This window comes from Xenopus tropicalis, chromosome 7 (genome assembly GCF_000004195.4).
Source record: "Xenopus tropicalis strain Nigerian chromosome 7, UCB_Xtro_10.0, whole genome shotgun sequence".
In the NCBI taxonomy this organism is placed as follows: domain Eukaryota; kingdom Metazoa; phylum Chordata; class Amphibia; order Anura; family Pipidae; genus Xenopus; species Xenopus tropicalis.
The window spans coordinates 88,847,900-88,982,928 of record NC_030683.2 but is presented as its reverse complement, the minus strand read 5'-3'; the positions used below and the strand labels follow the sequence as shown (position 1 = coordinate 88,982,928).

The window sequence follows — 135,029 nt, the reverse complement described above, 5'->3', positions numbered from 1 at the left end:
AGGATTTTGCTGAGAGAAGGAAGTCTAACACAGAAAATCATGTATACAAAATAGAAGGAAAGAAATGTGTTTCTTTTCACTGAGAAATAAAAGCAGCAATTCTGTTAAGTGCTTATGGCTGTGTTTACATAAACCTTTCTGATAAAACTTCCTTAGTTTTTACCTTTCCTTCTTTAAAGGGAAACTGTGACAAAAATTTAAATTCAATCTAAGTTTTATGTAATGGAAATATGTTTATAAACTTTATAATCAATAAAGAAATTCTGTACAGAGAAGTCTGTCTCTCTACATTTAGCTTTGTGTTGAGTCATTTTTTTAAAAGACAGCTCTAATTTATTGTCTAGGCAAAGGGAGCACTCACGCCAATGATGTATCTGACCTAACTGTTCATCAAAGTCTAATTAATCCCTACATGTTAAAACATATTGCTGAGAGGAGGTTACTAAAGATTAAGGCCATCTCCCATAGACTCCATTATAAGCAAATAATTCTAATCTTTAAAAATGATTTCCTTTATCTCTGTAATAATAAAACAGAACCTTGTACTTGATCCCAACTAAGCTATAATTATTGGAGGCAAAACAATCCTATTGGGTTTAAATGATGTTTAAATTATTTTTTAGTAGACTTAAGGTATGGAGATGTACAGCAAAAAAGAGAGGAAGGGGGTTATTATTGAACCCAAAACAAACAAGTAAAAGAAACTTCTTAATAGTTGGTGGCGGTAAAGCAAATAAAAAGTCACAAAGGTCAAAACCAAGAAAGTTATACCTAGAACGTTCATAAGCCCGGGTGTATAAACCCCAGGCCCGCCACTGTTATGTGTATTCTCAATGAAGGTAAACAAAATACATCTCACCAAATTCGAAGTATGGTCCGGGTGCTGCCAGCCCCGAACCCGTAGCCTGGGGAGCAAATTTCAGTCCAATGCAAAAACGGCTTCATCAGCACTCGGAACGGCCATGGTATTTAAAAGAAACCTTTATTTATTCCATTTAAAAACACACAGAGGCCTAACGCGTTTCGTGCACTAGGCACTTAATCATAGGCATATATTGAACAAACGAAACAGGATTTAAATAGTCTATGCATTAGTGACATCACACAATTAAAACCAATGAAAAACCAAGGAAGGAACAAAAAAAGGCGGGGTTACAAACGAAGCAAACAATTTACCATAGCCACTTATTTAGGAGGAACATAACAGTTAATGTCAAAAGCAGAGTTTAAGCCGTATGGATGGCGAGTGCCTAAAAGGAAAACCCATTTAACTTCTGCTCTTAAAAGTCTAGTCCATAGATCACTATCTCTCTCATCTGGAAGGATTCTATCTATTACTTGAATTCGCAACAAAGAATCATCCCCATTGCAACAATTTATAAAGTGTCTTGAGACTGGACTGTTTCCATTCTTTGCCACTATGTGTCCAATGTGCTCCCGCATTCTACACTTCAGTGAACGAATTGTACATCCCACATACTGAATAGAACAACGGGCACAGGTTAATAAATATACTACATGATGGGTATTACAATTAGCGTAAAATCGCATTTTAAAAGATCTATGGGTAACCGAACTCACAAACTCTACAGAGCGATCAATGTGTGTACATGTGATGCACCTCCGTGGAAACAGTCCAGTCTCAAGACACTTTATAAATTGTTGCAATGGGGATGATTCTTTGTTGCGAATTCAAGTAATAGATAGAATCCTTCCAGATGAGAGAGATAGTGATCTATGGACTAGACTTTTAAGAGCAGAAGTTAAATGGATTTTCCTTTTAGGCACTCGCCATCCATATGGCTTAAACTCTGCTTTTGACATTAACTGTTATGTTCCTCCTAAATAAGTGGCTATGGTAAATTGTTTGCTTCGTTTGTAACCCCGCCTTTTTTTGTTCCTTCCTTGGTTTTTCATTGGTTTTAATTGTGTGATGTCACTAATGCATAGACTATTTAAATCCTGTTTCGTTTGTTCAATATATGCCTATGATTAAGTGCCTAGTGCACAAAACGCGTTAGGCCTCTGTGTGTTTTTAAATGGAATAAATAAAGGTTTCTTTTAAATACCATGGCCGTTCCGAGTGCTGATTAAGGTATGGAGAGCCAAATTACGAAAAGATCCCTTATCTGGAAAGCCCCAGGTCCCGAGCATTCTGGATAGCAGGTCCTATAGCTAACCTTGATCTTGTGGTTAAATTCACAAAAGTACTCACACTATTACCCTATAAGTTCATTCCTATATTATTTAGTAAAGTGCTTGCTTTAAAACAAAATTGCAGCAATAATAACTTATTAAAAGGTTGAATTCACCCATGTATTCAACAATAAAGTGCTTAATTTTTGTAAAAAGTGCCTGGTTAGCTGATGATAAGAGAAAATATAGTGGAGATGCCTCCATAAAATCTACTGTCTATCATTGGCTATCTAATCCCTAAGAACACCATGCAGAAAGAGAAGGCAGGAACCAAGGGGCTTAGTGTATACACCATAATAAAATATTGCAATTACATTCTACTCTAAAGAATGCCCTGATCAGCATTTTGCCAGTGGTATTAATACACTCAGGGCCTAGGAAGGACCGACTTATAAACATGTCACTGCTATTAGTGCACTCTGGGCCTTAGAGGGGTCAACCTGTAAAGATATCACTGCCATTGGTACTCTCTGGGCCTTGGAAGGACCCATAAACATTTCATTTATGGTACACTCTGCACTATAATTACCACTTTTTTGTTAAAAAATACTTGTCTTCAGAACAACTTGTGATGTCATCCATGCTCACATGTCATCACATGAGCATGGATGACATCATAGGTTGGGAGAATAGGTGGGGCATTGTTGGGCCTGCCCTTACAGGCAGTAATCTGGCAGCAGAGAGAGTCGGTGAAGGAAGGGATTAATAGGTATTTCAAATTAACCCTAGGGCCAAACAATTGAATTAGCCCGATATCACCAACCTTAGGTGGGCATATCAGAAGGTTCACTCGTATGGCGACCCTGCCAAACATATTCTCTATGGCCAACTTAAGCCTGCATCTTGGGGTAGGAAAATATCCCATACTGGGGTAGATCCATTTCTGTTTACATCAGTTTACATAGTAAATAATTCTCTCTACCAGTTAAAATGTTATTTTTGTTGTAATATTGGTGTGTAGGCAGCTTTCTCAGTGTATTGTGCCTGATTCTGAGCTTTCAGAAGCAATTAAAGTCACTTGGGGGTGATTAACATTTTAGCACCCCCAAGTAACTTAGCCTTTCCTTCCCCTTTAAGATCAAGGGCACGGAGAGATTCGTCACTTGTGGTTAAATCTCAGCTACCAGAGTGATTAATCCTTATGAAATGCCTTCCCACCGGCAATAAAGTGAATTAGCGGTAAGAAGGAATACACGCTGTGCAAAGTTTTTTTTGCAGGAAACTTTGTGCAACTTCAGACGTGTATGTCTTTCCAGGCACTTGGGGAGATTGGTCGCCCACTGTAGCCGAGATAAAAGATGGGCGGCTAATTTCCCTGTAGGCTCTCACCCTTAGGGAACTAGAAAGTGTGGGTATATCCTTAAACAAATAATACAAAACAGTTTTTTCTCAGCGCTAATTTATTATAAATGTTACATGTTGTTTAAAGTATACATTTTTTGTGGATGACACCAATCTTTTAATGATTCACTGCTTGCACAGTAAAATTTTGAACGGCTTCTAAAGTAATTGTTTTTACAGTGTAATATAAAAACTGATGACCATGTTTTAATTTTGTTAAATGCCATATTAGGAAAAAAATATTACCATTACAGACTACCTTACTCTTCATCTCCTTCAGTCTGCAAAGTCACTGGTTCCAAGTGGAAGTCTATTCCGCCCCAACATATATGGAATGCTTGGCAAACATAGAAGATATTAGATAGATGGAAGAACTAACACACTTAATTAACAATAAAAGTTCTGTTTATTTGAGTATCTGGTCTCCTTGGCTATACCTTACTAGAACTTTGTGACACAATAGATAATACATTATTAGAAATACTGAGCTTTCGTTTTCCATCCCTTCATAACTGGTACTTAATTTAGCAACTTATTGATGTTTATTACATATTTATACTATTTAGAAAAGGAATGTTTCTGTAGGAATGACCTACTGTCAGTTTGTTTTTGTCTAATGCTAATTATATTGAATTCTAGAGAATAGTATAAAAATGATCCCCCCCTTCTTTGCTTCTGTACCCCCTTACTTTAATTTTGCAAAATACTTAAAGAATTGAAAAAAAAAATTTAAACTGCTAATTTGCACAACTAAGGGGCTGATTTACTTACCCACGAACGGGTCGAAATGAGTCCGATTGCGTTTTTTTCGTAATGATCGGTATTTTGCGATTTTTTCGTATGTTTTGCGATTTTTTCGGATTCTTTACGAATTTTTCGTTACCAATACGATTTTTGCGTAAAAACGCGAGTTTTTCGTATCCATTACGAAAGTTGCGCATTTTTCGTAGCGTTAAAACTTACGCGAAAAGTTGCGCATTTTTCGTAGCGTTAAGTCTTAACGCTACGAAAAATGCGCAACTTTTCGCGTAAGTTTTAACGCTACGAAAAATGCGCAACTTTTTACGCAACTTTCGTAATGGATACGAAAAACTCGCGTTTTTACGCAAAAATCGTATTGGTAACGAAAAATTCGTAAAGAATCCGAAAAAATCGCAAAACATACGAAAAAGTCGCAAAATGTTCGTTTTCAAGTCGGAACTTTTCCAATTCGGGTCGGATTCGTGGGTTAGTAAATCAGCCCCTAAATGTTAAAAAGCTTAAAAAACTGGCAACCCTGTACCTATAATGTTTGTGCCAAAGAACTTCTATGTGTTCAGCACAGAGGGTTTCTCTAGTGCAGTGTGGTCTCCAAGTTAAAGGGGTTCAGCAGGCCCAGATTGGCAATTCTAGCCAAAGGGGCTGCTGTAAGATGCCATAGACTAGACAGTCACTGCTTTATTTGCCCACTGTTGGGACCTCTGTGTACTTGAGATACCAGGGCCTATTTTGGGATACCAGTTCAGATCTGTTATTCACTGAGTTCAGTTGATTTCAGATAGTACACCAAAAATAAATACTTTTTCAGTTGCTATTTTCTTTTTTTTAATTTTCATATTTTCATATTGAAATTCAAAGTTTTATTTTTCACTTTCTTAGAAGATGTTGGGATTGGTATTACAACAAGTGGCTGAAATACTGTGCCTTTTTCTGATAAGTGGTCCCTATAAACATTTCACTCAAAATATTATTGCCAGAAAAACTTTGAGATAATTTCAAGTGGGGTTATTTATATGGTTTTTAAATAATTTCCCTTATTAATGCTGACCCCTTTAACCTGAACTGTAAAGTGCTATATTACTGATACCCATTAACTATTAACGATATTTATTTTTGAGACTAGATATTTATATTATTCCTATCTTTCTATACAGGTCCTCTCTTATTCATGTTCTAGTCCAGTGCTGTCCAACTTCTATGGTGCTGAGGGCCGGAATTTCTCTAGCATACATGGTGGAGGGCCGCTAATGGAAGCCAGTTTTGACCACTCCCCTTTTTGAAACCACACCCACTTCAAACCACACCTATTTTATCACAATGGTGGTAGCACAGCAAAATCCCAAATGCTTGGTCCTTACTGTGGGGATATCAACCATCATTCATATGTGAAAGAATTATGTCATATTAAGATATACCCTTAAATTCCATATGCCTCCTCCTCCCCTGTGGATAGCATAGCAACCCCCAGTACATAATTACACACCTTAGGGACCATTTAATGGCTATTTCCAACTGCTAACAAACTCCCACAATAAACCCCTGCCAGGTTCACCTCCCACAAGCAGCATAGGGCAAGCAGAGTATGGCACACACAGGCAGCACTCTGCCTGTCCTATGCTGTCTGTATGTGCCATACTCTGCCTGTCCTACCCTGCCTGTGTGTGCCATACTCTGCCTTCTCTATGCTGCCTCTGTGTGCCATACTCTGCCTACCCTGCCTGTGTGTGCCATACTCTGCCTGCCCTACCCTGACTGTGTGTGCCATACTCTGCCTGCCCTACCCTTCCTGTGTGTTCCATACTCTGCCTGCCCTATGCTGCCTGTGTGTGCCATACTCTACCTGCCCTATGCTGGCTGTATGTGCCATACTCTGCCTACAGTACCTATGTCTGAGGTGTGAAGAAGTGAACAATGGGAGTGATTACAGTCTGAGCCTGAGGTGTGAACACTGCAGGGGGTGAACAATGCAGGTATTAAAAGGTGTGAAAAACACAGGGGATTACATTTTTAAACAATACAGAGGGATTACAGCCTGAATCTGAGGTGAGAACCATGCAGGGGGCCAGTTAATCTCAGTACTGATACCATTTAATGCTTACTCAAAGGTAAGCCATCAAAGCAGCCAGACAGGTGGGGGGCCACACAGAGGGGGGTCACTGTTCTAGTCTATGGAATAGTGGGACTCTTTCAATCAGACAGCAGTTTAAGAGATGAGTAAGAAAATGTTAAATACATAGTAATAAATCCACAAAGAATAAAAAATAAAGTTGAATTTAGGTTACCCTTTACACTGAACACTATAACAATCCAACCATTTGTATCCCTAACAGCTTTTATTTTATTCTAGTACTTATTTTAGATGTGTCATCATTATGTCCAGGCACTAGGTGGCGCTGTGAGCCAGGGTATTCTCTTAACAAGATTAAGGCTGGTTGGCTACCTCTAAGAGGTGCATGGAAATATACAGCAGGAGGGGGCCAAGTGGTCTAGGGATCTTCTTCTATAGTTAATATTGGGAACAGTGTGTTTATTCCAATCTGTGTTTACGTGTACACGTTCATCACCCCCCTGTATATTATCACCCACGGTACAAGTTAGACGCTACTTTATGTGGTCTTTTGGGTTAATCTTATAAAGAACAAAAATTAATTCAGATAGGAACAAAATGACTGTATAAATACACAAATTAACAACTGATAAATATATATCTTAGCTCACAAATCACCTCACAGGACATGGATACTAATACACTATTAAAGATGTACACTCTGCAGCCTTTAAACTGTTGTTGAATTGCAACATTAAAAAGAAGAGGGTGCTGTAAATTATAGTTTATCACCTGATAGAAAACTGCATAGTTTCTGCCCTCAGATCTGGTCCCAAGCCTTTCTGTTGTACCCAGGAATCCATGATCTCCAAGTTCAGCGTGGCATGTTGGAATAACAAGGGGGAAGTACCAAAGGGACTGGTAACCTGTATGCCTCCAGATATTACTGTCCTATAAACTTCATACTCTTATACATCTTTTATTTATTTGTGGGATGTGGTTGGTGGAGTTTACTTTATGACATCAAATTCCAGTTGCACAAACCCACATAGGGCAGTAACACAAGGGGAGATTAGCCGCGCTGCGACAAATCTTTGTTGTTGCGGGTGATTAATCTCTCCGCAATGCCAGCCCACCGGCTAAAATGTAAATTGCCGGTGGGATGGCATACTCGGCGCCGCGATTTGCCTAAGTCACCTGAAGTTTCTTCTCAAGGCAACTTCAGCGCAACAACAGCACGACTAATCTCCTTGTGTACCCTGCCCTTATAGTACTGTGGTGCCTGGTCTCTTAGATTTATGGCAACATCCCTGAATGCATGCACAGAGAACTTTTGGCTGAGGAGCTTATCCTATTTATTATCCCAGTGAAACCACTTAAACCACTAAAATGCTGCTGTTGTTTAGTAACATTTAGAGAATTGTTATTACACGTAGTTTGTGCCAAGCCAGTTGCTTCTAAAGTACATGTTGAAAAAATGCTCAAACCTTATAGCGTAGCCTGTCATTTGCAGTAATGCCCAGTGCTTTCAGTCTAAAATGCTCCTTCGCAAGGGGTGCCATACAGATTCAGTTAATGCAAATGACAAGCTGCAAGGCTAAGTTCTTCTTTGCTGGCTGAAAAACACCATTGGAGCATACACTTTGGGGCACATTTACTAATCCATGAACATCCGAAAAGCGTCCGAATGCGTTTTTTTCAAAATGATCGGTATTTTGCGACTTTTTCGAGCACTCAATACGAAAAAGTCGCGACAATTCGTGAAAGTCGTAATGGCTATGAAAAAGTTGTGACAATTCACGAAAGTCATAATGGCTATGAAAAAGTTGCGACAATTCACGAAATTTGTAATGGCAATGAAAAAGTCGCGACAATTCACGAAAGTCATAATGGCTATGAAAAAGTCACGACAATTCACGAAATTTGTAATGGCTGTGAAAAAGTCGCGACAATTTGCGCAAGTCGTAACGGCTACGAAAAAGTCGCAAAAAATACAAAAAAGTCGCAAAATGTTTGTTTTCCCATTCGGATTCGTGGATTAGTAAATCAGCCCCTTTGTGTGCCATGATCCTTATGAGGGATACTCAAACTTTATCACTGCCAGATATAAGGGACTTTATGTTATATAGGGCCCATCATAAATGGAACTGAAACTGTTGGGAACAAAAAGTCCTCCTGTCTTTAGAACTGCATCATTGTCTGCCACAGCCGCTCAATAAACATATCCCCCTGCTTTACAGGTTAGTTAATGTCAGTTGCAGGGCACCTGGCCGGGACCGAAACTGAGGGAACTCTGGCAAATGCCGGAGGGCATCTGTGTCCCCCTTAAGGATAGGTGCTCACTTACATTTTTCAGATTTATTTTACAAGCAGTGTATTTTTCACGTATTCCAGATGTTCTATTCCTGTTGGTACAGAAATGCATCTGTATATGTCAGCAGCACTATACCCATGGTACAAATACAACAGCCAGGAGCACACTGAGCAGAAAGAGGGAATAATGGCTGGACTGGCACCTGCCCATCTGTGACATAATTGAACAGGGCTGGTTTTAGCACAGGCATTTTCTGAGCACTATAATGTTGTTCTTCTCAAAAGACTATATAAAATGAGTTACTGATCTTATGTTTGTGTGAATGTATTTTGGAATCCTATAAATTAAACTGTTTTTGCCTTTTTAGAAATGGATATATGTAGAATTTTAACTGACTGAGAGGTGCTCTTTTGCTTTGTTGACTATTTCTAGAAGCTATGTCCTGCAGAATTGTAGTTTTATAATTCTGCAGTACATACCTATATTGTCTCTCTTCTCTTGTAGTCCTGACCTATCTATACACTCACATACATAAACCCATACTGACCTATCTATACACTCACATACATAAACCCATACTGACCTATCTATACACTCACATACATAAACCCATACTGACCTATCTATACACTCACATACATAAACCCATACTGACCTATCTATCCACTCACATACATAAACCCATACTGACCTATCTATCCACTCACATACATAAACCCATACTGACCTATCTATCCACTCACATACAGACCCATACTGACCTATCTATACACTCACATACATAAACCCATACTGACCTATCTATACACTCACATACATAAACCCATACTGACCTATCTATACACTCACATACATAAACCCATACTGACCTATCTATACACTCACATACATAAACCCATACTGACCTATCTATACACTCACATACATAAACCCATACTGACCTATCTATACACTCACATACATAAACCCATACTGACCTATCTATCCACTCACATACATAAACCCATACTGACCTATCTATCCACTCACATACATAAACCCATACTGACCTATCTATCCACTCACATACAGACCCATACTGACCTATCTATCCATTCACATACAGACCCATACTGACCTATCTATCCACTCACATACAGACCCATACTGACCTATCTATCCACTCACATACAGACCCATACTGACCTATCTATCCACTCACATACAGACCCATACTGACCTATCTATACACTCACATACATAAACCCATACTGACCTATCTATCCACTCACATACAGACCCATACTGACCTATCTATCCACTCACATACAGACCCATACTGACCTATCTATCCACTCACATACAGACCCATACTGACCTATCTATCCACTCACATACAGCCCCATACTGACCTATCTATACACTCACATACAGCCCCATACTGACCTATCTATACACTCACATACAGACCCATACTGACCTATCTATACACTCACATACAGACCCATACTGACCTATCTATCCACTCACATACAGACCCATACTGACCTATCTATCCACTCACATACAGACCCATACTGACCTATCTATCCACTCACATACAGACCCATACTGACCTATCTATCTACTCACATACAGCCCCATACTGACCTATCTATCCACTCACATACAGCCCCATACTGACCTATCTATACACTCACATACAGCCCCATACTGACCTATCTATACACTCACATACAGCCCCATACTGACCTATCTATACACTCACATACAGACCCATACTGACCTATCTATCCACTCACATACAGACCCATACTGACCTATCTATCTACTCACATACAGACCCATACTGACCTATCTATCCACTCACATACAGACCCATACTGACCTATCTATCCACTCACATACAGACCCATACTGACCTATCTATACACTCACATACAGACCCATACTGACCTATCTATACACTCACATACAGACCCATACTGACCTATCTATACACTCACATACAGACCCATACTGACCTATCTATACACTCACATACATAAACCCATACTGACCTATCTATACACTCACATACATAAACCCATTCTGACTTATCTATACACTCACATACATAAACCCATACTAACCTATCTATATACTCACATACAGACCCATACTGACCTATCTATACACTCACATACAGACCCATACAGACCCATGCTGACCTATCTATACAATCATATACAGACCCATACTGACCTATCTATACACTCACATACAGACCCATACTGACCTATCTATACACTCACATACAGACCCATACTGACCTATCTATCCACTCACATACATAAACCCATACTGACCTATCTATACACTCACATACATGAACACATACTGACTTATCTATACACTCACATACATAAACCATATATACCAACATCAATACTAAATGTAGATTTTTGTATCACAATAGCCTTGGATACTGTGCTTGCCCAAGAAATCATCCAAGCCCCTCTTAAAGGCATTAACAGAATCTGTATATAACATGAAAGGGCATCCCTATAATGCCACACCTTTAACAACATTCATTTGCAGCCTATTAGTGTAATTAAGGTGGGGGGCTCATAAGAAAATAATATAACTCCTTGTGAAAATAACAAAATATTTCTTATATAAAGAGCCAAACCTAGGCATTATAATCTAATAAAGCTTTTAAACAGACAAAAATTTCATAAAACCGCTTAAAAGTTAGAACCCAGTACCAAAGTATCTACCACTAACCCAATACTCTGAGTACATAGTATTAAATGACATTAGCCTAAAAAGTCTTAACCTGGCCATACATGCACCGATGATTGTACGAGACCTCATTTAGCATGATATTTGGTGCGTGTATGGCTACTCGGCAAGGTGACCGATATCACAAAAGGCTGCTGATATCGGTTGACTCACGATCAAGCAGGTTAAAAGATTTCGATCGGGCACCATTGAAGGCGCCTGAGCAAAATCTACTTCAGGGCTGAATCGGCAGAAGGAGGTAGAAATCCTATTGTTTCTACCTCCATATCTGACGAATCAGCCCTGAACATCTGTGGAGGGTGTGAACACAACTGATGGTCGCACGAAAGATCGAAAATCACCACGTGTGTTGCCACCTTTACTTAAGAGTAGCTGCCTGTATCCCCAGTATGATCCAAATGGTAACACAATGGTCAATATTGTGTGGGAGGAAACTGGAGTACCCAGAGGGAACCAAACAAACACAGGGAGAACATACAAACTTGTTGCAGATAATGCTCAAGCCAGAATCAAACTTGGGGCCTCAGCACTGAAAGGCAGAAGTGCCTTCAGTGCTGCTGCCTGCAGGTGCTGCTACTGCTTCATAGAGACTATATTGAAAAGCATGTACATATGATAGGTTTTGGGGTCTAGAAGGGACCACAAGTACAAGCTCGGTAATACTAAAATAGTTGCAATAGGTGCACTTATTGACACAATTCATTAAAGGTAATTTCATCCAAACAACACACGCTCCTTCCATTTCTGCATAGTTGCATAGAAATCCGGCACTGCCTATTGAAAAGGCAGTAATAATGAATAAGTCCAATAGCCTTTTGCCAAAAGGATCTAGAGTTGTCAACCAATCCCTTGTCACAAGGAAGATAATGATCTACTCCAAGTCTTTCTGAGACCTTATTTTATCATTTAGTGTGAAGAAGAATTAAGGCCTAAAAAAACCAGGACTGAATCATCATCTACCTCATGACGTAGCAATGCTGACAGCTCTTAGGATCACGTGCTAATGACATTTTAATGCGCACACTGAAAGTTATGTAACGCCCCCACTCTGTGTCTGATTTATTTTAAAAAAGTATGTGCAATTGCCTTTATTTTGACACATTGGGTGCAACTGTGGCAGACACTGTGGCTGCAATTACACTGGCACTCTGAGAAAAAAACATGTTGAATTGTGTCCGAAAACCGCACTTTGCACACTACGCCTGGTAAAAATATGCCCCTGAAGTTGTGCTTGGCTGTGCTTAGATGGAAGTAGAGAGATCCCCCATATTCCCCTGTAGTGGATTGTATATGAGTTCCAACTCAGAAGAATGCAGGCCTTTATTTTTTCTGAGATCTTACTCATTGTGGTTCACCATTAATTTTAAGAATGACGCAGACAGTGATACTGGGACAATTTGCAAATGATTTTCATTTTTTATTATTTGTGGTTTCAGTTATTTAGCTTTTTGTAAGCAACTCTCCAGTTTGGAATTTCAGCAGCTGTCTGGTTGTTAGGGTCTTGTTTATCTTAGCAACCAGGCAGTGGTTTGAATAAACGAAAGATGAGGAACAAAAAGTAACAATGATAATAACTTTGTAGCATCACAAAGCAATAGTATTTTTTAACTTCAAGGTTAATGACACCCATTTGAGAGCTGAAAAGAAAAGAGAAAGGCAAATAATTAAAAAAAAAAAATAATGAAGGCCAATTGCAAAATAGCTAGGAACAGGACATTCTATGACATATTTAAATTTAACAGAAAGGTGAACCACCCCTTTAACCTCTTGTCTTGGCCAGTATTTTTATGTAATCTCTATGTGTGTACATTGTATAGTACAGCACTATGGAATATGTGGGCGTTTAAAATATTTGTTCATAATCACCAACTGTAATTCCAGTTGTGATTTGAGGAATAGTTATTTTTAACGTTTAGATAAAATTAAGATTGCAAACAACTTGCATCATTTATTTTGCAAAACAAATTCCCTACCTCTGCCTATTTTTATTTCTTGTTATTAAAAGTTGCCCTTCTGTTCCTTTTCAAGAGCAGCTATTAAATTGTGGAATGGTGACTCCTGGTGGTCAGTTTGTTGGGTGAAATGGTGAAATGCTTCCTTAGCTTTAGCAAGCACTTGAAAAAACAGGCATACTTTCTTTTACTCAGCAAGACAAATCATTGTTTTTAGAATTCAAACTTCATTGCTGTAATGCCATTTTAAGAAAAAGAATTTCCTATTGTTGTTCTTACATTCCAGGGGTAATCAGAGAATTGGATTTAGAAACTTCCCTTCCCCACCCCTTTTTCTGACATTCTTCCCAGAAGTAAGGAAGACTCCTGAAATCACAGACAGCTGGTGAGGGAGAAGTGTGTTTGAAGCACCAGGATGTTTCCAAGATGGCAACGACCGCCTCCCAGAAGTGAAGAGTTTTCTTCCTGGTCCCTGGTTAGTGCTAGGTTTTACGATACAAAGATATTCATAGGCTGTTTGTTTTATTTCCTTGCTTTCAATGGCAGTGCTATAGAGGTTTCCATGTGCTTTATGAATTCATGGCAGATTAAACTTTAGCACTATCATTATTTATTGAATTGACAAACAACCCAGTAAATTATCTTTTATTCCTTTTTAATATGGGAGAAATTGTAGATATCTGATCCAGCTAAATGTGGTTTCATTCCTATGTAACTGTACCTGGGCCTAACTATGTGGGTTTGGCTCTTACAATCAATTAACATGCATTTGCATTCCTTCCAGACTGAAAGAACAATTATTTCTGACAGATTTAGCTGAACTGGTATGTAGATTTGTAGGCATTACGTGCATGCATATACTTATACCTGATTTGTCATTTTCTTGCAAAGATGATTTATTGCAAGCAGCAGCTATTATTAAATTGTCATTATTATGTTAATTCCATCTGATGTCAATGCATTATGAGGCTTTTCTTTTTGGTCAGAGGAGTTCATGTGACCATGTATTCCACATATTGGGTATGTGCATATTCTACATGTACTGTACATCTCAGGGGGAATTTACAAAAGTGGTGTGCAAAGGACTTGGAGTTAAATTGAACTAAATTTAAGTTTTGGTTACATCAGAAAATAATTAAATCACTATTGTCCTACCAATTTTTTTTACTTTATTTTCTGAATTTAATGAAACTAGTGTGTTGTACTAAGTTGTACTCCTGACTTGTACAGAGAAACTAGGTTCTCCCAATTCATTAAAGAGGTGTTCTGGAACAATAGTTTAACTCCAAAGTGCACAAAACTTCTGTGTTCTCAACAGATTGAAGCTTCTGTGAATTTGAAGTTCATGTAATCCAAAATCTTTCTTTCCCCAGTTTAGTTTACTCAACCTTTGTGAATGCTTCCTCAGTGTGCATCTACAGGTCCTTTTCAAAAAATTAGCATATTGTGATAAAGTTCATTATTTTCTGTAATGTACTGATAAACATTAGACTTTCATATATTTTAGATTCATTACACACAACTGAAGTAGTTCAAGCCTTTTCTTGTTTTAATATTGATGATTGTGGCATACAGCTCATGAAAACCCAAAATTCCTATCTCAAAAAATTAGCATATCATGAAAAGGTTCTCTAAACGAGCTATTAACCTAATCATCTGAATCAACAAATTAACTCTAAAAACCTGCAAAAGATTCCTGAGGCTTTTAAAAACTCCCAGCCTGGTTCATTACTCAAAACCGCAATCATGGGTAAGACTGCCGACCTGACTGCTGTCCAGAAGGCCATCATTGACACCCTCAAGCAAGAGGGTAAGACACAAAAAGAAATTTCTGAACGAATAGGCTGTTCCCAGAGTGCTGTATCAAGGCACCTCAGTGGGAAGTCTGTGGGAAGGAAAAAGTGTGGCAGAAAACGCTGCACAACGAGAAGAGGTGACTGGGCCCTGAGGAAGATTGTGGAGAAGGACCGATTCCTGACCTTGGGGGACCTGCGGAAGCAGTGGACTGAGTCTGGAGTAGAAACATCCAGAGCCACCGTGTACAGGCGCGTGCAGGAAATGGGCTACAGGTGCTGCATTCCCCAGGTCAAGCCACTTTTGAACCAGAAACAGCGGCAGAAGCGCCTGACCTGGGCTACAGAGAAGCAGCACTGGACTGTTGCTCAGTGGTCCAAAGTATGTCATTCGGAAATCAAGGTGCCAGAGTCTGGAGGAAGACTGGGGAGAGGGAAATGCCAAAATGCCTGAAGTCCAGTGTCAAGTACCCACAGTCAGTGATGGTCTGGGGTGCCATGTCAGCTGCTGGTGTTGGTCCACTGTGTTTTATCAAGGGCAGGGTCAATGCAGCTAGCTATCAGGAGATTTTGGAGCACTTCATGCTTCCATCTGCTGAAAAGCTTTATGGAGATGAAGATTTCATTTTTCAGCATGACCTGGCACCTGCTCACAGTGCCAAAACCACTGGTAAATGGTTTACTGCCCATGGTATTACTGTGCTCAATTGGCCTGCCAACTCTCCTGACCTGAACCCCATAGAGAATCTGTGGGATATTGTGAAGAGAAAGTTGAGAGACACAAGACCCAACACTCTGGATGAGCTTAAGGCCGCTATTGAAGCATCCTGGGCCTCCATAACACCTGAGCAGTGCCACAGGCTGATTGCCTCCATGCCACGCCACATTGAAGCAGTCATTTCTGCAAAAGGATTCCCGACCAAGTATTGAGTGCATAACTGAACATAATTATTTGAAGGTTGACTTTTTTTGTATTAAAAACACTTTTCTTTTATTGGGCGGATGAAATATGCTAATTTTTTGAGATAGGAATTTTGGGTTTTCATGAGCTGTATGCCACAATCATCATCAATATTAAAACAAGAAAAGGCTTGAACTACTTCAGTTGTGTGTAATGAATCTAAAATATATGAAAGTCTAATGTTTATCAGTACATTACAGAAAATAATGAACTTTATCACAATATGCTAATTTTTTGAAAAGGACCTGCATATGTAATCCATACATTTCTGTTATCTGGACTGTGTGAAGCAATGAGACCTGAAGTTTTTTGCTCCTGTACTTTACTGATTTTTATTTCATGATTTGAATTATACAGCCCCCACACCACATTAACTTCATGATGCACTGTATAACATCATAGGGGTAATTTACTTATTTGACTTCCTCCCCCAAAATGGAGTGTGATAACCTGTGGCTGACCCGATAAACAGTGTTGGCTGCTTGTGGCAGTGCTGTACTTTAGTGGTGGAAGTCAAGTAGGCATCCTTCCTCCTTTTTCTTGCACGTCATTAATTTAGGAAAGGGGCTGCAACAGGGCCATGTCCTTCCTGCCTGTTCTATGGCATATGGTCAGGGCTGCGCCCCCTGACCCTGCAGTCTGCATTTTATGCTGGATTATTTATACTACATGAGGTGCAGAGGAAAAAGTGTTCCCTGAATGAGCACTAAAAAGGACACTTTTGTGCCCCTTAGTACTCTTACTTATGAAGCTGCTGCTAAATGTTGTAAGAAGAATGTTGTAAATTGTGTAAATCAATACATACACCTTTGAAAATAACTTTATATTCAGGAATTTCTCATTAGCCCCTTTGACCTGGAATAGTGTAATTGATTACACAGGTGCTAATGTGGTATAAAATCACAGTGAATGTTTCTGGATTGAATCAAAATTTACACTCTCATGGATATCTGTGTATCTGTATCTTTTATATGTGTAATGGATTCAGCCTGCTGCAGCTACAATTAAAATAGTACATAGAATAATGAAATCACTTCAAGTGTTTGTGTAGACAGATGCCGAATGGGACATGCCGAATCCATAATTCCTCGGTTTGGGTATTTGGCATCCACCAGGGGTCTACATCTCAGTGAGTGTGATACCTCTTAGCTAAGGGAGGTATGGAAGTCCCCATCAACTGGTGGAGGAGAGAGACCCACCTGATCCTATGGCCAAAGGCTTAGCCCGAGAATGTGCCAGTAGATTAGCGCACCCATCACTTTCATTTTGTACTGTGCTCTTTAGCCCCAGACCTTTTGGAGTGAGTAGCAACAGACCTCTGGGTCAAAGCACAGAGTTGGGGGGGGGGGGGGGGGGGGATGTGTGACCATTAGGCTCCTTCCCCCCGTGAGTTGGTAGGCTCTCCTCGGAGGACCATTGGTTATATACCTTTGAGCTGAAGGGAGGACAACAAAGGGGCCCCTGTAGCCTTCTGGTGTAGCGGGGTCTGAAGAACCTTGCCTCTTGTGGGCCTTTGGCCAGGAAGTTTGGAGATAAAGGGGCTCCCCCTGAGTTTAGTGAAGGAGAGTCTTGTGACTTCAGGAGCATTTTGTTGCTTTGGCAAGGTGGTCCTGGAGATTTTCGGATTTAACTTTTTTTTAAGGCTGTCATTGCTCCCCTGCTGCACTGTGTGCATGTTTTTACACTGACACTTTTTGCACTTAGGTGAATGGATCATTAGGGCTTCAATTAAAAAAAAAAATCTGTCAATATTGGCCCTTTGAAGTTGAGGTGAGTGTGGAATTGAGAGACAGTGCAAAGGGGCCATATAAGGGGGTTTGTTCCATTTTAATGATGGTCCATGTTCTACACATTTGCAACTTTTGCACTATAAACAAAAGCACCCTATTAGGAATCGCCTTGGAGTTCAATATTTGGCCTATAGCATTTTGCCTTTGCGTGGTAACGGATCTCGTCAATGGTTAATTTTACATATTTTACATAATTATACATGTTTTACATATAACATCTAAGAGGAAGCGCAAGTCTAGCTTTACAGTAGGGGATACATTATTTCTTATACTTTAAAATGAGGGTACATTATTTTCTTTATCACTGAATATAACATTTTGGAATAAGTAACAGAGGGCAGTCATCACTTGGCCATATAAGTGCACAAATCACTTTGCATCTAGTATTAAACAGAGATGATTAGGTTGTCTTTGTTTCATTTTGGGCTCTGGCACACGGGGAGATTAGTCGCCCGTGACAAAACTCCCTGTTTGCGGGCGACTAATCTCCCCAAGTTGCCATCCCACCGGCGAAAATGTAAGTCGCCGGTGGGATGGCGCACGCGGCGGCGCGGTTTATATATCGATCTATCTAGCTATCTAATCATGTCTGTGAATACCTTCAGATAAGTGGCTGGCTAGGCACTAGACTGGAGGTTGCCTGATGTACATTAGCAGCTTGCAGAAGGATCATGTGCTTCAGAGAAAATGCAACCAGCAAGTACTGTTTTTATTCACTTTAGACAGTAGTCGGAACAGTGTCCAAAGTAGTAATGCGGTTTCAGAACCTCTCAGAAACCAGTCAGTGTTCTGCACCATGGAGCTGCCTTTATGGGGTGTGACTTCAGGATGCTTTTCACTGGCAGCCTTTATTTTTGGCTGCTGTAGAACTGCAGGACGGCTTCAATTTGACAGGCAACCCTGGAAAATAGTAGGTTTTGCAGTGTTTTTCTAAACAAAAGGTGGCTTACATTATCTTGTTGCAGATAGTTGGATTTATATATGTTGTTCTACTTTGTTTTCTGTGTATCCATTACCAACATTCACTGCTAAATTCTGATATGTAAGGTTGATTAAAGGTAAGATGTTCTGCAAAAATTTCTTTCAAGGATCTGTGAATTTTAAGGTGCTACAGCATTGGCAACATTCTTGTTACAGGTGTTTAAGGTGGCGTTGTCCAGTCATCTTTATTCATGAGGACTATTGTTGGCAGGAATGAGTAGTTAGTTTGGAGCATGACAGTGCTTTGTAAGGTGGCAGAACAACTGTCCCGTGGAAACATGCAGCCTCTTGTATTAGTTTATTTTTGGTTTGTAGAGGAGAGGCTTGTGTTCGCTATGTTGCAGGATACCTGACAAAATGAATAACATGACAAGTCCTTTAAGGCACTGTTAGCTTTACTAGGGGGTTTGCATTCTGTTGGCTAGAAATTACTTGCAGTGATTTGCCCAGGTTGCAAACTTGCCCAGTCTTTATATATGACCCCATTAAATGCTGTCTACATCTGCTCATTGGCCTGTTTTGCTTTTGCTGTTTTATTGTTAAGTGTCCAACATTGTTTGGTGTCTTTTTCCTAATGCTACTTTGTCCGTAGCTGCCTGAATTTGTTTCTGCTGGAAGGTGCACAAAGGTCCAGGTTGGTGAATTTAGCATGCCAAATTCTACAATTCATCTAGGATGGTCCCTAACAACATCAAGGAAATATCTAAACTTTACGGACAACAAACAGAAAATCATCTACATAACGGGCCAATGTACAAAAGTGCTTAATGTAAACACAAGAAAGGGGAGTTGGTTGGTTAGCCTTTGCAAAAATGGGAACCCTTGGAAGGTGTTATGTATTTGCATAAGCTGTGTTCTGTATTAAAAAGTTATATGCTTTTGAAGGATGTTAGAATGTTGCAGCCTTGGGAAATAGTGGAGGAGAATGGGAAGATAGTCTCTGAGTGTTGGAAATAAAGACCCTAGGGCCAAACTATCAAGACAGTCTGATATTGTCCACATCAAGGAGAGCATATCGGGGAAGATGTTAAAGTTCTACAAACGTTTGAACACTAAACAGTTTCAACAACTGGAAAAGCATAGGAATTCTGAAAACTTATTGAATGGAATTGCAAATAAGTTTTAACTGGGTAGGAATTATGCCAGTAATTTAGCCTGTCAAACATCATTGGCACTCCTGCCTTTTCAATCATTGGTTCAAAAGAAGCTTAAATACACCTGCCCTCATTTTAACATATTGTAGCAGGATGTAAGCAGATATGTTTAAAGGAGCATGCAGAATTCTTTATACAATGTTTATCATTATTTATCATTACGTACACAGCACTGATTTTATTATATATTGCATGAACCCTTTGTTTACTGCTAGACTTTACCAAATGTCAATATCTCTGTGACTAAAACGTAGGGCATTTAGGAAAGAGATGGTTTGCTATAAGGTTCTATTATATTCTAATCATGCCTTGCGACCATACTTGCAATATGTTGCATACATTTGTGTTACATACATTTTGTTGATATAGTGTACCAATTCCAAAAACTGTATTTTAGAAAGAAGCTTTAGCTTTTGTCAGCCTAAAGGTGGCCATACAAAATCCAATTGTTTGTTGAGGTTGCCAAGCGAGCAGATCTTCTCCCGATATGCCCACCTACATGCTAATTTGATTGAGTTTTTATGGTGTAATTTTTATTTCTAAATTACACTGTTTACATAGCAAATAATTCATTCTACCATTTAAAATTTTATTCTTAAACCAACAGGAGCCAGTGCTACATATTAGAACTGCTTTCAGATAACTTATTGTTTCTCCTACTCAGTGTAAAAGGAGGAGTCCCAAGCCAGACTTGGATTTTTACTATTGAGTGCTATTCTCATATCTTACACTTTTTGCAACACAGGTATCAGGGAGCTGCTATCTGGCTACCTTCCCATTGTTCTGCTGAGCCATCTGTTCTTTACCTGTGATCGGTCATAATGGGGGTGTATTTATTAACACTGGAGACAAACATAACCGGTGATATTGCCCCTAGTAATCAATCAGCAATCAGATTTGAATGGTCACCTACAAGTAAGAAAACAAAAGCAAAGATTGGTTGCTATGGGCAACATCACTGGTGTTGTTTGTTTCCAGTTTTAATAAATAAACCCCAAAGGCTGCTCTTTCAATGGTTATGGTGTGGCTGCTAGTGGGAATTCTGCTCTCAGCCAGTGTTCTGAACTTTGCTGTTATGGGGCGTGAATTCAGGAGACTTTGTTTTTACCAGAAATCTTTATTTTTGGCTGCTGCTGGATGGCTCCAGTTTTATAGGGATCCCTGTTTGCAGTGTTTTTCTCTTTCATTAGTTGTTATATTATACACCCAAAACACAATATGGTTTCCATTATCTCGGTGCTGTTGGATAGATTTTGATATGCTACTCCCTCTAGTCTTGTGTGTCCATTCCCACTATGCATTATTTCAGTGTGATGTAAGGTTGATTTAAGGTGACAAAGTTCCGTGCAAATCAGTTCCAAGTATCTGTGATTTTTTTTTTTCTTTTAACCAAACTAAAGAATTATCAGCACTTACAATACTAGTTATAGATATTTAAGGAGGCCCGCTGCCATATAAATATGAACACTGGTTGGCAGGACTGGGTGGTTAACTTGGAGAGTGCCATTGATTTTTAAGGTGGTAGTGCAACTGCTCTGTGTAAACATGCAGCTCCATGTACTGTCCTTTCAGTGTGCAGAGAGGAAGCTTGTGTTCGCATAGCGGTAGCTGGTTACCTGAGCAAAATGCCCAACGTGACAATTCTTTAAAGGTGGTCTTAACTCCAGTTGGGGATTTGTATGTTGTTGGTTGCAAATGCGCCAGGACTGCGCCTGTTGTGTTGCTTTTAAGCATGCTTCTCCCTTTTGACGAATTATATGTTTCAAATGACATTTGGAAGCAGCCACTTTAACAATACCCGGAATACCAGTCCCGTTGTAAATGCTGTTCTTTGCTAGCATTACAAAAGGAGACGGAAAAGGGTGGAGCGTCCTTAAGAAAATACCGCTTCCTGGTTGGCTGAGATTTGTGTCAGTTTCAGCCCCTGACCATTTGGTATTCTAGAGAGGTTCTTTTCCCAGAGTAATAACAAAGAGCTGTGTGGCTGTCGGCCCAGCTATGGAAACTTAAGCAGCCTCATAGCCGATCTGTTCTGCAGACATGTCAGCTCCCCCTCTCTTCTGCAGCCAATGAGTTGGACTGGTAACCCCGGCAAGACATGAGACTGGGGCAACGGGGCATCCTCAGCACTGTGTGAGAGCCTCACCTGCAGCCATATGTCTGTGAGTATAATCCATATCCAGTGCCGGGAGGGAGATCGGACACTAGCTATGTGTGTTTACTTGTGTTGCTCCCAGTACTAGATATGATCAGGCGGAGACTTTCACTTTAATTGCATATAGATATAAGTGCCAGTGGTAAGGGCTAATGCATTGGTTATTGTAATGAATATATCCAGTCTCTCTGTATATTTATTTGATATTAATTTCCTGTTATTTATTAATTCGTTAATAATTATTTAGTGATATACACTAATATTCAGCAAACCCTCCTCTTTGCCATGAGGTGGCAATATATTGCCAAGTCATCCTGTAGCCCCCAGGCTATGATAATCCTATTTAAAGAGTAGTATGTGAGGGTACTCTCTGCAGGCTGGCACCCTCACACTGTGATTAGTAATAGGGCAGCTCTGCTCTCTGCAGTTGTTTTCTTAGCTCTGCAGCAGTGACAGGCAAAGCAGCAGACTCCCCTGCAGTGGAGCTACTGGAACACAGAACCAGACCCAGCAGTGGTACAGAACCTCAGTAAATCAGTCTCCTGTGCTGCAGAGCATGGCTCAATTAGTATTGCAAAAGGCGCATTGCAAACCACTGTAATGGTTAGATCGTAGTAAAAAAAAATCTTGGTGTAATTGCCTTATTAAGATGCTCCACTGTGTTAGGGAGACTGTAGTGCAAAGGCTAGTGTAATACATATTGCAATGGAAACACTAATGCAGAACCTGACCCAAATCTTTTCAAGCAGTAGGGTGCTGTATTCTGGTCTGGTCATTTATTTTGTAATGGGATCATTGCAATGAAGACCTGACCCAGCTACTCCTCTGTCGGGTCTGTTATACAGAACTTGACTCTGGGCACTGTAGTTTAGAACCTGTCATAATCATTCACTGTAATTAGAGAAGTGTGATACAGACCTTGATCTAATTACATGGAAGCACTTGAAGCAATGTAGCACAGATCCTAGTCCAGTCACTGTCCTGCAGTGGGGATGCTGCCATGCGGAATGTGACCCAATCACTTTGTTGCAGTGAGGGGACAAAAGAACTCGGCATGATACAATCTCATTGCTGCAGTAGGGAGAAATTAGTACAGAACCTGACCCCTTTACTTTCTGTACACTAGTACAGGACCTAACCTAATCAGCTCACTGCAGCCAGGAGAATTCATTACACACCCCAAGCGCAGCATGACGGGGGTGCATGCCAGTGAACTCACAGGCCTAAAGTGACACACAAGTTAAAAGAACAGTAACACTAAAAAATGAAAGAGCTTTAAAGTAATATATAATGCACTGTTGCCCTGCACTGGTAAAACTGGTGTGTTTGCTACAGTAACACTACTATAATTTATATAATAAGCTGCTGTGTAGCCACGGGGGCAGCCATTCAAGCTGGAACAAAGGAGAAAAGGCACAGGTTACATAGCAGATAACAGATAAGTTCTGTAGAATACAATAGTGTTTTATCTGTTATCTGCTAAGTGCCTGTGCCTTTTCTCCTTTGAATGGCTGCCTCCATGGCTACATAGCAGCTTATTTATATAAATTAAAGTAGACTTTCTGAAGTAAACACACAACTTTTACCAGTGCAGGGCAGCAGCACATTATATTTTAGTTACTTTTATACACTTTCATTTTTTGGTGTTACTGTTCCTTTAAGGTAGGGGGCAGGAGGGATGAAGCCTTTGTGACTCCCCCCTCCCAACCGTAATGAATATAGTGTGTCTGAATGCAGAAGGGGCAGGTAGCAGGGACAAGGCTCTGCTTGGATGTCCATGTAATAGGGCACAGAGCCATGGGGCAATTCAGGAACAGAGGTAGACAGTGAGCAAAGAAATGCCCGATTTTAGACAGTCTTTGCACTTTGTCCACTGCCTTCACATAAGCAAATGACCAAATAATCTACTTTAGAGGTCAAGCTGGATTCTGGGCCTCCTGATTATTTCTAAATGTAATTTCTAGCATTGGATGGAGGTAATATATGTGAGTAATGACACACAGTGTTCTTTTAGGTACTTTGTTGCCATATTTGTAAGCAGCCCAAAAACATAGCATTAAATGCACCTTAAAATCAAACTTTGATTTGTATAGGAATCAATTAAATGAGCTACTGTAATTGCTTGTAGGTAATAGTTGCCTGGAAACACAACTTAAGTTGATTTGTAGGCTCCTGGTCTATGTTAACAATTGTATTGTGGTGGCACTGGGCTAATATACAACATATTGTGTACATTTTGCAATAAGAATGCACAACCCATTCTTGCTCACAGGTAGCATAAATGAACTGTCCTCCCATAAAAAAATGATACTGTAAAATGCAGGCAAAATTACCCATGGCAATGCAAGAGATTGTGTTATATCCCTGAATTGACTTCTGTGATGGACCTGTAGCTGCTGAGACACAGTGATGCTCTGCATAAGCAGGATTCATCCAATACAGTGGATTATAGTGGGTCAATAGTATGTGATGCACACAGCCCACATAAGTATTGTACTGTTAGTCATGCACAATGTTTATAAGCTCAGCACTGAGCTGGATTACAGAAAGAAGAAAACTAATTCAGAGCAGTATAATTTTCCTTACTCTGGAAATAGAAGCCTCACAAGGACCCCACTGCTGTTCAGGTAAAGTTTATTCCTTCTAAATAATAACCAGGTGACCCTGCATATTAGATCCAAATTGGCTGTTATGCTGTCATCTTGACCATGCTGGCAATGAAGTTGTACCATAGGATTTCAAATATTAAGTCATAATTGAGTGCTTTGTTGTCTAGAAATTTAAACTTTGTTTACTTCTGCTTTATTTGCTTTGTTAATATATGCTGGAAAATGATGGGCTAAAAAAAGAAGTGAAATACATAATAATGCATTTATAGCATATTGTTGTGTTATACTTTTTTCTCTTTTGTTATTATATTTAAGTTTTAATGCAAACATTAAACTGAACTGTATAAAATGCAATGTTTTTCAGATGCCACTAGACAGTAAAATTAAACTTAGTGCATTTACTGAAAAAAACCCACTAGCATATTTATTAGAACAAGGATTCTTTTGAACAAAATGCTTGGAAAAAGCATTCTACCATTTCCAAAGACCATATGGACCCTAGAGGGCAGACACAATGCTGTTGGGTGCAGGAGGTAGGAGGCTGATGCCAGCGAATGGGCTGATTCTCGGCAAGCATTTTTCCGCAGACAGAGATTCAGCCCCGTGTGGCATCAGCCTAACTCTGCCTTGGTTACAAGTTATCTATTTGCCCTGTATTATACAGAGGATTATCTAGATGATCTTCAATTTATGGATCCTCAACAGTTGCTCAGATTTAATATGCCACATCTGAGACACCCACCTGCTTGCAAATAATAGTTGTAGATCAGGAGCATCTGAAAAGACTTGATTAGTTGTCAACAATGTCTGATTTTGAGTTGTTTATATTAAAGTTTTAACATCTTGCTTGCATAATCAAAATTAAAATACCTACTAAGCCCAAATCCAATTTATTGGTCTTATATTGACCATAGGTTAATTATGACCACGGGTTTAGCTAAAAGGGACCCTATGACAGCCAGGCCCTGGGCCACTGGTCACAAACATAAGAGACAAAAAGACAAGCAAGACAGAACAATTTTTAAAAGATGCTATATTCTACTGTTATTTTTGATTATGAGATAAAAGATACAGTCTATGGAAAATATTTGATTTGACCCTAACAGACTAACTGGATTAAAATGTGAGATTAGAATCCCTGTGGGATTTTTAAAAGTGTATTTAAGAAATGGTGAACTCTAACTTTTACTCATTGATAAACACACATTTTTAAAGTTCTAATACAAATTAAAAGAAAGTGAGTGATTTTTTTTCTGTTGTGAGCTCTAATCTCACATTTTGATATATCTGCCCCTATGCAATATAGCAGCTTTTACTCATTTAAAAATAGTTATGCACATAATTCATACTTTGTGCAGAATAACATATGCCCACACATTCTGCTGATCTTCTATGGGAAGAATTAAACTAATCCTTATGAAAACTGTGTATAACCACTTTTAAGATTATTTCAAGTAGTGCTGTTCTGATATATTAGTACTTTAAGAATAGTGCACATACACAGCTATAATGGTACTGGTTTCTTACTAATCCTAAAGACATTATGCAGAGACCCCCCCCCCCCCCAGCTCAGTTCTCAGATAAGGTTTCCTGATTGCATACTAGATTTCAGTTGAAAGGAGAACTAGACAGGGCTGCCCCCTGTCCTCAAAATTGTTTTTTTTGGCAACTGAATCTTTAGCTAGTTTAGGATCCCAGCACTAGTGTCTGTGGCACTGATAAATGAAGTCTCAATTGTAAAGCCCTAATTATTTCAATATATTATCCACTATAAATATTTCATTTTGATTTTATACCCCCCAAACAATCTATCTTAACTATGGAAGATTGACATCTTGGATTCCTGGACCTGAATGGTTTCCTGGGACCTTGATTGTGCAAAAAATGCCCCTTTAAAATGACTCTCCAATCAAAACATTTATATTGCTTCAGGTATCTATTAACATTCCAACAGCAGTTATAGGTAAAGTCTTACAGAAGAATAAAATGTAAATACCAAGGAGTCAGAATAAAGTACCCCTTGTCCCAACTTGTATGCTGGTAATTAAATTTTAAAAAAAATCTCTCTTGGAGCAGCCTCAGTATTACATAATATGCTTTGGAAGGGCTCCATGCAGAGTAGCAAACCCATCCAGCCCCCTTTCCACCTCTCCCTGTGCTGACGCATCTCCCTACCCTGGTGCATCCCCCAGACCCGTTCGCATATAAATCCCCGATCACACCTGCCTACCTTAGAGCTGGAGGTGAGCAAAGATTTAATTGCAATGTTGGATGAAGCAGACCCAGCTTCCTCTGTTGTTACATCACTGGCCCCACTAGTCCATTTGCACACAACCAACCAAAGTGTGTGTGACTATTTTAGCATACCAACTCGCATTGTCGTCTAACCTTTCAACATCCCAACACATTTGACAACTCTCCAAAACATTCTTTATCTATCTGGGACAAATCTAAATACCTGACAAAGATTCTTTCACCCCTTTTACTTGAAGCTTCTATAGCAGGCTATTTCCATTAGGTATAACTGAACTCATCCGTCCAAATGGTTGCTGGATAAGCAATTTAGGTTTATTTACAAATGTTCATCACCTATACCTGTAAAATGGGAATCTATAGCCTACTGTTCTATAAATGCTGTAGGGCTGGAAACTTCTGTTAAGGTCCACTCAAGATGGTATATAGTGCTCATAGTAGATGAGAAAACAGAAAGAGTACTGTGAATTTACCCTCACGTAAAAAAGATTTGGGATGGGAGTTTTAATTGTTCCCTGTGTTAAGTTTATTTGAAAAACAATCCAGTAAAGGTGCTGCTTAATAAACAAACAAAAAAACAACCTTCATTGCTAAGCACTGGAAAAGCTTGACTATTCCTGTCTCTTAATTAAAGAGCAAACCGGGTTGGATAATGATAAACAATAAGCCATCTTGTATTTTATAGCTTAACATGATGAATTCTTAAAAAGTATGGGAATATTGGTATATGTATGTTTATATTATATTATTGTAGCAAATTTGTCAAAGAATTGCAGCTGCCTCTTAAGATAGGGTGATCTTGGACCAGGTTCTAGTTCTTCATTACTGAACTCAGTAGATTAATTTGGGTTGGAAAAGCAAATTCTTTTTTTTTGGCTTGTCAGCCACTTACGAATTCTGCTATGATTGTCACTCTGTTATTAAAGTTATTAGTTGATTCATCTGAAAGGTTCATAATGTTCTTTTTAATGATTTCTCCCCCATGTTGTCTTTTCTCTTTTTTTTTTTCCTACTCACTTTCCATGCCTGATCCTAGCGCATCCATTTATGATACAGGGCAATTCTAAGTTTGGCCCAGCTAAGATACACAATCCAAATGGACTGATAGCAGTCTTTGCTTAGGCTGTAAGAGACAAATTACACAGGAGATTTTCTAGGATGGTGCCAGATCGACAGAGTGCTTTCTGCAAGTCAGATGTAGTTGCATGGGTCAAAATGTGTAAACTACATGAAATATTTGTCATGCGACATGGCAAGCCTGTCGGAAGGAAGTGCTGCATGCTAAAAGACTTTTTCTTTTCATTAAAATACATTGACTGTCGGATGTAGATGCATGAACAAAACACAATCAAACTTTACATTACATCCTATGGAGATCAGAATTTGTAGGATCCTACAAAATCTTGTGCTGTTTTGTTGTGTTGCATGACAAGATTTTATGGGTCAGATTTCTCCTATGAAGTTTTGTTATTTACTGAAATAGAATGGTAAACTGGCCTAGTTGTAGTGAACTATTTCACAGCTTTAGTGGTTGTCGCACCCAGAGGTGATTCGACAGTCAGTGCCATCATGAGGTGGCCTAGCCGATGTCACCCCCATATGCTTACATATTTAGCAGTGGAGCAAGTCAAGGGGGGTACTTATCGCTAGTGCAGAGAACACAATAGCGCTCTGTGAAAAGCCAAAGTTTCTTATATATTTATTCGGCTCTTAAAGTTACCAGGAGCAACATTTTGCCACCCATGGTAAATTGTGGTAGCTGTTGACTGGGGCAAGTTTCTCAACTCGCCTTTTGGCAGCAGTGCTTTTGGTTCACACTAAGTTATACCTTGTCCACAAACATTTATATTTTTTAAATATACTTTTACCCTACTCAGTGCTGTATCTGTATCTTGTGCTACCTTAGGCACTGGACCTCTGACTGCCCTTCCCCCTTGACAGTTGGTTCATGGGCAGTACAATCTGTGTATGCATGCTTGTGCTTGATTTTCAAGCAATAATTGCCTCTGTGCGCTGCAACCACAATTGTTTTGTTATGATTCTCAATGACAGTCACTTGCATCTTATCAAGGAAAGTTTACAAGAGAAAAGAACAAAAACAGATACAGTAAATGGCTCATGTGTCCTAAGCCATTCAGCGTAAAGTTCTGTTGTTTTGGCCTGGAGACATGACCTGAACAGTATGGGGCCTAGTGGTGAGCCATTATTTTTTGGAGTGCCTACTGCCAAGCTTTCAATACAGAACTTCACTGATGACAAGTACCTGGTTCTGTTCTGGGCAGAAACCAATCTCATATGCACTATTCAAATGTATTTTATAGCATCCAGGACATTAACAAATTTTATGAGAAATACCTGTAGGGACCCATAGAGTTAAGTTCTAGCAAAGTGAGCATAGTCAGCTCTAGATAGAAAGGGCAGCCATTAGCCCCCCCAGGAGTAGTTCTCCTATCCGGCAATGTTGCCTCAGTGCAGGGCCACAGAGTAGAGATAGTGACAGGCAGGATAACCCCTCATCTTACTCACCCGGAGGACTCATCCACTAGAGGTTATCAACCTGAAGGAGTCCCTACTACCTAGACTACCTTCCAAGGGGTACTGGTTGAAAGGTGTGTATCGCGGCCCAGACTCTACCAATGTGCATATACCCTCTCTTCTGCAGCAGAGCATATTTCAATTGTACCATCTATACTGCTTGTGTTTGTGAGTATATGATTACCCTGATTTCACCACTACTTTGTCTAGGACAATAAATCTGTATTATAGTTCACCATAAGAACCTCTCTGGCGTCCATTTATACCACCCGCACCACACAACCTCAGCAAGTTGTAGTTCAACTACACCCTCAGCTCCTATTCAGTTTCTCCCATATAGCGGAGGCCCCGCCTAAGAATTAAGGGTTGCATGTAACACATGCTCTACACTACGCTGCTAGCCTGGGTTTGGCCAATCTAAACCAAAATAGAGTTACATACCCAATCTATCAAAAGGACTGGTTCCTCTGAACTGCATGGCAACTAAACACACAAGTGGACTCGTGAGCTTATTACAAGTTTCCACTTTAGCAGATTTACTGCTCTGTAAATACACTGCATGGAATATTCATTCCATTATGGAAAAATACATCTGCACTAAATAAAGGCAAGTTCATCTTTTGGCATAATTCTTTAGGAAAACAGTTAATCTTAATGCAAATACTGTTTGGTGGGTAGGGTGCCCAGTCATTTATATTCACTTCTATTCATTTATGGAAGCACCATGCATAGCTGCACTGTTTTCCAAAAGCAGAACAATATCCCATTTATACATCAACACAGGAAGTGGGTAGCAGATGTTTGAATGGACAGAAATACTGTATGCTCTGTAATGGGTCGTGATTGGAACTTTAATTAAGTGAAGACATATAATTGGGGAATATTCCTCTGAAAAGAGAACCATTAATGCTTTTCTTTAGTATGTAAAACCAGTTGGCACCTGCATAAATCAAATAGTCAGTATTTTGTTTGTGTGCAGCTGTGACAGTTTCCATATCCTGATGGCCAATTACAATGATGCTACTTGTTGCTATAGAGCAGAAAGGAGAAGTTCATTGAATCCATTTTATGCACGAATATACAACTGATTTGGAAAGTCCCATGTCTCCTGAACATGCCAATACCAAATATATATAGTTTTATGGAGATTTGTCACTTGTATAGGTCAAAAACTCCCAGCAGTACACTACCAAATTTCCAAAGCACTGCTCCAGAAAGCTGCATACTTTAGATTTCAAGGACAAAAATTCCACTAACAGAAGGTTTATCCCAGAAAATTGTACATTTTTGGAAAGAACAGATTCTGGGAAATCCAGAGTAGGCACAATTGTCTGTCTACTCCAAACTATCAAGTCACAATGCTTTCCTAAAGTTATTGGTTTTTATCAAAATTTGTGATTTTTTAAAAAATTGCTTCAAAGCTTCCAGTCTATAGTATCTTATCTCCTACAGGTCATAAAGTAACCAAATAAAACACCCTAAATATGAACGCCAGGGGTCCACTGAACAGTTTGATGCCCAATATGTATAGGTTTACCTAAGTATGTGGCATGTAGGGGCCCCAATGTGAACATACCCCCATATGATCAATCATTTCTGTTATTTCAGCTCCTGCAAAATCAACACATTTACATCATTTATGTGGGATAAAGCTAGTAAAAAGTACGCTCACCCCAGAAAGTCATATATTTTTGGAAAGTACACATTCCCCCGAATCTAAAATGGATACCCATGTCTTTCTACTCCAAAGTACCAAGCCACACAGCTTTTCTAAAGTTAGCTATTTTGATTACATTTCCAAAAATCCCCTCAAAGCTTCCACTTTGCAGCATCTTATCTCCCACATAGTGTTAGGTACCAAGATAAAACACCCTAAATTTGAACGCCAGGGGTCCACTGAACAGTATGATGCCCAATATGTATAGGTTTACCTAAGTATGTGGCATGTAGGGGCCCCAATGGGAACATACCCCCATATGATGTATCATTTCAGCTCCTGCAAAATCAACACATTTACATCCTTTATGTGGGATAATGCTACAAAAAAAGTACACTCACCCCAGAAAGCCATATATTTTTGGAAAGTACACATCCCCCGAATCTATAATGGGTAAACATTTCTTTTTGCTCCAAAGTACCAAGCTGTAAAGCTTTCCTAAGTTTGCAGATTTATATGACATTTAGAAAATCGCATAAAAATGTTGCAATTTGCCGCATTTATCTCTCACAATTTCTTGATAAAGATCAGATAAAGGCAAATCACCCCAAATAGGAACTAGTGAACAGTTTGATGCCCAATATGCATAGATATACCCAAGTCTGCGGTATGTACTGAACCCAAAATGAAAATAGCGCATAAGGATTTCTCGCCTACCAGCTCAGCTTTTGCACACAGAGCCCCCTGTCAGTGTATTATGTGCCGAAACTTCCCCTAACTATACAGTGACCCCCACAAAACCATATATTTGTGGAAAGTACACATTCTGACAAATCCAACAAGGTTAAAGAGTCCTTTCTACACCAAAGTACCAATCTGCAAAACTTTCCTAAAGTTATTGGTTTTTATGACATTTCAGAAAATCGCCTAAAAATTTATCTCACACAATTTCTTGCATACAAAGGCAAGTCACCCCAAATAGGAACACCTAAGGTCTACTCAACAGTTTGATGCCCAATATGCATAGATATACCAAAGTCTGCTGTATGTACTGACCCCAAAATGAAAATAGCGCATATGGATTTCTCGCCTGCCAACTCAGCTTTTGCACACAGAGCCCCCCTGACAGCGTATTATGTGCAGTAACCCCCCTAACTATACACAGACCCCCCAAAAAACATATATTTGTGGAAAGTACACATTCTGATGAATTCGAAATAGGTAAAGTTATTTTTGTACACCAAAGTTACACCTGGCAAAGCTACGCTAAAAACAGATTAGGAACACTTATACAGGGATAAAATGCAATAAAACCACAAAAATTGTGCAAATCAGTGAAACAACAAAATAAGTCACATGACGGTGTAATTAGTGGTCATAATATCTGATCCAATAGTCACGCTGTCTAAACAGTTTTTAGGTAAAAGAAACTAAAAACAAAGTGGTAAAATGAAAAAAACAAAAAAAAACAAAACAAAAAAAAACCAAAGTGTTTGTGTATACATGTGTGTACATGTGTAAAAGTTGTGTGATAGTGTGTAAGTGTGTATGAGTGTAAATAAGTGTATAAAAGTGTGAAAAATGAAAAAAAAAAAAAAAAAAAAACCTGCTAAAATGTGTACTGTAAGTGTGTGTAAATGTATGTAAGTGTGTGTGTAAATGCAGAAAAAACCCAAACTCCTTACCTGTCCTGAAGACCCGATCGCCTCCTCCTCCAGTGGGCCGGCGCTAGGGGGGGGGTAGTAGGAAGCAGCAGATGTGATCGCGTCTGCTGCTTCCTGGAGGGTCCTGCGACACGATCGCTTGCAGGACCCTCATGACAGCCCCCCTGGCACGTTGCCCAGGGGGGCTGTCATCAATAGAAGCTCTCTGCAGAGAGCAGCCTTTAAATGCCAACGACGTATGGGCCACGTCGTTGGCATTTAAGCCCTTTTACTGCCACGACGTATCCCATACGTCGTTGGCAGTAAAAGAGTTAAAGGAGAAAAAAAGGTAAAAACTAAGTAAGCTTTATCAGAAAGGTCTATGTAAATACCTTTTCTGACAACTTACAGAAAAGCTGCACTGAGTTCTTTGAAAAAAGATTAGTTGTGTCTGTAATTCCTGTGCCAGAGACACGCAGCTTTCTGTTCTCTGCTCTTTCCTGCTCCCCCCTCCCTCAAGAATGCTAAGGACTCACTCCCCCCCCTTTCGGAATGTGGATCCGAGCCAATCAGCAGGAAGCTGGCTCATAGGGGCAGATTTATCAAAACACGAGTTCGAAACCCGAATGGGAAAAATTCGGATCGGAAACGAAAATTTCTGAAGATCGTGATAGTCACGATAATATCGTATTGGCGATCCGAAAGTCACAAAATTTTCGTACCAAACGATTGTAAACAGCGGCAAAACCGATCCAATTTTTTTGCACTAAAAATATGAAAAAGTCGCACAAGTGCCAAAAAAATCGCGCAAGCATAGAAAATGTTGTGCAAGGTACAAAAAAGTCACGGAAGATACGATTGGACCGATCGAATGAACACTCAGAGCGTTCGTGGATAAATAAATGTGCTCCATAGTCTAACTAACTGAGCATGTTCAGTTTGGTCTGCATGTCTGTGCAGGAGTGAGGCATTATGGGAACTTACTTTTCCCAGCTCAGCGTTTTTTCTTCCTGCTTGGCTTCTGATCTTCTGAACGGATGAAATATGGGGAGACTTAAGGGAACTATTGAGACAACTGAAGGTATGCCTCCAGCTTGAGATTAACTCTTTACTAGCCTTTCTTCTCCTGTAACGGCTCACTACAGGAAAACATGTTAATTTGTATTGGCTTTGGTTCCTGCATCAGGCAAAATGCTTTTGTATGGCCAGATTGGTATTATTTTATTTACCTAGGGCTGACAGTTTTTTCCAAGGTGAGTTCACGGCAGTAATAAGTCACATGGCTGGTGTCACGCATCCTGCTTCTCCTGCTCTGTATTTGTAAAACAGCGAGAGATAAACAGAACAAAGCTATATCATTTTTATGAATTCACACATTTTAATCAAGTGTAAATACTACTGAAAAGCAACATTCTTTAAGCTTTTTAAATGCCAGGAGCATTATTCAAATGTGCCCTGTGCATTGCCATGTAAGCATGGGCTATGGTCAATTTGATTTGTTTGATGCACCAAGTTTTTAAGGTATTAGTTCTTATGTGCCTATATGAGACTGTTGACACATTTTTTCTACGTATGAATTATTAATGGGAGTGTAGCTTTAAATTAACTTGTAGTATGATGTAGAAATCGATATTCTGAGACAGTTTGCGACTGGTTTTTATTTTTGTGGTTTAGCATTTGGTTCAGCAGCTCTTCAAGTATTTCAGCAATCATCTGGTTGCTTGGGTCTTGAAAATCATAGCAACTATGTAGTAGTTTGAATGAGAGGCTGGAATGTGAATAGGAAAGGCATAGTTTTTACACAGGAAGATACAGTATACAAAGAGATGTAGATCATATTCTAAGACAATTTGCAGTTGTTCATTTTTTATTGTTTGTGATATTTGATAAAATTGAAGCCTCATAGAGCAATAGTTATTTGGCTGCTAGGTGACCCCTCCTGTAAAAGCTGTAAATAGTCAGAAGAAGGAAGAAAATAATTCAAAAACAAAAAAGTAAAGACCAATGTAAAAGTTACTGAGAATTGGCTGTTCAATAACATACTAAAAGTTAAGTGAAAGGTGAACTACCCCTTTAATATTACTGATCCTTTAATCGTTGGGCGTAGGCTTTGCAAAGTTTTTGGCTGTGGCAAGCAATGTGACTGGTTGTATTTAGGTGTAGAACTGAATATACAGAGGAGAAAGCATCTATGTTATGCCCTCTAGAGCTGTTTCTATGATTAGAAGGTAAAGGTGGATATTTCCAGCCCTTTGTTCGTGCACCTGTGCAGAATTCTTTGCATGCATTCCCTGTATGAGCTAAAGATTTTGCTTCCCACCTACATCATGCATCTTTGTACTCTCAGCATCTTGTGGAAGGAGGGTTTAATCACCAGCTCCCTGCTGTGATTACAAATGGAAAGAAATTGCTTTTTCAAGAGTATCTATTTTTATCCAGCACCAATCAGCAGCCTGTAGGTGTAGCACAGGATACAGCAGCATGGGGAGGGCAGGGAGCATTGGGTGATGAATCAGTACTGACTATACGGTATCATTCTGTTCTCACCTCCTGTTTTCTTGCCTCCAATTCATGACTTTTGCAGTGAACCTTTAGTCATCGGTCCTGTAACCCTTCTTCTGTTGGATTAATATACTGTTCAGTCATCTGTGCTCTGTTCAGTCTGATCTTTTTGTGGGGCAGTTTCTTGGCTAAACAGCCCCTCCTGCTGTCTGGTGTGCCTGCACCCAATGACACTGTGTCAGCCTGGATACTGACACACACAGAGAGGACTTTGGCTCTGAAACACATGAGTATACATTTAGCAAAAATGCTGAAACTTGCTAAGTGTGTCTGCATCCAGGCCAATGCATTATCTTTGGGTGCAGACACACCATTAGCGGATGAGATGGAAACTGCCCCATGTGGCACTTGCTAAAGCTGGTCACAAACGCACCAATATAATATACAAAACTACGTTTCATGTGATTTTTAAACTGTGTGTGGGCTGCAAATTATCATCCCGATGTTTTTTGTACCATGGCGATAGATCATTTAGTCGATCAAACAGGTTTGAAAATTTTGGTCAGATAACTATAAAATCTGCGCATGCATTGTGTATCTAAGAATATCTTTGGGGGACCTACATTTTCGTACGATTGGTGTCTGCCAATATTTCATGTTTAGAACATCCTCTGCTTTGTTATTTTTATGGCTATATCCTACACTTAATGTTAGTTTTTGATGGCTGCATTTAAACGTACAATCGGTATCCGAACATTCATCAGAAGATGACTAACGTCTGAACGTGTATGGCCACCTTAAATTACTTTCAGCTTTGCCATATATTTCTGCAGAGTCGGCCCAAGAATTGCCAGCGAAGGCAATACTTATTTGGCCAGCGCTTGTATCCTACCCATTTGCACCTTCCGCCAATGCCACCAATGATGCCTTGCAGCCCATCTCCCCCCGACCTACGCTCCCTTCCCTGACCCTCCCTGCTGATAGATTGCTCCTTATAAAGCCAGACCCGCAAATATTCCATAGCAAGAAAAAAGCAAATGGCACTCAGGACTGCAAACAAGGGTAAAACCCTTTTAAAAGTTTATTGCGGAGGTGCAACGTTTCGGGGCAATGTGACCCCTTTATCAGGCTTGATAAAGGGGTCACATTGCCCCGAAACGTTGCACCTCCGCAATAAACTTTTAAAAGGGTTTTACCCTTGTTTGCAGTCCTGAGTGCCATTTGCTTTTTTCTTGCTATAGTGTATTTGGAGGGTGCCGATCCCTCTAGCAGTGTGCACCGAACAAAATAATTTTTTGGAGGGTTAGGGTGTGCGGATAAGGTCTCTGTGGTCCCGCAAATATTCCACCCATTTCCCCATCAACTCCACCCATTTCCCCACCCCTTGCTGCTTTATAATCTATTGTTTATTGTGTAGGGATAGCGATAGTGCGAAGCAGGGCCAGTGGGATATGGATTTTAACTGTGTGATTTGCGGCCACTGCATGTAAAACCGACGTTGACTGATTCTCTATGTAAAGCTCACAGACAAAAACATGTTTTTTCATCCAAGTGACTCATTGGCAGAACTGTGCCTCTAATCTTAATGTATTAGTTTTGGTGATTTATTTTTGAAATGTGTTGGGGTTTCCTCTTAACAAATCCAGTTGTGTCTGTTCAACTTTGAGTTAACTTTTAGTATGATATAGAGAGTAATATTCTGTGACAATTTTCAATTGGTCTTCATTTTTTATTTGTTTTTTTTAGTTCTTTCATTTTCAGTTCAGGAGCTCTCCAGTCTGGAGTTTCAGCAGTTATTTGGTGCCTATGGTCCAAGTTACTTTAGCAACCAGAGTGTGATTTGGATGAGAGACTGTTATATGAATAGGAGAGGGCCTGAATAAAAAAGAAAGTTACAAAAAGTAACAATAAAACTGTAGCCTCACAAAGAGTTGGAAGAAGAAGAAGGCAAAAAATTCAAAAACTATAACAAATAAATAATGAAGACCAATTGAAAAGTTGCTTAGAATAGGTAATTCTATAACATACTAAAAGTTAGCGTAAAGGTGAACCACCCTTTTAATGCAACCTGCTGCGGGAGCATTGGAACTACCATCAGGTGCCAAGATGGCAGTAGCAATAGGGTTCCCCAGCATCAACAGGCAGCATTGACAGGATGTATACATTGGCAACTATGTGGAAGTGCAAAAGCATGTTTGGATTTAAGAGAACATTAATAAATACAACTAACAATACTCTTGGTTGAATGTTTTTATCTTCTTCTTTTTAATTTTTACATAATTAAAATGTTATTGATTGGTACTTTCCATGAGACTCTGTTAATTCTTTGTGCTTTATTAACAGCTTCAACGAGTTAAGCCAGTGAAGGAGAAATCAGGAGACCAGTCTCCAGCCATGGAAGGAGCAGTGCAACTTCTCACTCGGGATGGCCATAGCATATCCCACAATTCCAAGAGGCACTACCATGATGCCTTTGTGTGCATGAATAGGATGCGCCAGCGTGGACTTTTGTGTGACATTGTTCTCCATGTGGGGACCAAGGAAATAAAGGGCCATAAAGTGGTGCTGGCATCATGCAGCCCTTATTTCCATGCCATGTTTACAAGTAAGTTCTTGTATTCATTTGGGTTCTTGTTTTTTTTAATTTTCATATAAGTTTGGTGTGACACGTACAAACATTAGAAATTGTCAATGTATCCCTGCAAATGCCACAATGACTATAGCCGCAATGAGAACAGTGTTTAGCAACAATGAGGGATACACAGATACACCCTGGTAACAGAGAGGGAATAGTATTACGCGGTTCTTTAACCATTGTTTTCAGTCAAGTTGTAGATAATCCATATTCATGACTAGGACCAAATATCCCTACTAAACTTAAATTAAAGGTACTTGCTAGATGAAAACATAGTTTGTAAAAATGTTGCTGAGTTTTTAAAATTGTATAATTAGTGTATATAGTATATAAATGCATATAGGTCTTTTTTTTTTGTGTTACTGATCATTCTCAGACAAAGGATTACAATGGTTGGTAGGTGTGGTCTTAAGCAGTGTCAGACTGAAATGCCAGGGGCCCACCAGAAAACCTCAGCTTATGGGCCCACTCTCTAAACTGTTTTCCTTCACTCCTCACGCAACCTCTTTATTTTCCCTACTCTTTTATCTTTACATATTATAATCTATTCTATTCATTTGGTCTTTTTGTTCCCATAGAGAAATAGGGAATGCCCACGAAGGCCACTCGAAGGTGGGCCCACTTCGAGTTTTCCTTGGTATCGCGGTGGGCCAGTCTTACACTGGTCTTAATTTAACAGGGCCCCAGTATGGCCCATGGGCCAAACCATTAGATCAACCCAATTTGGCTGCCACTTAGCTATGTTAAGTGAAGTGTATATCAGGCCTGGACTGGCAAAATGTGGATTTTGGCAAATGCCAGAGAGGGTGTTGTAAGATGCCATAGGCAATCACTATTTAGTGGACAGGTTGGGGGCATTTTGGGCCTTAAAGGACATGTAAACCCCACACACAAAAATGTAATCAGTGAACAGCCTCTTTGAAATCTTTCAATACCTGCCACACTGGTTGTCCAGAGGTTAATAGTAAGGCTGCAGCACCTCCTCAATCACTTAGATTTCCTTCTCCTCCTGTACCCCACTCGGCCCCCTCCCTCAGAAATTTGCTATCACTTTTGGCTTGTGGGCATGCTCAGTTGTTCTAAGCTCAGAAAACACACCCTCCAGTTTAGCAGCCAGTAAAGAGATGGCATTGCTGGTTCCCATAGAAACTCAGCTCTAGGTGTTTGCTTCAATTTTTTTCTCCTAACTTTCTCTCCTGAGCTCAGCTCAAACAAAGCAGAACTTTTATCAGACAGTTCTGCCTGTGTGAGCCTGTATTCTTGCTGAAATGTATGCTGAATAAGGGTCTGTGTGTGTGTATGCTGTTTGCAGATTTAAAAGTATCTGATTATGTATCAGAGGAAAAATGGCTGCTATTTGCTTTAGGAAAATGTGATGGTGCTGGCAAATGGAGGGGATATATGCAGTACACATGATGCCATTTGGGTGGGGGAGACGTGCACAACTGCTATACATTGTAGCCAAGTGTAGGCTTTACGTGTTCTTTAATGTACTTGAAATGCCAGGGCCTATTTTGACTCCCAGTCCAGACCTGGTGTGTTGATGGTTCCAAATGAACCCAACTGATTTCTCCAGTTCTAATGTACAGATTTTAACATCCTAAGCCACCTGATTTTGGGAAGCTGAATGATTCCTTGGAGGGATTTACATTGAGATATTTAAATCCTTTGTGGTTTAGTATTCTTCTACAGGACCTATTGTGCAGCCATTGGAAGCTTTATGCCATGTAGTCTCAAAACCACAGGCTCTGGAAAACCATAGCCCTCATAAATTTATATGCCATTATTACGTAAAATTGTTAAAGTGTGCTGTGGCTAAAGCTTCTGGATGTTGTCTTTTGCCTTACAGATGAGATGAGTGAGAGTCGCCAGACACACGTAACCTTACACGACATTGACCCTCAGGCCCTTGAACAGCTGGTTCAGTATGCGTATACAGCAGAGATTGTAGTAGGAGAGGGAAATGTGCAGGTAGGTGTAAACTGCGTTATTAGCTTGTTTTAATTGCCCAGCCACAATAACATATTGCTAGAAATATTTATTGCATTGCTTCTTGGAGGGGCAAGCACTTTTTTGCTGTGTCAGGGGCTCACAATTTGTGCTATACCAATTCTGTATTGCTTCTTTTATTGTGATGTTGTCTCTGTGTATCATATTAAACTTAGTCTCCAAATAAAACATGGTGTTTTTCATTATCTTTGCCAGACTCTACTGCCTGCTGCCAGCCTTCTACAGCTGAATGGAGTGAGGGACGCCTGCTGTAAGTTTCTACTCAGTCAACTGGATCCTTCCAACTGCCTGGGAATCCGAGGCTTTGCAGATACACACTCCTGCAGTGATCTTCTTAAGTCTGCACACAAGTATGTCCTTCAGCACTTTGTAGAGGTGTCTAAGACTGAAGAGTTCATGCTGCTACCACTGAAGCAGGTAATGCACAGTCACACGTGTTGTTTTATTTCTTGTCACACCTCACACTGTCGCATCACTGAAGACCTTTTCCTGACACCCCCTTTATTTTACTCCCCTCCCCATTATTTTGTCCCTGGCCTGTGTATAAATGAAATTTATTTGTATTTATATTTTTGCTTAACACTGATATTTTCTCAATTTTACCTACACACTCATCCAAACCACAATGCCCCCACATGAACCAGAATTTTCATATAAATAAGGGAATGCACTGTTGCCTAGTAACTGTCTAAAGCACAATGCGCTGGAGTTTCCCACATGGGGAATTGCCAGTACACCAGCTGCAGGAATTTCAGCTGTAAGGAACTGAATGTGAATGTTCCTGCTCTCTCTTCAATTACAGGGATTTATTTTCTTTACACTTGTCAGTCATCTACCAATAGTAGTACACATACATACATACATACATTTGCTATGCTTAACAGATAATGTTCACATAGGTCCTTGGCCCATTGGAATTTTCACTGTATTGTTCATATAAAATACATGCAAAAATCTCATGTGAAACAAATTACATGCAAAACTAGCTACCCTGCAAGTTTCTCCACAGGAGAAATGGAAAAACTAAAAACTTCTCACATATAATGCCATGGTCTAAATCCAACCTAAGGCCCCAGACCTTAAATTTATTTACTTCCATAATCTGGTTTTCGCCTTTTTCTAAGCACAGTTCACCAATAGCATTCCAGAAGTAAAGCATGTGTTTAATCTGTCTAGAACTCCCTCTTCAAGTTCAGAATTTACAGATTGTATCCATGCAAGAATTGTTTGTACAGGTATGGAACCTGTTAACCAGAATCCTCAGGACCTGGGGTTTGCCGTAATTTGGATATCCATAACTTAACTCATTTAAACCTTAGATAAACCAAATTGGATTTTTTCGCCTCCCGAGTTGGGATCAAGTACAAGATACTGTTTTATTATTATAGAGAAAAAGGAAATCATTTAAAAAATTGAATTATTTGATTAAAATGGAGTCTATGGGAGATGGCCTTTCTGTAATTCAGAGCTCTCAAGATAACAGGTTTTCAAATAACCAATCCCATACCTGTACTGGTATTGCACATGTGGAGGGGACCCATAGCAGCTAGAAGGAAGTAAAACAGTGCTAACCAGAACTTCAGAAAAGAACTTTAGGTACCCAAATGATTGTTAATCATATTATATGCAGGTGGGATAGCTCCTACCTGGAGCCATGTGTGACTTATAGCCGCATAAACCAGTATAGTTTTTTCAAATAGTAAGTAGCCTTTCATAGGTTGCTGGCCTTTAGATATCACTGGCCCATTTGATCCAGTTGTGATTGGATCACATGGGGGCTTCTGCAGACCCATCAATTAAAGACACATGCATCGCTTTACATATTCCTCTTTCATAATGGGATTTTCAGCATTCCTGATGGATCAATGAATGAGAATGTTTTTAGATTTTAGCCACATACATGGGCCAGTAGGCTCTTAACTCTACAAGTTGGCTACCCTTTATAAAAACACTTGGCCTACGACCTTGTGCTTTTATGTCATCATAAAACTACTTGGTAACTCCATATAGCCTTATAAATTACAGTAAGGGTACATCTTTTATAAAATGCATTTATGTAAGTGCATTTATGCTGTTTTCCACTTACTCTCTCTTCTGTTTTCTTCTTTTTTATGTTCTCTTTACATTTTACAGTTTTATATATAGTATTTAACACTCTGTTGCTGTTACACTCATTTTTAGGTTTTGGACCTTATATCTAGTGATAGTCTAAATGTCCCTTCGGAAGAAGAAGTGTACAGAGCGGTGCTAAACTGGGTGAAACATGATGTAGATGGCAGAAGACAGCATGTCCCTAGGGTATTTTGACAGTCCTATTTTAAAACTAAATGCAACAAGTTATCATTATTTTATATCATTTGCTATTTTGTTGTAAATTAGCCTTGCATGGGCCAATGAAAACTGGAAAATCTGTCCCTCCACACTGCCGGTAGCATGTTTGCCCGCCTGACTAATATTTGGCCAAAAATTGCCCAGATATCCATTGGGCAGGTGTAAAAACCCAGTCCGGCAAGGACCACATTGCGCAATGAAGTCCTCTCCAAACAAATCTGCATAGCCCCCCATATGATTTGACCATTGATCGGAACATTTCGATTTGGCCCTCTGTGGCCATACATGGCCAACTTTAGCATCATAAAACATAAAACACTATCCTATTAAAATGTATATTTTAATATTACAATTTTAATCAGTTTCAGTATTTAACCCAATTCAGTTCAATTACCATTGTCTAAATAAAAATCATTTCCATATGAATGAATTCTGCTTTTGTTATGTAGCCTAGCCATTAGGTTTTCTGTTTTAGTTTTGAAGCTGCTACCTGTAATTTGTTCATAGCCAGTTGTTGCTGGAAAGTGTAGCTATTATATTTTAGATAACTTCTGAGCCATGAATGTATTAATCTGCAGTTGATGAAGTGTGTGCGCCTACCATTGTTGAGCAGAGATTTCCTAATGAGCAGTGTGGACACAGAGCTTCTTGTGCGTCATCACTCTGAATGTAAGGATCTTTTGATCGAAGCTCTCAAGTACCATTTAATGCCGGAACAACGAGGGGTTCTGAGTAATAGCCGGACTCGGCCTAGACGCTGTGAAGGTGCCAGCACCGTGCTTTTTGCAGTAGGTAAGGGGAAAAACAGATTAAAGCAGCATTATATTCTAGTGTACAGCGCTGCGTACATAAGTATCACTTTATAAATAAAGATATACTTACATACATAACTCCTACTATGTGGCAGAGTAATTCTTAATACAGACATATGTTTAATTGTGAGTGTGTATAAATGTATGATATGTAACGCAAACCTGATTTAGATTTAAACCAATTTGTAGGTAAGTATCTTCTTTAATAGAATAGTTCGGAACCTTTTAAATCAACAATTTTGATATCCGTTTTGTCCGTATTTTGCTAATGGATAGCGCTAAATTTGTTGCATTATTGCACCTAGCAGGGTATTGAACTGGAAACTTTCTAACTTGCTTATAAGAAGCCAGAGTGGATGTGTCCCATATCCCAACATCTATTTGTTATATGGAGACCTTTTGTTATCACCAGTGCTGTAATCGTAATGGTACCTTTTTTAGGAATAGCCAGGAAAAGATGGCCATACATTGAAAGAGCTGCTCATTTGGCGAGGTTGCTGTATCAGATCACATTAACTGCATACAAACGGTTGGGACGAGGACCACATCAACAAGCCAGTATACTCCAGACGGCATTTTTGAACCTGCCTGATCAACATCTGGTCAATTTTTGGCCAGATATAGTTCAGGTAGGCCCATACTCGGGCCGATTAGCTGCCAACTTGGACCATCAGCAGCTTTAATCAGTATGTATATGGCCACATTAAGAATGCTTGCTTTTGAGCATAGGCATAGAATAATGAAGAGATTGTCTGCAATATATTCATATATAGTTATAAGGTCTCCAGTACAGAGCCTTTCATTGTTGGCCCCCCAAACATTCATTTCACCTTCCTTCCCTTTTGAGGTAGTCTAAATTTACATCCTCTGGGTGGTAGCTTTCACAGCTCCATATCATAATGGGCTATCTGCATCTTTCTGAGGTACATTGGTGATGCTTCAGCTGGTGGTTTTCATCTTTGGATCAAATAGCAGTTAGGCAGGTTTTTGACAAAAGTGGAACTTAATAGTCTTGTATTTCTTTTTTCAACATCAGCTGCTCTTCATTAGAGCTGTTAAGCTGCTGTTGTTGTATTTCACACATGAAATCAGTGCACAAGATGCAAACAGGCTGTTATGATGCACCATATTTGTGGATAATAAAATGATAGATTGGTAGTATCTTTAGCATTTTTATATTTAAAAGTGCCTACCAATCTGGGCAAGCGCGACACTCTGATTTTTTTTTTTTTACTGTGCTTCTCCACTATGTGCTATGCTTCTTTATCAGTGTCTAGTAAGTCTATGTAACTGGTAAGGTACATGTATTGTAGTATAATTATTGTATTGTACCAGTGTACCAATTATTGTATTGTACAAGCTAACATGTTTTAATTTATTAGATTATTAATTATAATGTACTCTGGACATGTGTGAATTTTAGATATTTAACCATTGATGAAGAAAGGTGTCTAAGGGTTCTTGTGCAAAGAATTTATTTTGAGTAGTTCTATGCTTTTTACTGTTTTGTCTGTAGCTTGGGATTTGACTTTGACAACTCTTGGTCACTACCAAGAAAGAACATGGCTAGAAGTTCTGATATTTTTCTGCATAGCTGTGATTTGTTTCCATGTAAATCGGTCTCCATGGACTAACATTCCCATTTGTTAATCTGCCAATGTCCTAATCACAGGTGGAGGGAGCCTGTTTGCTATACATGGTGACTGTGAGGCCTATGATACTAGGACTGACCGCTGGCATATGGTGACTTCTATGTCAACCAGAAGAGCAAGAGTTGGTGTTGCAGCCATTGGAAACAAGCTGTATGCTGTGGGAGGGTAAGACAGTGAAACTAGCGAAAAGAAGTTACCTTAAACTAAATTCTTACTAAATGTTTTGCTATTATAAACTGAAGGTAAACTAGATCTTTCCATAGGTATGATGGTACATCTGATCTTGCCACAGTGGAGTCATATGATCCTGTTACCAATACTTGGCAGCCTGAGGTTTCAATGGGAACACGTCGCAGTTGTCTTGGGGTTGCTGTTCTTCATGGACTGCTGTACGCAGCCGGTGGATATGATGGTGCTTCTTGTTTGAACAGGTGCCAGGATTTATAGTCATGTGCTAGGGTAGAAGGCAAGCCTTTTAATGATACAGTAATTAAAAATGCTGGTGTCCAGTTCTTCAAATGAGGCTCTTTTTGGGGAGGAAATATTTTGTGAGCCTAATATGAGAGACGGGGAAATTTAAGAACACCAATTAAAAGAGCGTTAAATATTGCCTTTTTCATAGAAAAATATATGTTGTAGAGCTCCTATAACTGAGTTAAATGTTCCATTTCTTGGAGATGTGTCAAACTTGTGTCTTACCTGCAGCAGTAATCTGACTTTGGCACTCTTGCAAATACTGTATGTAAAAAGTAGTACTGCCGATAAGATTCTTTTAACCTAATTTTCCAGCCTGTTCTAATGGGGCAGCCTGACCGTTTTAAAGCCAAATGTCCTACAGGACAAAATATTCAGATATTTTGGATTTATGCCAGAAGTGTTAGGGCTAATCTACATGAGAGATTTTGAGGGTGAGACTTTATTTGACTTAAAAATCCTGAATCCTAAAAAAGCTGATGCCCACTGCTGAAATGCAAGTTAGAGCAGATAAAGACGAATATTTAATTTATTTATAAAGCGCCAACATATTCCGCAGCGCTGTACAATAGGTGGGTTACATACATTGGACATACAGAGTAACATATAAAGCAATCAATAACCGATACAAGAGGTGAAGAGGGCCCTGCCCAAAAGAGCTTACAATCTACAAGGAGCTTACAATCTACAAGGAATAATGTGTTTTGTTCATGCATCTGCACCCGACAGCAAATGGGGCTCATTTATTAACACTGGGCAAATTTGCACATGGGCAGTAACCCATAGCAACCAATCGGTGATAGTATTATTTTTTTTTGCCAGCTGCCGGTTGAACAATGAAAACAAACATCTGCTTGGTTGCTATGGGTTATTGCCCAGGGGCAAATTTGCCCTGTGTAAATAAATGAACCACATCATTAATGTATTTCAATAAGAAAGTCTTTCAGACACCATCAGATTTTACTGTGTCAGATGAAAATGCAGGATGCTGCGTTCCCTACTGGCAGTCAGTGCTTGCCCTAAGGGGAGGGCACTCAAGCTCATGGTCTCCATGACCATTCCACCCCCTACGTGACTCACACATCAAATTACTAGTTACTTCATTGGTAAGTGGAGAGATTTGGTGTGTGTCAACGTAGATAATGGCCAACCCTAGGGTTGTGCCTTAGACACATATCGCTTTTGCCCATCTCTAGTTCCAGCCCTGTGGTGTGTCAGAAGGCAAATCTTTCAACAAAACACATTCGATTATAAATTGCAATCAGTCAATCCAATAATATCTCCTGTGCAGGTTAGCCCTTAAAGCACTGTAGCCCTATCACCTTCTGCATTTGCTGATGCCCCATCAATATGCAAATAATTTTTTTGACCTACTGTGATATGATAGAATGTGTAGATGGTCTGTCAAAATTGATTGCCTTCTTGCATGCCAAGTGGTCAGTTAATATATTCTAAATTGGCCAAACTGCCTAACAGTTATGGCTAACATAATTTGAAGAATTTTAGAACAACTATGTCCCAAAAATGGCTGACACCTTATTTGAATCACCTGAAAGGGCTCTACAGCATATTCAGTTTAAGAAAAGCTGGAATATTCTAGTAGTGACCTCTAACTTCACTGATAAATATACCCCTATGAGATGAGGAGTTAGTGTTTTATTTCTTCTCCATGTTTCTTCTTGGAGAAGGTGGAATATGTAGTTGTACTTATTGGGAAAACAGGTGTACATTGCCCAACATGCTTATTAGAAGGAGGGCTCTCCTGGAGGGGATTATGCTTGAAGATTCCTGTTGTCCTTTTAGATCACAGATTCCTTCATTTAGTGGGTTGTGCATTTTACCTATATTTGTTTCTGAGGAATAAAGTGCAAAAAAACCACGGGGCTGACCTGTTTCTAATTAAAGGGGTGCAGGTTTCAGTGTTTAGTTTATCCTGTCATATTTTGTAATAATGTCCTTATCTGGCACATACTATGCTTATTGTAGTGCAGAGCGTTATGATCCCCTAACTGGCACGTGGACTTCAATAGCAGCCATGAGCACCAGGCGAAGATATGTTAGAGTTGCAACACTAGGTGAGTGCTACATTTGGTTACGCCTGTGCTGTGATCTATATTAGAACATCCAACAGATTTTTCTCATATTTGGAATGGACCATCGAATTAAGAGGTTTTTCTGATACTTTCAGATGGAAATCTTTATGCAGTTGGAGGATATGACAGCTCTTCACATCTGGCTACAGTGGAGAAATATGAACCACAGGTGAGGAGCAGAAACATACCATGCCTTGTGCTAAAAAATCTGGGAACCATTTGGATCAAGTCAGGCCAGTATGCTCAGGGTTGCCATCAGTGAAGTATAGGGGGTAAGTCAGTCTAGGAAAGAAAAGATTTGTATTTTACAAAAGGGTGGGAAATTCAGGTGGATCATGGGCAGACCTATGGTATAATTAGAGTGTTGCTAGGGAGGATTAAGGGTGTGTTGGCAGGGCTCACCACACAGGGACCCAAGTGACTGGTGGGCTAATAAATTGGGCTCACTTGGAGGAGGCCCTATTAACTTATTTGGCCCCATGGTTACTGGTTACTATTATTAGTCATTATTTCTGATCCAGATAAATACTTGGACTCCAATTGCTAACATGCTGAGCCGCCGGAGCAGTGCTGGGGTTGCTGTGCTGGAGGGCATGCTCTATGTCGCAGGAGGAAATGATGGAACAAGTTGTCTCAACTCTGTAGAGAGGTACAACCCTAAGGCAAACACATGGGAGAGCGTGGCCCCAATGAACATTAGGAGGTAAGAAGATATAAAAGGCATAAAAGTGGAGGATTGAATTCAATAGTGAATAGTAAAAAATGTGTAGATGTGTTTTGCCACTCCAAGTATCTGTTTGCATGTGCTCGTGTAATCAGGTCATACATGTCCTGAGATCCATTCAAATCAGTGGGGACTTCATTTGATTTGATTGAGAATTCCCAAGGGTTCTGGAAATTGGTCCAGTTGCATCATGAAGTCAGTGGGAATCTTGGGCAAACTGAGAAAAATATTCTTATGTATCTTCACACTCGGGGAACGTGCCATAAAACATTAATGCAAAATAGAAAGAAATGCAGTTGGACCAACTCACCCGTCGGTTCCTTCTGTAATAATTTCATAGGTGGCAGTGGGGTGAAGTTTCAGGCACTTTAGTCTGTGCCCCTGGGATGCTAAAAAGCTGGCAACAGCCAAAATCTAGTAATAAGTTAAGTGGCTACCTACTGTCTGTAATGAGGAATCTATTTAAGAGGAATCCATTTGCTTGAGCTTTGCAGCAATTTGGATTTTCCAGGCAGTTAGAAATCAGGAAATAGACAATTGAATTGTATGCAGAATAGCAGCAGTAAGTAAGGTTGTGTGTGATCCTTTATTATAAAAGCTGTATAAAACATGAGAGCAAGGGCATTTTAGATCTCTTTGGGTCCTCTATGAAGCAAGCAAGTCCTAATTAAGACTTCTGTTTATTTTTACATAGTGCCATCTAGTGGGCAAAGTATAAAATGCAGGTCTACAAAACCAGCAACAGACTTTCAAGCACAAAAATGAGAGAGCAAAATATGCAGTCCGGTACAACCCGTCAGATGAGACTTCTAGAATGCTTCAGCATGGGTCCTTCTGTCTTAATCAGATCTTACTGAATTACTTTCCTATAGCGATTACAAGTACATTTCTAGAGGCCATAAAACATGGATACCCTGGGAGAAAAATACCTTCCCTCCAGTACTTTTTTATTTTAGCATCACACATTCATTAGTGCTGTTTAGCACACCTTATAGATGACAAAATCAAAAACTGTGCTTCTCTGGCAGGTCAGTAAGATAACTGTCAGATCTACAGACACCTTAAGTACCTGTTTTTTAATATCTAGTCCCCAGATGTTGCTGGACTACAACTACCATTATTCTTCAACATAAAAGATTTAAATGATAAAGTTGATAGCAGTTGCAGTATAACAACTTCCATGGAGCAAAGGCTAAGAAACAGGGCTGTAGTAAATAATGCATAATCTCTGAAACCAGTCAAGGAATACAGCATTAGTGCTTAAAATCCAATTTAGCCTATTTTAGGATTCATCCAAGTGGGGAAGATTGTTTATGGTTATCAATTTCCCCACAATATAGCCTGCATGCATTGGCATAACTATAGAGGAAGTAGACCTCATGGTTGTGGTGGGCATGGGGGGCCCAGAATACAGGGGCTACTTCTTCTATAGCCTAGAAATCCTTGTGCCTCAGCCACTCATTTCAATATTCTCACAAATGAAAAATCTTCATAGGGGCCCTGCACTCACTTGATATGTTACTGGCTGCATTTATCCTGTGTCCTCCAACCAAATTCTGTGTTCAGAAAATGCCATTCCTGTGCACAACCAGTGGCACAGTCAGACCAGTTCTAAAGAGGTGGGAGTGGCAGTAGGTTGCATTGTAAAGAAGAGAGTGCGGCTATTGAAGTTGTGACCACATCTTCTAAACATGGGGTTTACCGCTCACCATATGATACAAATTATGTGAGAACTGGATTGGTCAAAAGCCAAGAGGTCAAATAAAGGGTGTTTTTAAGAGTAGTTTATAAGTGCATGCAGGTCCAACAATACAGTGCACCCCGCATGAAAAACACTTGATCCAAATTAGTCAGGGAAAACCCCCTTCCAAATATACCTGGCTCCAATCAGTTCCAGTTGCACCTGCAGTATTAATCATATTTCCAAATGTTTGGAATATTTCCCCTTATATGCTGGTGTGGCATGTTACTTGGCAATTGCATCCATTTGTCAAACTTTTGGCACCGCATATGAATTGTTTAGAGTTGGATTTTTCTATACTTTTTGGTACAGACTTTCCAGAGGAAAATTCTGCCATAAGTCTTTGCAGCAATTTAAATGCCCCTTGTTACTACTGTTGAGTAACTGAAGGGATATAGTGGAAATAAAATTAAAAAATGTGGTACAAAGACAAGGTATAATGCATATAAAAGTAAAGAAATGGTATGTAAGGAAAAATGACGCATTGTTTTGTAGCCTTGTAACACTTGAGTCGTGCTTCCATCTTCTCTGTTAGGAAGAGCTCATTACATTGAACGTGCTTGGGGGGAACTGGTAATGTTGTACCAGTAAGGGCTCTAATTTGCATCATTAGCCCAGAGATTGTCAAGTGCATCTGCACTGCCTGTGCCTCTCCTGGCCCATGAGAATTTGTCAGCTAGGGAACCGGCACAAATAACAGCAAACAGCGCTCCTTCTGTACACAAAGAGTAAAATACAATCACTCACTCATGATACACCCTACTCAGTGACAAACAAGCAGCTATTCAGTTAAATATATAGAAGACAGAAGACATGTTCTTTGCTTGCTGCACTAGGCAAATGTCACATGAGGAAAGTAATTGCAATTTTAATCCAGAAATGACAGACTAATAGCATTGTGACAAGTTGTAGTTGTTACCTGCTGATGCAAATAGGAATGTCTGCAGGTAACAGTTCTGTAGCTGAGATGAAGTTTAGGGCCAAAAGGTGTGTTATATTTTTCTGGAGGTTCCTTGCTGCTTGACCAAGTGCCTAATCTCCCATAACCACAGGAGTATTTTTAAGAAGAATTAATTTCTATGTACATACTAGTTGTAAGGCATTTTTCTTTTAACAAATGGTCCCAGTTTTACATTTAAAACCATTTGACCTGTATTGACTTTAGTAAATTTGTGTATACACTGCTCAGTTTATTTGCACTGGGGGATTTTCTCTCATTAGCATTAAATGGCTGTAAATTCTGGTATGTGTTAGCTTAGGGTGATGTTAACAGCCCCCTGCTGGATAGCCTCAGCTTTGGTATGTGTTAGCTTGGGGTGTTTTCAACAGCTCCCTGCTGGATAGCCTCAGGGGGCTTTGTAATGGTACTAATCTTGTTATTGACTTGCATTTTGAATTTTACCATATTATGACTATTTTATGCACATTGTGCAATCCTTTATAAAGGATAATTGGAAATGCAGCTAGGAACAGTCAAACAGACCGGGACTGGTATGATTACCAAGATTTTTGATATTATCCATTGATTTTCCTTGTAAACTGTAATGTATGATGAAATTTTGACATTTTTAGCATTCGTTTATTTCAGAAAGAGCTACCATACTGCTTGCCACAGCCAAAGACTTCTAATATGTTATCCCCCAACCGCTAGTGCCCTGGATGGTGGTTACCCAGATGATCCTCTTACTATTCTGTATACGCACAGTGAACTGGAATTTGTTAATAGCCTGTGAATTCTCGAAAGGGCAATTAAAATGAAAAATGAAACCTTGGTTTTATGTAAATAATAAAATGTTATACTTAACAATTTTCCAACATATATTAATATTTTTCACTGGTTTTAATTTATTTGTAAATGTTATTGATAGTGAAAGCATTCAGTCTGTTTGTTTATATTCTCTCCAGTTCTCCAATTACGTAAGGGCTTATTTAACATGCGACAGACCTGACAATAAATTCAATAATGAGTGCAGAATTGGATGTAATTTTGACTACTTGTGCTCTGTTATAGAAGTTTGTTGTGCTGGTTGACTGTACCCACGTCCCACCCCCATACCAGCCAGAATGCCCAATATTGCCCCTCTGCAACTTGATATGTCAGGGCCTATTTTGAATCTCAGTCTGGACATTTTTTTTTTAACTATGAGAGGAAAACCACAGAAACAGGGAGAACATACAAACTCACTCCAGATAGACCGAAGACAGACGGGGAGATTAGTCGCTGCAGTTTTTTAAAAAACTAGTTGTGGCACATAATTAGCCAGTCATGTCAACTAATTGGCGCAATGCTATCTCCATTTTCAAACATGCAAGTTGCTGCATGCGAAGGTACCTGTGTGGGTACAACTTGCAGTTGGGGGTACTTAGTCGCCACGACTAGAATTTCAAAATCACGTCGACTAATTGCCCTGTCTGTCTTTGCCCATAGTTACCAGATCAGAACTGAACTTCAGACTCCAGCACTAGGCAGCATTGCTTGGTTTATATATACATATATATTGTCCAAAAGGTGTTTTCCACCTACGATAGGTGTTTATTTCATTTAAATTAATATAATTTAAAAACTTAAACCTAACTGTCTATGCATTAGTGAAATTGCATATAGTTGGATGTTTGCATGGTCAATACTGAGCAATAAGCAGGAACTATCAGTGGGCCAATAGTCCCACTGGCTGTTAGGTAGCCAAGGTGTATAGAGGGCATTGATGAATGTGCAATTTCAGTATGTTTAGAGCAGATCATCCAAGTATGCACTGTATTTCAGCAATTGGGGGTAAAACTGGCAAATAAACCTGCAGACTGAATTGGCAACTTATTAAATAAATGTAATAGTTGTAAATAGTATTGCTTGTTTCCATTGGGACCTTTTCTGTTTTAGCAGTTGTAATACCCCCTGTTTCTCTATATTAAAGTTGTATTGTACAGTTTTTTATTCAGATGCGTAATTATGTAAGTACAGGGCTCCAGATGCACATTTTGTTATACAGCTGTTCTAAAGGGGCAGCTTACATTCCATCCATGTGTCACCCCCTCTATGGCGCTACAGGACGGCATTCACAGTTGAATGCAACTCTTTGCTCTCTGTCATTGTTTCAAAAAGTTGCACTTGATAGTGCTGGCCACATAGAAGGGGGGATGGGGTGCATTGTTGGGAAAAAATAATAATTTGACCAGTTTTCTCTTCCTAATGCCAACTTCCCCTTTGAATTATACCATGGCTTAGAAATGTGCTTAGCTCAACTATCTTTTCTTCATATATTCTACAGAAGCACTCATGACCTTGTAGCAATGGATGGATGGCTTTATGCTGTTGGGGGCAATGATGGCAGCTCCAGTCTAAATTCGATTGAGAAATACAACCCACGAACCAACAAATGGGTAGCAGCCTCCTGCATGTTCACAAGAAGAAGCAGTGTTGGGGTGGCAGTCCTTGAACTCCTCAATTTCCCACCTCCTTCATCCCCTACCCTCTCTGTCTCCTCCACCAGCCTCTGACAAAGAAAAGACTTTAACACGCAGAAGAGGCCTGCATAGAGTTGAACAGGGGAATCCAGAAGATTAACTCACAAGTTATACGACTCAACAGGGGTTCTTATTCCCAGAATAACTCCTCTGTCCATATGACCTCTTTAGTGCTGGAAAGGCCTGAATTCCATTGCACTGATACCTCTGCTGTTTTGATTTGACATTTTGAGCCCCAAAGTAGCAAGAAATTGAGAAATGGATTACAAGATCTCAGAGAAATAACAGAATAAGGAACAACAGTACTTTTTTTTTTTTTTTTTAACAGGGTTCTCAAGATTTTGGCACTTTAGCTGTTGTGGGCTGCAGCTCCTCGCACTCCCTTATCTGGTGACAGATTTTGGAAACTGCAGTTTACAACGCCTGGAAGGATACAAGAACATCACTGTTCTGCACTGAGCAAGTCTCTCCAGCAGGAAAGGGGGTTAACCACTCAAACTGTGACCGTCTTCTGTATCTCCAAATTCACCAGTTTACACAGTTACCACATGAAACTATCCTCATATGTATGGATGCAAATGAGAGGATGCCCTTTATTTATTTGCAATGAGACAAACCTGTTTGAGTAAAATGATTGGAAGGATAAATAAGCCCCATTTCTGAGATGAGGTTGTAAGACAATGTGTTGTGTTTGTTTCTCCTCCTTATCTGGATAGACATGATATATGGGGAAGAAAAGCAAGGCACAGCTTTCCTTTTATTCTGTGTAGCACTGATACAAGATACTGGAACTGGGATGATTGTGTCAGGTCTGACCAGTCCCAGGCCGTGTTATTTGAACACCCTTGTGTTTACTCCATGCTGCTCCATCGGGTGCTAACATCATCATTCTTGCAAACCCTTTGATCCTTGAGACAGTTAAGGCGCAATTTGCACGTAATCTTGTATTCCAGTGCTTCTGATGAACACTACAATTCATTCTTAAACCGTTGACAGTATTTGGGTATTATCCAGTAGATTGGGAAAGATTTTTTTTGCACTTTTCTCTGCAGTTCCCTGTAAACTTTCCCTGGATACACCTGTCCCTTTTCTCTATTGTTTAAATGTCCTTTTTGTTTTTTTTAAATAGTTTAATGTCTATGTTGTATTGTCTTATGCACTTTTGACCAGTGGGCAATATTTTGCATTACTTTTCTCAAGAAAGCATTTTCCATTTATTCTTTAGTCATGTATTTTATTTATGGAGCATCCCTTTTCTGCATATGATTAGTTTCAGTGGCCTTATTGATTGCCTTGATGAGGCATTCTTCCCACTAAAAGCACCCCATTTATTTCTAGCCATTCATTGAGGCAACCAATATGGCAATTTACACTCATTTGTATATTAGTATGCAGAGAAGGCACACAATAAGCTATGCTGCCATGCTGGTTATTTTATATTCTTCTAAACAGAATGCAAACCATACTTATGAATTTAGTACATCTCCACATGCAAATAACTTATCTGAATTATATTTGGAAAAAAAAAAAGAAAATATGGTTTATGGCTTTTTCTCTTTTTTTTCCCATGACCTGGTCATCACTGTTTTCTGTTGGAGGCTTTTATTATCTTCTTTGTATGATTGTCATTACCCTAATAAGGCATGGGTGACTAGAGGACAAAATTCCCCTCCCAGAATGCACTTCTGTCCTCCCTTTTATTGTTCGGCAGTGCATCTCGTGAGCTTTCAGTACTGACTAAAGATCACTGCACAAATACAAAGCCAAGCAGCTCTAAAGTGCAAACATGAACACATTCTTTCTGGTTCATCCAAACAGCCGGTTTTGGAGTGCAGTAATCTGTAAATTGGCTCTCAGTGACTTAAGTTAAAATAAAATTCATATCAACATACAAGTTGCATTTATTAGGCAGTCACTACATACATATATGTACACACACACATGTGTACATATGAATCAGGTTTACTACTTCTTAGCTATTGCTGTATCTAATCCATAAAACAGACTCCTGCCTAGAAAATAAAGTTAAAGTAGCATTGCTTCCTTTTACCTGCTGAATAGAATCTGGATGTTGAATCATATATTTCATGATATGCTGACTGATATCAACATGTCAGTGCAGAAACACACTCTGACGGAAGCACAACTTTGATTTAGGTGTTATTGTCCCACTAAATCCATGATTACTATTGGAGTCCCAACCAATGCTAAATCTAAAATAAATGCTTGATTGATGATGATGATGTTTTATTTATTTGTTTGTTTATAAAAAAAAAGTAGTTCCTCAAAACCACTGGAAGCTTTTTTGGTCCTGGTAGACGCAAGCCAACATGGTATAAAGTATGTGCACAAGGCCAAAAAAGCTATGGACTATAGTAACGGTAACATCATGGCAAGCATTGAATGTGAAAGGCGCCAAGCCTGGCACCTCCTCCCTTGTCCTGCTACATCTATAAATCTGTTAGAAGAGATAATGGCAACTGTATACAATTGAAATAAAATGATTGCAATTGGGAGGTCAACTTTTACTTATTGTGGTGTGGATGTATTTGAAGATTTGTAATATTTGTCAGCAGCTTTGGCTGGAAGCCATATATTTTGGGATAATGAGCTTATATAGCCAGACACTAGGTTTATTTGCACTTATGCCACCTTTGGTACTCATGGAATGCACATACGTATTTAAAATGAAAACTATGTTTCTCATTATGATGTTTAGTAGGAAACTCAGGGCTGTAAACTGTGGCCCTTGAGCTTTTGGTGAACATTGGAATTAAATGGTGTAATACAATTGCCTCAATCCCCCATCAATGCATTACTGGCACTAAAGTTATAATGCTAAAGCACTATTAATTCTAGATTTCTCTCATATTATTTAACTGTATGTTCTCATCTCATAAATGTATATTGGGTTTAAAAGTAACTTGTATCTTTAATTTATTTCTCCTAGATTGCAACAGATGAACATACTTTTTCCTCAAAATCCAGAAAACTTGTTCTCTGCTTGTTTACATTTACAAAATTTGAGTTCTACAATACTTCCACTGACATATACTCGATTTAAAGGAACAATAACACCAAAAATTGAAAGTAATTAAATTATAATGTACTATTGCCCTGCACTGGTAAAATGTGTGTGTTTACTTTTGAAACACTACTATAGTTTATATAAGCAAAGCTGCTGTGTAGCCATGGGGGCAGCTATTCACGAGAAAAACAAGAAAAGGCACATGTTACATAGCAGATATTCTCTGCTATGTAATAGTAATAATTATAATATACATTTTTTAACCTACTAGCCACCAGGCTACCTTGTTGTAGATTGTTCTTGCAATGATGGCTTGTTGGGGCTGTCTCTGCCATGTTTTAGCCTTGGAGAAGCACCCAAATGGAACATTTCTTGCAGTACTAGTATGTATGTATGAAAACAGTTACTAAAGCATCTTCATGCCAAATAGTGCCAGTGCTGGGCAGTTTCATGTGCTTCACCTGCCAGCTGAAACTGTAGTGTTCGAAAAACACTACATGGGTCATCAGCTTTAGGCTGGCCATACATGGAATGGGTACAGCTTCCGACTTGGTCATCAAGAGCAGCTTATTGGCCTGTGTATGGAGCCCAATGATAAGCCCGCCAAACCAATATATATTTTACTTTTTTAAGACATATTGCCTGCTGTAGGCAAATGATAACTTTACCTTTCCATTCAGCATTTCCTTGATGTCGCTGCATTTCTCATTTTCTCCCTCCTTCCTCACCATCTAATTATGTAGCCAGTACATGGGCATCTGGTCTTCCATTCTATCACATAAACAATATTTTTGGGGTGATGCAAAGCTTGTTTTACTAACAGTGTCCACAAAATGGCACCTGCCTGCTTGCTGTGATTGTGTAATTTCAAGACCGAGGAAAGTAATATTTCTATTTTTTTTATAGTGTAAGTGAAGTTTTTCGCTCAACTCACACAATAGAAATAAATCTGAAATTATTTCTTAGGGTGACAGGTCCCCTTTAAGGTTACAGGGTACTTTTCAGCTTTTCACCTCTTCAATTAACATTTACCAAAAATACTGTAGTGCACATTATTGTGCCATAGCCACTGTGTGGATTTTCCCTTTTGAGTAAAACTGCTGTAGGAGATCACAGGTGTTTTTATATGCAGCTGAGTATACCAGAAAAATGCTCTATCTGACATTAGCCTAAGAGCTGACTACACTTGAAAGAATTTGAAAAGCTGGTTAAAATAGGTTTGTTCTGTGCTAGACGGGACAGTGCAGGTTTCCACCCATCTTTGTAACATAATTCACAGTATCCGGTAGGTCACCCTGCAGGCCAATCATTTGCATATCCTTAATTCTTTCTCTGTGAGTGGCTTTATGTTGTTTGAACAATATAGATGTCACTGGCTTTATGCTGGTCATACAATAGCCTAAGACTTCCTGGATCAAAATAGCAAGAGGAATATAGCTTTGCAGTCACTTCTACACAAACACATGGATATATATTTAGATTTGTGTTATAAATAGCTCTTTTAGAGAAAGCATCTTAGCTTTAAGCTGCAGTATTTCTACTTTGGTCACATCAGGCCAGAAAGAATAAAATCCTTTCAATATAAGTAGCTTTTCTCAGTGTTATTTCCTGTTATTCAATATAGTTATCTTGCCATAATGACCTTCCATTGTTTAAACTGCTGTTGCCATTGAGAAATTGTTGCCTATACTAATTGGCTAAATAAATTGGGGAAAAAACAGATTAGCAGTGGGCATTTTTACCAATTAACTTTCATTCTGTTGTCAGTCCGTTCCAGCTCACATTTTCATTTTCAAAATTCTAATTACAGATTTAGGATGTCTGGGTGAAACGTCAATGAATAACTTCCCCTTTATCATGGTGAGAACATTACCTTTATCCCCCAAAAGCTCTTATGCTTTGTATCATCACAGATGTTTGTACAGCTCTGCTGTTGAGTGATAAAGTTTGCTGTATTCCTATATTCTGTACTGAATTGTGTGGTTGAAGAAAAATATGATCGTGTTTATCATTAGTAATGAAGAAATACAGTGAGATAAGCTAGTAAAGCTGGCATACACGTAGCATGAGGTGTGGCAAGTAGCTACATCACCATTCTGTTAACAGCAGGACCTGCACAGGGAAACTGTTAATGAGTGCTAAACAGCAAGGACGGTTCATGTATTTATTGAAATTTATATATTTTTTTCTGTACATTTGCACTAAAGTGAGGGTTTAAATGATGACATAAGCAATATTGCTAACTTGTACATAAATAAAATATATGGTTGCGTTTTCTTTTTCTGTATAACCTGATGTTTTATTTCTCTTCAGCAAACAAACTTGTGGTGTGCGTTGTGTGGGCTGCGCACAAAATTCCTACTCCTTACATCAGACACTGTGTTGGAATGCGTTCTGTGTGACTGTGCTGGAATACAGGGCACCATGTGAAGCAGCGCATTCTGCACTGTCAGCAACCTCATGATAATTAGTATAATAACTGAACCACACCTTCCCTGACCTGCCAGCTTTGCAGAAAATGAATCATCTTCTGCCATCTCATTCCAATCAGTTATGGAAGGTCCATTAACTGAGACAAAGCCTAATGAAAAGGAATGAAATGGCCAACAATCTTAAGTTATAGAAGTGTTTACCTTTTTGTTTCTGATTTACCCATATGTTTAGCAATAATGAAATAATAAAAGTAACCTGTTTTTCTTTTTGAGATAGAATACGTGATTGGTAATGGGTCAGCTTATAAACCATAATGTCTAGTAACCTATGGCAGCCAACCGTTTCCTATCGAACAGGTGCAAGTATATACACTATGTTTACAAGTCCATGTGCATGTTGGTCCAGTTATCTCAATATCTTAGTACTATTGAGATTGGGCCGTTCATGGATTGGGCAGGTTTGAAATTTTAGCAGCTGACTGATTGTGTCAGCTGGAGCTGCAGCTCCATTTTGCTTCCTGCTGTTCCAGTCATTTTGGCAAAACAAGTGAAAAAATAGAAAGGTGTATTGCCTCTCTGGACCATTGGCACATGGGATCAGCCTATGTACAGCTGTCTTTAGTGTTCAGAATTGTATCTCAGAATCTCTTTTTCTATTATGAATTAATAATTATTGAAGTGTTAATTAGTCAAGTGAGCAGTAATGGCAGTAGGAAGATAAGTAGCATGAAACTTTATATTAAAATTGTATTAAATGTGCTTCTTGCCTGCTTGCTTTTTTACAATCATACCCAGCCTGCTCTCAACCCTAGCCTTAATAGTAACAGCTCTCCTAGTCCTTATAAATAAGTGATGCTATAATTCATAGAATAGTTTGCCTCTGTCTTGGCTAAACCCATACATGACATAAAGGAATGGATTGTATAAGGAGCAATAACTCAAAGAACTATCTACAGCACACATGTTTTCTTTGAAGATGTTACTTCCTGTCTTTCATTTGCTGGCTGGCTTGTGATATACTGTAGGTAGCTTTGTCTGCCATAAGTGCTATTCCTGAGAAGGACAAGTGGCATATAATGTCTGCATCTTCTGCACTATAGAGGAAGACCAGCTGCTTTCCCTAGACACGTGACACTATTTAACTCTACAGTGATCAATAAACAAAAAAGTAAATCATTCTAGACTGAGACGGTTTGCTTGCATTGTTGTAAGGCACACAAATGTAAACATTAAAACTATTGAGTAAATGACTTATTCAATGAATAGTCTTAATGACATAAACCTGTCTCCTGAAATAATAGGACAGCACTATGTTGATGTAGGCCTATGGGTCCACAAGCCATGCAGACTCAACAATTTATGGTACCCCAGTAAGCAACCAATTATGGCTAGGAAATTAGGGTCATTAATAATGACATTTAGAAGGCTAACATGCCAGCTCTGTCATGAGCTTTCCTTGGCACTTTGCAGTCTGGTGAGGAGGCAGAATAAGGGCAAGTACAGACAAGAATTTCTCAGTCCATTTGTCTTGCAGTAATTTAGAACTTGAATTTATAGTACAAAAGGTGCCAGACATATATTGCTTTTACAGAGATGTCATTAAGATGATAATTCAGCACGATTCCTCTTTAAATGGTTACATTAAGGTCTCCACCCATGCATCATTATCACCCTAATGACATGGGGTTTGTTGACATCTTTAAATTTAAAGCACAGCATTTGAAAGTAGATGTCAGATACACAGGTAGAAACATTAGTTCTGAGTCATGATTTACCAAAGCTTTTTGTCTGTTTGCTTTGACCAGAAGGACCAATAAGCTATTGTCTGTACATATTCTTAAAGTTTAGTGTGCAAAAACAGTTATTGAGCAGAAGCACCACCACCACCAGAAACCCACCACAAAGACCATCAAAACTCATACTTTTTTGTTTGTTTTACAAATGTTTGTCATTGGTAACACAATTTTTATCTAAATTAAATTTAAATGTATTGTAATTTTCCATTGGTGTTCCATTTACATAGGGACCCCATCCAGGTTTTCATAATTAGATTGACCCCATCCAGGTTTTCATAATTAGATTGTCCTTAATTATAACCTGTAATGCATGATGGCTTGTGCTCCTAGAAGCAGTTTTATCATAGCACTAAAAATCACAGAGCAATTATAAGCCTATAACTAAAACCCTATATGGGCTCACCCTTCCAAATGCCAAACACTGGCAAGGAGTTTATTGGAAAGGACACCAAATAGGTGAGCAATATGACAGCTCCCATGGCATTCAATGGTGTTATTGCAATTATGTGAGAAAGAAAATGTTCTTTGCAACAGCAAGGCTATGCATTTCTTGTATATAAAACATACCTGTTTGTAAGAACTTTTTCTACTCCCCTTGCCCTTACGAGGATAGAAGTCACCAAGAAAAGTCTCCGTATTTACAATCCCTGTATAAATTCCTTTGCTGATGCAACAAACAAATAAGTATAAATGCAAATAAGCAGCAAAGGAATATTCTGGGCACTTGATTTCTATATTCTCATACTTACCTGTCTAGATAAGGAAAACTGAAGGTACACTTGGGGGTAGTTTCCCATCGCAGGCTCTACCCTGAAGCATATGTATAGTTTGCCCTCAGTTGTGCAGTTGTTTGGGCCAAGAATGCACTGTGATGGGCTATAAATGCTAATTAACATAGAAGTGTTGCCTATTTACTAACAACATGCAGGTGCACAGGCATAGCAACATAGCATTCTGGCAGCAGCAGCCATTTAAAAGAAATTGTTGGTTTTTAAATAGTGGCCCCCTGGATTGACAATGTTACACCAAAGTGTACAAAAAATGTCTTATTCATGAAACTGGAGTGAGACTTTTGTGAATTTCATATTCTTTTTATGTCAGTTTTACTCCAATAATCTTTCTTACTTCACAAATCAATCAGTGCACCACTTGGACTGGCAATGTTACACCAAAGTGTACAAAAAATGTCTTATTCATGAAACTGGAGTGAGACTTTTGTGAATTTCATATTCTTTTTATGTCAGTTTTACTCCAATAATCTTTCTTACTTCACAAATCAATCAGTGCACCACTTGGACTGGCAATGTTACACCAAAGTGTACAAAAAATGTCTTATTCATGAAACTGGAGTGAGACTTTTGTGAATTTCATATTCTTTTTATGTCAATTTTACTCCAATAATCTTTCTTCACAAATCAATCGGTGCCCCACTTGAGACACCTCAATATCATGGGTCCCCATGGGCAGTTGCAGCGCCTGCTTCCTCTATAGTAATGTCCCTGTATATAGCGCTACTTGTACATTGGTGCATTTTTAATCAGTGCTTTAGGTACAACCAAGAAATATTTCTTGCTCCCACTGTCCCCTGCATTTCCCTTTGCCCTTTTTGATTTCCTGGCTTGCCTCTCTCTAGCATTTCTAGCACCTGTCTCTGTCTGTCTGACTACTGAATCTGGCTTTCAGTGTCTGGTATCTGTTTTAGTCAGGGAGCTGAGGCATGTATTCTGTACGTGAACTACTAAGCACCTTCACAATACACACCCCTCATTTTCCTGCTGTAGGGTGCACTTTCCAGTTACTGTCAGCAAGTGGGCGGAATTGGCCTGTTTTGCAGAATGATGTCACCTCTCCTACTTTCTATTTTCTGCATGTATCCTATATTAGTCAAATATTGGGAAACCTTTCTACATGAATAGACTTATCCCAGTGTGTGTTGTGCGTTTGTATACAGAGTGGGGGTGGGATAAGAACTCTCATGTTAAAAGGTAAATATTGTTGCTGTTCTGCTCTCAGCAAACTGCTCACTTATTGTATCCTAACCAAGACTCCATCCACTCCCTATCCAACTTTCACTCTACTTGTTTTTTGGGATGGGTCATGTAGGGACAGTTGCAGCTGTGGGCAAATAATCTAACCCCTTAGTGGGTGGATTTATTACTGTATCACTGATAATAGACAACCAGAGATTTTAAGAGAATTTTGTTGATTTGTATTAATATCATAGTATTTGACCAGGTAAAAATAGTTTGGAAATTAAAGTGGGAGGTAGGTTTCCAAAGCAAGATTATAAGAAAGAACAGTGCCGTATAAGCCTTTATTTATATAGCATGAACACATTTATGCAGCACATAGATTGTTCATCAGTTGCATCAGCTACAAGATCAAGTACATAAGAGATGAAGTGTAAGCTAGCTTTCCTTACAAGCACAACTTAAAGGAACAGTAACACCAAAAAATGAATGTGTTTTAAAGTAATTGAAATATAACGTACTGTGGCCCTGCACTGGTAAAACTGGGGTGTTTGTTTCAGGAACACTACTATAGTTTATATAAATAAGCTGCTGGGCAGCCATTGAAGCTGGAAAAAAGGAGAAAGGGCACAGGTTACATAGCAGATAACAGATAAGACACAATTGTATTCTACAGGGTGTATCTGTTAGCTGCTATATAACCTGTGCCTTTACTTCTTTTGAATGGCTGCCCACATGGCTACACACCAGGGTTTATATAAACTCTAGTAGTGTTTCTGAAGCAAACACAAACCTTTTACCAGTGCAGGGCAGCAGTGCATTATAGTTTAATTTCTTTAAAATATATACATTTTTTGGTGTTACTGTTCCTTTAACAACTTAGTGTGGGGTTATGTTACTAGCATACTGTAGGCAGGGCTGTATTTTGGTTCGGTGCTGCCAGACTTCAGATGTCCTGGGTCCCATGACCAGTGCAAAGCAATCAGCAAATTGTTCAGACCAGTCTAGTAGAAATTGAAAGAAAATATCTGATTGGTTGGTATGGGTAACTGTAAGTGCAATTTATTACCTATATTAGTGACTAGCCTTCTTAGTTCAAAAGCAAATACGTTGTCTCCAAATTATAATACAGTATAAATTCATAATTGGACTTGTTTTGAAAATCCCTTTGGTTTTCAAACCCTCCAGACAAACATTTTTACAAGCCTTTATTTAGCCTTTACAAACTATAGAATGTTAGCTATCTTATTTGAGGATTATTTGTTTTAACGTAATATTTCATTGAAGTACTGACAAAACTCTTGGATCCCATTGCATTGTGGCCAATCTGCAAGTGAATGAGGCATCAACTGAGCTGGAGGTAATTTGTAGCACACTGCCCTTTCATTTCTCTACAGTTAAACACTGTGGGGCATATTTATCAAAGGGTTAATTTTGCTGCCTTCAGACTGTTAATTAACTATTCCATTCGGAGGGACTGAACTTGATGGATGTTGGTCTTTTTTCAACCCAACTTAACTTTGTAACTAGGTAACACATCACTTAGGTATAGTCAACACCCTTTATGCCTCCAATACATTTATGCATTCCTCTACATTAAAGGTTACAATTATGCCACTTAGTATAATAACACCAATTTATAAAAGTATAGGGCATGATATCATATCACCAATCCCAACCTGTTTTACCTCATTCTCTCAGCATTATACACAATAGAATTAGTGAGGCTGGGCACCAGGCCTGGACTGGCAATCTATAGATTCTGGCAAATACCAGACCTGCTGGGCAATGATGTTGTGGATCAGGCCTGGTTTGTAGGCTGCATTCAAGGTCATCCCACAGATACTCTGTTCGTTTGAAGTCAGTGCTCTGTGCAGGCCAGAGCTCCCTTCTCAGCAAACCTATTCTATACCTTGTTTTGTGCGTGTGGTCATTCTTGTGCTATAACAGAAAAGAGCCTTCCCCAAACTGTTTCCACACATTGTATGCTGTGGTCGAGTTTTTATTTGTATGTAGTCTGCCCAAAATGTGTTTTTGAAAAGGTGAACCAAGCTTTTATGTCTTGCTCTCAATGTTTTGCCCTTGCTCCAACAATAGAAAATAGCCATTAGTTGCCATTGGCATTGTGCATTCAGGTAGGTTGTATTCTTCTAGCATCTGCCAAACTCAGACTACTAGTGTTATTATGTTGAAGATACATTTCCACTATTCAGTTCAGTTACTATTTGAAGCAGCATAAGTGTTTTTTCATGGTGAGGGCAGTGAGGTTGTGGAATGCCCTTTCTAGTGATGATGTAATGGCAGATTCTGTTAATGCCTTTAAAGGACATGTAAACCCCACACACACAAAAATGTAATCAGTGAACAGCCTCTTTGAAATCTTTCAATAGCAGCTACACTGGTTTTCCTGAGGTTAATAGTAAGGCTGCACTGTCCCCTTTATCACTTAGATTTCCTTCTTCTCCTCTAATCCACTCGGCCCCCTCCCTCAGGAATTTGCTTTGGCTGTTGGTTTGTGGGCATGCTCAGTTCTTCCAAGCTCAGATTACTAAACACGCCCCCCCATCTAGCAGCCAGTGAATAGATGGCATTGCTGGTTCCCATAGAAACTCAGCTCTAGCTGTCTGCTTCAATTTTTTTCTCCTGACCTCCTCAGCTCAGCTCAAACAAAGCAGAACTTTTATCAGAGACAGTTCTGCCTATGTGAGCCTGTATTCTTGATGAAATGTATAAGGGTATAAGAATAAGGGTCTCTGTGTGTGTATGCTGTTTGCAGATTTAAATGTATCCAATTATGTATAAAAAAAAAAAAGGCCACTGGGTAAAAGCTGCTATTTGCTTTAGGAAAATGTGATGGTGCTGGCAAGCGGAGGGGATATATGCAGTACAAATGATGCCATTTGGGTGGGGGCGGCGTGTCCAACTGATAAACATTGTAGGTAAATGTAGGCTTTACATGTCCTTTAAGAGGGCTTGTGTAAGTTCTTGAGCAGGCATAATACCCAAGGCTATTGTGATACTAAAATCTACAGTTAGTATTGATGTTGGTATATATGGTTTATGTATGTGAGTGTATAGATAGTTCAGTATAGGTTTGTGTGTGCTGTGATTAATTGGAAGGTTTGAACTTGATGGACTCTGGTCTTTTTTCAACCTTATGTAACTATGAACGTCCCCTTTACACTACTCCAGTCACTTTGGCACTGCAAAAGGAGCTGAATTAATACCAAATAAGGCCTTAAGGCTTTTGGGGCCCCTACCTTACTCATTAATCGTTAGGGCCTGCCTCCCTTCCCCCACCTCAGATATATGGCACACGCACAAAGTTCACGGCCAGTAGAGATATGCAGGCAGCCCAGCAAAGAGCTGGGTGATTCCTCTGATATCTGAATTAATTTATGCAATGGTCCGTGCTATTCATTTTTACAGTTGCTGGAACTGGGTCCCTAAACCTAGGCAGGCCCTAGGCTACTGCCTAGGTCACCTAGTGGTAGTCCGGCTTTAACTGCAAATGGTGATGGTTGGTTTGTTTGCCTCTTATCATCCATAAAAACTTATAGAGAATTTGGAATTTGAGTATTCAGAGAACACAGCATTTTGGTGCTCTCATTGACATTGGTAAAAGTAAAAGTAAAAATATCCCACTGCACTTTACAGAGGTTATACAACATTCACATGAGTCCCAAATTTAGCTGTTTGGTCTGTGAGTGATTGGGCTGGACACAGGAATTCATGCAATGGCCATAGGCAACTGCTGGTAGGATTAGAGATTTTACAATTCCTGCTAGATAAGTAATATACAATGTGGGGTGGCCTTCCAGTACAAAAAAAATGGTGAATGGTGAAATGTTACCATGAGAACTCACCTCGGAAAATTCTGTTCTTGCCCTGTGGGCTTCAGTGGGGGTAGAGTGAGGCCCTGGTTAGGCCTATATTTAAAAGGGTAGGCCCCCACGTTTCCTAGGAAGCATGCTTTTTTTGTCACTAGTCGAAACAATATCAATAAAGCAAACCTTGTAGTTGCTGGGGCCCCTGAAACAGACTATTTACAATACAGTATATGGAAGATTTATTATGCAAAAAAAAAGGCTGACAAAATTTGCAACACATCATTATTTGTCTGAAGAGGCGTAACATAACTGTGTCAGATCTGGCGTTTGGATGCTGTACAATAAAATGCATTTTGATTCACCATTTATTTTACACAGCTTTTTTTCATAATTTTTGTCAACGTTTTTTCAGCACAATTTGTTTTAAATAGCCTCCTAAGTGTCAGTCATACTCACTGCACATCCTAATCAGCTGGATAGATATATCTTGGACTGGGGGCCACCAGGAACATGATACAAATCCCTGAACTTGCAGACTGGTCATGGGAGATTTTTAGGTACAAAGCTCAATTACGCTTGCACTACTTGCACTAGGCACTACCATTGCAGTACCAGCAAACTGGTATATATGAATGCAAGAGGTGCAAACTAATTGTATTTTTTGAAAAAAAAAAAAGCCCTTTTAGTGCTTGCGCTGTGTCTGGATTTTGTAAATAGGTCCTTAAAAGGATGTTTTTGCAAGAACATTTTTGAATTTAAACCCACATACACATTGTTTCTACTCAGAAGAAGCATTCTATTAAGGGTGATGGCACATGTGGCGATATGTCACTTGAGGGAAATCTGTGCTACCCTGAAATTCTACACGTGACAAGATATATTTAATCCCATTTTAGATAAAATATATCACTTGGAATGATGGGTCAGGGTGCACAAACCCCAGACCTTCAGCTGAAGGGAGTAGGTACAAAGCTTTTTAGAGAAAGACAGGCTGGCACAAAGCCGGACTAAAGTAGAAATATGCTGCTTAAAATTGCTGTTTATTAAAAACAATACATCTTTTTCAACAAAGCCCTACGCGTTTTGCACCCCATCTGGGCACTTAATCATAGGCCTAAATTCATATACATGTATATATACTGTATATACAAAAATTTAACAACATAGATGTGAGGAACAAAGGGAAAATCAAACCTGCCCAATTGACAGAAGAGGTAGGTGCCTAAGGTCCTAGCACCCCCCCCTAATCCTTATGCCCTAGGCACGTGCCTCTTCTTCCTTCCCCTAGTTCTGGCCTTGCTCATAAGAAGACCAGTGAAATAGTATCTAAAGGTGGCCATACATTGTGAAATCCACAAGTTTGGCGAGACTAATCAGGCTAATTTGATTGCTTGGCCCCAGGGCCAAATGATCAAAATAAAGTGGTGGGCATAGGTGCTGTCAGTTTGGGGACCATATCAACAAGCCAATGTGGTCCCTGATCTGACAGAAAAACCAAACCTGCCCAATTGAGATCTGCCTGATTTCAGGCCAGATGTTGGTCGGGCAGATAAGCTGCCGAATCGGTGTAAAAAAGTTTTGTATTGGATGGTTTGGATTTTGATTATGGCTGCTATTCTGTTTCTGCATCAAGCCAAACCGAGGCTGTCAAGTGAAGGGAGAGTTGTGCCTATTGTTCGCATAATTCTCTCAAGTGCTTTTTGTCTTGCTGTGTAATGTTGACAAACCAGATTGGCATACTTCCTGCAAAGATGCTTTGAATTGTGAGTTTGTAGAATGTAGTGAGAATTTTTTATTGAGTCTAATTTTTTTTTAATCTTCTCAAGAAGTATAGCCTTGGATGCACCTTAACTACAGCCTTGTTGTTCTCTCTCCAGCTAAGATCTTTTGTTATGTTCAGTCCCAAGAAAGAATCGACTTATTCTCTGCTTTATGACAAGTGAACTGTGCTGCTTGGCTGATCACCTGAAATCCACAATAATTTATTTTATCTTTTCTGGGTTTAAGGGGGAAAAAATACTGGGACTATATAAAGTAAGGTGCAAAAACACTATATATATATAATGAATTGTTTAAACAAGCATACATGATTCCTCAAACTGAATGAAAACCTTAATAGCCTGCTGTTTATTGCTGGAACTATTCCCACACCCTCATAAAGGTAGCAGAGTCTATTACCTCTCTCTTACCTTGTTCCATATTGTATTTATATAGTGCCAACATATTCTGCAGAGCTGTACAATAAATGGATGTATGCATTAAACATTGGCAGGACCGGTTTGCGTATGAATTTAAATTATAATAACAATCATCAGGCCCTGCCCAAATAATTTTTCAAGCAATAGAACAGCCCTTTTCCAGATATATACATATAGATATGAAGAAATGAAATCCTCTGAGCTGATTTGTAAAGCATTGCTTTTATTTTCATAAATGATATGTTATTTCTTAATTTGAAGAATTGAATACCACTAAATTAAATGCACTTTAGAGCAAGTTGGTTGGTCTCTGCTGTGCTGTTTAGGTAATAATTGTATGCATGTGCAATGTCAAAGTTTGTTGTTTACATTTGAAATTTCCATTATAAAAATCTTGCATTTTATCCTTCATTTTAATTTGCATCTCAGTACACTTTGTGTATCTGGACTTATTTATTTGCACATTTATACCTGGGTTAAACATGTGCAGACTTGCCCTGATGCCAGTCGCCATATTTTACACCTATTTTATAAAGGTAATCACCATTCAATCACTACACTTAAAATAATTAAACTTCTACAGATGGCCATCCCACTTTTGCCAGTTTGTATAGACATCCTGAGTTGTTACTTATTTTCCTTAATTTGTTTTCTTATCTCCTCCACATGTTACTCTTGACTGCTTGAAAGGACACACATTGCTTAATCTGTTTGGGATATCGCACTTATGGCAACTGTAACTTCTTTATTGTTTGTTTTAACAAAAATTCACAAGAGGAAGCACACAGATAAATCAGAATTTATGGAAAGCAATTCTCTTCTAAACAGAAAAGGGAAATCATCTTCTTAACAACTATGCAGTTTTTTGTTTGATTGCTGTAACTTGTGTCTGCACTTCGAACATCACTATTGTCTAAGTGATTTGGATTGATTGTCAGCTACAGTATCTTTATTTTTGAACCCCAGATGAGATTACAGATTACTTGAAAATTCACTAGATCGTCTGGTACACAATAATACTTGCAAATGTGTTTAACTAAATGCAATCAGTGCAGGCTAACTTTTTTTTTATGGAAGACTTGGCATTTGTTGGTGGATATCAACAATTAGAAGATTTTTCAAATGTACAGGAAGATTGTCAGCCTGCGCTTATATGCAGCCTGGCAATCTGCCCTGTGCGGCCTTACCTTTACATGTGACATATAAATCAGATGATCTCATTGTCTATGACACGTTTGTGGACCAGGTTATGTCAAAAGCAATCTATGCAGCCCATAGATAGGCAGGGAGGTGTAAAAATACCATGGAGGGCAATATCTTGCCCATGGATGTCTAATTGAATAGCCCTGGTCTGTGGCATGTAGTGCTAACAGTGTGTTGGTATCAAAATGGAACATACACATGAGCAGGTATATGGGTCTCCTATTATACAGAGTCCTGTGTCAGGCTGTTCAATGTGCGCCACCATCGTGCTGAGTTCTAATTTTTGAAGTGGTTTTAATGAAATTTTTGTCTGTTGGACAAAAAAAATTGTGCATGATTATTAAGCCAAGATGTGTCTCTCTATATATGAAGTGTTTTACAGTTTTTATGTAGAGTTATACAATTGTATGTGTAAAACACGCAGCTGAAATTCTGTGTATATTCACTGCCTTACAAGATAATATATAATGTCAAAAGGCTACTTTGTTGCTGCAAAATTTTCCCACAAAACACTCCCACCAGATGACCATTTTGAGGCTCCTTAGCTATAGTACAGTCAAGTGACATTGAATTAAAGTAACACAAATGGGAAGTTTCCATCCACTTTCCAAAAACATATAGACAGTGCGTGTGTGTTTGAGTGTATCAGCACTATGATCTGTTGTGTTCAATGAAAACTGTGTGAACTGTCACATGCAGAATAAAATAACAAACTATGGCCACTTACTACAGCTGCAACTGAGATCAGTAATATCACTAGAGAGAACAAGCCCTAAATTGTGTGGTTAATCACATATGATTTGTCACTTGTATAAGGCCTAAGGGCTAGTGTCCAGAGGTCACATTTGCTACTTGTTAGGACTTGTTTACAGCCACTCTGAGACAAAGATGGATGCAGGGAAACCATATGCAAAACAGCTTTTTGTGCTGCAGGTCAGATACATTGATACAAGCTGTTGTGTTCTTGCAGTATGGAACCCACAATAGACCATGTCTTTTCTGAATATATAGCTTCTCATCTACACAATTCCCTCTTGTTAGCCTTGCATGTACACACTGATTGCAATGTACACAACTCTATGTTTTAGCAAGTATGTAATATAGTGTTTTTCTTATGGGGAAAGCCGTAAAGAGTGGTTAGCAACTGGCAATTTTACATTTCAACCTTCAGCCACAAACACACAGAAAGACAAGCAAACAAGAAAAGAATAATTTAAGAACCCGTATTCAGTCTTTAAGAACATGTTATTTCTAATATAAGTGCCACAACATTCCTTGATTTGGTATCTGTCCACTTGCAATGTGTTTGCCACATTTTATGTGAACATAGTGGTTTCCAAAGCATGTCTTTAATTTTAAGGTTACTGTTAAGCACATTGGAAGGTTTATATAAAAACAATATCAGAAAAAAAATATGTTGTATTAAACTGATACCAACATGAAAAAAAATAATTTGTAAAATATTAATGTACAGAAAAAGTTACCTAATTTTTATGGATAGGTTTTTTTTGTAAGTAATTGTTACTTGAAGTTCCTAATCCTGCCTGTTTTGCCAACCTGACTCTCCCTTCCCAACCTGTCAGTTACAGCTTCTACTGCTAATGGGCTCCTGCTGCACAAATATGGCAGCCCCCTCATAGAGGGACATGGGGAATCAGGTTGGTAATGTAAAAGCATCAGGTACTTTTCTAGCAACATTATGAAGTTCATGCAAAGACAATGTTATTATATATTTAAAGAAAACCCAGTTTAATTTTAGGTGTCAGCCCTTTAAGGCTTCTTCAGTCTCCTATGGGGAAAAACAAATATAGATGAATAAAGAGGATGAATATAGATGAGGTAGGTAGGGACAAGAGAGAATACAGTGTACTTAATACTAAGCTGTTGCACAAATCTGTAGTTACAATATGAAACAAACTTGTGCCTAACTGTCATAGATCTACAGCCAGGAAAGGACTAGCCCTGCTAGGGTTGCATATTTTATGTTTTAGTAGGTTCTGTATGTTAGGTTCTTTGGTTGGCTTAGTTTGCAACAAAGAATAATTCTGCCATGAAGCTTTCCTCTGGTGCAGTAGGATAACTTTTATGAGCTGAATAATTTAAGATTGTAGAATCTGGTCATACAATATGTACTGTATAGACCGCCATTCCATCCAGTTTCTCTTTCTGCCATGTTTTTGACTAAACCTAAATCAGTACTGAATTATGTGTTTAGACAAGATTCTCTGCCTCAATTCGTGATGTGTGATATGACATCAAAATGTGTGGGCATCTGCAAAATAACTCGGCCTAGAGATGACATTAATATGAAGAGCAAATTAGTTTTAATGTTTGGCAACTCTTAGGAAATGGGTCCTAACTTATTGAAGTTTGCATTGTGACACCTAATTTTATGATGACAGGGGGCTACAGTTTGGACGGTCAGCACTGGTTTTGTTAAATAAAAATATTTAATTAGGTGCCCCAAATATATACATTACAGTCAGAAATGTCCACATTACTGGACCTGATTGAAAAATTGTGCCCTGCCTGCCTTATGCTACCATTTGTGTAATATACAGTGGAGGAAATAATTATTTGACCCCTCACTGATTTTGTAAGTTTGTCCAATGACAAAGAAATGAAAAGTCTCAGAACAGTATCATTTCAATGGTAGGTTTATTTTAACAGTGGCAGATAGCACATCAAAAGGAAAATCGAAAAAAATAACTTTAAATAAAAGATAGCAACTGATTTGCATTTCATTGAGTGAAATAAGTTTTTGAACCCCTACCAACCATTAAGAGTTCTGGCTCCCACAGAGTGGTTAGACACTTCTACTCAATTAGTCAACCTCATTAAGGACACCTGTCTTAACTAGTCACCTGTATAAAAGACACCTGTCCACAGAATCAATCAATCAAGCAGACTCCAAACTCTCCAACATGGGAAAGACCAAAGAGCTGTCCAAGGATGTCAGAGACAAAATTGTAGACCTGCACAAGGCTGGAATGGGCTACAAAACCATTAGCAAGAAGCTGGGAGAGAAGGTGACAACTGTTGGTGCGATTGTTCGAAAATGGAAGGAGCACAAAATGACCATCAATCGACCTCGCTCTGGGGCTCCACGCAAGATCTCACCTCGTGGGGTGTCAATGATTCTGAGAAAGGTGAAAAAGCATCCTAGAACTACACGGGAGGAGTTAGTTAATGACCTCAAATTAGCAGGGACCACAGTCACCAAGAAAACCATTGGAAACACATTACACCGCAATGGATTAAAATCCTGCAGGGCTCGCAAGGTCCCCCTGCTCAAGAAGGCACATGTGCAGGCCCGTCTGAAGTTTGCCAATGAACACCTGAATGATTCTGTGAGTGACTGGGAGAAGGTGCTGTGGTCTGATGAGACCAAAATAGAGCTCTTTGGCATTAACTCAACTCGCTGTGTTTGGAGGAAGAAAAATGCTGCCTATGACCCCCAAAACACCGTCCCCACCGTCAAGCATGGGGGTGGAAACATTTTGCTTTGGGGGTGTTTTTCTGCTAAGGGCACAGGACAACTTATTTGCATTAACGGGAAAATGGATGGAGCCATGTATCGTGAAATCCTGAACGACAACCTCCTTCCCTCTGCCAGGAAACTGAAAATGGGTCATGGATGGGTGTTCCAGCACGACAATGACCCAAAACATACAGCAAAGGCAACAAAGGAGTGGCTCAAGAAGAAGCACATTAAGGTCATGGAGTGGCCTAGTCAGTCTCCGGACCTTAATCCAATAGAAAACCTATGGAGGGAGCTCAAGCTCAGAGTTGCACAGAGACAGCCTCGAAACCTTAGGGATTTAGAGATGATCTGCAAAGAGGAGTGGACCAACATTCCTCCTAAAATGTGCGCAAACTTGGTCATCAATTACAAGAAACGTTTGACCTCTGTGCTTGCAAACAAGGTTTTTTCCACTAAGTATTAAGTCTTTTTTTGTTAGAGGGTTCAAAAACTTATTTCACTCAATGAAATGCAAATCAGTCGCTATCTTTTATTTAAAGTTATTTTTTTCGATTTTCCTTTTGATGTGCTATCTGCCACTGTTAAAATAAACCTACCATTGAAATGATACTGTTCTGAGACTTTTCATTTCTTTGTCATTGGACAAACTTACAAAATCAGTGAGGGGTCAAATAATTATTTCCTCCACTGTAGGTGTATTTTGTATCCTTCCAGGTCATTCCCTATCAACCACTGAAACCCAATCACTGAAAACATTTAAATATACTTGTATATATTTAAAATTTATTAGAGAAGCAGCAGACCCCAGATAAACTGCTCTCAATAATATATAAAACGCTTCTCAGTAACCAGTGCATCACTAAAATACTTTGATGATTTGGAACAAGAATTGAAAGTACTTATCCCTCCCCCAGTAAGACAAAAGATCCTACAGGATATCCATAAAGCATTGAGAGCTTCTAGAATAAGAGAAATGCTATATAAACTTATCACAAGATGGTACTATGTACTGCACCAATGTTCCCTACTTCATCTAAGTTATGCTGGAGGTCCAATGAAGAAACAGGTTCCTTTAAACATATCTGGTTTACCTGTGAAAAAATGAAGAAATACTGGTCTAAAATATGTACTACCATTTTCAAAATAACAGGTACTAAAATCCAAAACACTGATTTGACATTCCTACTATTTTATTTTGATAATAAGAAAAATATTACGGTATCAGACAAATTAACCCTACATCTACTGAACGCGGCTAAAGCTCTTATCTCTAGAGCTTGGAAAAATACAAACCCTCCTACCTATACAGAATGGTTAAACTTGGTGGAGGAATCAATGAAACTAGAGGAAATAACTCACCTAATGCAAAATAAGACAGCACAATCCCAAACAACCTGGACACTCTGGTTAGAAACAAACAAAATAAACTGTTAATTAAAGAACACTAGCTATATGGGATATAAATGAACAGTTGATGTAAGAACTGAGAAACAACTTGATGTATGCCCTTTTATGACTTCTGTAAAAGATTACATACTACGTGAACTTTTCCCTCCCCCCTCCCTTTCTTTTTCCTGTACCCCCCCACCCTTTTTGAAAATTAATAAATAAAGATTGTTTAAAATAAAAAAAAAATAAAAAACAAGTTACAAGATAGTCTATAGCTTAGGAACACCAGGAACCACTGGTATAGCCTTCCTATAGTGGGCCAGTGAAAGTGCCCTATTTAGCTGTTGTAATTATGGACATGTGGGGCAAAAAACATCTGTCTAACTCAAATATACAGCATGGGATGGGATAGTAAAAAAAAAGGCATTTGTTTTTAATAAGGTATGAAAAGACACCTGCTTTTTAATTACCACCCAGTGCTGTTACATGACTATAGTTAGGCCTTTTATTGATGAACGATAAATAAATAAAAGGGCCTAAGGCACATTGACATTTCCCAAACATAAAAAAAGTTCTTAAGCAGTAAACTTACTGAAAGAAAAGTTTGAGAAGACATGTGCACTATCATATGGTGTGCGGATGCGTCCCACAACTATTTACTAGAATAGCTGACGTTTTCTGATTACTTGCAGCCTTCCAAGTGATTGCTTCACCCTGAAAACAAAGTCAAAATCTGCATCATTTTTAAATAGTGGTGCACACCGAAATACCTGTATTTGTACATACACATACCAAATTCCAGAACCACATGACCTTAAATGTTTCTAAAAAAATCAAGATTTAATTTTAAAACAGGGTACACTTAGGTAGATAAAATGTATGTATGTATGTATATCTTTATTTATAAAGCTCTACTTATGTACGCAGCGCTGTACAGTAGAATACATTAATGCATTACAGGGGGTTATTAAGATAATAATAGATAAATATAAAATATAACAATAAATACAAATAAATACAAGATACAGTTGCAATAAGTTAAGAGTCAAAGACACAAGAGGATGGAGGTTCCTGCCCCGTACAATCTATATGGGAGGGTAACTTACAGACACAAATAGGCAAATATAAGTGCTGTAGGTCACAGTGGGTGACACTACAATATAAGTGCTGGTTCCCAGATCAGGTGCTGTGCGAGTCCTCCAAAAGGTAGTCTTTAAGTTTAGTTTTAAAAAGACTGAGGGAGGATAAAATGGACTAATTTGTCCAATTTTAACCAACTTGCCTGACATCAACCTTATTTCCTTTAAAGGAAACTAAAGCATAAGGGTAAAAACTCAGAATGTTTTAAAGAAACTTACTGAACTAGCCCAAAGGTTTAGAAGCCCTAGAAAAATATTAATGAAAGCCTTTAAAACTGCACACAGTTGCACCTCATTTCGGATCTTGTAAAGCAATCTATTAGGAGTCAGAGACACTGCACATGCTTAGTGTGCTCTTGGGTGCTGATGAGAAGATAAGCTTAATGGTTGTTGGAAATCATCTCAGCATTAACAGAAAGTGAGACTACAGCTGTTGCTACAGGGCTGATTAATTTGTATGCAGTTTTATGCACCAGTTTCTATGCTGTGAGTTAATAATTAAATTTATATTGTGTATATATTATATATGGCAAATAAGTTCCCTAGGTCAGGTAACTGACAGCATCTCAGAGTACTTGCTGTGATTTAGCAGCAATAAGATATGGAGTTGCTGGAATATTCTAAGACAGGGCTGTCCAACTGGAGGACCTTGGGCCGCATGTCACATTATATGGCATCATCATTTTAATATAATTTGACCCTTAAACAGGCTGTATTAGAATTAATTGCCCCTTTACATGTAGAAAGTTGGACAAAACTATTTTAACACATAGATCTTCATTTCAAAAGGACTGTGGTGGTCTTGGGTCGTACAGAGGTCCAAAACAAATTGTTTAACATGTCTCGACTAATTCTTTGTTGACCTTTAGTTCTCCTTTAAAACAAACAGAATTTATATAAACTTCTGCCACAGATCAAGTACATTCCAACTGGAGATATAAGTAAATCTCTTTGGTTCAGGATCTCCTATGAGCTTCTGGTCAGCACCACTTTGGCTCATGATTTGTGTCTATGAATAAGTGTGCTTGGCATAAGTGTGCTTGGCATACGAAACGCGTTAGGCGTTCCTTCTTTTAATGCAACAATAAAGATTTGATTTTATGAGAGACCCCAGAGTCCGGAGCGCTTGGTGTCCACTACGTTTGAAATCATGATTTGTGTAGCTTAATAGCCAGTGATCTCGCAGTTCAGCTGTTGGGTAACATAGGAAGATCATGACATTTGTATGCTTTACCCGCCACACAGTCTTTTTAGCATGTGCTCAAAACAAAAGTGAGCATTAACTGTAGTGGCAGGTAAAATCATCAGTCGTGTATTTGGAATTTAAAATAACATGTTACTAGAAAGTACTAGAACAAATGAGTTTAATGTGACAGAAATACATTCATGTTAAATTATAATATATGATGAAAATGGTAAAAGATGTTAGTGCCTTACCCTTAGATAAATAAGAACATCGCGGTTCACAATTATTCAGCTCTAATACACTAAATAATACACCCATGCCTTTATGTAACTGCATGTTAACCTACTAAACCTATAAAAGTTAAAGGCAGCAATATATAGAATTTACAAGCCTGCTGTATCCCAGCATCATTTAAGCCACCATCTGTTTTAGTGAATGAATGCCGTAATTCTGTAATTGCCATTTAATCACAATGGAATGCATGGCTCACGTTTTCGTACACGTATTAAATATCAGATGTAACTTAAAGATGTGATACATCAATCTGTAGCACAACTGGGACCAGAAAGATGCAAATTCTATTCCATTTTATACGCAGATTTACAGAATGACTAAATCCCAGAGTTAATGATAGTCCAAAGCTTGCTAAGCATATTACAGAATGACTTTTAGGCACAAATTCACTTTTTTAAAGTCTGCTGGACAGTGTGCATAGCATTCTATGTGTGGCGCAGCAGTTCTGATCCTGCTAGCTCTTGATTGGCCTTTGTGAACAGAGAATTCAGTCTATGGCAAGCATGCTGACCCACAAATAGGGTTGCCGTCTGGCATGTATTTTACTGGCCAGCTAGTAAAAATGAAACTTTATGCCAATGTTATTAATAGAAAAAAAGACAACAGATATAGGAAGGACAGTATTTTTTCCCAAAATACTTTAAACTCAAAAGTGAAAGGGGACACCTCTCTCTCCAGGTATAGCATATGGTCATAGGTGTCTTGCACACCATTAATATTGACATTTTAAACATACAGTTTAAATGCTGCAGGCAAATTTTGAATGTTGTTCTTGTGTCTCTTTATAAAAGCACTCAGCTTTTGGCCTTGTGTTATTACATGATCATAGCACTCAATCCCTAATATGAAACAATAAAGGCATATGATATACACAACTCTCCTTTTCCCAGAAGCCAATCATTGGCCATTTTTGTGGCACATAGCAGGAAAAACTGTCTAGAAATGCCCAAATTTCAGCAGTGTAGGGTAAAGACAAACAAAGCTACTAGTAGCAGCTACTTGTCGCAGCTATAAAAAAGACAATGCTGGTCATTTACTGATAATTGTCTCTATGTGTGTTTTAGCAGAGGCAATTCTCAGTATTGTCTATGGAAGAGTATTTTCTGATGTAGCCATGACAAGTAGCTGCTACTAAGTAGCTGTGTGTGTTTGCCCTTAGGGTGAAGATACATGGAGCTACTAGTAGCAGCTGCTTTTTCATGGCTACTAAATTCCAAAAAATACCCTGCCATAGACAATAGACAATACTGAGAATTGCCTCTGTTAAAAGACATGCTGAGACTGTTATCAGTAAATGATTAGCATTGTCTATTTTAGTAGCCACTACAAGTAGCAGCTACTAGTAGCTCCATGTGTCTTCACCCTTAGGGCTGTGACAGACAGGGAGATTAGTCGCCGCACATCAAATCTCCCTTGTTGCGGGTGACTAATCTACCGAAATGCCATCCCACCGGCTAGATTCTAAATCGGCGGTGGGATGGCATGTGTGGCACCGCGATTTGCGGAGATCGTGGAAGTTGCCTTGAGAGGAAACTTCCGCGACTTCGGCAAATCGCGGCGCTGCGTATGCCATCCCACTGGTGATTTACATTGAAGCCGGTGGGATGGCATTTTACGGAGATTAGTCGCCTGTGAAAAGGAAGATTTGTCATGCGGTGACTAATCTCCCCGTGTGTCTCAGCCCTTAGAAGCCACCCAAAAAACAGTATCAAGTGGGACAGCCAATAATTGGCAGGATATTTACAGCTATGCTTATCATTGGAAAATGGTTCATTTTTGGCAACTATATGAAGCCACAACTAACCTAACTAATCCCCCATCATAAGTACCCCTGCACAAAAGTAACTATACAAACACTAAAGTAGATTTACCACCCTACTCTAAATTTGGCACAATGGGAACAAATAAGTTGAAAAAATTAACAAATAAATACTTTTTAACACTTTATTTGAATTTGTATCATATCTTAATATACACACTAGTATGATTACCTCAGCTATTTAGAGACTCTGAGATACAACATAGAAAACGACACTATATTAAGGCAACAATGACATAAATTGTGATTTATTGTGTCATAACTATGCCCTGCATCACCTCAGACGTAAAATCTACTATTTCTCTCTGATACAACCACTGGTAACCCTCAGACAAATGAGATAAGGAAGAATGAATGGGACACCCCATCCCACAATGTGTCACACATTCCCCAACACGTTTTGCATAACTTGTATTGTAAGGTCGCTTGCCGTGTTTACTCACAGCCCGGTAACACCCACTCGTCCCCATGCTGGCGGAAGCGAGGGGTGAGGTGAGCGCTCCCAGCACACAGGCAATTCAGTCTCACTAAAGACTTCGAGGGAACAGGATGGGGAACCTGAGCTGTGTCCCGCAGCCGCATCGCCACATCAGATACTCTCTTAGCAGGAAGAACTCCTGGCAGCAGGGCAAAGAGTAAGTCTATGGAACCCAGTATGCTTCATACTCTCAAACGCTGTTGTATATAAATATACCTGAAAGAACCCGTTTATAGTGGAACAAGTGGAGAATGTATGTTATTTATGGAATGTGTGTATGTGCTCCTGGGATATTCATTTACTAATACTGCAGTAATTCTGTTTAAGAGAGGGAGGCTGCCTGCAGAAAACTGGGCAATGTATATGATACGGTGTACATTGGACTTTGTGTCCCTTGCATATTTTTAGAAGCGGTGGCCATGTGCTTCATTGCTTTGGAAGGAGCCAAGGGGGGTAATGCTTTGGGCATGTGGTGTTTGCAGTGCTGGCAGCTGCCAGGAGAAATACAGGAGGCTGTTTTAGTGATCAGTTTCATAGGTACCCTGATAATATTATTAGATCTCATTATCTAACTGGTTTTCCAGTGCTGCATATAGAAACTAGGTACATGTTTGAGATTTATTATATGGGATGCTTGGGAGCCGTAGTTTCCTGGAGAAGAGGAAGGGCTGTTTCTATAATGTGGAGCACCGTTCCTTGAGTTTACTATAAAACACAAAACATAGAGGACAATATATATCTATAGGACCAGGGTTGTCTTAATAGGATTGTTTGTAACCAAGATGGATTTACAAGGCGTTGTTTTAGAATTACAGAGAAAAAGGATATCAGACAAAAGTAAGATTGTTAGGTTGAATAGGACTCTGTGGAAAATAACATTCCCATATTTCAGAACTCTCAAGATAATTCACCCTAAACCTGTATGTTTATCAAATAAAGCTTGCAGTTATGTGCCTGAGGCATTGGGGGGTGGGATACTAAATGATCTATACTTGCTCTGTGTCCCAAGGAGTAGAATGTGAGATCTTCCTTGCTTTTATTACAACAGATCTATTAGAAATGTAGTTATAGTGGCCATTTGAGTTGGTCTCATAAAGTTTTCTTTTATTTGTGCTACTGCAGAGTTTGTTTTTGTTGAATATAACATACATACCATGAGACCTGGAAGATGTGATTATTTCCTAAGTGACTTACAGTAAAGGGATCCTGCACAGCATGACCTGATCTGGATGAAAAGGTTACTGGGCATTTTGGTGTTAGGGGAGATAACATATTTACCATGTCAAAAGTTTGTAATTGAGTTTCAGGCACAATGAATAGTGGTTTACAGTTAACACCCTAGGGCAGAAGTCCTTCCCCCACCAAGAGATTGTATAATTAATGTAGAGATGGGGGAATAGTTTTCCTTAATTATATTATATTAATACAATCACAGTTAAGCGAAGTCTACATGTTTCCTTGTTGGCTTGGGTGACTGTGCATGGTTTTTATCAAATGTCCACTTGGGACTGTTTCATTTGCGATATCTATGAGACACAATCTGATGGAGGGATGGGTATTTAGAATAAGGAATTTATGGTGTTAACTATTAGTAGGTTTTTCACAGAAATCAAAAGTTGCTTTTTGCACATGTAGATGTCATCAAATACTGAACTACAGCTCTCCTAGGTCTACGATCATCCTCTTGGTGTCAGTTCTAAACATATAGACTGCTTTAGTGTACACTGCAGATCATTTCAATCAGTTGTAGTGGCCAAGAGACAAAACAACAGAAATGGCCACTAGAGGTGCTAATTCCACAACTGGTTATGAAGAACACCATATGCATTTATGCAACATTTTTGTTACATTTTATGTACTTTTCCTGTACATAAAAAATGATGTCATGGAGCTGTCCCATTTTTCTTTTCATGTTTTTCATTTTTTTGTGTGTGTAGTATTGAGCTTTACATACTAATGTATATAAGACATTTATGTTTTTTGCGTTACTGGTCCTCTGTATTCATCTACCAGTGTCACAGAGGTTCTTATGTTTGGTTGATATAAGCAGCAGCATACAATGAGAAAATTAGTTTCCCTTTATAAATGCATAGTAGAAAGATACATTCTTTGTAGAGATGCTCTTGCTTATATAAATAGTCTTTGCAAACTCTGATCTGAAATGGTTCATTTATTTCTCTTTGCTAATGGCATTTAGTTACAAGGCTCTTTTAATTGACTGTGCCCTACTTTCTGAACATGAGTTTCGTGCTGAGACATAGGTGAGGTTTATCTGTGCAGTATTTAATCAGAAGCATGAGACTGCGCAGAAAGACATGGAATTCTGTCCAGCCAGCAGAATATGGCTTGCCCTGGCAGGCACAGAGCCGGAGAGATTTTGGCGTGCCTACTGCTGCTGTGCAGTTCTGGGTTTAAAGTCTTTATAGCAAGCATTGGGTAAATCACATCTCCTCTCCTGCTCAGTTACTTCTACATAGACTGGCATACAATTCCCTGCATCATAGTGACAATCAAAAATCATTAAATGTAGAAAGGGAATAGCTAAAATTTTGTTCAGGGGCTTCTCTATCTAATAAAGCTCAGATTAGCTCATAAATTCACAAACTGTTGTGCTGCCCCCAGGTAACCCAAGGCATTGGTTGTGGGGGCAGTCTGAAGGCTAGTTAGGGTGAATGCTTATTTGCTGTTTTAGATATTCTTGGAATTTCAGCCTGAAGGCCAAGTAGGGAAACATTGGAGCACTGGATATTCCTAGATGGCCGATAGAATTTTAGTGTTGTGTATATCATTGTAAAGCAGGTGTCTTAAATTTAATTCTGATCTGGGAATTATCTATGAGGAGGTTGTATGTTGCAAACAGCTGAACAGAAAATTGCAATACAGCTGGTTCTAGTGTTGGTGCATGTGTGTATAGTAAGGAGCTCAGATTAAAAGTTTTACAGTGACAGGAGCTGATGAACAATCTCTACAAGGTGCTGCATAACATGGTGAGACCCTGGTTTTTGTACTTTGCATCCAGTTGTCTAGTTTGTATATGACGACCACTATTTCCAAGTTTTTTATTAGGGAATGCTGAAAATCTCACTCTTAGAAATCATTTACTCAGTGATATTAACACCAAAAAAGAGAGAACTCACAAGCTAAACAAGTGGTGATTTTTACTGCTTTTACTAAATCTGGACTAAAAAGTTTAGCGAATTGGGTGATATACAGGAGAATATAACTCACAATTTCAAGTGCTATCACTTATCAATTATGGGCCTATATTTTAATGCCTTGAAACTTTTAAGTGCTAGTAAAATAAATATGGAATTTTCAGAAACCAGTTAAGGATATTGGGATTTTTTGCTGGAGATTTGCTATTCTGGTGCACTTTAATAGGTATTTGCTATTCTGCATATTTAAATATGTTTAAGATATAAACGTGCATTTAATATCGATGTGAAAAAACATTGATTTTTGTGCTGATATCAACACAGGCTGACACCGTGCCTGTCAATGGAGCTAAAGGCACAGGAAAGGCAGATCCGCTTTCCTCTGCTTGTGTACAAAGCACATGTGTGGGAAGCAATCTGCTCCATGTGCCCCTGGTGTTAGGCTACAAGTAACTTGTACCATGTATAAAGTCAGTTTCCTGGACATACTAAATGGTAATTTATTGTAAATGTTTTGAAATCTTACAGGATGTCATGGTTAGAATTTGGTATACCTGTAAACCCAGTATTTAGCTATACTTTGTCCTTTTGTGATAAATTGCTTTGGGCAGGCATAACCAGCCCTGGAGTACATGCAGGTACACGGTGCTTACTTATGCTTACAAAGTTGTCTGTAAAAGCAAAATACAAACCCAACATAGAAATAGGGTACATTTTTCTAATTAGTTGTTACTGATAGTCTAGTTTTCAGTTAAGCACCATGTAAGCCATTTTATACATGATAGCCTCATGATAAGAAATCTTGGCATGCTCCTTATCACTGGTAAGGTTCTTATGTCATGGAAAGCACTTTAGTGAAGGGTCTGTAGCTGGATATCTGTGCACGAGGGTGCTAACATTGTTCTTGTGGATAATGACAGAATAAAATCTCCAAGCCACATTTTTGTGCTTGTGTAAGGATTTCAATACAAACATTTTCATCACTCCATCTTTTTTTCAGGCAGGATGGCAGAACTAAGTGGACATACTTGTTTGGAAATGAAAGTGGTGTTGGGAGAGAGAGAATCTCAGACAACATTCTGCATTACATCCCTGGGAAGGTAAGATTTTGTCTTTGTGCATTTCTAAAGACACAGAGAAAGTAGCGTGGGTTGTGGGGATACAGTGGTGGATCAGTGGTGTCTCTCACAGTGAATTGCAAGCCCTTCTAGAAATGTAGGGTCTCAGCATGTTTCAGGATCCAGCTCTTATCAGGCACGCTTCTGCTCTATGCATTCCTCTGGGTGTCTGGAATTTGGGATAGGCTGGAAATATTCCCTTATGCTATGTTCTGTTCCTTATGGAGGAGTTGGTTGCAGTGTTTAACGATTTGCTGACTGCCTAAACATCATAGATGGGACATATCATTTCTGGAGTAACTGATATGAGAAAGCTGATATGTTTATAGTATGACAGGCAACCTGCTGCAGCTATACAACTCCACACTGTTCTGTAGTATTTTCTTTTTCTCCCAAGATGACTTTATAGGGCAGATTTATTCATAGTGTAGTCCATATAGTCCATGCATTCATTTCCTCACAAGTGCAATGCCATAAGTGACAGATAACAAAAATCATGTTTTCTTATATTGATGTCTACTGTTCAACATACTTAACTAGCTTCCAGCCTGGGGTCATTTTCAGTTATGATTCATTATTTTGTGATCTTTTTTGATAATCACTGCTGCCTTGCAGCACTGGTGTCTTGAGTTTGATTCCAGCCAGGGAGCAAGGAGTTTGTATGTTCTCCTTGTGTCTGTGTGGGTTTGCTCCAGTTTCCTCTCACACTCCGGTAACATACTGGCAGGTTAACAGACTCCTGATAAAATTGGCACTACTGTTAGGGGCTTATCTTTATATAGGCAACTGAGGGCCTGTGCCTAGGGCGGCAGCATTTGTGGGTCAGCCTTAAGTGCTTATATAATAGATTAAAAAAAATATTAAAAGTTTCTTCAGCCATCACCAGAGAGTTCCTGTGGAAATCCAGCAGCAAAGCTGGGGGGGATTGTTGGGTTGTGAAAGGTTGTGAGAGGCTGCGAGGGCAAGAGTGGTGGTTGTGAGAGGCTGCGAGGGCAAGGTGTCACGTTCACCCATTTGAGCCAGTGGCAAATCCAATACTGAGTGAAGCCTAACTGACAAAGATAAGAATGTGAGTCAGAGGTGAAAAACAAGTGTATTGCTGTGACATAGTATCAAAAGAAGGAAGCTGAGTATAATGGCATGTTACTTTAATACAGTTATTGCAGAGTGGTTGGCATTGTACATTCCCTGCTTTACAGCTACTGACATGAAATCCTGCATCTCAGTAGGTTTAGTCATTAGTCTGTCATGCAGAGGTGTGGTGTTAGGGCTATCCTGGGCAACTCATAATCACTGGCCTCTGCAGCAAGTACAGGTATCTGACTCACAACTTGGCCAAGACCCTGCTTTGAGATTGCAAGACTTATATATGTAAATTTGGAAAGACTTTTGAGACATAATTCATGATTATTTGATACAATTAGCGCAATATGTCTTTATTTGTATAGTATTAAAATCAAAACAACCAGACTTTTTATTTGTAATGAGAACATACACTGACAGAAAACTGATATAATTATTATTTGGAAACCCATTATTTAGAAAGCTCCAAATGGCAGTGTCAGTGAGCTTTAGCCTATAGGATAAACCCATGTAAATGGGATTTTTTAGCAGTTTGAAATTCATTTCCAGAATTCCTTTTGTTTACTCTTATCTGTATGAGGCAGTCTCCTCGTACGATATTATCGGTGCGTGTATGGCCACCTTTAAGCTCTTAAAGTTTAGTTTTTAAACAGTAATTTTTTGACAGTGAGCTTCAAATCTGTGTGCTACAGTCTGAAATTTTTCTTAGCTTGTTAAACTAGGACTAGTTTAAATGTGTTAAATGCTGTTCTTTTTGTCTTTTTTATCCCTTTGCTTCACAAGCTGTAGAAGGTGTTAGACAGGATATTGTTCTTTAAAATGCAGGGTTTTTTCCAACAGAATGTGGGAATGACAAATTTCCTACCTTTTGTGCTGTGGAACAGGAATGAATAGGTTGTTTTTGCATATCCAACAACTGAATCTAGCATTTTATGCCAGAAGTTTCATTTATAGTTAGGCCAACTATATATATACACACACACATATATCTATATGGTGTTTCCAGGGGGTGGGAGATGCTTTGAATCTTTAATATATATATCCGTGAGTGCTTCCAATCCATGTGACTGTTAGATTATATATATGTGATATACTGTATATATGATCCTTGATAAAGGTCCTAATGGGGACCGAAACGTTGGTTTTTAAACAATGAGTTTTCAATAAAAAATTTTTTTTTTTGAATTTTAAGGGTGTGCCGGCCATGGATTATTTTATGCTATATATATATACATATATAATTATATATTATTTATACTCTGTATGCAGTATACATTTTATTTATAAAAGCCCTGTATATTGTGATCTTGTGAACACAGTACAAACAAAAACAAAGCATCCCATACTGAGGTGCAAGCTGCCTTATGTATGTCTTTAACCACTAGGTGAGGACCCAACTTTCAAAGAACATGAATGCTCAGCTAGCCTTTTACCCAGTTGGCCGTCTATGCCCAATTTTGACTATACAGCTAGGCCATTTTGTCATTTTTGTCTGATCAGGGTTCAGTTCTGGCTATCCTGTGATCCTATCAATATGTATGCATCCTGCTTCACTTGCAGTCAAGTTTTCCACTGTTTATAGTGCCTTCATGTGCAATTGCACATCTGTCACAGTTGTAACAGTGGTATGTGTTACTTGATTTGCAAGTGATGTGCAAGAAAGTGAAACTATTTATATACTTTTTCACAGGTGTCCATGCTGATTGTGCTGAAGTAATAAATTTCTCCTTGGGGCCCATGGGTAAAACCAAATTAAGCAGCCAGTGGCATTTACTGACCTGGCCCTATTGTGCCTTTTACTGTTTTATTGTGCTGCAGTCACATTTCTGCATGGTAAACCACAAATTGTTGTGGGGTCCTTGCACCTATTCAGTACTAAAAGGGATCACACCACTATAATAATATATGAGATTTGATTGTTCCTACAGTTATGCATTTTTCAGTGATTATGTATGTGTTTCATATAGAAAATAACAGCATGACTTTGCTATTTAGAACCTGTTTTTCTGTTACTTCCGTTTCTGGAGTTCTTTTTGTTGTTGTAGTGTTTTTTTTCTTAATTGGCTTGATCTGTTTATATCTCAGTTCTTAAGTACAGATTTGCATGTCTCTTTCCATGATTCCCTGTGTTCTGTGTGTATTATGTATATAAAATAGTATGTCTATGCTGTGGTAGCCATCTTTTTGCATTTTTTTGCATCTTTTAGCTATTAGAGAATCTCAGGTTGGAACCCTATACTGTATAGTTTGCATTTTGACATTAGGGAAATAAAGGCCAGTCTAGGGTGAACACATTTCTATTTCCTATATTACTGCCTCCAAGGGCTTCCCTCCGAAGGCCTGGGACCTAATCAAATCATGACTTGATTTCAGGGCACCTACAAACTGCAAGGACTCATGGATTTATGTAAGCAGCAGTTATTTGCAAGCTGCCATTTAAGGACGTGTAAGGCACCTAATTATGCATTCCATAAATATCAAACCATTTATTTTAATGTTTTATAATTTAGTCACTTATAGAGGAGGTTTGTTCCTTACTTAATTCAGCATTTTGCATGTTCATTGGAGTTCTGAATAGTAGAAATGCCCACAAAAAAGCTCAGTGTGCTCTCAGATTGTCATCCATGAAAGTATGTGTGTGTCTATTGGCTCCTGCCTGTACTTGAGCCATGTACCAACATGCTGGTGCAAAGTGCAGCTCACTCTGGCATAAGAGCAGGTTGTAATTCCCTTTGTGTGCTGTGCCTATAGACACTCTTACTTGCACCAGCTGAGTTTCACACAGTTGTTTGCTTTGTGTGCAGTGTTTGCATTGAGTGCAATTACAATGGAATGCTAGGTAAAAATGTTGCATTGTGGGTGAACTGCACTGATATTTTCAATAAGCCCTAATGACTTAGAAGCCTATACTGTGACCTCCCAGCTGTTTTTGAGCTACCAGCTGGGAATTGTAGTTAAATAAACAGCTGCAGGGTTGCAGGTATCCTGCCTTGTGATGTTGATGCTTACAGAGGCATCATGCAAAGGGTCACCATGCCTATCCTATTCATTTACACTACTGTGAATTCAGGTGTTTACAATACAAATTTTAGTCTTTTTTTTTTTTTAAAGTGAGCCACAGAACTATTTCTAAGGGGCTGATTTACTAACCCACGAATCCGACCCGAATTGGAAAAGTTCCGACTTGAAAACGAACATTTTGCGACTTTTTCGTATGTTTTGCGATTTTTTCGGATTCTGTACGAATTTTTCGTTACCAATACGATTTTTGCGTAAAAACGCGAGTTTTTCGTATCCATTACGAAAGTTGCGTAAAAAGTTGCGCATTTTTCGTAGCGTTAAAACTTACGCGAAAAGTTGCGCATTTTTCGTAGCGTTAAAACATAACGCTACGAAAAATGCGCAACTTTTCGCGTAAGTTTTAACGCTACGCAAAATGCGCAACTTTTTACGCAACTTTCGTAATGGATAGGAAAACTCGCGTTTTTACGCAAAAATCGTATTGGATCCGAAAAATTCGTAAAGAATCCGAAAAAATCGCAAAACATACGAAAAAATCGCAAAGTACCGATCATTACGAAAAAAACGCAATCGGACTCCATTCGACCCGTTCGTGGGTAAGTAAATCAGCCCCTAAGTGTATGCTATAAATATTCGTCAGATGCGTTTGTCTTCTCACACAGGACTCACTAATTTTATTATTAATCTGTTACCATTTTAAGAGCAGTCAGTCTGGTGTGACTGAGAAACAGAGAGGATTAGCATGAGTTATAAAGACAGAGGTGTGGTCTGAGGATGGGAATTGTTTCTGGTTTAGGTCTTGAGGTGCAAAGTCAGTATATTGTCATTTACATGGTGCTAACAGTATATGGAAGCAAAGTTGTTGGGCCTTTTATGTTACTGAATCTGAGGTGATATTTAACATCCCTTACTGTGTTTTTAATCCCTTCCTAGGGTGTGAGACAAAATGTTTAGACATAGGTGCTTTGTTTTATTGAACCATAGCCTGATTTATTTAGTATTATATTTGATTTTTCCATGCAGAAATAGCTAAGATTTTCATTTTAAAGGAAGCTGAATCCAGAGCCTTACCAGACACCACTGTTGACATGTAACCAGACATCCCAATTTGACAAGCCTCTAAAAATCCCTTATCTAATATGGGGCAGCCATTCCTTTGAAATTGTATATGCATCCAAGTTAATGGAAACCTAACCTCTGAGCCATTGCAGGAAAGATTCAAACTTACAGGATTGGTTTCTGGCTCACCCATCAATGAATATATGATCTCCCACTCTCTCTTAATTAATTTGCTCTTTAGGACAGAGGGGGCACAAGTACATATTGTGCTGATGATGGGATGCTGTTTTGTAGTTTGTAGCATTGTAAACCTCAAGTAAACTTCCAGCATTCACACTATACCCTATGTAGCAACTGTCAAAATTAGTTCATCCACTTTGGTACATTACCATTTAATACATTTGTGCCTGTTGCGCTTTCTACATGATCATTTTGAGTTATCTAGCACTGATTGCCTTAGAACTTGCTATTGAGAATGGAAATGGATTGCCGTTGGGTTATTTGTCAGAGAAGAATAAGGGAAAACAGTCAAATTAGTACTGTTTGGCCATCTGCACATATTGTCAATGGTCCTATTACATATTGGCATGTTTTTGGCCATAGAAATAGGAAATCATTTCTAAAGTAAGCATAAATAAATCACCTACTGTATATGTAAAGTATCACTATGGATTTGTATCCTCTTTTTTTAACAGGACATTGGAAACCATGAAATACAGAAGGACAGTGTGGATCAAAGATTTCTCAGCATCTTCAGGAAGGGCAAGAAAAAAACCATCGTCAGGAATATGGGACAAATGATTCACTACTCCAAAGTCAAATTCTGCTTTCAGAACAGTCAGGTAAAGGAATGAGGATATATGCAGGGTAGCTGTTATACTCACAGAATCCTTTATGCAATGTAGTAAACAGTGCAAGCACCCAGGCAACAGAGGGAATCATTTTACCACTGTCGCCAGCAAAATGGAGCACAGAGTTGCTGTTGGCAAGAAGAGTGTAATGATGAATGTTCTAAGTAAAGGCCCAAGTATTTGAAATGAAATATAACCTACTTTTAGTAGGTTTTAACTTACATATATTTTACCTTAAATAAATGTTAACTCATGAAGGCATAATTGGGTGCCTAGAACACTATACTTCTTCACGTTGCATGTCTGTGTGTAAGTGTGAGATAGCATATTGCTTGACTTGACTATTCTAAATATGCATCTTCCCCTTTTTAGACAGTAGCAAACTCAGTTGGGTTTAAAATTAACACAACATAGAGTATGTGGTTGGCCCCAGCTAATTGCCTTTTGTTAATTTAATTTGTTTAAGACTATGTAGCCATTTTTATTCTTTTAAAGTTTATGTTCTATTACACTTTGGTACCAGAGGTAGGTCCATGGAGTATATTTATAATGATGAATTAGCAGTTAGATAATGGTTGGAGTGGGATGTTACAGTATCTGCATAAGACACAGAATTGTGGCTTGAGGTGGCCATACACGGGCTGAATCTAGCTGCCGATATATATCGGTCCCTTAGACTGATTCGGCATTATATCGGCCCGTGTATGGTCACTAACGACGGGCCTGCCTGACCAACATCTGGCCTGAAAATGGCCAGATCAAGATTTGGCAGATTTGACATTTAGTTGGATTGGGGACCCCATTGGCTCGTTGATGCAGTCCCTGAACCGACGGACACCTATACCTGTCTTTCTAATTAGCCTGATATCGACCTTGCCAAGCGAGCGGACCTTAGCGTGTATGGCCACCTTTACGCAATGCTGTCCTTTCAACTTTTTTTTTTATACCGAGCAACTTTTTTTTTAGGCTGTTTGGCATTTTATCGCAGCAAAACCTTGTGAAAAATTTTGCTCATCACTATTCAGAATTCAAATCAGTCCCTCCCCCAATGGAGCTAATAACCTAATGGGCAATATAATAAAAATCCCCACTGGAAAAAAATATTCACAATACTAACATTTTGTTCTTTGCACAATCAATTTTTTCCACATTTCTCCAATGCCTATTGCAGTACTGTATATATTTCAGCACAGGGGATGAGCTGGCAAAACTTGGCGTAAGAAAGGTTAAAGGAAATAATCAGCTGTTATCATTAGCAGAGTGTTAAACATCAGCCAAACTGTGTACTTTCCAAAGCCGATCCCCTCCCCTACTTGCTATACCTATGAGTCATTTCCCATTACATGTCTATTGTGGACTTTAACCTGTTTGTCTGGGTGATAAGATTCAGTTTCTGTGCTGTCTGCACTTTAGTTGGGAACCTTTGCTGATCAGAGTGGGGCAGATTCAAAAAAAGAATGGACTGTCCCATTTCTTACCTGATCATTACACTAATTACTGCAGTACTCATATTAAGCTGAATACAGACGGGGCGAATAGTCGGCACGATTTCTTAAAACCACAGTCACAACAATGAAAGAGAATAATCTCTGTGCACAAATATAAAAGCCGCAACGTGCAAAATGTACCACGCAGGACTACTTTTTACCTTTTCAATCTTTCATGCATATGTTTTTGCTAATTGTGTTGGTGCATGTAGTGTTCCTACTCACTTGCTGATTTCTAAAATCTGTGAACACAGATTTATTTGTATTTTTAAGTCAGTGATAAATTGATATTTTATTTTTGAAACCAAGACTTCAAATATTGACCATTGGTAATCCAGTTGTTTAAGCAAACATCTTATTTTTGAGAGGGACACGTTTAACTTGCCAAAGGGGATATTCCAGATTAACCTGTTCTGTTCTTTGCAGGACATAAGTGACTGTTACTTGGAGCTGTTTCAGTCCCACCTCTATTTTCAGTCACGTGGCCCAACTGGTTTGACCTATCAGGTAAGGGTTTCCCATGACCACACACAATGCCTCAAATGAGTAGACAGTTGATAGGTACCTGATGAGTTTCCTTGTTAGATTCTGCTATAAGTATAGATGTATTGGCAACATTTCACATCAAACACACACACAGATCACCATTTCTCAAATATCTGTTGACCCTTCAACCCTCAGGGTCACTTCCATTAGACCTGTTTACATGACTCCAAATACTTGCCCTTATCTCAGATGTGGGGCCTTTGTGCAAATGTTTTAAAGTACACTTCTTATCTTATGACATTTTACTATTCAAGGTTGCTTACAACTGCAGCCTTCTCCAACCCTGGAGGGACAGCTAATTGGCTTTTCACGGATGATGAAGTTTAAATAAAAATATTATGGAACTGAATAGTGCTGTTTGTTGTGTCTTTGTTATACCCACACATAACATAATAGATGCTAGACAACACGCTGCTCTTGCATTGCTCTTGAGATAAACACATATTTGAAATTTAAAAAAGGAATATCATGTAGCATAGAGATGTCAAACTCATGCAGTTTTTTTTATTTTTAAAGTGTATTTCTTGCTTGATCTTACTATAGTATTAAGTGTTTAAACTACAGATACAGCCAACTTAAAGGGACAGTCCACCTTAAAATTAATGTTTAGCATCATGTCTTCATTTTTTTAAGAAATAGTTTGATGAAATACTTACCCTTTTTGTTCTGCAGCTATCATTCTTGGAAGATTTAACAGCTGTCTGATTGCTAGGGCTTAATGATCCTAGCAACCAGAGAGCAGTTTTGAAGTCAGAATGAAAGATCAAAAGGAGAGGCTTAAAAAAAAGGCATCTTCCTGTCAATGCACACAGCAGGTGGATTTTGGTGCAAAAATGCATATGTTTACATTTTTTAAATCTGCCTGTGTGTATTGACAATTTTTTGCAATAAAAAAACTGTTTTGGAAGACCTGGCCACTGTTAAAAGTTGCCATTCTTTATATTTAGCCTATTTCTCTTGCTCTCAAGAACAGTGAGAAAGGGTTACTAAGTTTTACTGAAGGCTTGGTTATGCACTAGAATTTTGAGCTGGCTATAAAACTTGAAGGAAATGCTGGAATGTAATTCTATGTTCATCCTATATACATGGCAGTTCCCATTCTTGGTAATGTTTGGAGAAAGTCTGGCGTCTCAGTACAGATTAGACAGGAATCTTTGTGCTGGTGCTTAATAATAATTCCTGTTGTGTGTCACATTCTTTACCAGAAACTCTTCAAGTTTAACTTTCAGTGACTTTATACTATAGATTTCCCAAATGCAGCAGTTACCACAGCACAAACTCACACTAATGTTTTTATTTACTTATGGGTATACAATGAATCCCAATATTGTGTAAATATACTTGCAAAGAATAAAGTGGTGCTCAAATCTGCACCCTCCGTTGCCCTGGAGTACTGAAACATGTAGAAAAAAAAAGTGTAACAGATAGCACTCCAACAAAGCATATGTGCTAATTAATTTTTTTGTTTATTGAGGTCTCTGCACACATTGTTTTGGGGGATGCATCCCTTTCCTCGTGAGAGCACCTGAGGAAGGGGGGGCATCCCCTCGAAACGTTGTGTGCAGAGATCTCAATAAACAAAAAAAGAAAGTTATTAGCACATATGCTTTGTTGGAGTGCCATTTCTTACATTTTTTTATTTTTTACTTATGGGTATGCCAAATTTTTACAGGGGCTTGTAAAGTTGTCTTGATAAACTTGTCTTTTATCAGACCAGATCCTGTCAACTTTCTTGAGTATTCCCCCATCTGTTTATTTGTAATGCACCTATTAGATAAGCGAGATATTTAGTGCATGGAATATAGCTCATATCTATCCCTTTTTAGTAAATTGACATACATTTAGGCATTTTGACTCGGCAGAGCAATTTCAGTAGTCACTGTCATTCTATGCAGGATGCGCCTTAAATGGATATTTGTTTTAGGAGTAACCTTACTGCTAACTAATTTATCATGCTGTGTCTCTTGCCTTTTCTCTTCTGCTCATTTGTGATTGGAAACACCCTTTCCCACCAGTGTAATATTTCTGTTTAGCTTTAGAGAAAAGAAAACCTATCAACAAATACTAGTATTGATGGTAGAAGGAATGTGGCAGTCTGCATGCAGAGAAAATATGTAGCTTAATTCTGTGGAACAACATACATAGAATATAGATTTCTTCTTCAAATATATACATATTCTATGTATGTTGTTCTACAGAATTAACCTACATATTTTCTCTGCCTCTATTCCTTATATTAATTGTTTGTAACTAGACTAGTAAAGTGTGAGGATATAGCTTATTGTGTACATTTTACTATGCCAATTTTTATTTACATATAAGTGGAAGCTGCTGTGTAATTATCACCATCAGGTCTGCTTTTCTACTGACATTTATGCAGTATGCCTAAGCAGTGGTAAGCAGTATGGCAGCACATACACATACTCACAAACAAATGCATTGAAGGAAGTCATACTATGCTGCTTTAACATTATTATTATAACCAATGTAATTTGTAACACTGTAATATATGTAAGGTTAATAATGCATCAAACAGAAACTAACCAAGTCTTGAGAGCAAAGAGCACTACCGATAAGGGATTAAAGTAAATGTGTATTTCATGATAAATAAATGAAACTCTTTGTACAAATTCTTATTATAAATATGTTTACATTTTGGTTTAAGCTTTTATTTTCTTCCTATTACCAGTATTCTTCTGACAGTAGGGGGCTGATTTACAAAGACACGAATTCGAAACCGAATTGGAAAAATTCCGATTGGAAAACGAACATTTTGCGATTTTTTCGTATTTTTTGCGATTTTTTCGGGGACTTTACGACTTTTCGGAAATTATCGCAACTTTTTCGTTACCAATACGATTTGCGCAAAAAAACGCGAGTTTTCCGTAGTCATTCCGAAAGTTGCGCAAAATCTTGCGATTTTTTCATAGCGGTAAAACTTGCGCAAAAAGTCGCGCCTTTTCCGTAGCGTTAAAACTTAAAAGGCGCGATGTTTTGCTCAAGTTTTAACATTACGAAAAAAATCGCGACTTTTCGCGCAAGTTTTAATGCTACAAAAAAACGCAAGATTTTGCGCAACTTTCGGAATGGCTACGAAAAACTCGCGTTTTTTCGCACAAATCGTATTGGTAACGAAAAAGTCGCGAAAATTTTCTGAAAAAATCGCAAAATACCGATCATTACGAAAAAAACGCAATCGGACGCATTCGGCCCGTTTGTGGGTTAGTAAATGTGCCCCTATGTCTTTAATTTTTTTGTATAAATAAATCTCTATTTTCATATATGTCTTATTTGTCTGCTTTTCACAGTTCGTATAATTTTGTTGAAGTCAGTTTGTTGTGAGATTATGACATTTTCTGTTTTGGATTCCAGGGACTGGTGCCGCTGAAGGAGCTGAGTGTATATAAACTGGAGCGCTCTAAAGGCCCTGCTAACCAAGTCCAAGAATACGCATTCCGGATAACAGGTAAAAGGCCAGCATTTTTTTCTTAGTATTTGTCTGTCCAACATATAAACATTTCCTTTCTCATGTGGTGACAATGATTGTTTACTACAAAAATATCTGATCAAATGGTATGTTTAAAGACAAAATATATCTTTTAATACAGATTACGGAAGTTTCAGCACAAATCCAATAATCAGAATGTTTTATGTCTGTAATCTTTAATGTTTTATATCTATTGGGTGCAGGACAGTGATGTTAAAGCATTAATTTGACTTGACATGTACTACTACCTTTGAGAATTTGATAAAGTGTAGTCTGGCATTCCCAGGCAATTCTCCTATATAGGCAGCACTGGTAGCTAAGGAGGTGGACATGATACATGATTATCACTTTGCTTTGACTCTGAAGATTCCAGTAGAAGGTTAAGTGTAAAAACAAACCTTACTATATTGGCAATGTAAGTTTATTGTAAAAACGTTAGCTGTGGGGGTATAACCCAAACTCTAATCAGCTGGCAAACACAGAAGAATGGTAGGAACAATGGAATAAAATGAGAATAACTTGAATGAATTTTCTGCTAACTATAAAAACAAATGACTCAACAAAATGAAAGTAACAAAATGTAAACTTTATGAACAATTACAAATTGAATTCCTTTTTTATAGATTGTAAGCTCTTTTGGGCAGGGCTCTCTTCACCTCTTGTATCGGTTACTGATTGCTTTATATGTTACTCTGTATGTCCAATGTATGTAACCCACTTATTGTACAGCGCTGCGGAATATGTTGGCGCTTTATAAATAAATGTTAATGTAATGTAATATATTGATGGCACTGTATATGGTTACATTTATTTTTGTTCCTAGGTCCCTTGCTGAACCCTCTGATTGTCTATTGTGAAAGCCAGCAAGAGTTGCAGAAGTGGCTTTACCACTTGGAGAAACAGATCCAGCTTAATGGGGGCAATCTAGATGTGATATCTGCAACTGAGGTATATATTACTTTGAATATAGGCACTTCTGTGTAGATTTCTTGTGGTCTATGCCAGTGTATGCAGGACTAGGAGCAGTGTCAATATTTTGTAGTCTAGTAGGGTCGTCTTTCATAATCAGGGTTTTCTGCACCAGGCATATTTCCCATGAGCAAGCAGCTGAGCCCACCTGTTGCTTTAGACGTGCAGCTGTGTACAGGACATAGGGGGCCTACGTGCAGCTCCAGCTGTCACCGCAGACAGAAGAGTCTTATAAAGAAAATCCAATTAATGCCAAGCAGCATCTCTATAGGGAATACAGTTTAGCAAAATATTTCTACTTTGATTATATTTAAAAGTTACGTTTCTCATGAGTTTAGGGTTGTGCACAGTGATTTTCAACCTTATCACTGGAGGTCTTCTGTATGGTTTGAAACAGCAAGGAATAATGGGAAACTGTCTCAAATTTATAATTGTATGTTTTTTCCTAAAAAGAATTTTCCAAATGTGAAAAAGGGTTGAAATGTTTGATTAACAGAAAAAGTTGTCTGTGTTTCATATTTAAATTCATATGCATAATTTTGTGAAGTCCTCACTTTGACGTTGAAATGCTTTGGGCATTACTATGGTAATTATTTTGTTCATTTATTATCATTTTTTGAGTGTACCATACTACAAGCCAGTGGTACTGGTGGAGGGAAGCTCGTAAATTATTTGGACACTGAGTGGTGCATCTGGTACTTTTATTATCTAGCTTTTTTGTTAAATAGAACAACAGCAATTGGAAAAACTGGTCAAGATGTTCAGTGTCTCTTTAAATGTTGCCTAAGTCTATTCTTCAATTCATACAAATTCTACTATCTTCTAATATTTGTGCAGTATTTTGTGTTCTCTGTATGTGGCATTATATATATTCAAAATCTTGTCTGACCATGGTGACAAATGTCTTAAAGGGTGAAATAGAAGAATAGCCATGATATTGTGCCCTCTTTCTAACCTTCCATGTTCCCTTCAGCATTTGTACTTGTTTCTCTTGTAACTCTAGAAGAGGCTGCTATGAGAACAGACAGTTCTGAACAGCAGCAACAGCTGTGGGAAATGAGGCCTCATTTACACTGCTACTTAATAGAATCTCCTTGCTGCAAACACAGCTGCAAAGGCAGCCTGGGTCATAGAAAGAAACTCTTTGGTCCAGTCAGGGTCACAGGAAAACTCCCAGCACACAATTTGGCTTTTGCCATAGTATATTTTATAGTATAGTATATTTTATTTCTGTATATTTTAAAACTTGTAGCCAAAGATGAGAAATGGCACCTTTATTAGAAAACAAAGACTTTTAAAAATCACAGTTTTTAGCATCAGATGAAACTGGGCACATTTTCTATTATGAGGAAAGTTGCCCAATAGGTGAGATGTGGTCCTCTGTGGAAGGTTGGGCAAGATTGGTTAAGATTTGTTCAGCCGTCCAATGTCAGCCTAACTGGTCATCCTTTATATTAGACAATCAAAAAATATGAAATAAGACCACAGGGGCCAGGGATTCCTCTGCTGTTTAAACATCTGCTCTTCTTATGTTTCGACTCTAAGTGCAACTGGAGCTACAGCTGTAGTTTCCTAAACTTAACTAGCACTTTACATGTAATTATAGTGAGGAGACTGGGTACACAATACACGCTACTCATTTTTAAATGTTTTGTAGAAAGTTGATTTTTTTAAATGTAATATAATGTGTTTACATTTTCTCTTTCCCTAGGGAAGCAATGACTGTAACTGGGAGAAATCTGAACTCAGAAGATCTGTGCAGAGTCAACCAGTCCAGGACTGGGAGGAAACGCAGAGAGAATCACTGGGTTCCATTACCTGTATCTCCAAGGTCAAGCTGCAGACATTGCCATTTAAGGTTAGCACCTCATTTCACATACCTAGTTAGATCTTATTGCTGCAAAGTTTGCTAAAAAATTAACTAATTGCTATACTAATACCTTTACATCTATACTTGCATACCTCACAATATTCTTAGTAGGAAAATACGGTCAATGGAAATTTGCCCCAAAGCCTGTGCTTTTAGACAGATGGGAGAAACTGTGTAAATGTAGCCCTAGCTAGCTTTTCTGAAGAGTGATTTGCCATCAGCAGCATCCAACATTTTAAATTTTTTGTGTTTATGGACATGCCATATGTAGCAAAATATCGGCAGGATTCATGAAGTAAATTGTTTTGAATTTTATTAGCACTTTTATTTCACTTGCTATCTGACTACTACCTTTTGTCCTGGTTTGTGTAGACTTCTAAAGGTATTCATGCACTCAGACTTGTGTGTGTTAATAAAGTAACAATCTCAAGTCTTAAAATGACTGTGATCTCTCTAGGAGCTCAATGAAAGGCTGTTGGTCCTCTATCCAAGCTCTTTAGTCATACTCTCTGAGGAAGGGAAACATCTATGCTTCAAGGTAAGACTTTTCTAATTGTTAGATTGAAATAGCTTCAGTAACTTCTATTAAGGTGACCATACATGCTACAATTAGGCTCTTTCCCATGACCATTGGTCATAGGAAAGATTGTTTATCCACTCTACTAACGTTAATAGCTAAATCGTTAGATATACAGTTAAAAACTCTGACGATTCAGCATTATATTTACAATGTTTAAGCACCTTCAAAGGCACCAAGCGTAATTTTCAGTCCTGACCAATCGATAAGAAAACTAATATCCAAGGCTTTTACTGATATCAGTTGCCTTGTCTCCCACCATACACACAAACTTTGTTTTGTACAATAATATTGATACATGTATGACCACCTTTAGGCTGATAATAAACAGATTTTTTTTGATAGCATATCTCAGCCAGCAGAAAAGATCCAGACCCAACCACTGTGGTTTTCTTGCACATTGCATAAACAGTTTATGTGTTTTCCTATAGAGACTGGACTACCTCAGTCACAACATTGTTTTAGTTTGGCATCGGTAAATTCACTAAAAACAAACAAAAAGTGAGTCTGTGTTCTCTTTAATAAACATATTCTTAATTGGTCTCATGGGCGACTAGTCAGTGGCATGCTAAATTGTTAAATTGCATCTGTTATCATCCAGAAGTGGAAAGAGCTACTAAAAACTCAGCTTGTAGTTCAGTGACTACTGTGAGAACTCTCATGCAAACAATATGCAAAGCTTGCCTTCCACAACATTTGGAAGCCCTGGCATATTGACATATATATTCAGTTTGTGTGACCAGCACTTGTGTTAGAAAGATAGGAAAGGAGCTGTGTGTTCATGTCTGTCTGAAGAAACTAGTTGAGTCAGTAAAGGTGACAAATCAAGACTCATGCTATATAGGCAGAGGTGTGTCTGGGAACAGGAAGCAACATCTAATTTACAATATTAGAGTGCACAGGTAGAAAACAACTCCCTTGTGAGGGAATTAAAGTGATTCATTGCTATGTTACCAAACACATAATCTGTTAGCAACTATCAAAAAATATTTACTTGGGTCTTAATGTACAGCAGCGATGTAAGATCAGATGTTAATGGTATACTTAATGGTAAACTGATACATGTTCCTTATATTCTATATTAACTTTCCATTTTACCCCTGTAGTCTCTTAATGGGTAATTACTGGGTAATTATGTGCCTCTTTTAAATAACTTGAAAACCCATCACACTCTTGACACATATTGTCTTGTACAGGGAGAGCTTCCACTGAAAGCAATACGGGTAGTGTCAGATGAGGCAGAGAAGAAAAGGAAGTCATTCCTAATAGAAGGTAAGTATTTACAATCAACCATAATTTAATTGGACATGTCCAAATTATGGATTTTAAAAATAAATGTGAAAAGTCCCAGGCACTGGACACAGACACTGGACCATATAAGGTTAACACCCTGTTAACACCCAGTCCACCAGAGATTAACTTCTGTCAACTAGGCCACCAAGCCTAATTCTACCGATGGCACTTTCCTAAACACAGCCTTTCTCCAGGCTCAGTCTTCAACAGACAAAAAAAACACACACTCAGGGTTTAGCTGTATGGCAAATTGAAGAGTTATTCAATGTTTAGGTCTCTCATGTGGACCTTTGTCAAATATACAAAAAGTGAAAGCAAGCCTCCAACAGAAAACAGCAAAATACCCCAAATATAGTTGCCAAATAGTTGCTAGGTAACAACACAAACATAAACACTTTGTAGCTAATTAACCCTTACAAATAGCGTTAATGTGCCAAAGATTCAAACAGCATGTAAATGTCCCTGGAGCAGTTTTGACACAAGTGAAAGAAATCCCCAAGACTAGTCAATGCATTGGAAATAGTGCGCTATATTGCATCAAGCCTTTGATCCCTATCCAGGTGAGGGCTTTTGCTGGCGCTTTATTCAGAAACTGGGACCTCCAGGCAAGAAGCAGAAACTGTGAACTTGTGCTTATCAGATGTGGCTGGCTAGATGGTATTAACACGCTGTAAGGAAATACACATTTTTAACCATATATGATATGTATATATAATGTTCCCATCATTATATGCCTTATGAAAGATGTATAACTGCAATGTAGATAAAAGGACTAAGCTTCCAATATGTGATTACACAGGAAGGTACATTAATACTATCAGGGTGATGTGCCTTAGTCAAATGGATTATGAAGAGTGGATTGAACATCTGAAAAGGACACAGCAGCAAAACAGAGATTCCTCTCTCTCTGGCTCCAGCAGCTTTTGTGGATCACACTCTGCCCAGCAGGAACAGGTATGTTATATACAGAACCTTGTTAATCTTGGTGCCCTCCAGCTGTTGCTGAAGTACAACTCAGTAACGACTCTCAACATTTGCTGGGAGTTGAATTTCATTTAGAGTTGTAGGGCTACTTGTTGAGTGTCTGTCTGAAATTGATATCCCTCCACCCTCTCAGCTAACAACAAGCTGCAGGAGTTCCTTTACCTCAGACGGTCACAGCAAATCATGGGCCTCAGGGGGCAAATTGCCCAACTCCAACCGCCAGTCTCACAGCACCACACATGGCTCTGACCGCCAATCAGTCACCGTCCTTGCAGAACATCCAATGCAAGATGATCCTTTGTCTCCTGGATATTCAGAACCTGTACATGTAAGTGACTTAATACACACATGTATATATATATATAGATAGATATAGATAGATATATATATATTTGCAAAAAGTAGCTACACTCACTTATGAGAGAGAGTGCCTGGGTGCAATATAGAATGTCATGTAAAGCAGGGCACTCAAAGGACAAAGTATGGTGAAAAATAAATTATTTGTTATTCCAATGTTTCCAAAGGTCTCAAGGAAGACTGAAATGTTTGAATAAAAAATTAACTTTATTTCTCTTTCCTTGCATATATATATATATATATATATATATATATATATATAAAGCAAAGAAGTGTCAGCACTCACAGGATTTAAATTATTTGAAAAAAGGGTAAATTTTATTACAAAATATGAAAAAGGAACATTAAAGGCCTCGACATTTCAGTTCCCCACAGGGACTTTCGTCAGGCCTCCTGTGGGGGACTGAAACGTTGAGGTCTGTAATGTTCCTTTTTCATATTTTGTAATAAAATTTACCCTTTTTTCAAATAATTTAAATCCTGTGATTGCTGACACTTTGCTTTATTGTACTATATTTGCTCTTGCACCCAGGTATAATCAATATATATAAATACAATCCAGAAAGTCGAAGCCGCTCACACAAGACTTTATAAAGGTCTTTATCTAAATTAGAGGAACTGATGTTTCGGCTGTCACACCAGCCGTGAGTCCCATGTGAGTGGCTTCGATTTTCTGGATTGTGAATGCAAACTACTGTGAAGACTGCACGCAGGCATTTCTTACCTGCATATTACGTGAAAATTGACCTGAATATATATAGGACTTAATTGTGTAAAATCTGTTATCTATTCCTATTTAAATTGTTTTGCAGTGTTTTGGGAATCCAGTGTGGTCTAGTGCAACAAATGGCTTAAGTGATCTGCAAAGAGGTGGTAACACTCGTGGCTCAAAAGGAAGGAGCAACATGAAGGTGCAAATCCCACCAGTTTTGCCGCAAAGCTATGACTTAGAAACAACAGCATTTGGTTTGATCCCTGAGACACCCAGTGAGGAGGAAGTTATGTCCCCTGTGTACAGAGAGCCATATTGTTATGAGAAATCTCAAAAGCACTCTTCTGGGGACCATCATAATGAGGTATGTTAGTGTTTGTAGCCATTTCCCACAATCTGTTTATTCATTGTTGCCAGCTTCCATACATTAACTTGCAAACTGAGCAGCACACAGTTGTTGACTGACCCATGTGTTTTGTAAAGCATGAGCTCTGTGCATCAACAGGGAAATATATGTAGGAAGATGTTGACAGATTCCCAAGCAATTTTTGAGCTAATATTCACCAATCGCAACATTCTAAAACTGATTATTGCTGTGGGAAAATTGCCCACCTGATCCTAACCTTGGAACTTCTGCTGTCTTGAATGTTAACATTTAGATTAGCAGCTATGATGAGAGTAATACTATCTTCTAGCAGCTATGATGAGATTACTGCTATCTTCTAAGCAAACCTATACTGCACTACAGTAAAGGAATGACATAGTACTTAAGCTGGCCATACACGCAAGGATAAAATCTTTTTATCTGTGTGTGGGCTCCAAATTATTTTACCAATAATCTACATACTATGGTGATCTGTCCTTTAGTCGATTAGCCAGGTTAGAAAATTTGAGTCAGATAATGCTAAAATCTGCGCATGTATTGTGTATCTGACAATATCCTTGGGGAACCTAAAGTGCATTTCCAGGAAGTCAGTTTCATACGATTGGTGTCTGCCAACTATTTCACGTTCAGAACATCCTCTTATTTTTTTCAGTCTGAATGTTAGTTTTAGATTGTTGCATTTAAACATACAATCGATATCCGAACATTTGTCGGAAGCAGACTAAAATCTAAACATGATCCTTATGCATTTGGGAGTTGGATTGTTAACTGTCAGTTATAAAATGTTGTATCTGAGAAATGTTTCAGCTGATTAGTGAATGACAATACAGACCAGAAATCATTAAGAAAAGTGTCATACACAGCAACAGAGATTCTCTCTGTTCGGCATCAGATAAAACCTGCGGTCATGTCCCTTGTAAATTCCAGACCTATGTGTTTTCTCCTGATAATGTTTATTGAGCTAGGAGCAACCTATAAAGTAAAGCTAGGTAACACATTCCTGATGTGATTCATTGACCATACTCGTGAATTTAATATAATTAGATAATTGGTACCGAACATCAGCATTTTGAGCATCCCTATTTCCAGTTCACTGTGATTTACAGTTCTGTGAAAACCAGGATGCTAGGTTCATTGCCTTTGATGTGAAACATAACATTTTAAAATGCTTATCTGGCAAGATTATCAGTGCCAACACATGACAGCAGAAACAGTGTACCGGTACTTATATGATACCCTAGCTGTTTGTCGCTGGTACACTATATATATATTGTAGTAGCAACCTTATAATGCTAGTGTATGTTGTGTAATATTGACCCAAGTGGGGAGTGCTATACACAACTGACTTCCTTACTTAGTCAGTTTTAATGAATGTACGGTAATAATGCTGGTTAGATAAACAACATCAGTGAAGTTAGAATGCTTTATTGGTAGATGTTTTATTACATAAAAAGAATTTTAATCGATTGTAAGATTAAGCAACAGGATGCTAGATATAAGAGAAAAAGCTAAAAGAGCAAGCTTGCAATATCATTGCATTTGCTTGTACAGAACTTCAGACAAATAAACTGAATCTAAACCCAAACCTTCAAAATGTTCTATGATTCTTCCATATCCTAAACCAAATCCTTGATTTTTTTGTACATATGCTGTAAAATATAAAAAATGAATGAGCTTTATTTGGGAACATGTGCAGGTGTATATGTATACATAATACAAATATAATATAATGTAAATATTGTCTAAAATTAGTAAAACAGAGAACTTGGTGTACTTTTGAAAAAAAGTTTTCCAAAAATGATAGTCAAATAAGAGCTCAAACAGTTAAGTATAATCAAATAGTTTTCTCCTATCTTTTTGCCACAAAGCAGCAATTCTGTTATGCTTTTAGCCAGAAATTCTATGATATTTAACAAATGATTTTGAGCACTTGACATGGTTATTTATTAAGGAAATAACAAAGCTCAGCAAGTCAAAAGTAATGAGTTTTTTATTTAATTTACTGTATAATTCTCGTACCTCTCATTATTAGAAATGTATAACTTTCCTAGTAGAACGTTAAAACATAAGATTCTGTTGCACTGTGGAAATCTAGAAATTATGTATCATTGGGATTGGAGATAATTTCTGACCTAAATATGTTTTATTTATTGTAGTTAAACAGGTGGAGCCTGCAGTCAGACAGCCAACAATCTTACCACTCTGATTCCAACAACGTGAAGTCCTCATTATATGCTGAACCATATACACCTATAGATGGCCTAGAAAGCAATTTTATGGATGAGGTAAGAAGTACATTTTAGGTAAGAGGGCTGATTTACAAACATAAATGCTAAAGGGGCAAGTTGTCCATTTTAATCAGACTGCATTTAGAAATGAAAGCAGAGCTGTGGTTGGCTGCTCTTGGCCCTGTTTTGTTGCTATTACTCTGCAGCAGAATATGTTTTCCATACACTGTGGATAAAATATACAGCCCCATAGAACCTGGGTGGATTTTTCCAGATTTTAAGTGTGTCAAAAACACAGAGCACAGAGGTTACAGTGCTAGTCTTCTGGCTTACTAGACTGTATTAAAAATGCAAATAAAGAGTTGATTAATGCAATAAATCAGGCTGTTCTTTCCCATCTTTTAGATTCTAAAGAACCTGAATTCTAGCCAAACTGAAAAGCCAGCTTCAAAATTGAAGACCAGTGGATCATTCCAAATAAGCCGTAACCCACACCCAGCTCTTCAGAAGAAATATTCTAATCCAGTGAAGGGAAACAAACAACTTGTCAGGCCCTTAATGCACAGGAACAGTGAACCAGATACCTCGGTACACACAAGGGCCATACCACCTGCACTGGGCCCCTTTTTCAAAAGTGTAAGTTATCATTTTGCTCTCAACTGTTATGGTTAGGCCTTAATAAAAACTAGATCTTGTTCTTCTCCAGCCAAGCCTCCAGTTTCCACAATTTCTTGCATGGCCTGTGATTAACAGAGGCAGTTTCCTAGCAGGAGAGATGACTGCTACTACATTGTTTCTATCATTAGTCAAACAACAGTGCATGGGGTAACAATGAAAAAAATGATACTACTTTCAGTAGTAATTACATTTACAAATTACATTACATTTTCAGAAATTGTAATATTGAAAAATTGCAGTTGTGAATATTTTTTAAGTGAATGTACAACCCCTTTATGTATTGTTGTCTTAGAGAGGCCTGCCTAACCTTGTCTGAAGGGAAAGTATTTATGTGTGTGAGATGGGGGTAGCAGGCATTGCTATTTAGAACCAGCAAAGTAATTGGTTGGATATTACTATTAGCAGTTGTCCATACAAATTTTGTTGCTGGTATATTACAAATACACAGTGTAGAAAACTATATGGAAATAGTTTGCCCTGCAGGTTTATATGTTTTCTCATTCCATTTTAGGTGTCAGCAGTAAAGGAAGAAATGGCTTTGTCTTATCGCAATAAAGCAGGTAGGATATAAATACAATTTATTTACCTAAAGTAGTTCATGCTAGTAGGGAAAGACTGTGCACATCCTTCTATGGAATACAGCCCATTACAAATCCATTTATTATCATTTAGAGTACAGTGCAGTTGCTAAACCAGACAGCCTGACGGCGTGCATTTACTAAATGAACTCATTTTCATACCTGACTATTATAGTGAAGTTTCATTTCATTTTCTCAGCTGCTGGTCCATTAAACCCTGTGGCTGCTTAAAAGTAATACCTCTGAAAAGCAAGAGTCAATCGGCTGCCTTCTAATAGAATCTGCCTTCAAGGCAGGTTTATTAAAAGACAGGCCTTCGGAACTATCACTTTTCTTTCCTTGCTAGTAAGTTACCTGACTTCATTTGCTTCATTATGGGAAATTAAACAATGGTTTCCAATGAATAGGGGAGCCTTCTGGGATGCTTGTAGAGAATACACCTATTGTAGGAAACATTGCAGACTCAGAAATTTGTTATCTATTTTCTTTTCTTAATACCAACCCTGCACTTTCTTTTTGCAGTTGAAGATATGTTTGACCTTCCCCCACCTTTTTCTGAGTCCCTGGAGCATGATTATGCAGAACTGCAGAGCTTTCACAGCGATCTCAGTTATGACAATATTTGGGACTATGAAGCAAAGGAAAAAGATCATCACCACTTCTCACCCCCTCCATTCCCAGGATATGTCAATCCAGGGGTTCAGCAGAGCAAGGCCATTCCAAGCCGGTGGTTATAAATGCCTTAGAACTGATTAATACACCATGGAGATACGGCAGTGACGCTGTGATGGTCATACTGCTGGAGCTTTCTTACAACAACAGTACCCCCACTGAATTTTGTTGACATTAACTGTCATGGCATGACAAGTACTAATGACTGCCGGGCAGTAGTATCCAGTCACGCTGCCTTTTCCCACCCACAAGTTGTGTCTTGTTTTTTAAATGGAACTTTTATAATACCATTATCATCAGCATACCTCCATTGGTTTGCTGATGCCAAGAAGTCCTCAACACTGTTGCTGAAAGTCACTCATATCTGCACTGTGCATACTTTGACTGGTGCTTATCTTTGCTTTGGCACCTCTGCTTTTGCATAACTTTGTTGCTGAATCCTCCCATCCCTGGAGCCTGACTCACAAAGTATTCATTGCAGTTACGGAACTCCTTCATTCTAAAATGCAATGCTCCCTGATATTTTCTAACGTCACTCCCAAAATGCAAATACTTGCCTAGCTGGAACCGTGGCAGCATTCTGATGAGGGTGGCTGGATATACACTGATATACCTGGCTTGCATTTCAGGTTTGGGGAAGGAACGCTTGCAGTGCTTTAAATAAATTGCCAGAGAGCATGGTGGATTGTTTACAACAGGAAACTATTTTAATGTAAAGTTAAATTAATTATTTGGATTATTATATGTACTTAAAAAAACCTTGTTTTTTATACTGGTTTGAAGGGTCATCTTGATAAACTATTTAACATTTATTATTTATTTCAAAGATTGTTTTGCACTGTCAAAAAATGTAAATAGTTTGTATATAATCCTGTTTTGGAAGGGCGGGAGCTTCATTCTTGTTTATTAAACTTTGTTAGCTTTGAAAATATAATGTCCATGTTTCCCAATACTTCCTCAATATTCTCTAGTTGTGTGTGGTCATGTGGATTTTTATAATGTAATAATTATTTATGTTATGAGTACCATTTATGAGCTTAGTGACCTAGTCATCTCCTAATGACATTTTGACACAATTCTTGTCATAAAAAGAAGTTTGCCTACATCTCATACATTTCTACAAAAATTAGGTGTTAGTACCACACTTTGGCCAAAAATATGTAAGCTCATTTGCCATATCAAGGCCCCTCATTGTACATGAGTCCTGTACTGCCTATTAGCATTCTATTAGTTCCTATTAATTGCACTTCAGACTTAGAATGCTACTAGGCAGTGTAGGACTCACTTACAATGAGGGGCCTTGGCGTGACATTTGAGATTAAATATTTTGGCCAGTGTTACCAATTGTGGTATTAACACCTATTTTTTTGCAAAAATGTATTTTAAATGCAAACTGAGCTCTGACAATCTTTCTCCTTATTTTTGTGTTCAAATAACAGCTTTTTATCGTTTCTAGCAACTGGTCAACTACAGAATGTGGGTTAGACTGTGTTTCATGTACACTACTACATGTCATGACAGGGTACCCTATGTTTTTAGAAATATTCTGCAGTGCTGTACACTAAATGGGTAAACATTTAGATAACATAGAAAAAGACAACAACCAATATAGCGTTAGTTCTCATTTTTTACAGTAGAAACATAAGCTCTAACATATAGTGGCCTTTTACTTTATACATTTATTACCCAAACACCAGCGATACATTATATACTTTTATAAACAAGGGAAATGCATAAAATCCTAAGAATGTTGCTTTCATGTCTTTCCTTGTGATGAGAGCTTACTATCGGTTCAATGAACAGCAATGTGTAATAACCTGTTAAATAACATGTTATAATGTATTAGATGCGCATATTTTTGGTGCGAGTTGTCAGAAAATATTATAGGAAGTAGGATTTTTTTTCCTAAAGGTACTATGTATTCTTGTATTTAACATAAGCCGAATAAATATGGGCTTATGTTAAAAATGATGACATGTCAATTCAGCTGCATTTTTTGGGAACAACTTGGTCACCCTCAGTAACAGGCTTATCACCTGCTGTCAGTATGTTGCACCCGAATCCTTACTTATCCACTGCATTGAACTGAAATAAAACATCACATTAAATCCTCAGAAGCAGCTGAGCAGGGAGCATGATTGGGGGGCAGAACAGGGGGTGTGGTTGGGACAGCCAAGATGCACTCATATCTGTTTCTGGCTTGGCATCTCTGGAAATTTGGTCTGTATATATTGCTCGGGACCTGGGGTTTTCTGGATAAGGGATCTTTCCGTAATTTGGATCTCCATACCTTAAGTCTGCTAAAAATCATTTAAATATTGAATAAACCCAATAGTATTGCTTTGCCTCCAATAAAAATGAATTATATCTTAATTGGGATATAGTACAAGGTAACTTTTTATAATTACAGAGAAAAAGGAAATCATTTTCAAAAAATAGAATTAATTGCTTATAATGGAGTCTATGGGAGATGGCCTTTCTGGAATTCAGAACTTTCTGGATAACAGGTTTCCGTATAATGGACCCCATACCTATACTGTATTTACTTATTTGTTGTATAGTGCAGAATAGTGTACCCAAAGAATGATTTAATCAGATTCTCTCTCCCATTTAAACCCCTATTATATTTGGTAATGTTGAAGATCTGACAGAAAGTGAAGAGTAGCTGAAGATCCTCTCACTGAAACAAGGCAGCAGAACCGAGATGTAGCATTCAAAGTATTGTGTGAAATTGAACCTTGACTGGAGGAGAGACAACTTCTGTAACTTTGGAAAGAAGCAAAGGAGGCACAGCTTTGGTTGCGGCCGAGCTGCAAGCAGTCTTACCTAGAAAATATGTTCTCTCAGACAGCTTACAATTCTGGTGTGGATCATAACTGCATATTTACTATCATTCCACAGATGTTAATTCAAGACCCAGGTTGAAAAATCCTGATATATTTATATAATATAATATAGTGCTCATTTTTTCATTACTACAGGTATAGGACCTGTTACCCAGAATGCTCGGGACCCAGGGTATTCCAGATAAGGGGTCTTTCCGTAATTTGGATCTTCATACCTTAAGTCTACTAAGAAATCAATAAAATATGAATTAAACCCAATAGGATTATTTTGCATCCATTAAGCATTAATTATATCTTAGTTGGGATCAATTACAAGGGACTGTTTTATTTTTACAGAGAAAAAGGAAATCAATTTTAAAAATATGAATTATTTGATTAAAATGGGGTCTATGGGAGACAGACCTTCAGTAATTTGGAGCTTTCTGGATATCGGGTTTCCGGATACGGGATCCCATACCTGTACTATATTTTTTATGTCTCACCATACATATATGTGTACAAAGAACACATATATATGAAAATATAAGAAAATATATGCTATTAGTGATACAAAGTGGTTAAACTGAGCAATAATTCTTTACAGACACCTGTCTGACTTTTTCACAGAGCTGCCAAAATGTCAAACTTCTACTGGGAAAGGAAAATGCTTCCAGTTAAGGAACCGGTGTAGAGTATCACCCGCATGTTATTCCAAGCCACCAGCACTTTGTACACAAGGATTGTGGGATATAGCAGAGAAGCGTGAAGGTCAATGACTTTGAAAAGGCAAATGCAAACGAGACTCATCCACTGGCTTAGTGCAGGTTCAGCAAGTCAGTTTAAAGGAGAACTAAAGCTTAAATAATGAAGTAGGCTACAAATTTTGTACATTACAGTTTGGACTCTGTACCAGCCAGCCAGCCACCACAGCCCTTTAAGTAGGAAAGCTCTGTGCCTGATTCACTGCCCATGCTCTGTGCTACTGTCAGTTACTCAGCTTAGGGATCAATGCACAATATACTGTATATATAGAATATATATGTCACAATATATAGCTGATTCATAAATAATATAGATTATTAGTACATGGCAGCTCTGAAACCAGTGCATCAAAACAATAATCAGCCCTGTAACATCAGCTTATATGACAGGCAAACTTCATTTTCTGCTTGATAATTTGCAACAACTCTTAAACTTGGCTTCTCAACAGCTGCCCAGAGCCCACTGAGCATGTGCAGTGTCACTGACACTTATAACAAATTCCAGTATGGTGACCCCCCTGGGATCACTTTGAAGTACTGGATCATTACTACTATAGAGAGGCTGAACCTTTAGGCTGGTTCAATACATTCAGTATATATAATATGGCATTCTAGCCATATTTATTTTTAGGGTTTAGTTCTCCTTTAACAAACCACAGATCTTAGAAAATATTGGGTGTGCAAGTACTTTTGGCTGGTAAGAAATAGTTACACAACATTATTACTGTCCCTTAAAAGCACTAGCATATTATACAGTTTTTACAGAGTATGTTTAATTATGAGTATGTTCTGTCCCACATTAAGTTGCATCCTCTTTTTAATTTGGTCTTGCCTCTCATATAATGTGTTTTTTTATACATAATGCCTTTCTCCTAGGCCTACAGAAAACGAAAACTGAGCAATGCCATTGCCCACCTATCAATATTACAGCAGATGGGGCTAATGTTTGCTGTTGATCTAGTAACCTATTGCAACATATCAGTAGGTAGCCTTTATTAACTTTAGAACACTAGGAACATAGTGTGTTCCATACCATTCAATTACACTGATATTTAAAATGACAACAGTTGCATTACTAGATTCTTATGACTTTTTTGGAATATTTGATACCTTAAAGTGGTTATATACTAGGGATCAATAAAAGCAGCTGACTTGTCGGCCATTTATTGGACCATGTCTTGGGCCAATGGGCCTGCCCAACTGATGTTTGGACAGATATCAACCATGCAGGTTTATTTTCCCTCCCAGTGACCGCATTGATGTGGTCCTCATCCACTAGACCTGTGGACCCCTCTGTATGATCTGATTGCGATTAGATTAGCATGATTGGTGATGTTGGTGGCCAAATCTAGCCCAGATCTGCTTGTTTGGCAACTTCAACAAATCGGTGGATATGGAAGTGTATGGCCATCTTAGCAAATAGGAAATTCAAAACTGACAGAAACGTCTGAAATGCAGTGAAGTAGAGAACATTTCTATGCAAGTGCTTTATAAATAGGGGCCAGGAATTTGCTCAGTATTATCTGAGACAGCTTCAGAGCTTGATGATCTGGAAACAAAAACATGTCCCCTCTTTTAGTTAAACATAACTTGATATACTAAATTAGCTCAATTAATACTAAGCAAGGTCTATTTCAGCAGATGCTTGGTGAACTGATTATTAATATGCTTTGTTTATATAGCACCAACATATTCTAGAGTATATTACAGAGATTATGCATGTATGCCCCAATAGAACTTCAAGTCTCAGTCCCTTTCACATTTATGTGCACACTATGGTTAATTTTATCAGGAGTCAAGTAACCTGCCTGTATTATGAAGTGTGGGAGGAAACTGGAGTGCCTTAAGAAATCCCACGCAAGCTTGTGGAGATTATACAAATTCCTTGCAGATAGTGCCCTGTTTGGAATGAAAAATAGCACCCTAGTGCTGTAAACCAATAATACTAAGCAGTGGGTAACCTTGGATTAGATTCCATAGTAGGCCATAGATCATGTAGTTGGAGAGCCAATTTCTTTGTATGTAGGTACGTTTCGGATATCCAAAGCAGAACTGGCCACCTGAAAGAAGGATGGATATTGGTGCATACAAGATGTGCTGTCTTTTGGGCACTAAATTGTCTGAGGGACTAATCACATATACCATGATAGAAAGTAGAGCAAACTATGGGGCCCATTCATTAAAACACGAGTTTGAATCCCGAATAGGAAAAAATCAGATTGGATATGATAATTTCTGAAGATCGCAAATATCACAAAAAAATCGTATTAGTCACGATAATATCGTATTGGCGATCCAAAAGTCACGAAATTTTCGTACCATACAATTGTAAACAGCGGCAAAACCTTTCCGAATTTTTTTTGCGCAAGCGCACAAGAGGGTCGCACAAGCGTAGGAAAAAATTGCGCATCAAAAAAATTGTGTGTCTTAATAAATCTCATACATGTCATACATGTACAATCATTTCATATAAATAGATACACCACTGTGGCATTATTGCTTCTAGTACAATATGTCCTTGCTTACATCATTTGTCAAATAAAATGTAATCTATCAATCCCTAACCAAAATGTTGGGGGGTTTCAAGGAGCATTCAGCACACAGCACTGTAGAGTAGGAACCAATCAGCAGCTAGGCTGACCTGATAGGGAACTGAAGCCTGTCTTTGCTTGTGTGACTGCAGGGCTGTGATTGGCTATCCCCCTCCTTCTGTGCTTTGGCAGGAACCATTAGGACATGCACACCCCTCATTTAAAACACTAAGAGGGTTTGAGCAGATCTATGGGGAGCTCCAGTAAAGGGGCCATTTTTAAAGATAATGATTTTTAGCCCAGAGGTAAAGCTGATACAAATATTATTCAATATTGAGTACAAGATTAGAGTTTTCTATGCTATATGTCTCCTTTAAGAACTGAGTATAAGAAAATGATTGTGGTTTGTAGAAATGTGTCCGGTGGCAGGAACTTTCCTTATATAGCATATGTGAAAACCTCCTTTGAGGTACACTCTTAACTTGTTAGAATTTTTCCTGCATGTCTGCTGTGGCAAATAAAGGTACAGCCATGTCTTATCATACTGTTTCCTTGAATTGTATGTGTATTTACAGTGTCTAGCAAAAGTATTCAGACCTAGGACAATTTCTTTCATTCTAGTAAATGACAAACCTTTCACTGAAATGTTGTTCTCTGTGATATTCTAAGCACTGAAACACAACTCAAAACTAGCTTCATGTGATATTGTTTTATTTGAGAAAAACACATTTATTTATTTGATCCACACACTTTAATATTTTTTAGGGCTGACTTTTGCGGCAAAATAAGCTTTAAGTCTTTAGGCTGATGGCCCTCGGAATGAGTTGGCCATGGTAGATCTCTGCTACCACAGGCAACTAACCGCTCCGAAATGCCTACCCATGTCAAGCTGTGCACTGTCAAGCTGTGGGTACATTTTATGATCTCTATTGTGGTTCAAGCTTATAATCGAGGTTAAAATATTTGATATAAATGGTGCTCATATATTAGGGCAATCTCCTTGATATCAGATTAGTTATGGTTACCAAACAAACAAATAGGTTCTTTTTTTTACATGTTATAATTTCTGGCTACATTGTGTACAATGGAGTGGCTGAATTGTTGATACTTTTTTTTTCATTTTGATACAATGGTAGTTTTTCTACATAAGACCTGTGAGTGCAGACCAGCTTATTTCTTATATATAGATATCATGATATCTATATATATCATGATGTGTTTACATTGTTTGTAAATGGTCAGTAAACACATGTATCTAGGGTTCAGAAAAGAAAGACATATCTACTAGGGATTTGCATTCTACATTTCTATGGCAATATTTCATTCCACAAGGTGCAAATCCTGTATCAAACTTAAGGTATGGTTAACTAAATTACTTAAAAAAACCCTTATCTGAAAAACCCAAGGTCCCAAACATTCTTGATAATACATCACATACCTATGGGAACTAGATTAGAACCACCATACATTCCCAAAGAAAGTAATATGTGATTGAGAATACTTCTGGAGATGAAGCTTGGAGATTTAACAATAATCTGGGTTATAAATGCAGATAAATGAAAATGGCTCATATGACTACTCTGTAATCAATAGTGTTTCTGTATTTCTGGTTATGGCTGAAGCTACAAGGCTATTGGGGTTATATAATAAAAGGTGCAAAGGTGATGCCCAATGCAGAAGCATCTGACTGGCACCGATGGACTGAGCTGCAGCTAAAACCCTGATTACTCCAACTGCTTTTCTGTTAAACGAATTAGATTTTTAGTTTCACAGTTACTTTCATCTGATAGTACAGACTAATTCTTGTTTTGTAGAACCACTATAAAAAGTTGATAGTTACATTTAATAAACCATCACTTAATATATATCGGTGCTACTAAAGGTTTGCTTGTTAAAATTCTGTAACAGTACTTTGGTTAAGCAGCAACAATATGTAAAAGCTCCTGTCTCTTTTGTACTGTTGCTTTTGAGAATGCATTCTCTGTGGTAGGGGCCACATCTACCTCAAGCTACAATATGTAAATGCTCCTATTCTTTTTACCCTATATTCACACTGGAAATGTGAAAGAAAAGACTGATCCATTCAAATTATCACTGCAAATTTTATTCTTGTATTTCGAGTGAATAAAACAATGAAATATATATAGGTATATAAATACGTAACATATCATTCTATACATTATGTATTATCTAATTTTGCCTAAGGCTAATGCCAGATGGGGTTGATTCTTGGCCTGCATATATCTGCAGCTTTGGTGGCATTAGACTTTCACTGTGCCTTCACCTGGAACCATTGGGATGGCCTGGGTGCAGAACCACTATAAAAAGTTGATAGTTACATTTAATAAACCATCACTTAATATATATCGGTGCTACTAAAGGTTTGCTTGTTAAAATTCTGTAACAGTACTTTGGTTAAGCAGCAACAATATGTAAAAGCTCCTGTCTCTTTTGTACTGTTGCTTTTGAGAATGCATTCTCTGTGGTAGGGGCCACATCTACCTCAAGCTACAATATGTAAATGCTCCTATTCTTTTTACCCTATATTCACACTGGAAATGTGAAAGAAAAGACTGATCCATTCAAATTATCACTGCAAATTTTATTCTTGTATTTCGAGTGAATAAAACAATGAAATATATATAGGTATATAAATACGTAACATATCATTCTATACATTATGTATTATCTAATTTTGCCTAAGGCTAATGCCAGATGGGGTTGATTCTTGGCCTGCATATATCTGCAGCTTTGGTGGCATTAGACTTTCACTGTGCCTTCACCTGGAACCATTGGGATGGCCTGGGTGCAGGCACACGGAGTGGATTTTAGTGCAAAACGTGTTTCAGTGCTGAAATCTGCTCCGTGTGCCTTGCACCAATGTTGCAGATAAACAAAGGTCAAAATCCAGCCCATCTGGCATTAGCTTAATTTCAGCATCATCTCATACAGATACACTGTATTGTTTTCTGAAAGTTGATAGAGCTTCCCCCATCCCATGTATTTAAGATCTGATAGATCACTACAAAATATACAGCTTAAGAAAATAAACCTTTTACACTTTTTACCATTTATTTAATTTAAATCAACCAAAATTCCCTCAAACACATGCCTTCTTCAGTTCATTAAGTTTAGCTTCAGAAGCTCTGCTGAAATCCCCTCAAATGCACAAGTATTGAATTGTATTTATTTCAGGCCTCACTTTCACAATGACTTACTGTGCCTTCACTTTTCTTACTTGCAGATTTGCTCCTGTTACATTACTTGGTAACCTATACATTATTAATATCTCAGCAAGGTAGGCAAATCATTTCTCCTGAACTTCCTGAAAGTCTTGCTTTTCAATCTCAGTTCTTCATTTCTGTCATTGCTCTTATAATTACTATGCACTCTTTTAAAAAAGCGTTTATCTCTGCATTATTATACTGAAAGAACAACTTCTATTTCTGACTATAGAATACATTCTTATGTCATCGGGAATGGGCGTGGACCACAACGATACCAATCATGTGCAAGTAGAGACAGTTTAAGCCACTGGTGGTTTCAGGGAAAAGTATCTATTGATAGGCCTCAGCTTCCTGCCCAAACAAATTTATGACTGCACACAGACCCACAAACAATCTAAAATCTGCTCTTGTTTGAAAGACTAAACCTCCCACAGCCCCTTTTTAAAAGTGCCTCCCATTCCCACTGCGTAACTAAAACATCATGACAAATGCTCTCCCCATTAACAGCTAAAGAAAGCAGAATTGGGCAGCAAGTTGGAGACCCTAATTTCTGGTAACATTTAGGGGCAGATTTATCAAAACACAAGTTCGAATCCCGAATGGGAAAAATTCGGATTGGAAACAAAAATTTCTGAAGATCGCAAATATCACGAAAATGCTTACGAAAAAATCATATTAGTCACGATAATATCGTATTGGCAATCCGAAAGTCACGGAATTTTCATACCGAACCATTGCGTTTGGGTCTTTGTAAATCTCCCCCTTAGTGTGCAAGCTCCCCAGCATTATTGTCCAAAAAGTAGCATATACACTGTAAGCTAATTGGTTTATGGTATCTGCTGTGCATGCTCCTGGTTGACAGTCAGTGCTACTCTGCTTTTATAGATCAGGTTCAGGCAGGCCCGGATTTGTGGAAAGGCCACAAAGGCCCGGGCCTAGGGCGGCATGCCGCCCCGCCGCAAGTAAATTTTTAAATTTGGCTCCCATACGGAGCAGTGGGGACCTCTCCCCACTGCTCAGTATGGGAGTTTAAAGGAGGGTTTGCGCATGCGCACTGGGGAGCGGGCGCGTTTGCGCATGCGCACGGGGTCGTGTTCACGCATGCGCACTGGGGGCCGCATTCGCGCATGCGCAGAGGGTGACAGCCACAGGGGCGGCCTCGGGGCGCCTCACGGAGAAATCCGGCCCTGGGTTCAGGCCAAGGGGGAACCTAATGGGGGAGCATTTAATTTGGTTGGACAGGAGCAGGAGAAAGGGACCTTGTTTTAAAAAAGGGTTGTGGATGGGCTTTGTTCTCCTTTAATAAATAAGTAAAGTTTTAAAAAAGCCTAGTTGGTTCAGTCTATTTAGTGCTATCTATGTGCATTTTTTACGCACTTAATGCAATGTTATTAATAAAAGAAATAAAAAGATGTTATGTTTTTGAACTTTTCATTGAACGAATGTTTTGTTTAAATGTTATTGCAGACAAAATGGTTGTTGGTGGGGTTCCCCTGTCCTGGTTGGCTCTGGGCAATGCCCCTGTCATGACATGTTGCCCACTGGACTAGAGATAACCCAGCCCTATGTTGCCCGTCTTGGAACTGCCTTGTTTATCAGTCGGCTTCTCCAGTATCAGTTGAAAATCCTAGCACCCCTCCTGCTGTTTGTCTGCGTAAGTAATGAATGGCAGAGATGGCACCAAGGTTTGCCAGGAGAGCTGAAAATCATAAAATTACATCATTTGTGGGCATATCAGGAAAAGAAAATGTGGCAATGTGCAGTGTACATAAAGTACAAACTGGAAAAGTCATTATTTTGTAACAACATTGTATTGTACAGTTGGTGTAACCTACCTGCTTTCCAGCCATCTGACGAATTTATGTCTGAAGATTTCAAAGCCCAAGATGCCATGGCCAACATTATCAGGCACGCCTCTCCTTTTCCTGGGGACACCGGTGGGGCCGAAACACCTTAAAACAAACCATGTAGAAAGTTTCCTTTAAAGGAAGAGATTACTTTGTAAAGATGGCACACCTAAAGGGTCATATTATTTATTTTACTCGTGAAGTTCCTATTGTTGCAGTGTTTGTATGCCTTAATTAATAATGGATGAAGTAATTCATTAATAGAATGGTAGTGCCTGCCATTCTCCATCATACTGTATATTCTAGCTTGTTTTTGTTTTCCTAAAAATAATGATAATTCTAATTGTTTTTACTCTAATGGAAATATAAATAAAAGGATAATGGGGTTCCCCTTTCTTATGTCCTCCCAAAGGCTTCCTGTCAGTCTAGCTGTGAATGATAACCATTTACAGCAAAACTATTACACTCACACTATACTGTACCCACTTACCAGTTCTTGCTAGACTTGTGTTGTGAGGGCTCCCCATACTCCCCTTTCCATTTCCCAGTGCTATCTGATGGCTTGCTCTTGCAGTATGACCTTTTCTACCTCTGCATAATCCTTCAGGCATAATGGACTGGAGGGCCGCAGCAGCCTTTTGAGCATCAAAGGTTTTTATGCCAAACATGATTCCTTCACTTTGCTGATCCTCTGGTCCATCAGTACAGAAAAACTCATAGGCCTCAGGGACACACAGCCCTTCTGAACCAACATTTGCTTTAGGCTCTGCACCTGATACAAATACCAAATCCACATTTGACTTTACTCTTGTCCTTGTTTCTTTGTGGATTCGTTTTTTTCCTGCATTATTTTCTGTGAAAAAATACTCATACATGTCAGGTGTGTACATAATGCCTTCATTATGTCTGCTTTGATTTTGAAGGTTTATGTCAGAGCTTTTGACTTCTAAGATATCATTGTAAAAAAAGTCATACATTTCTGGAATGGTGAGGGCAGCAGTGTCTTCAGGGGGTGCTGAAGGGGGTGGCAAAGAGGAGCTCACAAAGCTTAAGACTCTGTCTAAAAGCCTTGTTGGCGAATGGCTGGAGGTTACAGTTTGATTTCCCCTGGCAGATGAATTATAAACTCTAGTGCGAGTCAGGTGGTTTAGGACCGGAGTGCCTAAATTCAACTTCTCTGTGTAGAAGTCTGGTATATTTTTTTGCAGCTTTGATGAATTTGTGAAGGAGAAATATTGAACGCCCTCTGCTGGGATGTCTGTCTGTGTGGATTTTTCAGTGCACTCCTTTGGCTCATGGAGAAGGTGTATTAGTGTATTTGGTTTGGAATCTGGATGGTCTATCATGCTGTGCTGTGAGTCTCGGCTAATTTGTAGCTGACCAATTTCACTCATTTGTAGTGTTCCTTGTACAGAAGTAGGTAGTGCATTCTGTGACTGACTAGCCATAGTTTCATTAAGACTGTCACTTTCCCATGGTTTTAATGTGTCACGGTGAAATGCAATGCAACTAGAACTAACATCTTCCCCAGTGGTCATGTCTACGTCACTCCCTGTATCTGGTGAACCATTTATTGTGTGTTGTATTTGAGTTTCCTCTTGTTCACAATTTAGTAAGTCTTCACCACTGCTCAGTTGCACCGAATCCTCTGTAATCCCGCCTAGGGAATCAGACTTCCCATCTTGAGGATTCGTATTATTGAAATTGTTTGCATTCTCCATGTTATGACATATCTCAGGGAGTGTGTTTCTCTGTATATTGGGGATCTCTATATTAGATTGCATTTCCTTTCTGTGCTTATTCAGAGTCCTCAGCTGATCCACTAAACTGTCATTCACTTCATTTATTGGAGATATATCAGTGCATTGATTCAATATACACTGCTCTTTCACTTCTGTAGGCACTGGAATGTACATACTCTGCTCTGCTACCTTCACTTTGAACAAGGAATTGTCTTTTTGACAAAGAAATCTGGTAACTGATCCAAAATCACCTTCATCTTCACTCCCTGACATCACATCCTCATTAGTGACTATCCAGTTGTAGGTTTTGTTCTTCGATGGCTCCTCTGGAGGTTGCTCCTCCTGTGGTGGGCATAAGCTAACTCTGATAATCTTTTGCTTGTTTTTGGGTGTGCGATGCGTGGAATCTTCATGTTCTGGGTCACTAAATAAAACCTCTTCATCCGAGGCAAGGGATACTTGCATCAAATCACATTCCTCTGCTGTCTGATAAAATTCTGCCCAGTCACGGTCATTGATCTGGATGCTGTACTCAAAGTTATCCATAACTGTAAAGATCAAAGTACATTTTGTTAGCCAGTAATTAAAATGATCTTTGCATTAACAGTGAACCTTCTTCAAAGACCTTCATGAACAGTGATCCCCAAACAGTGGCTCGCAAGCAACATGTCGTGGTCTTAGAACAGGTGCTGATTTTTCAATTTCTGACTTGGAGGCAAGTTTTGGAGGCATAAAGACCATATGTACTGCCAAACAGAGCCTGTAGGCTGCCAGTCCACATTGGACTACCAAATAACTAATCACCCACTAGGAATTTTTTTCATGCTTGCATTAATTTCAAAGTGAGAGCTACAGAGCAAACAAAAAATTCAATAATAAGAAAAACCCACAAATAAATACATAAATAAAGAAATATAGATACAATTCTATTGTCCCTACCATATTAAGGGTTGTTAAGGTGAACAACCACTTTAATTAATGCTTCAGCAACTGATGGACACTTATCGTTCAATCTTGTAAGAAATGTTGCAGAATGGCCAGTGCATAACACAAATGTGGCCATAGATACTACTAGTAAATATATTGCCTCAAGGGGTTGTATAAACAGAACGTGCCTAAATTAGAACTTACTTTCATTCTACACAAAGATCATACACACTGATATATTTGTGTTACACAAGGATCATACACACTGATATATAAGTGTTACACAAAGCTTATACACACTGTTATACTTGTGTTACACAAGACTTATTCACTGATACCAACATCTAGTTTCCTTTTGTTTAGATGCTGTGTGGTTTAACCAGAGAAATGATCTTGTGTCTCGGAATAAAGAGATGGTTCCAGGCAATGGCTGCAGGGTGACTTTGACAAGGTCAGACAAAAGTTTTGAAAGCCAAATCCATTAGTTCCTTAGCATTTTCCTTAATGAGTTCAGATTTCTCCATGCCACATTGCCAGTGACCCCCTTGCCATACACAAGTGGCACCCTTTTATAATAGACTATATTATTTTGTCCAAGGTCTTGCGAACTCTTACAGACAACTTCATTATTACTGTTTCGCAGTGTGGCTAAGAAGCCCAGAATGCTTTAGTTAAACCTTATTTTTACACTATTGCACTACAGGCAGTTTGCTCTTAAATAAATAGGTTAAATAAAAGCTTTGTAGAACATATCTGGGTTTTTTTTTATTGGCAAAGTGATTGCTCGTTTGTTTCATCTGCAAACATTACTAATCAGTAATATGTTATCTTGATTAAATATTTGTTTTGACCAATACAGCTCAGTGCAAGTTTTAATAATGAGCAACTTGAATCCTGGATACAGAGTTAAATACTTATAATTAGAAAGGATCTCTGTTAGCAGCTATTGCTCTGAGAGTATCCCTGTCGCCAGCACACCCAGTGACATATATACACACACACACACACATGCTGCTGATCACGTCAGCCTGACACTTTGCTTTGGGAGACTCTAATAATGCAAGGTTAAAACTTGATCTAATATTACATAAGCATTGCTTCTCAAAGTTCTGCAGCTGGTTCTTACCTTAAATGTCCTCCTCAAACCATGCTGGTGTCTGAAGGGAACTGATTCTAGAGCCTAGAAGTTCTTCGGGCTCGTGGCCACACAAAGTTACCTGTTACGACAGTGCTGGCCCCATTCAGGTGCTGAAAATAGGCCCTCTCTGTACTGCGGGGGGGAAGCACGGGATACAAAGTAGTCTGTGAATTCACAGCTATAAATAGAGGCCCAACACAGCACTCTCTCAAACGGCAAAAGGCTTCACAACAGTGTCAACAAGGGGTGTACTGCTGCTGGCACTACAGAGTATGTTCTTTTTAACAACTCCATGCTTACGAAAAACATTTCAAACCTTTATTCCTTTTAATAAATTCAGTAGAGAAGCTGCTTAATAAAAACTGCAGGAATCCTCTTGCTTTTAATAAGGATTAATTATATCTGAGTTGGGACCAAGTAGAAGGTTCTGTATTGCTATAACACAGAAAAAGGAAATACGTTTTTGTAATTTTGTATTATATGTTTAAAATGGAGTCTATGGGAGATGGCCTTCCCATAATTCAGAGCTGGATAACGGGTTTCCGGATAATGTATGTGCATATAAAGGTGCACCTATATGTCATGCAACTTAAGTTGAAGCGTTCACCTTCTTATAAGACTTTGCAATTGCTTGTTATTTGTTATTCAAAGTTTTTTTTTTTTTACTGTGATTCAAACAACCTTAATAGGGCAAATTCACTTACCAAGGCACAGTGAGCAAAGTGTTTTTTCCCTACAATGCAGTTTTTTCCCGCAATTCCGCTGTCATTATGGACACAAACAGGCGATTCTCTTGACACAATTTACTGCGCTCACCGAAGTTAAATCTGATTTGCTAAAATGGTCTGATTGCTAAAGTCTGCTAAAGTCTGATTTGCTAAAATGGATGCAGCTATGGTACGCTTTGTCACAAACCGGGTGCAATTGTGTGTTCTTTTAGTGCATGTGTGCTCTGTCTATGCAGCGCACAGACGGAGAAAACACAGAGAAAACCCTGAAGGTACCTCTTGGTCTGGAGTTCCCATGTCAATAGCTACAGCATTACCCTATTCAGAACAGAAGGGAGGAAGGACTGAGTGGTGCCGAGTGCAACAATACCGAAGTGCAAGGAACACATTTTTATGCAAAGACCTTTAAAAAAAAGGTTTTAAATGCAACTTTAATATTAATCTTTAACAGTGTGGCTAAGAAGCCCATAATGCTTTAGTTAAAGGAAAACTATACCCCCAGAATGAATACTTACCAACAGATTATTTTAAGTGACCTTTTAAAGAATCTTGCCAAACTAGAATATATATATATATATATATATCACTAAATATTGCCTAACACATCCTTTCCCTTGACCCACCATTTAGTGATGGGCAGTGTGCTCCCTCGCAGATCACCTGATAGGAAGTAAAGCTCTAATTGTAACAGAAAGAAGTGTGGAAGCAAAAGGCAGAACTCTGCCCCCATTAAATGGCTGATGGGGCCTAGCATGTATGTGTGCCTTGGCTTGTTTGTGTGCACTGTGAATCCTATGATCCCAAGAGGCGGCCCTTAATTCTTAAAATGGCAGTTTTCTATTTTGGATTACGCAATAGCACATAGTTACATAGTAGTTACATAGTTACATAGGGTTGAAAAAAGACCAGTGTCCATCAAGTTCAACCCATCCAAGTAAAACCAGCACACCTAACCCACACCTACCAATCTATACACTCACATACATAAACTATAAATACAACCACTAGTACTAACTGTAGATATTAGTATCACAATAGCCTTGGATATTCTGATTGATCAAGAACTCATCCAGGCCCCTCTTAAAGGCATTAACAGAATCTGCCATTACCACATCACTAGGAAGGCCATTCCACAACCTCACTGCCCTCACCGTGAAAAACCACCTACGCTGCTTCAAATGGAAGCTCCTTTCCTCTAATCTAAAGGGGTGACCTCTGGTGCGTTGATTGTTTTTATGGGAAAAAAGAACATCCCCCATCTGCCTATAATCCCCTCTAATGTACTTGTACAGAGTAATCATGTCCCCTCGCAAGCGCCTCTTTTCCAGAGAAAACAACCCCAACCTCGACAGTCTAACCTCATAGTTTAAATCTTCCATCCCCTTAACCAGTTTAGTTGCAGTCTCTGCACTCTCTCCAGCTCATTAATATCCTTCTTAAGGACTGGAGCCCAAAACTGCACTGCATACTCAAGGTGAGGCCTTACCAGGGACCTATAAAGGGGCAAAATTATGTTCTCATCCCTTGAGTCAATGCCCTTTTTATACAAGACAGCACTTTATTTGCTTTAGTAGCCACAGAATGACACTGCCTGGCATTAGACAACTTGTTATCAACAAAAACCCCTAGATCCTTCTCCATTAAGGATACCCCCAACACACTACCATTCAGTAGATAGTTTGCGTTTATATTATTTCTACCAAAGTGCATAACTTTGCACTTATCAACATTGAACCTCATTTTCCAGTTTGCTGCCCAGTTATCTAATTTTGTCAAATCGCTCTGCAAAGCGGCAGCATCCTGCATGGAACTTATAGTTTTGCACAATTTTGTGTCATCAGCAAAAATAGAAACAGTACTGTCTATGCCCACCTCCAGGTCATTAATAAACAAGTTAAAAAGCAAAGGCCCAAGGACTGACCCCTGCGGTACTCCACTAACCACACTGGCCCAATTAGAAAATGTTCCATTTACAACCACTCTTTGTACTCTATCCTTCAGCCAGTTCTCTATCCAATTACAAATATTATGTTCTAGGCCAATATTCCTTAATTTGATCATTAACCTTCTGTGAGGTACTGTATCAAACGCTTTAGCAAAGTCCAAGTAGATGACATCAACTGGCATTCCAGCATCAAGGTTCCTGCTCACCTCCTCATAAAAGGCGACTAAATTAGTCTGGCAAGATCTGTTACGCATAAAACCATGCTGGCACAAACTAATAGTATTGTGAACTGCAATGTATTCAAGTACCCTATCCCTTATTACCCCTTCCAAAAGTTTTCCTACTACTGATGTCAGACTAACAGGCCTATAGTTTTCAGGCTGAGAACGGGATCCCTTTTTAAATAACGGCACCACATTAGAAATCCGCCAGTCTCTTGGCACCATGCCAGACCTCAATGAATCCTGAAAAATTAAGTGAAGAGGCTTGGCAATCACAGCGCTCAGCTCATTTAATACCCTGGGATGAATCCCATCCGGCCCTGGACCTTTGTTTACCTTAACATGTTCAAGTCTCTTTTGAATTTCCTCCCGAGTGACCCATGCGCCAGTAGCTAAATTACTAGAACTGGGCATATTACAAGGGAAGCCTTCATTATCTGGCTCCTCAGATGTATAGACAGATGAAAAATAAGAGTTCAAAATTTCAGCTTTTTCCCCGTTCTCATCAACCAACTTACCCCCCCGTGATAATAAAGTTCCCACCCCTTCTTGCTTCATTTTTTTACTATTCACATAATTAAAAAATAATTTAGGATTCTTTTTACTCCTAGCTGCAATATCCCTTTCCATTTCTATTTTAGCTTGCTTGATAGCACATAATACTAAAAAGTATATTTTTATGAAAATGGTTTATTTAGATGAAGCAAGGTTTTACATATAAGCTTGTAATATATTATTATAGAGACCTACATTATTTGTGGGTATAGTTTTCCTTTAAACCTAATTTTCACACTGTTGCAACAAGTTGCAACTCACTACAGGGAAAGCGCAAGCTGCCTATTGCACCTGTGGATGTAAATAAGCCCTAATGTCTTTCACTGTATGTATTGTATTAAGGGCTGTGTACTACAGTGTTGCTTAGATAGACCACTATAACTGCCAAATGAACTGGTTGAACTGATGTGAACATTTGAAATCTTATCCAAAGTAAAACAAGAAAAGGACATGAAAACATATTTGTCCCAAATCCAAATCTGATCTGATGTCAATTTAAAGCTAATATCACATTTGTCTATCTGTATTACTATGTGCCATTGGCTTCCATTCCTCAGCAACAGTTACAGATCTGAGCAGGTGCAAGAGGTAGGCTCGGAACTTGCCAGCAAATGTCCCACGAGAAAAGCAGGACAGCAATGCTGACATTGTGGGACTGTGTGGAGGAATGGATAAGGATGCCTCTTTGGAACTAATTAACCCCTTAAACATCAAGGAGTAGTAAAAAGAAGACACCATTTCTCCTTTTGTAGTGAAGATCAGCTTTATTAGTCACAACTTTAATCAGCTCCTAATAATTAATTAATTAATTAGACCATATGTAACACAGTTCTTAATTTATTCTCCATAAAACAACTGACCAATGCTAGCCATCACCAGGTGACGGACATGTGTGGTACAGGGTCCAATATATTTTAGCTTATGGCTAGGGCACAAATTACTGCCCACAGCTGTGACAGCATCACCACAATTCCAACACCACCAAATAATGGTAGTTAGTGGTAGAGAGAGTAGTGAGAACAAGGCATATTCACATTAAGTTACTAGTATGCAGAATGCACAAACATGACTTGATTTAGGAAAGAAGGGGTGGGCGGGTCTCCTGTTCAGCAAAAAACAGACTAGAAGGCAGACTGATGATGTCTAGGGTGGACCAATAACATAACGGGGTGATGCAATAACATAAGGGGATGATGCAATGACATAAGGGGGTGATGCAATGAGATTAGGGGGTGGATTAGTGATGTATGAGGCTGTGGCCATGACATGCAGGGGGTGTGGTTGTTACATGTGGGGGCTGGACTGTAAGAACAGAGGCAGGTGCCGGACAGATATTTGTTTGGGTTTCACAATGGTAGAACATGAACAGAAACTTTTCAACTGTTTGGGAACCTTCTTTGGTGCGCCTTCTTAGTGGTATGTTTCTAAACTGCAAGCCGATAAAGCTCGCTGGAATTTCTTTTTAAAAAAAAACTTTATTCATATTATACATAAATGGCAGTTTGGTACATTAAAAGCATAATTGTATGGTTAAGTTATATTCATGCAAGGGCTTCTGCATAACCACTGAGACATTAGATACACAGTTGGGATTGGGAGCACATCAAAAGATTTTTCCTTGAGGCTTAGTAACCTCCAGTTATGCCAGAATGACAAACTAGCAAAAAAGGGGAGGCAGGTAAGACCTAAAAACATTTTACCACAGGCATCTTACTGAATTAGATAGATCTGTCTCCCACCTGAACAAAGGCAGATTTATGGAAGTTCTGAATACATGAGGGCTCATTTACATTGCCCCACGCAGTGTGCAAAATGCTAAAAATGCCACTATCTGCGATGCATGGTAGTGAGTGTCCTGTCATTCCGTTTATTCAATCTGGAGCTCAGTGCAGAGCTAATTGCCCAGGGGGAGCACAAGTGTTCCCAGAATGAGCACTAAGGGACAAGCTCTTGGATGGTTAGGACAATTGCATTTGTGCCCCTTCAGAGTTCTTTAGAACAATGCTGTCCAACTTCTGTGGTACCAAGGGCTGGAATTTTTCAGTTTTTCAGTTTTGACCACTTCTTTTTTAAAACCACACCCACTTTAAATCACACTTATGTTATCACAATAGTTTTTAAGACAATAGCCACATTAATGGCGGTAACACACAAAAATATACAAAAAACTGTTTTTCAAAAACTATTTTCAAATGCTAACAAACTCCCAGCATAGGGCAGGCAGAGTATGGCACACACAAGCATGGTAGGGCAGGCAGAGTATGGCACACACAGGCAGCATAGGGCAGGCAAAGTATTGCACACACAGGTAACATATGGCAGGCAGAGTATGGCACACACAGGTAGCATAGGGCATGCAGAGTATGGCACATACAGGCAGCATAGGGCAGGCAGAGTATGGAACACACAGGCAGCATATGGCAGGCATAGTATGGCACACACAGGCAGCATAGGGCAGGCAGAGTATGGCACACACAGGCACAATAAAGCAGGGCAGGCAGAGTAGGAGAGAGGGAAACCTATCATGACTACACAAGTAACTGATCATGACCACTTCAACATGAACAGTTTGTACTGCAGTGCATACAGTATCCAGTGACACAATACCAACACTGCTCCTACAGTCTGCCTGAGGTGTGAACAGGTAAACAATGTCAGAGCCTACAGTCTGAGTCTGAGGTCTTACAGGTGTGAATGAGGGTTTACAGGTGTGAACAATGAATGGTTTTATACCTATGACTACAGGGGATTGCAGGTGTGAACAATACAATGGTTTATATGTGTTAAAAATGCAGAGACTTACATCTTAGGCTAATGCCAGACAAGGCGGAGGGCGGATATTTTCGGCAAGCGGAAAATTCCGACCTACGCCTCCTATATGTGCCTGCACCCGAATGAATGAGATACGCTCGGGTGCACTTTAAATTCTCTCGCGTTTTTATGTGTATATCGGCTATATGTGCCTGCACCCGAGCATATCTCATTTACATGTAGGAGGCATAGGGCAGAATTTTCGGCAAGTGCTTTTCCGCTTGCCGAAAATATCCGCTGTACGCCTCATCTGGCATTAGCCTTAAATCTGAGGTGTAAATAATGCAGAGGGGGCAGTTAATCTCAGTACTGATACCATTTTAAAGCTTAAACACAATGGTAAGCAGTCAAAGCAGCCAGACAGATGGGGGGCCACACATGGGGGGGTTGCGGGCCGCATGGCCTCCAGTTGCTTTAGAGGATAGGCGGACTGATGCTTAGATGTAAATGAAAACATGTAATTGACAATCCATAAAAAAAGCTCTGGTGACTCTGGGATCACTCTTTTTCCCAAGCCATGGGCCTGGCTACTGCCTTATTTACCTGCATTACTGGCATTATAAACTGCCACTGCACCAGCCCACATGAAATATGAAAGCAGCAAGACCAGTATAGCTCTATATTAAATTACCCAGCAGTTGTAGCCAGCTTTACTTGTAGAAACCCTGCTTAATAGTGGCATAATTGCATAACTAAACCACAGCACACCCACATCCCTCTCACCACAGACATTATTTTGTGCCATATGTAATGTTCATAGAGAGCCCCCTCCCAGTTTTATGCTCACACCAGCAAATGAACTGGAACTGGGCTAGTCCAACCCATAAAGAGCAGGTTAGAACCATATCAGTAGTGATACGAGCATTGGTAACCCCCAGGCCTGGATTTGTGGCGAGGCCACAAAGGCCCGGGCCTAGGGCGGCACAAATTTAGGGAAGGCTAATGGGCGCTAATGGGGTGGTGGCCTCAGGGCGCCAGGATTTGAAATCCCCACACATATTGCCAGCAGTATTAAGCTTCATATTCATTTATTCATTTATATTCATTTTTATTTATATAGTGCTACTTATGTAAACAGCACTGTACTGCACTGTTGTGCCAAAGCACTAACATACAAATATTTCAGAAACTTGCATAGAAAGAATTACATAACATAAGTGTTATCAGCTGGTGTAATAATAAAACATTATTGTAGCAACTTATTAACATTACTGTGTTACAATGACTGATTTACTATGCAATGACTGAATACTATGACAAATCTAGTAAGTAATAGCTCCCTCTAGTGACTGGATTGTGTGCTGACATGACAGCTCAGCAGGGTAAATGTCAACAGTTTCCCATTACTATTAGTAAATACATTCCAACAACCCAAAATATTAAAAATTAAAGTGGTCTAAGGCTGGCATAATGGAACAGAAGATGATCAGAGAAGGTGAATTGCCTGTGGTACGGGCCCAAAAAGTAGTGGCTGACTATGGTATCTTACAGCAGCCACTCTGGCATTTACCAGAATCTACAGGTTGCTATTCTGGGCATGGTACCCACCTGCCAACATACAGTGGCATAAGTAATACTCAGCAGGATGAGCCCCGTCTTTTCCACCAGGCCCCCTCCCATGCAGAAAGGTGCCCAATCTTCTTTTGACGTGCAGGCTCACAAACTTCTTCACAGATTTGCCTGCAACAAGACACCATTTTGTATCCTGCAAGAACCAAGTGGGTGCTGGCCTGGGTGCAATCCCACCCCTGGTAGTTAAGACACTGCTAATGGGTGTTTTTTTCCATTCAATGAATGGAGGTGCATATCTGTAGAAATGGGCATTTTAGCTCTTTGATTATTACTTGGGAAACTGTGAAAATCAAATCACCATGAAGACTGCATTTGATATGATTATTCTTGGTCAATAAATAAATACTAATAAAAAAACATGCAACCAAACCTGCAAGCTGCTTCTGTTTCAAAGTGCAATATCTTAATTATTTTAACTGCTACCTGCACTGGAAGCAGAAGTCAGAAAAAGTACAGGGGGCATCATATGTCTTGCAAAAGAGAAACCCACTGTACAATACCCATGGGCTTCTACCAGGATATGGAACTGCAAGTAATCCTTGAACCTAAGTTAGAATGGGTAACAGTTGCTGCTCACACCATGAAATTTAATAGTGAGAGAGAAAGGGATTGGGTAGGGAGACTCTTTCTTTCATGAAATATTTTCCTGACACTTCGCTTGCCCCAGGCTACTTTCATTACATGCCAACTCCACCAGAGCAAGGCCTCACAGTCACTAATTGGATGTAGTACTAACACTTTAAAAAAGGGCTGGATGGCTTTTTAGCAAGTGAGGGAATACAGGGGTTATGGGAGATAGATCTTAGTACAAGTGAGGGAATACAGGGGTATGGGAGATAGCTCTCAGTACAAGTGAGGGAATACAGGGTTATGGAAGATAGATCTTAGTACAAATTGATCCAGGGACTGGTCCGATTGCCATCTTGGAATCAGAAAGGAATTTTTTCCCCTCTGCGGCAAATTAGAGAGGCTTCAGATGTGGTTTTTTGCCTTCCTCTGGATCAACTAGCAGTTAGGCAGGTTATATATAGGCATTATGGTTGAACTTGATGGACGTATGTCTTTTTTCAACCTAACTTACTATGTTACCGAGACTTGGTAACTTGCTGTTCAGGTACCTCTCAAATGAACCCAGGCCAGACTCTCAGGTTTCTCACACAGCTGAAAACCTCGTTCTCTCATCAGGATCACTCAGGGTCACTATCCCTCTTAAACTCCTTGTTCTGTCCTGTCTTATGCTCCTAGAAAGTCTAACACTTTTCTTTTGCTATGGAAAAGGCATGGCCTAATTCACTAAGTCCTCCAAAACTCTTTTTTTTTTGCAACACTGACCTACTGATTGATAGGGGGAATAGAATGTCATTGTCAATGTAAATGTTTTTTTCATGCATGATTATTGCAGTATCTATAATGAACTAGATTAGCCCAAAATTGGGTGTCTCAGTGCTTGCTAAAAATAAACACTGGCGGATGCCAAGCTGATTGAAAGTTCCTGTCAAAGGGTTAGTAAGACCAGATAATGAAGGTGCCTAATAGGTAATTACATACGAGGATTCATTTATCAAGCAAATGCAGAGTGTAAAATGTAACGTACAAAATTCACACACAATCCAGCATGTTTTTATACCCAAAATACTGCATTTGATAATTGTTGGCACTTACAAAGCAGAGTTTGTGCCGACTTTCTATTATAGACTTTTATTTGTGCCTGTACTGGAAAACTACATAGAATTTGTGTTTTGTTTGTGTCCGTTTATCAATTCCTCTCACTCTAAAATGAACTGGGACCCTAGTAGCAGCTGTTTTTATTGGGCTATATACAGCTTTTCTAGTTGTACTCGGACCAACACTGACACTTGTTGTATAATGTGATGCAGGTTGTCACCATATACTGCTCTATGCAGCCATAACTGTATAATGGGATTCTATTACCCACAGCTCAGTGTATAACATATTTGTTAATTTCAGCAACCTCTGTAAACAGTGGGCCACCTTTTACTTAATAAATGTTCCCCTTTAGGAAAGTAGTTATGAGAAAAAGAATGACATGCCTTAAAAAGAAGAGCTTGACAAATTGTCTAATATTTTGCTGAAAAACATTATTATGAATGACTGTAGCTTTAAAGAAGGGATTGCCCACAAATGTGGAGTGACTGGCATAGCACACAGCAGCATCCTATCCTGTGCTGGCACACCCGATTAAAAACACACGTTTCTAGTCCTGCCAGGGCTTTGCTTGCGTCCCATAGCCAAGTAAACATTTGTATACTTTTTTGCCATAAGGGACGCTGTTTCACTGATAATTCAGAATGTTAATTGGTGTGCATTGGTCTGGGTTACAGAATAGCACCTAAATGGTTACAGGCAGCATTCCATAATATCATTAAAATATCTTTATTATCATAACACGGACAACAGAAATGTTTCTAGCCTAATTGGCTCTTTATCTAGCTTTCAGAATAGCAGCTCACTCAATTATTAGCAATAAATATTAAATAACTAATATATCCCAAACAAAAACAGTTTGAACATGCATTACCTATCTATGTGAAATATGCTGTATTTTGCAGTACTAGGTAATTTGGGAGCTAGAGACAACAAAAATCCTTTTATGTGCCATACACACAATTTCAGTCTGAATGTTAGTTTCACATTGTTGTAAATATGCCTAGGGGCATATATATCAAAAATGACAGGATGAGTTTATCACTGTTCTATCCGGCTTTCTCTTCACATGTATAGCATTTTTAGTTCACAATTTGAAAAGCCCCCTTAACATCCTACAAAAGTCGAGAGAAATCTGTGAAAGTAACATATTACATACATGGCTGTTGGACAGCCCACTCCTATGCTTTACCATCAGACAGAGGCACTTTGCACTCAAGCTATTACAGAGTTGCAGGTGCCAGGAGAGCTTATGGGAGAAGCTGGGAGTTGTAGTTCTGGAGTAGCTGACAGCTGCCTATCTCTGTTTAATGTTTTGCTGTTTCTCACAAACTGGCATTCTTCTCACTGTGGAATGTGCAGCCATCACATCACACAAGCTAAAAACACTTAGGTCATGGGTTAAAGGTTAAAAAAATCAAGGCAAATGTCATTGGTATATATCCCACAAGGCCAGGTCATTCCCAGGCGTATCCAGCTGCCATCCTTCAACTATTTTTTTAAACTTAATTTGCCTTTAAATTCCCCCTTTTAACCTTAATCTTCTCAATTCTCTGTGCAGGGAAAATAATGCAGAGGAGGTACCTGGTTATAGTAACATCCGGAGCAGTCGTCATACTGGTTGAGCTGGTTGCTTTACACGTTTATAGAAAGTTATGACACACTGCAAGCAGGGAGATTGTCCCCCCCCCCCTCTCCCTGCCCCAAACCCAGAGACCCATGGCATATCACACTTCTTCTCCACCATTGCCTGTGACCCCTATGCACCTGTCACAAGCCGCCTTCTGTTGAAGTGAATGACAATTAGTTCCAGGTAGATTGGGACCATCCATCATCTTCATCACTGGGAAACATTAACCTAATACCGTATTTTTCACTGTATAAGACGCTCCGGAATATAAGACGCACCCAATTTTAAAGGAGGAAAATCTAGAAAAAAAAGATTCTGAACCAAATACTGTAGTAAAATATTTTAATCTTTTCAAACACCATTGTTTAGAAAAAAAACACTGACTTGGACAAAAAAAAAATCCCATAATGCAGCTCTCCTTCAGCAAAAGCAAGACAACAACTCTACTATGGGAAGCAGTGATGGCATTAATCAGGAGAAAGCTACATCAAGCATTAAACGGTACCTTTACAAGCCCTTCCCTTGAACTCGGTTCCCACGATGCCCCATGCAAAAAAAGCTGCTTCAATGGAGAAACACCCTCTCCCTGTTACCATGTGGACTTGCATACACCCCCCCCCCCGTGTACCAGCTATTTACATTACCCCCCTTCCAGAGGTCCAAATATATAAGCCCCCTGAATGATCTCTCTGGCGAATGGCTCTTTAATAATGAAAGGAGGGAGCCTCAGGACACTGGTGCTGCTGTCTCCCAGTGACAGTGATGCAGAACAGAGCAGTGACATGTGCCGCGGCTCTGTATTTGGGCTGCACGCTGGACATGCTCTGTGTACCACAAGGCTCATTAGGCACGTCACGTGCACGCACTACCCGTGCAACTTGCGTGCTTGCTCGGGCGACGCATGGGGGGAGGGGGGTGGGATTGGCGCGGTATTTGTCGTATAAGACGCACCAACTTCCCCCCCCCAGTTTTGGGGAAAAAAAAGTGCGTTTTATACGGCGAAAAATACGGTATGTTTAATGGATAAGTAAACCTTAAAAATAGGTAAATGTGAAAATTATGAGAGTGCTATTCTAAGCACTTTTGCAGTTTACATTTCTTATTTTATTTTCAAGATTCAAAGATATTAAGGGTAATGTGTACTGTTAAAGGATAAGTAAACCTTCTTGTTAGGAAAAACCTTAGATAACTTTTCTCACATCTTTTCTAACTAGAAGAACATCAGCCCAGCCCTCTTTCTTTTTCCAGACAATTTCTTTGACTAGAGCACAGTCGGAAACTGACCAGCAGGTGGTGCTGTAACAAAATTCATTCATATTAACAGCACACATCTCCTCTTCTAGTCTTGAAAAAAAATGCAAAGTGCTTAGAATAGCATGCTCCCCAATTTCACATTCACTTATTTTAAAATTCACTTGTCACTGCTGGTTACAGACATTTCCCTTTTAAAAGGTACCTATTATAGGGAAATAGTTTCCCTCCCTGAAGGTGTGGGCTAATAGAGTCTGCATTCTGATTAGGGAAAAGAATACTAATTTGCATAAAAAATACATGTAATGAGTGTAATGCCGCCTGCACCAAGTGGGAACAATGTGATACCCATGTTTGGTAAAACCCATGCGCATAAATGAGTGTGCTGGGGCTCTAATGTGGTGCCAACATAGCTATCTGGGGCAGGAGCTTCCTCCCTGTGCAACTGGCATAGTGCTCAATATAAACATTTTAGACCTCCATTGGGGGAAACAGGGTTGGACTGGGGGGTGCATGGCCCACCGGGGCAACTGCTTCAGGGGAACCTGCACCCCCCAATGGACCCCCATCACAAGGCCTTCATACCCCCCACACAGGGGCCCCCATCATCCATTCATCACCCTCCCCCAAGCTAGCGTAAATTAAACTTGGGGCAGCTTGGGGAGCACCCTGCAGAAATCAGGTCTGGGCCACCAGGGCCCACAAGGTTTTTCCCGGTGCACCAGTGGCCCAGTCTGACCCTGGGGGGAAACAATGTTCCTATGTTAGGAGCCTTTTTAATGGCAAATTCTTGTAACCAGTAGTTAGCTGGATATTTAACCTAACATATTACATTAATGTTGATGAAACATCTAACCAGTTGCTTAAGGGCCCACAGTGATACTTAGAAGGGGGCACAAATAAGTTTGATGTAGAAATTCTGCAATTGGTCTTCATTTGTTATTATCTGTAATTTTTC

General features: G+C 38.9%; 3 protein-coding genes and 1 long non-coding RNA gene across 8 annotated transcripts; 2 read left to right on the top strand and 2 right to left on the bottom strand.

Annotated features, from left to right (window-relative positions):
* The first annotated feature begins 13,529 nt into the window (after positions 1-13,529).
* On the top strand, positions 13,530-55,855 carry klhl17 (kelch like family member 17). Of its 4 annotated transcripts, none has more exons than XM_018096021.2 (12): positions 13,530-13,847; positions 37,749-38,010; positions 39,890-40,011; positions 40,246-40,467; positions 42,232-42,348; positions 42,960-43,173; positions 44,866-45,010; positions 45,109-45,234; positions 47,306-47,394; positions 47,508-47,581; positions 47,934-48,115; positions 53,144-55,855. In XM_018096021.2, exons 1-12 carry the CDS (start codon positions 13,788-13,790, stop codon positions 53,370-53,372), a joined length of 1,842 nt encoding a protein of 613 aa, XP_017951510.1. In that variant the 5' UTR covers positions 13,530-13,787; the 3' UTR covers positions 53,373-55,855. The 4 variants fall into 4 exon arrangements, with proteins under 4 accessions (XP_017951510.1, XP_004916201.1, XP_017951512.1 ...); XM_004916144.4 differs by having other exon boundaries at positions 13,532-13,847; positions 45,109-45,276; XM_018096023.2 differs by lacking the exon at positions 13,530-13,847 and adding an exon at positions 14,176-14,196 and having other exon boundaries at positions 45,109-45,276.
* An 18,234-nt stretch (positions 55,856-74,089) lies between these two features.
* On the bottom strand, positions 74,090-75,377 carry LOC116412072. Its single transcript, XR_004223523.1, has 3 exons — positions 75,262-75,377; positions 74,640-74,683; positions 74,090-74,371 (listed from the first exon to the last, which is right to left on the bottom strand). It is a non-coding gene; the product is annotated as an uncharacterized LOC116412072 (long non-coding RNA).
* A 4,191-nt stretch (positions 75,378-79,568) lies between these two features.
* On the top strand, positions 79,569-108,666 carry plekhn1 (pleckstrin homology domain containing N1). 2 transcript variants are annotated; one of them, XM_002936383.5, is made up of 16 exons: positions 79,569-79,742; positions 83,741-83,840; positions 89,717-89,863; positions 91,786-91,866; positions 95,278-95,371; positions 96,216-96,340; positions 98,073-98,219; positions 98,689-98,769; positions 100,005-100,080; positions 100,901-101,055; positions 101,219-101,413; positions 102,255-102,518; positions 104,696-104,824; positions 105,173-105,403; positions 105,957-106,005; positions 106,546-108,666. In XM_002936383.5, exons 1-16 carry the CDS (start codon positions 79,657-79,659, stop codon positions 106,758-106,760), a joined length of 2,175 nt encoding a protein of 724 aa, XP_002936429.2. In that variant the 5' UTR covers positions 79,569-79,656; the 3' UTR covers positions 106,761-108,666. The 2 variants fall into 2 exon arrangements, with proteins under 2 accessions (XP_002936429.2, XP_031761605.1); XM_031905745.1 differs by lacking the exon at positions 106,546-108,666 and adding an exon at positions 106,223-106,489 and having other exon boundaries at positions 79,570-79,742.
* An 8,492-nt stretch (positions 108,667-117,158) lies between these two features.
* On the bottom strand, positions 117,159-121,867 carry perm1 (PPARGC1 and ESRR induced regulator, muscle 1). The gene is made up of 4 exons (XM_004916146.4): positions 121,682-121,867; positions 118,377-120,176; positions 117,875-117,991; positions 117,159-117,738 (listed from the first exon to the last, which is right to left on the bottom strand). Exons 2-4 carry the CDS (start codon positions 120,172-120,174, stop codon positions 117,635-117,637), a joined length of 2,019 nt encoding a protein of 672 aa, XP_004916203.2. The 5' UTR covers positions 120,175-120,176; positions 121,682-121,867; the 3' UTR covers positions 117,159-117,634.
* Between the last annotated feature and the right edge of the window lie 13,162 nt (positions 121,868-135,029).

What these genes read in the sequence shown, in the direction of transcription:
- klhl17 (XM_004916144.4), top strand. Translation starts at nt 13,788, where the DNA reads ATGTTTCCAAGATGGCAACGACCGCCTCCCAGAAGTGAAGAGTTTTCT. An exon ending in TGTTAGAGTTGCAACACTAG is followed by an intron (nt 47,395 to 47,507) that starts GTGAGTGCTACA and finishes TGATACTTTCAG; the next exon opens with ATGGAAATCTTTATGCAGTT. An exon ending in TGGAGAAATATGAACCACAG is followed by an intron (nt 47,582 to 47,933) that starts GTGAGGAGCAGA and finishes TTTCTGATCCAG; the next exon opens with ATAAATACTTGGACTCCAAT.
- plekhn1 (XM_002936383.5), top strand. Translation starts at nt 79,657, where the DNA reads ATGGGGAACCTGAGCTGTGTCCCGCAGCCGCATCGCCACATCAGATAC. An exon ending in TGCAGACATTGCCATTTAAG is followed by an intron (nt 98,220 to 98,688) that starts GTTAGCACCTCA and finishes TGATCTCTCTAG; the next exon opens with GAGCTCAATGAAAGGCTGTT. An exon ending in ACTCTGCCCAGCAGGAACAG is followed by an intron (nt 101,056 to 101,218) that starts GTATGTTATATA and finishes CCACCCTCTCAG; the next exon opens with CTAACAACAAGCTGCAGGAG.
- perm1 (XM_004916146.4), bottom strand. Translation starts at nt 120,174, where the DNA reads ATGGATAACTTTGAGTACAGCATCCAGATCAATGACCGTGACTGGGCA. An exon ending in CACAAGTCTAGCAAGAACTG is followed by an intron (nt 117,992 to 118,376) that starts GTAAGTGGGTAC and finishes GTTTGTTTTAAG; the next exon opens with GTGTTTCGGCCCCACCGGTG. An exon ending in GTCAGATGGCTGGAAAGCAG is followed by an intron (nt 117,739 to 117,874) that starts GTAGGTTACACC and finishes TATGATTTTCAG; the next exon opens with CTCTCCTGGCAAACCTTGGT.